Here is a 125,783-nt window from a genome sequence, read left to right as displayed (position 1 = left end):
ATTGCTAAATCGTTTGAATTGGCAGCCGACAGCAACCCGGTGCAAATTGCGGGAAAACTTTTCAACTTTTCCGGCCCTCGTGGCAGAAGATAATCTAATTAGACTTGATGTGCCTGAGGCTGCTAGCGATAAATGCGGTAAATGCTCCTGTGTGGAGAGGCCAAAAACATTCACATCACAAATGCCAAAGTATCCAGATCAACCCAGTTCTTGTTTGCAAAACAGCTGTAGACATGTCTGACAGTGAGGCAATCCGGACAAGAAGTTATATAAGAAAAAAAAATGTCACTTGATGAGTTGTTATATCATGAAACTGCAACACGGGTCTGTGCAATTTGACTTTGCGGGAATCAAATAAAGTAAAGTGACTTCCAAGGTTATCAGGTTGACATTTTCATCGTTTCCATTTCAAACACAATGACATGGCCTTTACTTCATGAGTCAGTTTCGTCCTAATAAAGCTTTCAGTTCTACGACAGCGCTCGCCGTGCCGCCATCCCTCCTCGCATAATATACTTGCACTCCGAAGAGGTTAACACACACGCGCGGGGGGCCGGCCCGGCCCGGCGACACAACACAATGGCAGTCTCCCTCTGAACTATTCCCTTCAATGCAAGTAACTCCCCATGGGACGCTAGCTTTTGACACGAGTCATTAGTCTATTGAATAGCGTGCGAGCTAGCATAATAGCCCATTACGCAGCGAGGAATCTCTACCGCTCGGCAGGAATTCTGCAGCTCAGTCAGCCAACAATAGAAAGGGAACGTCGGGGCGGGGCCGACGGGCCGAGATGTCTGACGCGTGGGGCCCGGGCTACCTCAACACACCCAAGTTTCCATTCGACACGCTTGCAAAAAGGGAGCGATATTGAGCTTTTGGGGTCAATTTCAGGTTGACCCTAAAAGGCACTCTGGTGGACTCAAGGTTGACCAATGACACACTTCTCCAAACCAATGATGGGAATGTGCGCATGGGTACCTCCCAGCACCCCCCGCCTGCTCGTAATTCTGCGTGCCAACCAAGTGTCTCCCTACCTATCGTGCGTGACAGCATTCTAAAGATGACAGGAATATCCCCACACTTGAAGCGCTGCCGCGCTGACGGCCGTGAACATGCGACGCTTCACGTCTTTGCGCAGCTTGGCTTTAATTTAAAAGAGCGAGGGGGGGGCTTTCACCTGTTGCTCATCTGAACGGCGAGGGAATGTAGGGAATGCTTGGAATTGTACACTTCATTTCACAAAGGGGGTCAGCGTTCACATTTTTTTTTTTCCCCTACAAATTGAGTTCAGATGCCAGAAATGATCAACAAACATTCTCCACAGAGCCTACATGTGAACATTGGAGGGGCATTACATAACATGTTTATACATTTGGAGAGGACTGAAGCTGTTCGATTCCCCCCCCCCCCCCCCCCCCCCGATAGAAAAATGTGAACTTTTTTAGTTTTATGGAACCAAAAACTCCTCAGCTTTGTAGCCGTGTCATTGTCCATCGGAACGATTCGCATTTAATCATCATCGTTAGGAATGGTTTGATTTTTAGTGACATTTGCAAGAGAGCTTCCACAACGGAATGCATCCTTGTTTAACACAGACCGCGTTTACAAGGACGGTTACACAGTGCCAATTGTTCCAAATGGAGTTAGACAGCAGAGTTCGCAGCTTTTTTTGTGCGATTTATGGATTCATTAGTATGTGACAATGCAATACACTCTGAAAGTGACCTACTGTTTGTCAAAGAGTAAGCGTTACTGTGTTATTTGTTCCGCTAAAAATCCTGATGTCAGGAAAAGCCCACTAGAACATCTGAACTTTGTTCAAACGAGTTCCAATGCGATGAATCGTGAATTTTGAACACAACGGGGGGTAAGATTTTTATTTTATTTTTTTTAAATAAATGAGTTGTAAACGTTACAGGTCAGAGTCGTGGTGGAATAAATTGAGAAATGATCTATCATGGCTTTTGAGCTGGGGTGTGTAGACTTTTCAAAACCACCGTCTGCTGCACAAAGTACTAAATTACATTTACGTTGGTCCATTCACTGATGCCGATAATAATATGCGTCTTATTAGGCTGATTGGTTGCGCCAAATATTTCTGAATTCAGTTGAAAAGGGGATCAGAAACGTACGTTACGCAGCGTCCTGGTATTCCAGCTATTGCCTTTGCCGTCGGATTATTTAAAAAATGTGAACATTGTTTGGGAATATGTCATTGCAAAAATAAAGTCGTGTGACGGGAAATAGCCGCTTGGGCTTTCGCACCTCATAAATCGAGCGTATTGTCACACTATCAGACTAAATATTAAGACAAGCGTCCAATCCAAAGCTTTTGGGTTCTCGGGACGAAATGAATGGCGGCGCTGTTTTCGAGTGGCACGCACGGTTATGTATCAGGGAGCCTTTTCAAATGCTTTTTGCTCGGCTCTCTTTTGTCAACGACGTTTGTTTACATTGCAAGAATGAGACGTTTTTTCCTGTCCTTCTCTTTTATGTACACGGCCTCGTTCGAGACGCGATGTAAATACCTCGTGAAGGACGCACAAGGTAAATGTTGACGGACACCACAGGTGTGTGTGTGTGTGTATGTGTGTGTAAAGCGCCATGGAAAATGATATTTCATACCGGCATGGCGTTAAAAGGGACGATGTTTCCGAAGCACCTGGATAAGTGACACTTGCTTGTCATTCTAATGCTCTCCACAAGAGGCAGTAGTGAGCCACGTACTGTATAACAAACATTACTAAATACAATACAATACAATACATACAATACAATACATGCTGATTTATATAGCGCTTTCACAACAGCGGCAGCTGTAACAAAGCGCTTTACAAAACAGTTAACAAAGTAAAATAATAAACATAACATAAAACACGGACAGTCGTGCAGTCCTAACCACTTTTCCGTCACACGCTTTGTTGTTTGAAGCGGTTTGAGATGAAAGAGGAGAGAATCAAAGTGTCCTTTAACCAGTGGATCAGAGACGTCATGCTCAAAATGTGCACACGTCGGCTACAAGCTAAGTTTCAAAGTCAACAAGAAGCTCTAGCATCCATTGACGAAAAAAGAGATTTAAATGGATTTAATAATCACAGAAAATGTCACCAAAAAAAGATGAAGAATACATTTGCCTTACATTTTTAGGAACCATTTGTTTTGAAACATTTATCCAGGTGCAGTTATTATTTGAATTTTATGAGCACTACATTTTTATTGAATCATTATTCAATTAGTACCCTGCCCCCCCACCCCAATCTAATTTCAGGTGAACCTTCATTTGATGCCTAAACGCTGCATAATGTTACAATGGCTTGCAATAAAAGTTAAATGTACATTTTAAGAGTAAAACCATGACCTAATTTTTTGATGAACACTTGGGCCTACTATGCTACTTTATTTTATTATTGGCCGTGACGTTTATACTTTTTTTTTTTTTAGGTTGAACTTGTTGAAAAACCACTGATATAAATCATATGGGCTCACACAGTAATGATTCACCGCAACGCATCTGATGCCAATTCATCCTCACACTGCAGCCAGGCATCGTGGGTGTGTGGGTGTGTGTGTGTGTGTGTGTGTGTGTGTAGTGTTGTTTTGATGGGAAGGCTGCCAAATGATAAACTTGAGTTGGACTCATTGTGTCGGATCTTTTCCTACGCAATTGTGGTCCACTGTGGCTCAAGTCTGTCATTGTTTACGAAATGCCACCACAATTGTTGATGATTTGGTCTGGAACTTGGCCCGCTTCGCTATTCTCACCATTTGGACTGATATAATTTCTTATAACAATGGGAAGAGAGCCCTTCGGCACCCATAAAGAAGAGAGAGGAAAATAAGTTAAGTGTGGACTGGTACCACATTGATGCAGGCAAAGATCTTTAATACCAAGGGAGCACTTGAGGCCCGCTGGTTGGAGGGCAGAAATATTTGATCCAGGCGTCAACAGCCGACACTACGCCACAGCATGCAGGGACAAGTTACGGAATATGGTTTCTTCACTAATAAAAGGCTCCAGACGCTAAAGTGTTTCTTTCACTTCCTGGATAATCCTAACGGATGTCAAAGGTCAACGTGGACCTTGACAAATGACACATCAAAAGAGACGTGGGTGACACGCGACGGAAGCGCTGCTTCCAGTTGCATCGCTTGATAAGATTGCGGCAATAGTCATTTGTCATTTGGTCAGTTGATGGTTAGCTCTTTTTTTTTTGGTGGTCTTTTTGCAACACATTCCACACTTATTTCCATTCAGTGCCATTTCCCATAGACCGGCGTCTGTCGCCACAGAGGCCCCTGCACGCCCCCACGCAAGGCTGATAGGCGTGTGGAAAATGTGAACAGTGACGACCGTCGTCTGTGGTCTCGTCGCGTCATTAGGTATTCACCTCAGAGTGTGATGAGAAGACAAAAAAAAAATTTCTGGAATTACAATTACAATGTAAGACGAATCGACAGAATATCTTTCACGGAATCAACGTGACACTCATTCGTTACAAATAAGTCATTTAAAATCATTTTCAGTTCAGTGGCTTTAATTTTCTCCAGCCACGCATTTTTTTTAAAAATTCAGATCAAGGGACCAGGCACATGTGTGTCTTACCGAAGGTGAACATTACCACTTGCCCAGACTTTAAAACCTTGTCCTTGTATTACCCGCCCCCCCAAGCCATAATACACATTTTTAAACCATGTTGCCAACTCACTTCAGTGCCTTCCTTTCTGTGACATGCCAACACTCGCGGCAAACAACAAGGCACTCTAAAGTGGCCACGCCTCTTCAGTTCAAAACTGAGATTTATCCATTCTGACTTTGAAACGCAAATTTGGAGCAGTCGGTGAACGCATACTTGTTTCAAAGTGTTTACTTGCATGTCTCAAGGGTGAAAGTGATCCCACAAGAAACCTTGCAAGGTGGCGTGTCACAACAAGCAATGGCTACCCTACTTCCAGATCATCAGAAACACAGACACACACCTCCACACACACACACGGAACACAGAAGTTTACACATTATGTTATCAGTCCATCTTATCCGATCAACTCAGCTATTTTGCTGTGCTGGAGACGGTGATTGTTGCATCTCTGCCACCGCGCTAACTAATGTCGCTTCGCCCTGTAGCCTCTCGCTCGCTGCTTGTCCGCTATCTCCAGCAAACAAAACAAGATTGTGAGCACCTGCAGCATACTCTGTTTTTTTTTTCTTCCCTAAACAAAAGTCCAATTCTGTCAACAGCCAGCGATTCAGCTGACAATAAGCACACTGTCACACACGTCTAACCCAAACAGGAGTCGCCCAAAGTGAACTTTGGACGACTAGTTTTACAGTAAGTGGCAAGACAATTTCTTACAGTATAACAGTTGGGCGGTTATGCAACATTGGTTTCGTGCTGTGTGCAATTAAAATAAATTGGTGTTATTTTTACATTCTTATAATTGCAACGATTTTCAGGGGAATTTTTTTGCTTCGTAATAACATCGTTTATCTCCCGCGGTGTCACAGACGGTTTTGATTTGTTGTTTTTAATGGTTTTATATATAAGGTCTCACAATCAGGAGAGATGCTACGTCACTCAATCGTTTGGACAACAAATATGTAATTTAAGTATGTAAATATTTTACAATTATCTGACTATGTCAAGCGAGTTTCAAAAACCGTCTTATTGATCTAAAAAAAATGCTCATATGGACAAACATGGCAACTTGGAGTTGCACAAATTAGTACATGCTATGCTATTTTTTTTTATGCGAGGTTTGCCCATTTAGGGAGTTTCAGATCTTACGTAAGCAAACTTTTGTAGGCCAGATTATGTGGTTTGGTTGCACATTTTGGTGTTTCAACCAATAAATAAGTTTCATTCCATTTTCTTTCACATGTCAGTTGTACAGAAAACAATCAGGCTATAGCATAAGCGCTACACAGGACGCTATTTAGCCACTGACGACTTTCAGTTCATCCAATACATTATCTGAACTGCTTATCCAAATTGAAACACCTCCATTTATCCAAAGTTTGCACACCGCTGAAAATGATGGCAGCAAACCAGTGGGAAAGTTCACACGAGGTCAGCAGATGTGTTTTTTAATTTTTTTTTTTAAATAAGTGAAAATGGCAAAAGTCGCAGGCCGGCCTTTGCGGGTGTTATCCGTCATAGTCTGTGACGTGGGCATCAATCCTCTACGCACGCTGAGCTCAGCATCTGACAGCTGCATCACGCAGAAGCTTCTACTGTACCACCTGCAAGCTCACAGATGTTACAGTAGCGCTTCGCAGGTGTGACCCCAACACTCCAGTACGCCGAACTCTTTGACATAAAGCTGGCTGCTGACATTGGAATTGGAAGAAGCTATCATTATGTTGTCGTCTCGAATTTACAAAAAAAAAAAAACATACGCATCATGCTTGTTTGGGTGTAATTTTGAAAATTAAATATTTAACGTGCACTAGCTCTTAACGACATCATTCCCTTTGGCGGAGATATGAAATGAGACTGTTGTTACTCGTCAGTTTGTAAACACTGAGCAGCATGTTCCATAATAGTAAAATGTTTCTATGGTTCTAGGAAACACAAATCATCACGTACTGCAATCTGCGGAGAAAAAAAAACTGCTTGCATTTTCATAGTAAACATTTCACCATTGATAAATCCTGCTGGCTGAAAAGAGGATATTATAAGACGTTAAGCAGTGTAACAGTGAGTTCTTGAGGTTGGGCACGAACGGTTGCAGTTGGGTTTTTTTTTCCTTGATGACCAACTGGACTTTGTCAGTGAGTTAACAAAGCATGTGGATTTATTCAACTGTATTTTCTACATGATCTCAATTTGCTCCTAAATTAACTGACTTCCTAAAGTGGCGCGTTAAGTCGAGCACTAAGCGCAGTCTCACTCTACGCATGGGTATTTGGGTATTTTATAGCAGACACGTGCGGTTAGAAACAGCCGTTTGCGCCGCTGTGGGCGTGAACACAACCAACTTGCCTCCCGGCTAATAAAAGCGATTTCTCCCATTTCCTTTAAACTCAACACAGTTTTTTTACATTTACTTGACTGACTTTTGCAGATTCCCTTTCATATATTTGAGATCTGATCATGTTGAATTTGTAGCGTTTCAAGCAAAGCCCATCAAAGTAATTGTGTGAAATATTCCAAGTGTATTACGATCCAACGTGGACTTTAGTTTGTTAGGTTTACTTTCGACGTTCTTTAAGCGTGGAAAAGGGTGGCAAGAAAATGAAGGGGGGGAGTGGGTGCCTGGCCCCGTGACACATTTATCAAAGTGTCGCTCCTATTTATTTAGCTCAGCGCATCCTGCCCATTGCTCCTGATTGCTGGTGTTATGTCCTTACATTTTTCCGCGGGATCACGTCAGGCTCTTTTATCTGCTTAGAAAAACACCAACGTGCACTTTGCTGTCTTGCAGACATCCCAGCAAATCAATGTAAATATCCGCCTTGTGCTCATTTGCCACAGACACTGATTTTGGGGGGTGGGGTTGGGGGCTACGTGTGTGTGTGTGTGTGCATGCGCGCGAGGGTCAAAGGACACATCACTTTCCGCGCGTTCCTCGTCTTGTTGACCCTTTTATCTTCCTGAGGAACTTGTGCCGTGAGGCGGACAGCGACCTGACTGAATGGCAGCCTTTAAAATTGGAGCGGGTTTAAAAAAAAAAAAAAGAAAATAGAAAGCGTTGCGATTTATCTTGGCAGCTTGTTTGTTATTCTTAACAAGACATGAGGTGACCGTACACTGTTCCTCTTTGAGGGAAACTTATTTTCAGAACTTAAAGAGTTGCTGGAATGCCGTTGTCCTCGTGTGACTGAGGTGATTGTGAACATCAGAAGACAATTTGATGGAATTTGTTTTCACCAGATTTTTGTTGGTCACTGAAACAAGGAAAAGTCTGTCCGCATTTTTCATTTTGTGATACAGCTCATCGAACTTTGGGCTGACAAAAACACAATGGCAAAGTGTTATTCTCATGTTTCTCCAGAACGGTGAGAGTGCCACCATGTTGCGTATCACACGCGGTCCCCCCCCCCCCCCCCCCCCCCCCCCCCCCCCCGGTGAGCACGTGCTGGAAGACTTGGAATTCACGATTTTGATCTGGGCATCTGCTATCTTGCGTTTTCTAACACTCTAATCCACATTCTTCATCTGGGCCCGATGTCTGCGTTATCGTCCCGGTGTCTCCCGCTCTCGTTTGACATCGTCTGTCGGTGTCAAACTTCAGTTGGCAGAAGGTGCCCGACCACTCTCAAGTGTCCATCGCAAATCCCGCCCCAGGGGCAACACGTTCTTACATCAAAGACTCACACAAAGGTCATAGGGTTCAGCCCCGCACCTCCCACCCACCCACCCACCAGTAGTCTGATTAATTCCATCAAAGACGCTTCCGAAGCAATACGTGAAGTACTCATACGCGTTTTAAGACGGACTATGAAATACTTCCTAATGTCAGGTAATTTCAAGGGGGAGGGGGGGGATGCTGTGCACTGCATCGTCTCTGACAATGAGGTCATCCATTCAGCTCAAATATGAGGAAACAACTCACTGGTTTCTCTGTCCCGCTAATCCCAAAGCCATGGGGACTGCGCACATGCAAACACACACACACACACACCTCAAAACACTCTTGAACTGCTCCATTAGTGCGATGCCGCAAGCGTCGACAGACAACTTTTTACTGCGGTAATCCTGAAGCTCAGCGCGGGTACAGTCAGATGACGCCAAATGAGCCGAAAGACGTGCGCGTGCGTTTTATTGCGCACAAAATGGAAAGGAACTGAAATTGTTTCAAACTATTTTGAAAAATATAAAATATGAATGTTGTGTCCATCAAAGCAAACAAACTGGCAATGCGCAAAGCTCTCTTTTTTTTTTGTTGTAGGAAAGTTAAAAGAAAAATAGTTAAGTCAAGTCAAGAGTATTTATAGAGCACTTTCGAACAGCCATCGCTGCATACAAAGTGCTGTACATGGAGCGATTTAACATGCACAATAAACAGTAAGACAAATCGGTAATAGAGGCGGTAGAAAGCACCAAACAGTAAAATCAAGAACAAATCTAAGTCATGCTGAGTGGAACGCCAAAGAATACAAGCCAGTTTTGAGGAGGGCTTTGAAGATGGGCAGCGAGGAGGCTTGCCGAATGTTCAGTGGGAGGTCATTCATTAAGGTAAAAGACAAATTAAGAACAGAAAATAAGGAATGGATTTGTTTACAGCAATTTTTGTTGTTGTTGTTGCTATTTTTTGCTTCTTTTTTTTGCTTCTTTTTTTTTTTTTAAATACTGTATTCATCTAGTCGGGGGTACCGTTGTTTTCCCGCAAGTAGAAAACCAAAGTCACAGCAGCGTCATAATTGGGTTTTTTTTTGTTCTTTTTTTTTTTTTTAAAACTACAATACAGTAGATGTGAACTATGTCGACTGGGATACGGGTATTTAAGGATCCTTGAGGATAAGGGAAGGAAAAAAAAGAAAACAATTTGCCACCGCTGCCTCGCAGTGAAGAGTGTGGATTTCGTCTGCGGGCCCTCCTGTGTGGGATTTGCATGTTCTCGCCGCGCTTACGTAAAAATGACAAATATCAACATGAAACACCAAGCAGAGGCGAAGCGAAATCATGTTGCAACTGGTGGTGTACACACGGAAGATCAGTATCGCTTTTTCAAGGAACCCGGAAAAAAAAAAAGTGTGTCAATGTCTGCTCAGTTTTTTGCTTTTCTCAAACACACACACCAAAAAAAAAAGCACAATAGAGCGCAGGAATGTTGCCCGGTAATGCCTTTTCTGTCACAGAAACAGGTTGAATGTGAGGAGAGAACTGAAGGAGTAAACAGGATGGAAGTGGACGCCCCGTGCAGCTTGTGTGGGGTATGTCCAGTGCAAGGAGGCACCTGGCATCATTCATTCAGCAGCAAACAAGTCAACAGAATTCTGCTCCTCATACTGTCGTATTCCACTTCACTCGTCTGTGCAGGGGACAGACCTCCCCAACATTCCGGGTCGGGGTGGAACCGTCTGCCCATCTCCATCGATTGGATTGTTCAGCTGGCACAAGTTACCGCGTTGCCGACTGCAAGTTTTCGCGGACGAGCCGAGAGGGGTGGAAGCACGGAAAGAAATGACATAACTAAGACTTGCGTGCTATCTGGGCCGCCATAGTCTCCTTTGGGAAGATTATTCGTGCAGTAAGTAGGTTTCTAGGGAAGAATTGTAAAACAGTAAACTCCTCGGATTAATGTTTACTGTGCTCACACGCCAACATTCCTAAGAACTGGACTATGGTCCAATGGTTTCGTGGATGCGACACGTTGGCATCTTTTTGACATCTTTTGGGGCAGCCACGTGGGGATTAAAAGAAGTCATATATATATATATATATATATCCATCCATTATTTGAACAGCTTTATCCTCACGAGGGTCGCGGGCATGTTGGAGCCTATCCCAGTGGTCTTCGGGCAGTAGGCGGGGCAACGCCCAGAACTGATTGCCCGCTTGGAAAATGACATTTTTAATGACTTGTATATAAAAAGTCAGGTCTCCTAAGTGCTTGCTCGCCCATCAAATGTGAACCTAAGCAACCAAGTAAATCTTTCATCTTGCCATTTCTCAAGGTGTTGAAGTCTGTGAGAGCTAATTTGCTTACTTTTTTTTTCCTTTTTTCTTTTGTTGGCAGCTATGCTGGACAAAATTCCAGAGACACCTAAGTGACAGCATATCCAAAAGGTAAACAGAGCGGCACTGCGATGGGTACGCCGATTAACTTCAAAAACTGACACTGCGGTCTGTCCATTGCAGGATTTCGTGTTATGACTAAAAAAAAATGAAAGAGGAGCATGAGAGATTGCTGCATATGGAAAAGTGCAAGCTTGATCAATCCCAGAGGAAATATACAACAACGAGGTGAAGTAATTTCGTGGAATTCTGCGGTTTAGCTGTGAAACCCGCCTCATATCAACAAGACACTCGCACCGAAAACGGCAAGATTGGAGGATAAAAATAAAACATACTTTTCAGCATGGCAACGCAAGATGTGAAGTACGCAATTATTTCAAACGTGCTTTCGTCAACCTGGCGTGAAAAAACACACACGGGCAGCGGGTTAGCCCCCCGAGGTGACTGAGCGGCCATGTCGAGGGAGCTCATGCGTGAGACATTTCTGAGCCGCCGGGTCATCATCGCTTGTTTAGGATCAATACCGCAGGACGTCCCGGCTTGGTCTCCGGGCGAGACCAGAGAGGCACCACCTGGAAGTACTTCTCCACAGGTTAAAGGTCAGCGCCTTTGGACCTGACTGACAACGGCTGTATGCCAACAAAGTGTAATCAGAGAAAAGTTTGGGTTCAAAAGGAACAAAAGGAAAACATAACACTGCCTTGACCTGTCATGTCATTATTCTTCATGTTTTGTCATCGACTTCCCTTTTACTTTTGTACCTCTGAGGCCACATAGAGAAAGGTATTGAAATATCCATTATGAATACAAGAGAAAATTGACACAAGAGTGCCAGGGTGAGGATGTATATAATCCCGATACAAACCAAAAGTTGTAAAAATATCACGGTTAAGGGTAAAGTATGAGCCTTAATGGAGACTTCTTCTTACTTTCTTTTCTGATTGATATAAAAATGATTTAGTAGATATAAACACATAACGGGGTAGGACTAGATAAGTTTTTTACTTCATCCTACTCCCTTGAACATAATAACTGTGTTGAATGAAGACTGATTTCTTTTACTTTTTTATCTACCTTATTTTCTGTCAAATTATTACTGTATATGTTTTATGTTCAATAAACAAACAAACAAACACTGAAAAACTGAGATATAGCAAGCTAGCTGGATGGCTAGCTAGCTATATCTCTACCTAGCTAGCTAGCTAGCTACACACACGCACACACTTTGTATTTGATGATCTTATATAATAAGTAAAAATCTGTTACAAGCTTCATAGAAAGATGATATTTCAATTGCAGGACAGCAGTAATGTATATTATACCACAAATGTATGGAAATTAATAAAATCCCATCTTGGCACAGGGAAGCTGTATTCCTCAAGAGAAACAAACGACATCAGTACACATTCCCAGGCTTTGTCCGTCTTTTAGAATATCTGTTTGTAGATATCCAGATATTTCCAAGAAGCGCCTCTTTGCGAATTCCCAAAAATCTGACTTAATTCCCCAAACATAAGCGATACACTCGCCGACGTGCCAAGTCTTTCAACTTGAAAGGAGGTCATGATGCTTTTTTCGACCCTCGAAGGCACACTCAAGAAGAGCCAGGAATCAACATGTTCTTTCAGAACGCGAGTCCAGATTGAAGCAAGGTCAGTGAAGCAAGCGCGGCCGGCTATTTAGTCTATTCCGCCTCGGCTCCTCATAACATCCACGGGGGGGCTCTCGGGCTTTGCGTCTCCGCTTATCAAGGCATGCCAGACATTCTCTCCGCGCGCGTTTGGGTGCGATTGAACGCGGCGCGCGAGGAAACGTTTATGCGGTGCATGCTCCGACCTGAGCGCAGACGTGAGCATCAACATGTGAATTCATCACCTCAAAATTCCAAACACTTGTAGCGCCCGCGAACCAAAACACCGGGATGCTTTCCTGTTTTGCCCCTTTTTGAAACAAGAGACTCCCCTCTTCCCCCCCTACACCAAACTCCTTCCCTCGTTCTTTCGCCAAGACGAACGGAAAGTCGAAAGGAGCAGAGAATTCCCGGCTAATCACGAAGTCGCTTTCCATTTTAGATTAGATGCTCACAGCTTTTGTGTCTTATCTTGTTTTCATGAGCAACTTCGCCAAATTCCAATAACATGCAAGCATCGCTTCCTGTTGTTCACTTCAAAACTTTCCAAACAGCGAGTGGTGCTGAAAAGGGAATGGAAGCGTTCACCCTTTAAAAAGCACAGCATTATAAAAAAATATTTTAAAAATTACTGGATGGTAGTCCAACTCTTTCATGTATTCGAAAACTGGTCTGCTCTCCTGTTTTCATCTTTGTTGTAAAACTCCAATTTGGTCTTTTGGTACAGCAAAACCAAAACTTGGACTCGAAAAATAAATCGCCGTGATATATACACCTGTGTATAGATATAGATTTTCCTTGATGATGCCTTTTGTTTGAGAATGACATTTTTGCCGCTCGATAACTTTAAATATAATTGCAAAAAAAAAAAAGGGTATACATTGATGATTTGCTTCAACCACCATGATGTCAATACAAGATTGGTGTTGCGTCCTCCGTGAATCGAAGAATGCCAACCAGAATGTGAACCTGCCATTTTTTCAGGAATCTTAGCGATAAATAAACTGGGGGATGAGGGGGGGGGGGGCAGTTGAGCTAAGCGGGAGGGAGGCAGACTGCATTATTGCAACAGCTGATTGTTCTCAGAGTCAAAACAACACACGCTCAAGCCACTGCGGAAAGGCATTGTAATAACAAACAAGCTTTTTCTTTTCTTTCTTGCCATCGGCGCTTATACAATCCGAACTGGAGCGAGGTGGCAGCCGGCGCTGGGCGCACATATGAGCCCCAGCGCAGCGGGACCGCAAAAACAGGAACCGCATAGCGGCCCCTGCAGCAAAGCAGATAAGAACTCGTCTCAATGTGGAAGCAAAAGGGTCGCGGGTCACCTCATAAAAAAAAAAAAAAAGGAGGGAGCGGGAATGAATAAAACTAATAATATCCAAACGAGCCTCTAACCTCAACAACATTCTGTTCCAGGACTGCCAATCAGGATCATATTTCATGTACTGTAATTGCCATGGAAGTAACATTTTGTGATGTCGCCACATCTTACGCATGCCACAAAACCGTCATGTCATGACACGATTAACAGCAAACTTATTTCGGAAGCGCGCGTGTCAAAATGTTGGCCATTCACATGAAATCACTCAAGTCAGGTGGGTGAGCCCGCTCGGCCGAAGACGCTCACCTCTTTAGCTCCGCAACACGCCCATCGCTCTCACTAACTGACGGGGATATTTCATCCAAAAGCTTCACACGGCTTTGATGTCACGGAAAAAAAAACTTATGACAACAACTCTTGGAATGCCGTCTCATGTTTAAATCCTTTTGGCCGTGAACGCCCTCTCGCACACACGCACACGTGAGAAAAGGCCCGATGAAGGTAAAGGAAAATTCAGTCTTCACCCCCCCGCCCCCAAAAAAAAAACTCTTGTCCTCTGCGCGATTGTGAAAAAGCAAAATGAATCTTTACACGGATTGTTTAGCTAATTTTTTAAGGTGCCATCGCGCGCGCTTAAAAGATTGCAAGTCAAAGCATACAGTAGCGGAAGTTACGTATTGTAACTGAGGTGGATGAATCAACGTCTTCCATATTCCTTCGTGCTTTATTTGCCTTTATTTCAGCGCAAGCCAAATCTTTCATGTTGAACGCATCTCATATTAAATGGCCAATTTCATTCCAAAAAAAAAAAGGAGATTCCAATTGCTTTATCCCAACAAAATGGCATTCGGCGACGGTGTTGTCGTTTTTAAAATCAAAATATGACTTCAGTTCAGGCGCGGTAATCCATATTATAAAGAACGCTCACATGACAACCCCGAGCCCGGCGGCGCAAACAGCTTTTAAAATGCTTAAGCCTCATCAAAATCACTCTGCCGTGTCATTTGAACTTTGTTGCCCCGAGGACTTGGAAGGAGTTCCCCTGCAATCACAACAACAAACCTGTTCCGTGGAAGTATAACTGTCTCCGGATCGAAAATAACACGGAATGTAAAGAGAAAAAAAAATGCAAACGTTTTATAAGCAGCACGCTGACTCAGAAAATCCTCCCAAAGCAAACAACCCCATCTTAAGTATTTTCCCGTTGGTAGGGTTGAATTTCAAGCACCCGCGCCATATCTCCTTCTATGGAGGAGTCTCCAATCAAAGCCTTTCGGAAGAGCAACAGATTCTTACAACCGGAGGAAAGATATTTGTCGGGTTTGACACTTGTGGTGAAGCGACTCGGCAGTTGCCGCGGACAACCAAAACACGCTCGCCAAGGTGTTGTTAAACAGCAGAAGTTCACTTCCTGTTCCTACTCTTCGGGTTCAATGGAAACCCTCACACCTGTACTTCTTTCGAGTGAACTCCGGGACCGTTTTGTTGAAGACCGAGAGCACAATGACGTGAAATTGGATCGTTTCGCGCGGCACTTTTGATATTATCGCCAACACAAGTACTCAGTTTACATATCGAGTTGAAAATAGTGCGATTGTTCTCGTAATAGTGTACAGGTGTAGCCGAGTTGTTTTGGATAAAGTTCCCTTCTCAAAAGAAGGGCGATTTCAGAAGTCATTTAGGGGAAAAAATATAATTATATATATATATATATATATATATATAATAAAAAATATATATTTTGTCGTTGTCAATCCGAAGAGTGCTAATGTGTTTGGTAAACAAGGCAGGAAACCGAGGCAAGGTGCCTTACCTGCTCCTTTGCAGCATATGCATCTTCCGACCAGCTCCGCTCTGTTTTTTTTCCCCTTCTTTGTCTTCTTTGGTCTGCGAAAACGCACCTCGAGGCCCTGCGGAGAAATAAATTCACAGTGTGAATTATATTCAAGTCGAAATTCAGATAAATCAATCTCGTAGGCTCTGGCGGCCCGTCTGCTTGTTGCAAAATGTTTTGCCTGACCGCAAGTCTCACCTCAAGACGTGCACCTGCAAGCATGCGAGGGTGACGTTATAAAACAACACGGATAAGAAGTCCGGTTTAATACATGTGCATTCCTCATTAAGCACCTCTGGGGGGGGAATCCGATTGGACGGCTGCGTTCCCCGCGTCGCGCGCACTCAGTAATACGGGATAATGACATCGAGCGGCAGATGTTTCGACGGGACAGCTCCCGCCGCCGTGACGTCTTATGCGTTCGCGCAGCTAACCGAGCGATTGAAGGCCCACCGACGGCCGGCTGATGTGAAGCGGCGTTCCCGTACGAGGCGCCCCGCGGCGGAATCGCAACTTGAGAGATCACAGCATATTTAAGTGACGTTTGAAGAGTCTCGAAGAGAGAAGCGAGACAACCTCAGGAGAATTCTGTTGATCGCGATAGCGCGGCGTACGATATTGGAGAGAGAAAAATAAATAAAATACTCAAACACGCGGCGGCATCGGTTCCAACATGCCGCGACACATCTGAGGGCTCAGTGGGAGGGCGGCCCGAACTTGCAAGGCCTTCACAGCTGGGCTAAACACGATCAAAGTACTGACCCACATTGATAACCTAAGTTCTAAATATTGATACAGTGAAACTCCTCTACAACGAAAAAGATTTTGTATAACGCAAGGGGGGGGGGGTTCGTTGTATGGGGGTCAGGAAAGTGGGAATGGTGTTAATGCATGAATATTTTTTCACACTAGGGGGTATTTTCGCCCATGTAGGAGTTTCACTGTACCATGAAATTTTATTCCCCAGCAGTTTATTCTCAGTCGCATCATTTTGCTTTCAAATGAAGCTTCAGCTCCCCCGCGACCCGGCTGAGGAAAAAAAAAAAAATCAGTCTGGGAAACGGATGGAAGGACATTTCTGTTGCAGCTCTGTCAAAAGCTGTTGTCATTTGTTTGGGGGTCGGTCGCATAGGGGCTACACGGATCGTAATCGGCATCCGGTGTGCCATCTGATATCTGACGGCTGTGAAATCTAACAGGAATGACACAAATAGGGGATTCGTCATATAGAAACCCAACGGTGACAAACACCCTCACATCTTGGAATGCTGAGTCACCTCCGAGGAATGTTTGGTCAGAGATGCGACGGCATTGAGTCAATTATTCATTCTTTTCAGGTCCCACCTAGGTGAACGGTGCCACATCCCCAAATAAGGGTCTGAACATTCCCGCCAGCCTTCATGTTGACGACTTTTGGCAAATGAGAGAACCACAACAGGGAGGGGGGGGGGGGGTGAGGCAGTATCACCTTTCTGATGCGCGATGTCACCGGGCACTCTCTTTTTTTGTCCATCTTGGTCAATTCTAAGGGGTTGCTGATCCGCGTCCCATTAGCTTTTGTAACATCCCTCCTCGGTGTGCATCCGTTCATCCATTTTCTGGAGCGCATGCCCTACATCGAAGTTGTGGGGGAACATGATTTCCTGCCAAATAATGTTTGTTCTTCTTTTGGCCTGCAGAGGATCGCCATGATGTGACTTCTGAGGGGGGGGGGGGGGGGGGGATGTATTGGGGTAGTGCGGGAATGAGTGAAACCCCAAATGTATATCTCATTATTTTATGACATTTTGTTTTTCTTTTTCGTCTGGCCCTTATACTTTGTGCTCAACAATCTCTCCTGGAAATCATATTCAATATCTTTGCATCATTCTGCTTACTAGCAACCAAACAAAAACATACAACTTGGCAATTGAATCACTTTGGACACATGCTTCAACCTGCTCAACACTTCATGAAACAGATTTTCCTTCAGTTCTGTATTTGTCCCGCTTTGTAGCCTCCAGTGCTCCGCTTCAGACTTGGCACAAAAGACGACCTGCTTTCACAATGCAGAGTGGAAGCCCGGATTATTCCACGGAAGATGGCGACAAACGACTACAACCCGAGTCAGGAAGCACACTTTGCACGTTTAAAAAAAAAATTACCAAAGTTCTCTCCTTTTCGAAGACAACAGGATGTGACTAAACGCACGACAAAACGTTAGACTGCAAAGCAGTACGTTCCAGCTACCGCGGGATGTTTTTTGCACTAATAACACAAACATGAGCTAATTCGTGTCCCCATAATCTCTCTTTGGGTTTCCGGCCAAGTCTCGGCACTCATGCCAGCATTACCGGTTTGGGCGCACGGCACGTTACGGTGCGTTCAGGTGACCATGGCGACCAGGAAGACTGAGCAAGTCGCATTCGCAGGAAGTGCTGCGTGGACAACAGGATGCGCCCTGGCTCCGCTGTCGAGGGTCGAAGAATTCTAGGAAGTTATTGTACTTTGTGGAATGGGCTCAGGAATGCTCGACATCTTTTTTTTTTAACCTCCCCCCGTCTATGGCCTGAGTCATATCATGCTGGAAGCGACTGGCTTTGAAGATAATGTGCCCCTGTTCGATGCTATGCTTGCGACGGCTGTTTGTGCTCACCCCATTTCCACATTCCCCCCCGATGGCATGAAAATGCCAAAAATGGGGAGGGGGGGGGGAGAGAACACTCATCAGCACATTTAGTCCACAGACACCAGCATGAGGTCATGTTCGCATTTACTTACATCGGCAAAAGTCCTCTAATATTTGTTGTAATAGTCTAAAAATTGGTTACGATTTATTGACTGATTTATTGTATAGTCATTGACACCCTAAAAAAAAGGATTATGCTGGACAGTAATTGCCTAGAGAGGCCACAAAGGGCTACTTTGGTTTAAATGAAACTCCTCAACTCACTTCAACAGTTCCTTAGTACCAAGATGATGCACAAAACAGCAAATAGGTGAGTTTTACAGTAAGGAGGCCAGTTAGGAGTTGGGGGGAGGGGGAGAAATGAATTGAATGAATTTCAGTCCAAAGCAGCAACAAAGTTTCGCTTCTCTGCAAACGGTTTCCATCCGTCATACGTATTTTTACAGCTAGCATTGATGTTTCTCAGCTTTATATTTTATTTGGAATCTTCTTGCTAGGGTGTTAGCATTGATTGCAAAATAATAAATAAAAATCCAGAGTGCCTGGTATCCAAATGCATAAAATATTGCATCTGGTATCATGTTGTGTCATTTTGATTCATTACTTCTCAGTTGCACACACACAGACATCTGCCCTTGTCTCTTTAGTCTGTGGCTCCATTCACACTTTTCCTCCAAACACTTGATGCATCCGGTGGGCTGACATTCTTGACTCAGCTCGTCTGTTTGATCATCAGGCCACTAATTGTCTGCCCCGTCACCCCGCCCGGTCCCAGAAGCCCTGCCAGTGTCTTGGACGTTTCCTCTGTGACAGGCCTTCTCCCTGACGCGTGGACGGAGCTGTCCTCCCGAAGGGTTAGGAAGCAGCGGGGTCATGGGTTAACACCATGGGCGGCGTTTTAACAACAAATAAGTTGCCCCCCAGTCGACAAGCAGGAGCTGAAAGGCCTCTCTCTCCAGGCCTATAAATCCTATCGCACCCTATAAACTTCGAATGTTGTGCTTTCGTACTAGCATCCGTTTTGTGGAAGCAGAAGTTGTTTGTATGTCATCTTTAATGGGTATAAATCACGTCTCCAAATTGCCACCGGGCGCCCTGTGTCTATTCCGAGTACCAGACAGGAAAATGCAAGCGAGGGGCTGAAACACATTGAGCTAATGGGGGTGAGGATCAGCGGGCTGATCCCCTTGCCGGATCAAATGTTTGCTGTGTGTTGACAGCTCCATTCTGCCTGTGGGATCAGGATGCGTGTTTGTGTGACTAAAGGTGTAGAGAACCCCCAAACCCGCCCACCCCCGATGATATGTTCTTCAATGGAGGGGTTAACAGGTTTGACCCTGACCTGCACCCACCTCCCTCCTCCATCCCCACCCTCAAGTCAAAGACAGAATGGTGGGGCTGACACTACATTAGGTACATCTGGGCAATGTAATGAGATTCAAGAGGGACAACGATTTTCAGCATCTGGGTTTCTAATAGTTTGCATTTTCCAGCTACCAAAAGACAACAATCAACATATTGTTAAATCGATACCGACGACCAAAACGCAAAATCATCGTCCATGTCAAGAGCGGCTGTTTTATAGGAAGTCACTAACTGATCTGTTGAGATTTTTGTGCATGTCGACAATCTGACTCACTGTAAAAATTGGAGTGTATTAGAACTCTGCATTGATCATCACATTATCAATAACATGATATGTACCTTTGTACTAAATGTAGAAATATTACTGGAGGAATAATCGAAATGTGTTTATATCTTAAAACATACCAACATTCAAATGCGACAATGATTTTATGTCTCATCAGTTTTGTGGTGTAAACGAAAGAGAGACTTACGATGTCGTTGAGCATGGATGCATTTTTAGAATGTCATCTCGGCACCTCATCTGGATATGAACTGTGACAGCAGTGCCTATGGAGGGGGGGGGGGGGGGGGGGAGAAGCCAATTAGGTCAACTGAAAATAGCATACAAGCCACACCAGTCATGTTTCAGGCATCTTAAAAATGCGAAATGTTTCTGATGCAGGTTATATAGAATCAAAGAAAGACCCCAAAAACAATTTACAGCACAGCAACCCCCCCGATGAGCTTTTTGACGTGCATTGACCGCCCTCTACTGGGGAGTACTTGAACTGTCCGCTCACAAATAAATCAATATTTCACTTTCCACAAGAGGGACGTATTGCTGCAGGAATGCAGAAACAAACCAGCCTTGCATGGGGGAACTTTTACTTGGTCAGAAACAAGTGATGTGCCATCATGTTGCACCTGTTGCGCCTTCAATGAGGATTAACCCGGATTAATCTCATTTTTAAAAACGTAACTGTGACGTCACGAATGTAGAAAACATAACAATACAAAAATACAATTTAAAATGTAATTGTGGAACGCGGAAGTACTTCATGGAGACAAGAGCGGTGGTCCCCAATTTTCTTTTGAGTCGCCGAGCGGGTGGGAGTGGGCAGCAATATTTTTTTTTCTTTCGTTGGTTTTAAATTGCCAGTTTAAAGCATTGGTACTGACAAAGATAAGAACAAGACGAAACAAAGATAATTATGAAGTAATTATTGAAGTCATTTTATTCAGTTTCTTCATTCATTTTCAACATTTTAGTCAACAGATTCAATAAATTAAGATGTGAAACAATATAAAAGTGAACTACTAAAAATGGACGACGCCCCCCCCCCCTTCTCAGGAATAATGAATATGCCTTAAAAACTCAAACATAATTTTTAAATTGAGAGCCAATTTCTACAGATGGCATGACTTGTAAATGTGCAGGATCAGAAGACGACACGATTGTTTGGGCAAAACACGTCCTAGTTATTCGCGGCTCAACTGTTCAAGTTTACGTGGGCAGGCTGTGCAAACTCAGATCACATTTTCTCGAGTGTTACTCTGAAATTATTCACCAGGTTTGTTGCATTGCGTTGTTTTGGGAAATTATTCACCAGGTTTGTTGCATTGCGTTGTTTTTGGGTGACATACCTGCCGCAACGGACTTCCCCCAATTCGCTCTCAAGATACAGCCACAAAAGGTGACGGGAAGTTTCAAAATACCTTCACCTTTAGAAGTTTACGACAAGTTATGGCAAGCCCATTCGGTCATTGTTCCTATTACTTTCTTTTTACCACGAACATCTTTCATTTGGGGGCATATTGTGTTTACTTCAACTTGCAAACCAAAGTTAGGAAGGAAGGTGGTTGGGAAAAAGAGGGACTGGACTCCCGATTAGGGGCAGCTGCGTGGGATCACGTGATCATGCCCGCACGCTGTCACGTGTATCGGGAATCGCCATTTTTTTACTAATTTCAGAAAACGTTTTCTTGCTCAGTTTGTTATATTAGTAAATTTTGCTTTTAAGTGTTGTACTTTTAATTTATGTCAAGCGCATTGGGTTATCTTGTGTATAAAATCTGCTCTATAAATCAAGCTACATTGCCTTGTCGAGTAAGAAAATTCAGCACATTTCTACACACCTGTGAAATAAATCATTCGACGGACTGATGAGTGTGACAGACATTCATGTCACTTTGCGAACCCATCTGACTTCCTCCACCCCAATTTATTCTCCTCACCTTTTTCCACCACCTCCTGTTTGCGAAGCCCCTTGGGCCTCCATCCCTTAGACTTGTTCTGATCACCTGACTTTGATGCGTCCTTGACGCCGAATAATTTTTTTTTTTTTTGCTCGTTCTTTGTTCCAGAAACTGCCGATGACATCATATTCGTCTTCACAAATGTGTTTACAATGTTCTAACGGATCGCCAAGTAGGTGGGTAGATAGCTGTATGGCAAAGAGAAATTGCACATCTTGCTTGCATGTCTCTGTGGCATACTTATAGACACGGCAAAAAAAAAATACACTCTAACTGATGAAAAGTGCATAGGTTCCATTGTCACCGATAACACGACGAGCTGTCCACTGTGTGGTAACCACTGTCCCTGAAATGGTTAATTGGGAATGAGATGACAAAAAAGCACCACGAGGCTTGACTCTGTCGGCTCGGGGGGGGGGGGTGCGTGCGTCTCATTCATCAGTGGCTAACAACAGTTCTTTTCAGAGCAGTCAGTGTATCCGGGTCAGCTGGGGAGGAGATGCAGAGTCCTGCAGCTGTGCCTGTGCCTATGTGTGTGTGTGTGTGTGCGTGTGTGTATGAGCAGCAAAAGAAAGTACAAATCAAGTAGATACATATTCAATGTGTTTTTCTACAATTTGTTCTTTTTAGCAGGTTACCAAAGGCTTGTTGACTCCTGCAGATTTTTTGTTTGTTTTTGAAAGCGCTTTGCTTTTTATTTTTTAAAAAAGTAAAATAAAGTGTATATATATATATAAACAGCTGAATAAGTGAATCATCATTTATATACAGTATATATGTATGTAAATATAAACTGATGATTCACTTATTCAGCTGTTTTGAATATGAGGAGTTTTCAACCGCCGCTTTGATTTCCTCTTGAGTTTCTGTCTGTTTTGCAGCAGCCCTGTCATCTTAACATCCAATAGTGACCTGCAAAAAATCTGTTTAACTTTGCTTTTTTGGCTGCCCACGTATTCTTCTTATCTGCGCTGCACCATCACGACTTGATTGCTGTTTTTTTTTTTCCTCGAGCTTCCTAGAGTTCTGCCCCTCTGGGAATACAAGATGCAAGGTTTTATTGCCCCCCTTTCCCATCTCATGCATGTTCTCATGTTACTGCCTTACTGCCAAGAGGAATGAGCTAATTACTCAAAAAAAATTTATTTTAGCTCCGGAATCTAATCTGCGGTTGTTTGCTTATGTTTAAAGACGGACGTTTTGATACGGCTCTGGATGACATTCGATTGTGCTCGTGTTGCGACTGGTTATAGTCTCAGGGCCATCCTGAAATGACGCAAACGTTAAATCCACGTCATCGATCCACTTAAGACAAAACTGTGAACGCTGTGGTGGGTTTGTTGATATTTTGTTTTCTTCGCGACGCATCTGATCCCCTTTCACCTGACAACTCGTGGCTGCAGCAGGACCGAGACTACACATGAACTTATCAGAGGACAGTCACATCATATTACATGACCCACAGAAGGATTATTTATCTGTATGTATTTGCAATGACGTATGTACTGGAATCTCATGTGTCATATGTGTAGAACTGAGATTCATCACTGTCTATTACCGGTAATTATATTAATTACAAAGAAACTGATTAAAAATAACATAATTAAAAATCAGAACTTTATTTTAATCACCTCGTCCACAAATGACCTGCCCCATCGCCTTCTCTAAAAGGAAAGAGTGCTTCGTCCACATCTACTGGCATGTCTTAAGTTACAAACTCGATTTCAGTTACAGTACGAGCAGATTTTCGCAATTCGCCGCAGGGCTCGATCCCTATCCCACTCAACATTCATCATGATGCATCAGAATAGCAATGTCATTTTTTTCTTTCACCAATCAGATTTCAAATTCATCCTCACAGGCCCTCGATGACCAAAGGCAGACTTTAATTGCGGCTCCCGAACGGTTGGTCCGAGCCAACCGTTTAGTCCTGCTATTATTAACCGATTCTGAAATAAATGGCGCACCTACAAGCTGTAGTACGGGGGTGGACAAACTTTTTGGCTCAGGGGCCGCATTGACTTTTAAAATTTGACAGAAGGGCCAGGTCAGCACGAGCTATGGTCCATAAAAAAAAAGTATTTGTTGAGAGTCCATATGAAACATCAACAGAACAAAAGCATGAAATTTCTGTATTAATATGCTTTTTTAAAATGACAACAGTGTTGTTGATGACCTATTTTAGCCTGTGCATTGCTGCAGATGGGTTGTGATCAGACCATTAGAAGTAGAGCGATACAGAGGTCCTAGGTGCTGGAAAAGACCCCGCCCCCATGTTCTGAAACTTCAAGTCAATGCGCCACCTGGCGGTGAAAGGCCTGTCATTACAAGTCCAAATGCAATCATTCACATCGAACCTTAATTGTGGACCAACCTTCGGCGGGCCGGGTTAAAAAGACCAACGGTCCGGATTCGGCCCGCGGGCCGTAGTTTACCCACCCCCGCTGTAGTATATTGCGTTTTTTGTATCCCATCGATGCTTTAAATTATGACAGTGATGGTTAGAGGTAGATTAAGTCCAATAAATGACTTCCTCACGCCAGCCGGCCATTGGGAAACGCTGAATTTCTGCTGTCCATTGTCGTCTGTGGGGAGAGTCTGTGGGAAGAGTCGGGGGGCGGGGCTACGAGCAGCCGCGTGATCCCACTGGCTGCGAGAAGCGGACGAATATTCCTGAGAGCTCCTTCACAAAGTCCGTCTGCCGGGGAGCGGGACTGGGGACCCCGAGCGCTCCTGTTTGGGAGATGATTCAGAGGATGACGATCTGGAGGGAAGGCTGAATTGATGGGACACACGTGAAAGCGGCCAACACTGCGGAGGTCCGCATCTTCCACCACGGAGATGCGTACGAAAGGACATTTGCTCGCAATGTTTACGCGCGCGCCTCTCGAGTGGCTCTGAGGCGCTCGAGGAAGAGGAGGAGGATGACAAAAGCGCATCCCGTTCGAGCGGCCGACACGCTGTTGCGTCTGTGAAGAAAGCTGAAAAGCCTCCACAAGAGGGACTTTTCGTGTTGTCGGTGCACTGGAAAAAGAACTCTTTTTTTTTTTTTTTAATTGCCACTTGGTGCGTTGGCATCCGTGCGGACTACGACACCGCTGACTTTTTTCTGTCGGCTATTCTCAGGTAAGATCTTGTTGTTCGGAATTGCAGATTTTTGATGATTTGATCACGTCAGAGATTTTAGGTTCAAATGTCCTTTTGACATCTTCCCGATATGATGCATGCACCCTGTAACCTGATAAAGGGTTAAATATCCGTGATCAACTATGAAAATCAATCAATTAGTTATCCTCAAAATATTAATCATTGGCTGTGTGAGCCTTTCTGGATTTTCTCAAGCGGTTTGGAGTGCAGTGGTTTGTTCAAGTGGATTAATGGAGCGTGAGGGGGCTGCAGCACGCTCCTTGCGGATGTACGTTGCTTCGCTTCCCGCAGATGATGTCACATTAGGAGTTAACTCAAAAGCGCACGCCAATTATTTGTGGACCGTGTCACTCAACAACAATTGGCCTATTTTTTTGTGTCGGTGGCTCTTAAACAACTTTGAGATGGATGACAAGAACTGAAATCCCTCCCCGCCCCTCCCGTGTTCCATTTTCTGTCAGCTTTGCTTGGAGATGGCCTTTAAAGCACCGCTCTTGTTCCGAACTGCACGTTTCGCCGAGCGTCACAGAAATTTGCGCTTGCGCATCTTGATTTGATTTTTTTGTCTTGATTTGCAGGTCATCACAAGACGCGCAACAGCGAACACGGGCGTCGGACCCGGCGTCACCGTCATGGGTACCGTACTGTCTCTGTCACCCGGCTCACGCAAGTCAAGCTACTACGACAAGCGTCCTGGCTCGCTAGGCCACTACCCGAGCCTGAGCAGCCGATCTCTCAACAGTCAAAAAGAGCGCGGCTTGAAGAGAGGCCAGTCCATCTTCCTTCCGGTACTCACGTGGAAACGACTGGTGGCCTCTACCAAGAAGAAGGGCAACTCCAAAAAAGGCCCCAACGGTCCAGTCGGCTTGGTCGACCCGCTCAACAACAACAACAGCATCAATATTTACCAAAAGGATCCCGTGCTGCACCTCAACTACGAGAATGTGAGGAAGTCTCTGTCCTGCGCCAACTTGAGCACCTATGAGGTCTCGGCGGGACTTGGCTACGGCCTGGGACTCGGTCAGGGCCGCGTGTACGGCTGCGCGAAACCCCGCCCGCTTTCTTCGGCCCCCCGGGGGACGGCGGCCGCGTCCCCTAAACGCGTCATCGTCCAGGCGTCCACCAGCGAGCTGTTGCGCTGCTTGGGGCAGTTCCTGTGCCGTCGCTGCTACCGGCTGAAGCGCCTGTCGCCGTCCGACCCCGTCCTGTGGCTGAGGGCCGTGGATCGCTCGCTGCTGCTGCAGGGCTGGCAGGACCAGGCCTTCGTCACGCCGGCCAACGTGGTCTTCGTCTACATGCTGTGTCGGGACGTGGTGGACGGCGACTCGGTGGCGTCGGAGCACGAGCTGCAGGCCATCCTGCTCACCTGCCTCTACCTGTCCTACTCCTACATGGGCAATGAAATTTCCTACCCGCTGAAGCCTTTCTTGGTCGAGGCGGGGAAAGAGGCCTTCTGGGACCGCTGTCTCGCCATCATCGACGCCACCAGCTCCAAAATGCTGCGCATCAACGCGGACCCTCACTTTTTCACGCAAGTCTTTGCAGAACTCAAAAGCGAAGGGGGCTGCGTTGCGCAAGATTACGCTCGGCTGCTGGATCGGTGAGAGGAGATTCAGAAGCGACCTTCCGGGTTTTGTTTGAATTCTCACGACCGCTTGCCGCTACCGTCCGACGCTATCTGCTGCCATGTGTATTGATTTCATGATCGCACCTTGCCATTTGGAAATTTGAGATTGCGATTGAAATATTGATGGATCGGTGTACAGGATTTACTGTCATGCATTCATCACTCCATTTTGAAGCAATGTAAAGTTTTACTCATTCAGTACCAGACAATTCTAGACCAAGTCTGAAAAGACGTTTAAAAACGTCTTTGGGAGTGAATGAGTTAAAAAAAAAATGTTAACCCAACAAATTCGCCCCAAAATTGAATCGATTCGCTCTCGCCTTCTTTTTGCTTCATCATTTTAACCAAGAACAACCATGAAAACAATCGGAGTCCCATTTGTGTTGTTTACCTTGAAAATCTGCCTGAGTTGACTTGAATTCAGGAGCCATTTGCTGCACCCGTCTCCCCCGTCCAAGCCTGCACAGCACATTTTGGTGGCTCCAGTTGTCTCAGCTGCCTCTCAGGATCCCTCGGCATCCTCGCGCGTCTCTTTAATCAACACGCGCGACTCAAACTGGAGTTCCCGCCGTTCTCTTCCGAGCACCATCACCTTATTTCCCGCGCCGGGAACCTAAACATCCACGCGGATTGGATTGACATTTTTCCATCAGAGACGGAATCATAAAATGTGGCACAGACACTTTAATCTGACACGATTGGATATTCCCGGAGACAATGCGGAGCGAGATCGCGACTGGCAGACTGACTGACGGGAACAGCTGCATGTCGGTACAATGCGAGTCCTGCTGTGCGCGTTTTGGCTTTTGTGGGTCACCTGGCCTGCGGGGGGACAGTTGCCTATTTTTACCCAAATCAAATATACCGGGGTTCTTGACGAGTGTTTGTCAGAGTCGTCGTAATATGCCCTACTTTAGCGTGGACGCACGCGAGCGGAAGAGTGACCGAGTTGCGAGTGGCCAGCCGCCAGGGTCGTCAGCTGTTCGGCCCGTTCCTGCGCTCCCTTGCCGACAGGCCGGCGCAGCAGGCCGGGTATTAATTAGATTAGTAGATTACGCCTGCCTGCCCCCCCGCCCCCCTCAAGACCTCTGCCCCTTCTTTCCCACTCAACAAGCCCCCGGCAATAGTACGGCGGCTAATCCAGGCCGCGCTGGACGGCCTTTTAAAGGCCCCCCTCCTGTGCTCTTTATTCGGAAGAAAAGCGTGAGACGCAAATACAAGTATGACATCGCTGCAAATTTACATGAAACATTATTTAGTATATGGCACACACAGTCATACCTCGGTTTTCAACCATAATCCATTCCAGAAGGCTGTTCGAAAACCGCTTTGTTTGAAAACTGAAACCACACTCTTTAAAAAAAAATTTTTTTTGAACGCGTCTGCTCACATTGGAACGCTACACGAAGAAGCATCGATTTTCGGTCATAATCCGAGGCATTAAAAAAAAAAAAAAACCTAAAAATTTTTGGTTGAGAACAGAGACGTTTGAAAACCGAGGTTTGACTGTATTCCGCTTAGACTGTGCCGCTCTACCCGCCCCCCCCCCCCACCCCCGAAATCATCTGCCGAGATATGAAATTTGACCTTAACACACATAAACAAACACCGTGGAGCACATCCCTTCAGTGGGTAATCCGGCGCTAATCCTCCCGCCCAATCAGATAGAGAGGGAGCGAGGGATGACGAGATGAGCGAGGGGAAATACAGTTCCGAATCCACAGAGATTTTGATGTCACACGAGCGGCGCAGTTTTTGATTCCCCCCCCACCCCCACCCACCTCTCCCCCCCCCTCACCCCGGCTCAGTCATTCAAATCCTCCTCTAACTAAGCGAAGGCCACATCGGTCCAAAGCTGCCTATTCCCACCCCCTTACTGGAATCGAGCCCGCCCGCCTCTGCGCCCGCCCGAGGGGGCTGGCGTGAGTCACACCAGTCAACCAGACACGAGTGACGCCGTGATTCAGAAGCAGAAAGCGAGTCGCCTTTCCTCGGCCTTCAAACGGCAGCCATTTTTGGTCTCATTGTTGCTCCTGCGCAGCTTTGACAAGGACACTTGTGTCTCGTCTGACCACCCACCCCCCCTCACCCCCCCGACGCCGCTCTGCTCCATCCCCATTTGCGCACACGCTCAGCTGTTCATTAGATTTGACACCCCAACCCTGCCAGCTATCGTCAGGACGAGGGAAGGGCACGACGACGCGGGGGGGGGGGGGGTTTCATCTTTTTTTATGATCTAATGAGTCTGTCGGACAAAAGTTAAAGATCGCGGTCGCCAATTCTCACTCAAATCGGAGGATGACGACAAGTGTGACCACTTGAATCGAAAAATTGTTTTGAAAAATGACTTTCCTGGCTTCTACCAGGAGCAGGATGCAATCCCCGATCCTTCAGTGAGCGACATGTCAAACGTGACACGCTGAACATAAATGGCAACTGCCCCCCCCCCCCCCATTGACATTACCTCTATCCAATCAGGACCCGGGCCGGATCCGGTAGCTGTTCCTCCAATCGTTCCTCGGAGCGCAGCGGCTTCCAAGCTCATTAACCGGCCCCCTCGGCCGGACCTGTAATTCCCGTCATCCAATCAAAGGCCTCCTTTGAGATCTACCTGCGGGAGAGCAAACACACCACGCCTTCGGTATCGCCATGCGTCACCGAGACTTGATAGTTACTCGGAAGCTGAAATTTATATTTGTGAAGCTGACGGGCAAATTGATGGGATTGTGAGTGTATATTTATCCGACTAGCCAAATGCAGAGACTGCCCTCCCCAAAAAATAACAACAAAAAAAATGCAATGAAAAGTCTTCACGTGCATACAATACAATTAAGGCCAAAAATGGGTCAAACCACGGCCAAGTGTTGTCGTGTTATAGTGGATGTTTAATTGTTAAATGGTTACATCGTCTTCGGGCAATTAAAACAGTAAGTGCTAGAAGACTGTTAAGTTGTGTTTGAGGTATTTATAAAGTATTTGCAATTTTTTTTTAAATCTTGGGAAAACTTTGGACTTGGATTTTTGTGGGGCAGGAAATGATAAATCGTGAAAAAAGGTTTGATTCAGAAATATTTTGCCACTTTCTTGTGTCATTTCCGATGGGGGGGGGGGGGTGAGGGGATCTATTCGCCAACAATTTTGAGTCAAAAAGGGTACTAATAGAGGTGACAAAAGTGGTTTTCTCACTGGAGAAACATTTTTAAATGACAGGAATGGAAACTGTTTCCAGTGAAGCTGAAAATGTTCTCATGTTGTCACGGCTCTGTGAGCTGTGTTAAATTATTGGAGGGTGCTGCTGCTGCAGGTTAGCATGATCGCCTTAACGTGGTGAGACTGATGTAAATATGGCGGCGCGTTCCCCAAAAATGTCATTACAATAAAAAATGTTTAAAAAAAAAAACCGTCATGTAAGGAGAAAAAAAAAAAAACAGGATAAGGTAATAGTGCTGTCGTGTCGTAGAATGCATGCCGGCTGGTAGTTTCGAAATGTACTGTGTGTGTGTGTTTTGTTTTTTACCTACTCATGTTATGCTTTTTATACATGATGAATTCTTATTTTAATATCATGTGTTGGTTCTTTTTTAATTTATTTTTTATTTTTTTGTAAGGAGCATGTTGTCAACATCCATTAGGAATTATCATCACTGCTCATGCTAAGAAACACTGGTTCCAAAAAAAAAAAAAAAAAAAAAAAGTTATTTGTTCCAGCTCTTGAAATTGAAAAGCATTTGATTTCTTCGGGCAAAATTCTGATTTAAACAATCTCACATGACTTTAAATTTAGATGGAGATCATTCTGGGGTGGGGTTTAGAATGATGTTTTATGTGGCAATCCCCTCTGGTGCCTTTTGAAGTCATACGTTATCAAATTGATCAAGTAAGTGGCTATCAATAGATTTTTTTTTTCTTCTCATCAGTGCAGCAGATGGTGACACAAAGATGGCCATTGTACTTGGCGGTGTTTGTCTCAGGCAGCTCCGGGCAGCCTGCATACACACAGATTGTCTCACAAGTTTTTGTTTACGGCAGCACATGGGGCAACAGTGGGCAGATGTTAAAACGGAGACAATAAACAAATATAACATAACTGTCGAGTTTCACAATCTCCCCCCCCAGCCCCGGCTGGGTCGCTCTGGGTTTATGGTTACCTTCCTCCGTAACTTCCCGCTAAAACAAAGAAGCACATTAACCCGAATAAACTTTCATAAAGTCACTAAGAGTGTGTCGAAGGCAAAACATTCCCCCCCCTTTTTTTCTTCATGATGACACTGTTGACTATATGGAGTATTTAATAAAGTACGGAGCGGAAATACAACTCGGATGTCTGAATATTATTGCATCTGCACAAGTGAAATCAAACCTCCGTCTGCAATCGTGCCAATTTGTTTGCACGTGGATTCATGAGAGGCAGAAAATAGCTTGAAGGCTCGCCTCACAGTGGCCCGGGGTGCAGATGGCCTTTTAGCGCCCTGTGAGGAGGGCTGTGCTCCATCTGGGCTTGTCTGTGCCGTCAACCCCCCCCCGCTGTCAACTCAGGTGTTGCCGACCTCCAAAGTGCCATGGAGGGGGCGTGCAGCTTTGAAAACGTGAAGGAACCCTGCAGAGCGCCAACGCCATTTTTCTGACATTAAAACGGGGACACCGGATAGAGCGCCGGGGTTTTATGTGCCCATTTAGCACTAGACTGAGCAGAGGGGTGCCCGCAACACCTGTCCACCTATTTCACATTGAAGCATATTCACAGTTGTGCACCTCATGTCTTTCCCGCCAGTCTTAAAATGCTTTGAGAAAGTGACTTATTTGCAAATATTGCTTTATCAGACCTCAGCTCAGTTTAATTAGGTGGTGTCCAAACTAAAGCTCGGGGGTCACCCTTCCATTTTTCTATATGCGGCCCTCAAACGAAAAAGTTTGGACACCTCTGGTTTAATTGAGAACTAAACGATTATGAGATAAGCCTCTAATGAATCCCAAGATCTCAAAACATTTTAAATGTGCACACTGCTGCTGTTAATTTAAATCTATGAATTATTTTTTTCAATTAAAAAAAATGTTCGACATCACCTCTACTCACAGAGAATGTGACACGTTAGCCATTTCCTGCCCGCTTTAGTTACGAATAAACTGTTATTAAATAATCAGCAATGACAAGCAAACAAATTGTCGCGACTTTGCTGTTAACACATTGTTGAAAGTTGGCATCCGACTTTATATTACGCCTGGCATATGGCACCAGTTCGCCGGCTGACTTAGCGGCTAACGGCTAGCAGCTAGCTCAGCTGTGAACACTGGTGAAGTTGGCATCCGACTTTATACTACGCCTTAGATATGGCACCAGTTCGGCGGCTGACATTAGCGGCTAATGGCTAGCAGCTAGCTCAGCTGTTAACACATTGTTGAAATTGGCATCCGACTTTACTTTACTGCGCCTTACATATGGCACCAGTTCGCCGGCCGACATTAGCGGCTAACGGCTGGCAGATAGAATAAGATTAATAAAAGCAACAAAAAAAAATAATAGTAACAACTCTACCAAAATAAATTTAAAATAACCCCCCCCCCCCCGAAGCTGATGTTAATAATTAACAATTTTATATGTGTAGTTTCAGATCGTTCTTGTTCAATTGGTTTCTCAAATATGTCCAGATTAGTGCGCATCCGGTCTGTCGCCACGTTAGTTTGGAGAGAATAAGCAATCCGCCCCTCATGTTACTGTAATCTCCAACATGTGACCTCCCCTGGGGTCTGATAATGGAGAGATGTAGGAAAAACCTGCTGGGCTCTCCAAAGCAGCGGCGGGTCTGCCCCCTGAGAGGATTTAGGGGCAAAAAAAAAAAAAAAAAAACATCTCTGGGACACATCCAACGCTAAATCCTCTCCAACTCATTACGAAATCCGAGTTGCGCGACGGGTAATCCCAAAAAAGAGGAGAGGCCAGGTGCCGGCCTCTCTGTAATGGAATTGCTACGGCGCTTTAAGTGATTGCATCAACAATCAGCCGGGCCTGATTAATTCGATTAGCGCTCGACGACTTCGATTTGTATAAAGCGACGAGACAATGAAGCATCCGGGCAAGGAGGCGGCAGCCAAACGTCACACAAAGAATGAAACGATTCCAAGGCTCTGAGTTACAGTTTCATCGTGACACTGGGAAAATGTGAGCAAATATTGGTGAATATTTTGCACGTGATGAATAACATTGTGGACGTTAAATTGAAGATTGGCAATGGTTGTGACCTAATCATACATGTATTTTTTTGTAATTGTTTGTTTTAAATAGTCGTTACGTTATTTGTTTCCTGCACCGAAACCTCCTGCGACGATTCTGATCTAATCCGGAGGACACCAAAGGGACAAGACAGGAAATAACTCTTGCGTCATTTCGGCCACTTTCGTGCAGTCGGTGAGCTCCATCGCACGCTTTCAGCGGATGCTTTGGATTTCAAGATAAATCCAACTGGGGTTTTTTTTTTCCCCTCTCCCCTAAACACCAGATATTGTAACTTGAGTGGACTGCATATAGGAAAACCCTAAACATGACATGGGTGCATTCTTGGGAAACAAATTTTGTAATTTACAGAACGAATTGCGGGTCGACATTCGAACACGCACGAACCGTTGAAAACAATTTATTCCGTTAAACTTGATACTTATTTCAGGAAAACGTTTCACAGTTCGAATATCTTCTAAATGCTCAAAACTATCACATTTGTTAGCATGTTCAACTAGAGGGTACCCAAGTTTGGAGGAGAATCTCGTTCTGGCAGCTGACTGGATAAAAAGTCTCATTTGGGCGGAACCAGTAGAATGAAACCTTCTTTGCTCTTCTTGAAATCGGCATGAGTTAGTCCCTCCTTGGCTTCCACGGTAACAGTCTTTGGTTTGCCACGCATGTGTAGCCGGATGCCCGACGGGCACACCTTCACGGCTAATGAGGTTTTTCTTTCGCTGAAAGGCAAAAAGGAGATGAACGTGAACGGAAATCAATCCAATTTTGCAACAAACATGAATCGTATAGTCGATCAATGAAATTCCTCAGAGGACTTTTGACAAAGGCGTTTAAAAAAAAAAAAAATGATATCAAGGCGAAGGAAGGAAGAGCACTTTCAAAACAACCGCCGCCGTCTGCCAAGTGCTCTCCGCCGAGCAAAATAACAATAATGACAGACGGTCGAAAGCATTCAAAACAGAAAGTAAAAAAAAAAAATCTAGTCTCATGGTGAGTCAAAAGCCAAAGAATAAAAAAATAGTTTGAAGCTTTAAATGATCTTATCTTAAAGGATATCTTAAAGAATGGGCAGCAACAAAGGGGCTTGCTGAACGTTCAGTGGAAAGTCATTCCAAAGAGAGGGATCTGAAACGGAAAAAGCTTGATTCACTCCGAGTCTCTGCTTTGTTCTCGGTCCCTCGAATAGCTCAGCCAGGTAATTAGGGGCGAGGCCATTTTTAAAAAAATTGAAAACAAATAGGAACTTTAAAAGAATTCTAAAATGGATAGGAAGGCGGTGAAGGAATGCCAGAGTAGAAGCTGTGTGCTCCCTCTTACGAGTACCAGTCAAGAGGAGAGCAGCAGCATTATGGACCAACTGGAGACGCTTCATGGAGGATTTTCTGACTCCAAAGTAAAGTGAGTCACATATTGCATAGAAATGGATGGAATGATGGAAGCTGCACTTTTTAAAAGGTCAACTATTATGAAAAGAGCAAACTAAATCATTTTGCATTCTATGCGCATCCGCTGGCCATATAAAACCTCATCCGTTCTTCCACCCTACCATGTTTATGCGGTGAAAACTCCCACCCACGCCCCGCCCCGCCCGTTGAGCGATCATCTCATGCGTAATTCCTCCCGAGAAGTGCGTAAACAGCAAATACCAAGTCCTGGCGGTTTGCTTGGTGCGAATGCAACAGTTGGTCGGGCTGACGAGCGCATGGACGCATTTTAACTGGAGGTGTTGGGAACGATGCCGAAAATATCAACGCCATCCTATTCGTGTCGTCGGCTTCATGAGATGAGCGGTTCATGCGCAAAACATTCCAAGTGGCAGCTCATCAAATGGAATTCATTCAGAACTGAGTGAATCACAGTTGATGAGTATTCACAAGACTTTCTTGGTAGGGGTTTTTTTTCACGCCCTGCTGATAATTTATATGAGTATTCTCTTATAGGGGGGAGGAGGGGGTGCAAATGATGATTCGCTCAAACCGGACCGAGCCTCTGAAGCGTCGTCGTCACGATTCCCTCTAAAAACATGACCCGCACTGAGCCGAACGACCCACACCGTGCAATTTGAATAATTTATCGTCCCGTATACGGCGCCGAAGACAGATTTGAAAGGTGCAGAGACGGTTCATCTTCTGCTTCCTCTCTCACCCTCCAAGCAGTCGGCCTCCATTTTTCTCCCCCCACCCCCTCCCACCTCGGAGAAGCAGGGTGCAGCGAATGCAATGTGAATATGTTGCCTCTGGTACCTCCATCGTGGGAGAATCAGCGGCTGTTTTATGAGCATCCGAGCCGCGAACGTGTGGCGAAGCATCGCCAGTCAGCGTGACGCCAAACGGTTGTTAATGCCGTTTTGTCCCATTATGTGACGATCGGATCAAGAGGCGCTCCGAGGGAATAATGTGACATCGGCAATAAAATCAAGTGATAAACATTTTTTTTTTTTAATACGCAGCCACTCAAATTGTGAATTAAATGCTTTGGGTAAGATTGCTTTTACGATTTGTGCCCTTGTGAGAAGGGCAAAATGGGAAAACTTTTTCGGGTCCAGTAAGTCGTGACATTGAGTCCGAATAATGCCACTGACGGACAACATCCCACAAAGAGAAGACAGGTCCGAAGGGAGGCCCTCTCATCGCCGCCTCGATATCATCAATCTCCTTTCGTGCTTCTGCGCTGTTGCTGCTGCCATTCAGGGTCACCCGTTCCTGTCCCAGGAGGTGTTCAACTTCAACGGCCGCATTTAACCATCGTTTCCCAACACGAAACCATCATCGCCATGGCAACGGCGGCATAAGACCGTGGCAGCTAGCCGACTACCCCCCCGCGGATTAAGTATCGGCGTCACCGCATACATCATCGACAATTTCATCCATTATAATCAGCTGCTGACAGAAACAATTGGGCTATTTCGGCCGCCGGAAACCGACCACTTGAGTGTTCTGGAGGGGGGCGGGGCATTCTGGGGGAAAAAAATAGTCATATGTGAACAACAGTGGCGCAAAGTGTGACCGCTGGCATGGTTGATTCATTTTGCACATGCCCCGAATCATTAACGGGACAGTAAGTGTCATCAAGTGCGAAATTCCAATCTAAGGGGACGTCTGTGAGTCAGCTTGAGAGGACACCGAAGGGGGGCAGCGCGCCGGTGAGCAAATTCTTATGTCGAAATTTCACGCAAACACAGAGGGACAGTGCAGGAAATGGGCCCATGGAAACGCCGTGGTCATGTGACTGCCAGGTCTCCATTTGATTGGTCAAACGGAGTCAAACGTCACTCGAGGTTACGCGAAGCTTTTCATGCATACTTGGTGATCACGTCGTCACAGCGTCAAAGCGTTTTGTTTGTCCCACTTTGGTCCGAGGTCAATTTAGAGTTGGCGCGTGACTGCTGTTGGAAATACATAAAGAGGTTCTTTGAAAAAGGAATTGTTTTGAGGTCGGTAGCCGGGAAGACTTCGAGATGCCGGGACAAAAGAGGAGTTATTGAAATCACAAATAGAATTTTCTCACGACTACACTTCCCGGAACCACATGACCCACCGGGTTGGTTGGGAGCCGAGTAAGAAAATAGGTCAGCGTCTACACTCTATTTACTTCCACCTGGGTTAAAAGCTGTTGCTATAGTAACTCGCCATATGATCAAAACCGCATTACTACCACTGATCCTAATCCATCAAATCAAAAGTTGGGACCAGCAGGGAGCGAGAAGTGGGATTTTTTTTTTGGGGGGGGGGTGGCATCTGACCGATGAGAGGGCAGAAGCTCGGCAGCCTTTTGAGTCGGGCCAGACAGGCGAACACATTGAGGACAGCCGCTGAGGGAGAAAAAGCAAAAGGGGGGTGGGGGGGCGGAAATGGAGAAGGCTATTTCGGAACTAGGATAACGGCACTCACGGACAGGGGGGAAAAGAAAGTTCATTTGAAATGGCCGCTTTTTTGTTCACGTCTGCACGTGAGCTGCGGCTCAGCCGACGAGGTCAGACGCCAACAAGGTCGCCGGTGACCAAGCCGGGCAGCGGGCGGCTGCTTAGTTGCGGCCCCCTTCAACCACATGACACGACTCGACAAGAGACTCGACTATAGCTAAGCTGCAAAAGTTGATGGAATGACCAAAAATCCACCAAATCACCTTTTAAAACAACGAACCCGAGCTTGTCCGCCAGGCTGGGGGCAGATCATACCTTAAATCCCGCCTTGAGCTCACTCATGCCCCCCCCTGCCACGTCCCTCCAGCTGTCCCAGCAGATGGTCCACAAGTTCAACCCACGACAGCCCCCCCCCCCCCCCACCACCACCACCACCACAATACACACGACTTCCTGGCAAGTATATATTCTACCACAGGTGTCAAAGTCAAGGCCCGGGGGGCCAGATCTGGCCCGCCACATCATTTTCTGTGGCCCGCAAAAGCAAATCAAGCACGTCAAGTTCCATGATGCTTGCTAAAGTCTGAACCAAAATTTCAAATTGTCATCTGTAATCCACAATAACAGTCATTACTCTTGAGTTCTGATTTTAAAACGAGTTATCCATCAATTTGTAGTGCGCCGTGTATGTAATTAAACATATTGCACTTAATTGAACGCCGTTTGTTTGTTTTTTCTTTCTACCCACATTCTTGCTGCTGGAGGCTGTAAATTTCCCCAGTGTGGGACAAATAAAGGATATCTTATCTTATCTTAAACATGTATGTGCTTTCCTAAAATTCATAACGGCCGTCCAAGGGAAACGGTAAGTACAATGTGGCCCGTGACAAAAAATGAGTTTGACACCCCTGCATTATCCAGACAAATGCTGTGAAATTTTGAGAATATGTGCCTTCTGGTTAAATTTAGTCTGGACTGTACCTTGTAACTATTTCGAATCGTGTGCTGACATTCTGGGCCGTGGTGATAAGAGAAGCGAGGCGATGGGAAGAGAAAGCCAGAGACAGGCAGAAAGGGGTGAGAGGTGGGAGGGGTGGGGGAGACATTCAGGAAAGATTGACACACGATGTGAGAAGGGGACGCGTTTCACCGAGGGAACATGACGCATTTTCCAAGTCGCATTTTAAACATCTGCTTCAAGCCATGCCTTTCGGTGACCCAGTTTGATGCGACGCCGCACCTCGGCTGCCACGCAAACACTTAACGGGAATGAATGTACGTCGATTTTATTCTTGTTCGTGTAACATTTACAGAATCCCCTTTAGCTCGTCCCTAAAATGCCAAATTATGACATGCGTGTGACTCGGGAGCTCATTTCCTGACAGAGGCGAGCGCGTGATTCTCGATGCCGCCAACTAGCCACCTTCTGTGGGCTCGGGGACCACAACTCCGCCCTGACTTTGTTTCCAAAGCTTCCTTTTGATGAGCAGCCTCATCAAGGGTCACAACCTTTCTCCATTCGCCACAGATGGTGCCACAAAGGGAGTCAGAGAGGGGGGGGGCTGACACCGACTCCCGACTGGTGCCTCCGCAGCACCGCAAAGCGCAATGCAGCTGTCGCAGTGATCCCAGGCGAACAAAAAAAACACACACACACACACACAATCTTTCTAAAACTAATAAAACTGCGGGGCCACACAAGTGCCCTCTAGCCCCCCCACCCCCCAAAAAAAGACATTAAAGTCAAATAACCTGGACACGAGCGAGTCAGATCGTTTATGTTGCGAGCGATAACGACGCGCGCGAGCGGCGCCGGAGGCCAAGCAATCAAATGTACAACCGCATCATTTCAGAGTGTGCGAACACACACCGGGCGCGCATCTTCCAGACGAATGCGGTCGGTTTGTAATCACATCGAGAAACAACGGTCACATTTCGCGCCGATGGATGTGATAAATGCCAGCGTGGGGTATAGTTTCAGGATTTCACAACAGGTGTGTACGCACGTGAACAACGATGACCCCCCCACCCCCCCGTGACAGTGATGAATGCCAAGAATATTCATTCATTCATCTTCCGAGCCGCTTGATCCTCACTAGGGTCGCGGGGAGTGCTGGAGCCCATCCCAGCTGTCTCCGGGCAGTAGGCGGGGGACACCCTGAATCGGTTGCCAGCCAATCGCAGGGCACACAGAGACGAACAACCATCCACGCTCACACTCACATCTCGGTACAATTTAGAGTGTTCAATCAGCCTGCCATGCATGTATTTGTAATGTGGGAGGAAACCGGAGCACCCGGAGAAAACCCACGCAGGCCGGTTGAGAACACGCAAACTCCACACAGGGAGGCCGGAGCTGGAATCGAACCCAGTACCTCTGCACTGTGAAGCCGACGTGCTAACCACTGGACGACCGGGCCGTCCTGCCAAGAATATGATTTGCATATTATGTGACCTTCATAGATTTTTTTTTTTTTTTGGTTGAGGCCTTTGAACAGGAAGAGAGGAAAGAATTCCATTTAGGAATGGATGACACGGCTGCAAAATCCCGATTTTTTTTCCCGCCAATCAGAGAAAAAAAATTTTCCCCGGCACCGAAAGTATCACTGACCGTGTAAAGTGGTCCACCAACGTTCCCACCAGCTCGCCGACACGGTCCCGGTTGGGACAGAGTTCCCCACATTGGAGACACAGCAGAACGTCGTCCTGTGAGGAGGTGTGCAGCGCCACCATCTGGTCGACCCCGCTGGTCACGCTCAGTCCCGTTAGCTGTGAATATCAACACGGGAGTCGCGCTTAGAAAGCCTTGTGAACTTTTCGTGAACCGCTTCGACGAGCGACTTTTTTTTTTTCTTCTTCCTATCGTGAGGTCAAGCTGATGTTTCTGCCCTGTCAAACGTTTCAATGATTTTTACTTCTTGTTAACTACTGCTTGGTTGCTGCTTTTACCCAGCATTTTAATTGCTCACGTGCACCCATACGCACACAAGCATGACTGGTCTCCTTTCAGACTAGAGACCCAAATGGCCGCTATCGACGGCATCCCCGTTTTTTTTTTTCTGCATGTCTAGCATGTCGTGGTTTTAAAGCGCAAGATCGAGAGCTGAAAACACGCCAGAGGTTAGACAGTATCATCGAGGAGTGACTAAAGATAGCAGCCATTAGGCACCGTTGCTCATACTGAGGGCTGGGAGTCGTATCCGGGTCAGACGCTAAGAGAATAAAACGACTTGAAGAAAAGTAGACCGCTGCTCTGTCATGCCGTACATCGCGTGCGTTGAATTACGGGATCGTCGAGTTTTAATAGAGCAGCAACCAAATGAGACCATCGCCGCCGATCACTTCCCGTTGCCACATCCAACATGGAAGGCATGTTGACATACGATTCAGCAAATGTTGATAACTTACGCTGTCCAAAGGAATTCTCTTAAGGACCTTGAATTGTTTCTTTGGCTCTAATTTGTAGAAGCACCCGTCTGTGACGAGCACGCCGCGGTCGGTGCTCTTGTTGAACCGATTCACCTACGAAAGAGCACAAAGAGGAAAAAAAAGGGGTTATGGCTCACAATTTGAGTGTTTTTTTTTTATTTTTTAATCACTTACAGGATCTTCCCAGCTATGAAAAATAGTTGAGAATGTTCGGCTCAATGGCCAGAAATGAAAACAAGTGAGCAGAAACACGTTTTCATTTGCGGGCATTTCCCATGTGATTCACCTTCCGGCAGAAGCCCGAGAAAAGGACTTGATTGTACTCGTCTTTGTTCCTCAGCTCCCGGGAGATGCGTGCAAAGCTGGAACTGGATCGAGGGCAGTCTCGCACCTGCGGGGATCAAAGCTTTGTATTATTGCAACTGCAAGGATTGGACGGGTGCGCGTCTCACTAGCCAGTGGCGGCCATTGTATGTGACAGGCGGGGGAAGCAAATAGTGCTGTGTTAAGGTCTTCGGTTGATTGGCGAACATCAGCAGCTGCCTACGATGACGCCTTTGTGGCCGAGTTGATCATTTTCAGACAGTAATGCGGGATTTTATTGCCACTCTCAGTCTAGTCTGGTTATTATCAGCCAATTTTATTACTTTTTTTAATGAGAAAATTGTCATGCGGTTGGTATGGAGAGTTGATGCAACACAATATGAACGTTGCTGTGCAAGCCAAAATTTTGCCTACCATTACCACTTATCAAAAATGTCTCTGACACCAGAAAAAAATCACATCGACAAAAACCTCTCAGTCAAACCAAAAAAAAAAACTCCCTTGCCAACCAAAACTACTCTGAAACATGAAAACATCTGGAAAAAAAACCCCTGATGCATATGCAAAATAAACCTAATACACACACACAAAAAAAATCTTGTAGACAACAAAAAATTGCACCATGACAAAAAAAATTGTAAAAAAACACCCAAAAAACATCGCATCAAAAAACCTAAATACAACGAACTCAGATTTCACCAAAAAAATTAAAAAAAATAAACTCAAAATCACACCCACAAATAACATCCATTTATCCTACTCACCAAAAACCCATCAACTAAAGAAAAAAAAAACAGATGCATACAGAAACGTGTGCTCCTATTTTGCATACGTGAAATTATGCCTGCTTGACATCAGCAAAAGACTATCTGACGTGAACAACAACCTACACAAAATAAACAATCAGGCTTCAAATAATTAATTATAATTATACAAATAATCCAGCTATCTGGAGAATCGTTTGTTCTATTGAATGCAATCCGTTGCTTCAGAACTTTTGCCCTACTTGTTTTTCTCTGTGTACTCATTCTTTCACGGAGCATGCTGAATGACACGCATTTATAGGTCTCGGTAGAATTAACACCAATCACGTGAAGCCGGCGGCCCCCGATTGAGACTTTTGAGTCACAAGCCGTCACAAACGCATGTGAGGAGCGACTCAGGACTGTGCCAAAGTCATGCTGGCGCTCCCTGAAGGCATCTCCGAAAGCCTGTGGCCCCGCAAACAAGCTCAGATTAGCTACTCAAAGATCAGAGGGTGGGATTCGTTGGGGGTTGGGGGCTCACAAGTGCCCCTTGGTCACATTATTTGCTTGCTGGAGTTGTCACATGCGCTCCGTGGAATTTCATAAAAGATTATCGCCGCGTGTAAAAACACAGCGAGTCATTTAGGTTGCATTTAGCACGCATAGCTCACGTGGGAAAAAGATTAAAAATATAGGATCTAAAAGGCAATCGATTTTTATCGTCTCCGTCTTTAAAGTCACAAGGACGCAGTAAAAGCGTTTGCGGCAAGGGGAAATTTCAAGACAACCCTCCATCCGAGAGCAGTGGTTCTCCAAAGTGTGCTTACACGTCATGCAAGTGGTATGCCGGCTCCCCCTAGTGGTATCTGAAAGAATCACTGGCTAGGTAAGTCCAGTTCGCTTTTAATTAACCTTTGAAGTTCAATATGTTTGCATTGAATCTTTACAGGTCGTTTTGTACACATTTATTTGCGTACATGTTTTTATTTAACTTTTATAAAATGTATGCAGAAAAGTGGTGAAGATTGCACGACTGTCTGTGTCCTACGTGTTGTGTTGTGTAATGTTGACTTCAAAATGGCGCCGCGAGAGTGGCTGCCTTTCCAGCAGCTCCTATATTTTGTTGTTCTACTTCTTCATTTCATAACTTTGCTGCTGTGAATTGGGAATTTCTCCATTGCGAGATTAATAAAGGTTTCCTTTCCTTATATCCAGTACAGTCTAACTGAATCATTTCAAGACTGTTTTTTATTTTTAAATCATCCAATATTTTGTTTCAGTGTTAATGTTCAAGTTGGGCCTAATTTTACCACGACGAGCAATAATATGAAACCTTTTAGGAATAAAACCTCCGTCTCATTTTTGAACACTGAGGCCTACTATTAGACTGTACTTCGATATGGCGCAACATAGAGTTATGGTATTTTTTTTTAAGGTGGTACTTGATTAATGAAATGAAGCTTGAAGTAACACTGACAACCCGCTTTTTAAGTACAGAGTGTGAGCGTGCACTCTTTTGTTTTGTTTGCTTTTCCTCGAGAGAGCAGCTGACTCGACGGGGTTTGCGTGCGGGATCCTTACATTGGCTAGGTAGTCTCTTTCCCAGGCTCTGCTGCAGCCCCAGTCTTTTCTCTCCCCGCCAAGAGCAGTCAGAGCGGCGACTTTGGCTCGAATCTCGAGCACGTCTGACGGCGGGATTTTCTTCACCATCTGTCTCGCCCACCACCTGAAAAAAAAAAAAAGAAAAGAGACTTTAGTGATGATTTTCGAAATAGCCCAATTCCGTAAGCGAAATAGAAAGCCCCTTCCCTGACCTGCGATGCAACGCAACCGTGATGGCGTGAAACCGGTTCAGGGCGGCAGGCGGAGTCGGCCATTCGACGCTCTTTCCGTAGTCGGCCATGTTTCTGACGTTGGCGAAGCGCTGCTTCACTTCGCAGAAGTGGGCCTTGACCTTGTAGCGCTTGAAGCAGCCCATGATGGCATAAATGGCCCTCATCCGCCGGCACCTCATACGAGCCAGAGCCCCCCGCCATACCTGTGTGAATTTTTTTTTTTCTAAACGAGACTCGCCGAGCGAGATTTCTCTGTTCACTCATTCAACTAGGTCGTTAGCAGGAGATGCTAATTTCTTCGATGTAACCGCATCCCGCATCTCATTAAATAGACGCAAAGGCTGGCAATGCCAAGGCGGCTAACCTTTTGTAAGAAAAGCACCAAGATGGGGATGAGGGCGGCTCGCTCCTGTTCCAAAGTGAAGAGGGATCGAGGCGTTCGCACAAAAAGCTTGGTGTGGCCGTACGCCACGTCGCCTTGGAAACCTTGCTGTTTGACGATGGCCTCCACGGCCTCCCGGTCGGAAGCCATCATGTGATTGGGCCAAGTGTACTCGCACGTCATTTTATACCTCGGGTAAAGTGGTAATTTTCAGGAACGTTTTAAAGTCCGGTAACGAGCGGGGGGGGGGGCTATTGTGCATCACGCGTCGAGGACGTCTCTTACCTCTGCAAGAAGCGAGCGTAGGGCTGCCTGTAGGCGAAACCCGCTCTGCGCACCATGACGTTCTCCAGCAGACCCAGATAGGCCACCTGATGTTGGCAGCGAGCGTCATCAAACAGCAACGGGGACTTCAGCTCGTTTGGCTTGATGCATCTCACGTAATACGGCTCCTGAAGAAAAAAAAAGGCGGATGCCGATTTGCTTGTTCAGCATATTTAACATACGGTATAGACAAACGTTTTTTTTTTCCTTTATTTGATTTCTTCCTTATTAGTTATTTCGAGTCGTTTCGTTTGATTGTAGTTCACTATGGACTTGCTAAGCACTTTCAGAAATGCGCCTTCCAAATAAAGGATGATTGACGGACAGCGATTGCCAACTGCGAGCGACGGCGGAGCTGTGAAAACTGACCTCTGGGAGTGCCACACAGCTGAGGCTCGTATAACATCTCGCTTTATTAAAAGCATGTCGAAGTAGCAGGCGAAGTAGCAGGTGAATGCTTTCGCATCAACGGGGGCTCTCTCCAAGGGACACGCTATCTTGTTACAGCGCAGCTACTACAGCGGGCTCCCCTCCATGAGAAACAAAATGGCCACTCGAAAGTGCTTTCCAATGCCACAATGCAGTGAGGATTTTAAGCCGTGTTTCAGTTCCATTTTTGACAAAGGTTTTTTTGGCCTCACCGTGAGGTTGATTTTTTTTTTTTTTAAACTGATAAGAATCACGGAATGTTTTTTTTTTTTTTGGGTGTAGCTGTGCGGCCTTGGCGAATTACTTGCAATTTGTGTACAAACAGAAAAGTGGCGTCCAACCTTGCAGGCCAGTTTATCCACCAAGGCGACAATGGAGTTTTTGAAGAGGGTGGCTGCCGTTTGCGGTCGCTTGGTGACCTCCGTGATGCTGAGTTGACCATCGGGCCACATCTCCTTCATCACTGGGTTGGAGCTTCGAAAGAGCACAAAAGAGGGTGGGGGGGGGGGGGGTTAAATGTATACGAACAAGGTCAAAAGGTAACTTGGCCTCATTACTAAAGAGCCGCAACTGTGATGGCGTGTTTGGCACCTGTGGTACATGAGGCGCTTGAAATCTTGGAAAAGCAGGTCTCGGTTTTTGTCCAAAAAGCCCTCGACGGAATATCTGTCATAGGCGGCGAGAGGGAGAGAAGAAGCGTTAGAAAGACTAAAAGTAGTTCAGATTGAAAGAGAGGGGGGCGGGGGGGCGAGCTGAAAATCAGCTAAGACAAGAATCAAGATGATCAAATTCAAATAAGTGAGACAGAGTAACACAGATTACACAGAGAGTCATGTCATGACCTCGTGAGTGATTTGGCGCTCGGTTCCAACTGACTCTTGAGGATTAAAGCAACGCTGCGTAGCAGATTTCCATAACAGGAATACAACTCACGCTTGGGTTAGCAAAAAAAAAAAAGTGAACCGTCAAGCAATTTAATCTGTCTGCTCCCTGCAAAATGTTTGGGTGGCTTTCTGAGCATCAGAGGTTAAGATGTCACAACATGGCACAAATTACATAAGATGTTCATCCACAGGGGGGCGGGGGGGGGGGGGTATGCCAGCTGGAGTGAATGCAAAATAAGTTGTTTTGGGGGGGAGGGGGCTCATTAACAGCACTACAGTGAGAAAGCTCTGTAATGTTAATGAAGAAAATGAAAAAATAATGACAAACATAGGCGGCGGCGTGGACATCCTTCTCCCACACATAAAAGGCTTGTTTCAACCAAGCTGAAAACAACATAAAAGCAAGTCACGGGATTCACTTGAAAGGACGGGAAAGTTTGTGGAGGACATGCAAACATCAGGTCAGATGCTCTCCGGAGGAGAGGAGGACGAGCTGACATGATGATAAGACCCAGCTGACAAGTGAGATTTGATTCATGCCTTGAGACATGAGCTTCATTTGTTCCGCGACCAGGCTCATAACTCAAAACGCGCGCCTCTCAAATCATTTTGTCCCATTGAGATGAATGACAATGCCGTTAATCTGTTCCGGTCGCTGCCCTTTCAGAATTAAATAATTGTTGTTGCATTCTTTGAATGGCCATTGTGCTGCGCCTTCTGGTTTTGGCCACCTAGGGGGCAGTACAGAGCCAGAGCACGATATGGCTCTTTTTAAAGTGCTCTATACAGTTGAGTTCAGACGACTCAAGACGTGTTCTACATAGGGGATAAAAACCATATGACTCCGAGTACCATAACACTGCTTGTCAATGTGTGTTTCTGCACCATTTGGTCATACGTTCAAGCACCAAAACATAAATACTATTCAGTGCTCCCATTAAGCCAGTCGCCTAAAGAGCCAAACTATGGCGTCGTTTTCAGTGCACGAGATATAATTCGCTTTTTCAGGACAAAGAAAGGGTTCATCGGGGAAATTTTGATGTAATGCAGAGGAAGGGGAAAAAAATGAGGGAAACGAAAGGATGGGTAAAGTAGGTCAAACCTTGTGTGTGTTTTTGGAGGAAGCTGGGGTGGATGGGTATTTTTTTTTCGAGGGTATGGGAGGTATATTTAGACGACAGAGTAAAGCTTGACTCAGATGAAATGAGATGGAGCGTGGGCTGCGGCATCTTGGAGGAGTGACATCTCACGGGGAGTGACCTGGACATGGCCCTGACACTGCCAAATTGTGGCTGACGGAGACAAAGATCCACCACACGCACATCCAAGGGCATCCACACACAGACACATTCAATCATTTCTCAGACTGGCTGCACTAAAATAGAAATAAAAGTTGCATTGTTAATTCTGCTCCTCCTTCCAAAAACGATTCTATGGTCAAGTGGGGAGAGCCTGTCAATTTTCAATTGAGAGTTTGTGGCTTGAGTCACAGGAAATCAGTTCACGGGTGAACTCATTTGCATTTGGTACCATTGTCATATTGACACACACAAAAAAAGGAGAAAAAAAAACTTGGATTCAGGAAGACAAATAAAAGCAACGAATGTGGTGGAAATAAAGAACTTGAATTTATAATACATACATGCTTACCTTAACCAAAAATGAGCCTGCTTAAAAATCTGTTCCACTTGTTCGTGAGTCATTTTTCACGAATGATATAAATGATCAAATCGTCAAAAAAAAAATTCTACTTGAGTGGAACCTTGGTTACTGCTGCTGTTACATATTATCAGTCAAACACACCACAGGTAATTCTCCTTCACTCCCCATCCGCATCCTGATGTGGTCACTCGATATATTAATGTCCTTCCCCCTCTCAAGATTGAAGGCGTGATTTGTTCTGAAACCAAATCCACGGTCGCGCTGATGGCCAAAGACCCCACCCCCATCTGGCCTCGGTTACCTTTAGCATCATCAAACGCATGAAAGGTGAGCAGTTGAGGATGGCAAGGCAGAGCTGCGGTCATGGTAAAATCAACATCCACGAGATTGTGGAATTGAAATCACAAAGATCTTGCCCCACGTCAATGCGCCATTTAGTACGCCAGCACAGCTGAAAGACAAGTCTGATAAGTGTTCCCTTTATTGCATGCGACAATAGCTTTTTTGAGCGCCCAACACAGACGTAACTGCATTTCATTCGAACTGTGCACAAACGGTAACAACCCCACTGAAATGTTTCTGCTGCAAACGTCCTAAACTGACCTCTTAATAGGATCAGTTGGATTATGCTAACGAATCCCGCTTCTTTCTCCAGCCAAGATCAAGCCCGGCTCAAAACACAAAACAAAAACATACACACAAAATGGGAAACTCACGTGACATCTCCGGCATAGTGGCGGATCCGGAAATGCTTCTGGAAGTCCATGGTTTTGTCGGTCGGGGTGAGCTACAAATGCAGAGGTGAAAAGTTGCACTTCTGAGCTCATGCTAGTGAAATACAATTCCCCCAACAAACGTCAAGGCAAAACATTTCAAGGTTGAGAAGATTATAAAGTGTCCTTGGGTGTCTTGAAAGGCGCTTATAAATAAAATGTATTATTTTTTTTTTTTTATTCTAAGTCTAACCAGAAGGCAGAACATTAGAGAAATTCTGCCCTCTGCTGGTCGAAACGCCAAATTGCATTTTTGATGAGTTGGTTTGAAAAGTGTCGTCCGTCTGACTAAGAAGCTTCATTTGGTTTATCTTACAGAATATCGGGCAATTCATTTTTTTTTTAATTTAAGGTTAACTTTATGAGGGGATTCAATGAGGAAAAGTATAATTTGTGACATCTGGGTGCAGAACTAATTTTAAGTTTTCTTTGAGTGCGTTTCATTTGTGTTTTGTCAGAAAGGCAGTTCACATGATGTCTTGTTTTTTATTTTTTTAAAGCATTTTCTCGCGTGATTGTCCTCATTAGAACTGCAGGACAATTTCGACAGCTTCAATCACCCTAACATGCAAGTTTTGGGGATGGGAGACATGGAATGACTCCGTTTTAAGCATATATTTGTAGAAAATTGTGGGTTTGATGCACGGATATTATAGTGAATGGATATTAATGAAATTAAAAGTAAAACTGGAAAAAAATACTTTGATTCATGAACTAAAATGATAACAACAGATCTTAAAAAGCACAAAATTAAAAACTAACACTAAAACGAATGGGGAAGGACATTAATATGCTCTTAAAAACAAACGAAAGCTAAGCGAACCGAAAGAACAAATGTCAAAAGCGAAATAAATACTAAATATAATAAAATCCAAAACCATGAACAATATCTATTACATGTATTTTGAAGCTCTTCCGTCCAATGAACCCCACTTCAGTTGAGGTTACGCTCTCACCTTTCGGGAGGTGTAGTGGGGGTGGTGCGCCAATTTGACGTCCATGCTGTCCAGGCACACGGTGTCTGTGACCTTCCCGACAGTGAGACAAGCTTCATCCAGAATGGAGATGAGCCCTTTGTGCTGCTGCTCCACCAGGTCGACGATGATCTGGTTGTTGAAGTAGTCAATCTGTGCATGACCAAGATTCATTAATAGATGTCAGAGAGCTCACGCTGCAGCAAGTTGAATTGATTTTCCTTACGTCTTGCCACTGGATACCCTCTCGCTTATATTCGGCTTGTTCCTGTTGGAGGATCAGCTCGATGAACAGTTGCTGCAGCTTTTCGTTGCAGTAGTTGATGCAAAACTGCTCGAAACTGGCCCCCGCACCCCCCAAAAAAAAAGATGGAACAAACACCCCGAGGCCGCATGAACGTGAATTTGTCACCAGCCTCGAATTGCAAGAGGACGAAAAAGACTCCAACCTGTTGTTGTCAAATATCTCAAATCCATAAATATCCAGCACACCGATGACGGTATTTTTCCCATGAATCAATGGGTTGTAGTCTTTGACCTCAATGACGTCATTGATGCGGCCGACGATCCACCCGAAAAGTCTCTCGTAGAGAGCCTGTACGTCGAAAAAGGGGAAGGTTGATTTAATCCAATCAAATCAATCCATCAATATGACACACCTTGCTAAAAGCATCCCGCCCAAAGCAGGCCTCCTCTTCCGTGTGTCCCTTTTCGATGACGTCGCCGCCACCGGTGGCCACGGTGCGGTACAGCAAGCTCTTGATGACATCGTCGGCGTCTGTGCCCGTCAACTCTGAGATGTGCTTCACGGCTTCAAGGTCCAAAACTTCAACATTCTCATCCTTGCACCCAAACTGGACATTACCCTGGAAAAAAAAACAAACAAAAAAAACACGACACAACCGTTTCAAATAGTCTTCCGCTTTAATTCACGGCAATCCTGTTCTTGAGAAACTTACAAGATGCAGGATGGAAGCTAGAATTTGATAAATGGACTGAATTTCCTTTTTGGAGAAGCCAATCACTTCCAGAGCATGAACGACCGCTTTGTGACTTGAGTAATCGTTGTTGCAGGTCTACGGAAAGACAATGACAAAATGTTAACACACCCAAGAGACGGGACGTTTTCGTTTCTTCACTTTGGTTCCCATTTGTGTGAATTTCTCGACGGATAAAATGTCAACCCCGTCAGACTGAAATGAAATTCAACTCACAGTGGCTGCAGCTCCCTCTTTGGTGTACACGTAAGCGCTCGGATCGCTTTGCAGGTGACACGAGGCCATTGTTTCCTTTGATCCGCCTCGTAAAAACTGTGACGGCACAACAAATCAAGCGCGCTCTGAATCGGTTTCATACGCCGCACGCGGGGTTCGGGTCGATTTTCAATTGGAAAAGCCGCTTCTCAGTTTGTACGAGACATGATGAGACTCCACCTGGTAAAAGGAATGGAAGTTTCTCTCGCCTTGCTGCTGGTGAACAACCCGAGACTTGAGTAGGTCATGCCCAACCAAAAAAAAGGAAAAGAAAAATAGACAAATGTTCATGACGACAACAGATGTGGGGAAAATACTCTCACAAAGACACGAGGCTGCTCCTGCTCTCACCTTCTCCAGCAGGTAGTTGTTAATGTGGCCCCCCATGGGATCGCCATTGAAATTGAAATTGATGTCCATGTACTTGCCAAAGCGGCTGGAGTTGTCGTTACGATTCGTCTTGGCATTCCCAAAGGCCTCCAGAACACAGTTGGACTTGAGCAGCACGTTCTTTACACTGCATAAGCAACGGGATGCAAATGGGACATAACGATTGGGCAAGTGACACATTATTAGCATTTTATTTGACACGAAAAGAGGACCATCGCCTATTTTTTTGCTTCTGTTCCTGAGCTTCCGGAGCTTCCACGCCACCACGTCACCGATTTAAGATCGCAATCCAATGTGGCAGCAAGTAATTTAGCGGCACGGGAAGGAAGTCGAGATGGTTGCACAGAGTTTGAACTTTGTTATCTTGATTTGTGCGTACAGGTGGAATTTCTTTTTTTTTTTTTTAACTGCCCCATCTTGTCTTACCTTTCAACGTCTGCCCTCTGACTTGGGTTTGTGATAGCCGCAATGTACTGCATGATGTATTTACTGGCTTCTGTTTTCCCTGCACCACTTTCACCTTAAAAAAAAAAAAGCACAAATAGTCCCAACTTTTAATTGTTATATATATATATATATATATATATATATATATATATATATATACATAAAGCATTGCAGTACTAGATTTCGACTTTTATTCATCTTGAAGGCATATAATGTTACTTTTCTAATATACTCACTGCACTTATTCGACTCCAATTTCAAGTTAAATTGGATCCCATTTGTGGAATAAATTTGCAAACCACACCAGGAGCCAAAATCGCCGAGTGTTTTGTTTCTTGGAAAAATAAAACTCTTCAGTCAAAAGGTGAGACAGCCTATTCATTTCGAAACTGACCTGATATGACGATGCAAGTGTCTTTGGCTCGTCTTTTCATCACCTTGTAGGCAGCGTCGGACACGGCGTAGAGGTGAGGTGGGTTTTCGTAGAGCTCGCGGCCACGGTACTTGTCGATGGCGTCTTTCCCGTAGATGTCCATCTGCTTATACGGGTTGACGGAGACCACCACGTCGCCGATGTAGGTGTAAATCCGACCTTTCTCAAACCTGTCTCCACACAAAAGACCGCATGATGTTTCTTTTTCTGTGTAGATACAGGCATAGGTAAGAGGGTGATATTGCACATTTCACCTGCAAAAAAAACAAAACCACAGAATATAAAATTTGTTCAACCCCTGCCAAAAAACGGTATGTCTCTAGACTTTGGTTCAAATAATCCACCTTTGTGCATGAAGCTGAAGAATACAAATAGCTGGCAGGAAATGGCACAACAGTGAGTGGCGGTAGTCACTGAAAGCAGGAAATGAAAATTGGGTTGTTCAAGCTACTGGCGGGCTCGTTGATTTGATTTTGGGTGAAGCGGGAACTTCACAAATTGCTTGATTAATCAATTATTGCATTTGTGTCATTGTGGCACGTACAATACTTTCAGACAATTAACTTTTTTAATTCGCAATTGTGGCTGTCTGGGATGAGACAGTATTTCCCGTCCATTAAAAAGGGAAAAAAGTACCACGCGAAAGCTTGAGCTACGGTTTGAACATTTAAAGATAATCTCAAAACGCAACAGACAGGTGAAAAAAATGACAAGTGGTCTTTGGGCCATGAGTGACACAATGCAAACTTTTTTTTTTTACATCAATAGCTTCGTCTTCCTCGATGCTACCAACACATACCTCAATTTAAGATTCTCCATAAATTGATCCATGGTCACCTCATCCAGCAGCACAAAGTCTGACTTCCCAAATTCGAGGCCCTCCATCTCTGCCATCCTTTTGCCCCGGATTCAGCAAATAAGAGCAGAACAAAAAGAGAGACGTACAGGGAACAGAAAGTGACGGGAAGGGGTTGGCTGCGTGAAAAAAAAGAGAAGTACGACTGACTTTTGAGTAGACAAGTGAGTGATGAAGGCGTGGTTGCGCTTGAGTCATGCAGAGCAGCCCGCGAGTGCGGGGGGCGTGGCTAGTGATCGAAACAGCGGAAGAGGGCGTGGCCAAAACGGTGTAAGGGCCACTTACAAAAGTGGCACTAAAAACGGTGTCAGGGCTACTTACAAAAGTGGCACTAAAAATGCTGAAGATGAAGTGTATTCAATTTACACACTATTTGAAACTTGAACAGAAAAAAAATCAAGATTGTTCACTATTCTTTCAAGTGAAAATGTGTGCAATTTTGCTTATGCATTCCTGGTGAGCGCCAACATGTCACTTTAAATGTACTGCTCAAAATCCAAACTAAAAAAAGGAAACACATTCCCTGCCATGTTTAAGATTTCTTCATTACTTGTATTCATAAAGTGTTGTGCAAATGTGATAAAAAGCTGTTGATTCTTACCTCACACAGTGATAGTGAAGTCCCACACTGTTGACTACATATGGGTTATGAATGTATTTTAGTGGATGTCTATTTACAATTATATACAACAATATAGTTTCATGAGGTAGAATATTTTATTTTCTCTTCATTTTAAGCTTTTTAGCAAGCGCTAAAAGCTTATTGGTCCTCTCTGTCTTTTTCCACTCTTTTCAGCCAACTCTTCATTTTTAAATATGCTCCAGGCTGTCGAAAAGCGCTTAAGATCGAGTAGTTACTTTTCAGTAGAAATGTCGGTGTTTCTCCGAGGTTGAGTGACTCTAACGCTTTCCATCCTCTCGATCCGTATAGAATGACATCGTCACACACTGTACACGGATTTTTACCGGCGACATCGAGCTTTTTCACGAAATCTGTTTTTTTTACGGATTCAGAACAATATAAAATAGGTCCATTTTGACTGGGGGAAAAAAGAGGAATTCCGCGAAAAAGGGGAAAAGTCTCATCCCTGCGAGCAGCAGCGCGTCATCCTGTCAGTTGGCCTGTTGCCTAAAAACACATCTGCGGGAATACATAAACAGCGGGCGGTTATCTTTGAAGAGCAACCCAACTTCTGCATCCTCCTCTGTGCCTTCTCTTCCTGAAAAGCATCAGAACTGTCTATCAGACGAGTTTTATGAAAGGCACTTTTTTTGTGGTGAGGGGGCAGACTGCTTGACCTTTTCTTGAAAGTAATTTCAATAGGTTAGGCTTTTTTTTATTATTTCGGGGAAAGTAGGGCACTTTGTGATCACATGTGCTTTTTTTTTTTTTTTTAATGATGGAAACATATCAAGTGAGCACTTAAGTCTACATGATGTACCGGTACTCAGTGAGGCGTTGCTCAGAACGGTGACCAAGCAAATCTTGGCAGGAGACCTGTACAAAATTGTCAAGTTAATTTGTCACAGCAATATGATATTGCAATTGAAAAATAGTACAGCACACCACCGGGGAAAAAATGTCACAAAAGGTTAAGGTCTTAAAGGTGGAGTAAAACAAACAAGCAAAAACAAAAATACAAATGATGGATAAGTTTGCACCACAAAACCAGACCACACTTTCATTGAAAATAAAACCTTTTTTAATTTAAATAGTCTCGTTCACAGCTGAAATTAAATATTTACAGACCTTTTCTATGCATCTCACTTCACTGTATTGCACTTCACATCCAAGCAAAAGAGCTTTTGTTGCACCGCTGGGAGTTTTGCACCATTGTCTGAAAATGAAAAAGACAGTGGGGAGGGGGGAAAAAGGTTGTTATTGCATTTGTTATTATTTCAAATCAGTTGAGAAATGCATTTCCAAAGCAGGCTTTGCTTCAACCTATCTATGTGCCTATACTAAGCATTTATTTCGTAAACCAACTTCTTGAAAGCAAGCTATGGAAATGAATGTTGCGGATTCAATGTTTTTCGCTTGCCGCTAGAGGGCACCAGACTACAGTTTGTCTTTTCAGGATGAGTCATTACAAAAAAGCATTACTACATCAAGCATTTGTTATTGCGGCTTCACAACGGTGACCGTTTTGGTCATTGAGTTGCTCTTTTAACGTGTCTATTGTCACCAGACAATAAATCGAACGCATCAAGGTTAGACGGCTTCACATTTGTCGGAGGTTTACCTATAACCCCACTGTGAAGAGCCATAGCGGAGCCTCAAACAGCCTCACATCATTCTAGCAGACACTTTAGGAAAGAAAAGAGCACGTGCAGGCTCAGTCCTCCATGGAAGGTCTGCAGCAATCATTTCATTAGGATAAAAACAAACGCACAATACCGCATGTGTTGACAAATACCAACCTAACTCTTGTGCTTTTCGTCCAAATTCGTCACACATGTCGTACAGGTCACTTGCAAACATGGCAGGCGGTTACAGCACCTCGTCAACCCTGTAACATATAGCGCAATGTTAAATTTGATGTGCTACGCCCTGGCAAGGACTGGTCTTGTGACGACTTGCCATGTCTTGGTTCATACAAACCTTCAATTTTTTTCCCCAACAAGTTCGACACCAGTCCCCAAATGTCAGTCAGGAGGGGTGAGCTTGGTCGGCCATCGTTTCGCCTTTTCAGTCATGGAAAACAGTCCTAAAACAGAAGAACATGGACATGAAAAACAGATTAGCAACATTCAGGCAAAACAATGAACGGGTTAGAGCTTGTAGGAGGTTTACCTATAACCCCGATGTGTTGTTCCACAACAGGGCCTCAAACGGCCTCAAACATCTCTCTAGCAGACCCTTATAAAAAGAGCAGAGCCAACGCAGGCTGAGTCTCGATGCAAGGTCTGCAGCCATACATTGTTTTGTAAAATGCCAAACTGCCATTTCAATAACTTAAAAAAAATAACTGCACGATTCCCTGCCACATCCAAACAAGGACAACTATCTTACCAGTCAGCGTCGGTATTAGTCGTCTGCTGAAAAAATGTCAGTGTGAAACAACACACCAAAATACAAATCGAAAAACTGCAGCCATGTTTCATTTTGATTATGTCGGCAAGCATAGTACACGCCGGATGGGCACATATCAACTACATAAAACAATACAACTACGCTTCACATACCTTTAAAGTTAGTTTCTACTCCTGAAAGGAAACAACGTAAAAAATGTCATAATTTAAGAAGGATGACAGTGGATTCGTGAAGTATAGTTCACTACTCGCCATCGTACAACAAGGAAAGAACATAAAGATTAGCCGGATGTGACGTATATCTAAGTAACATTACCGTTCTGCCAGCAGGGGGCAGTCAAGCAATGCGGAGGGCTTACTCATGAGACACGGGAGGCCGTAAATGACCGGAGTGTTCTCGGTTTACGACGGACCTGCTATGCTGACGCAGTAAAAAGCCATTGGTACAACAAATATTTGTCCAGGAAAAACACTTCTACGTCATGAATGCAAAACAAACGAAAAACAATAAGGGGTCGGTAACTGAGCGTGCCTTCCAGCGCAACGTGACGGCTGCACTTATTTTTACTCAAACTGGAAAAGTCGTCCTGTACAGTGAGAAAAACAGGTGAACATGTTTGGTAAGCCTCGTTAACATGGGATCTGTGTGACCAAAGCTTGAACACAATGCGTTTTTTAAAAAACACATAATATTATTTAGGCTGTGGTAACCAATTCCTATGTAGGAGGGCTTTCATAACGCCATGGACAGCCGTTGCTGGTGGGAGTTGGCAGCTCTGGAGCGTCCTCCTCCCCGGTACTCGTGGTCCGTGACTCACACCGTTTTGGTGCACCACAATGAAGGCCATAGAGGAACAGCTTCAAGATCAATTACCGCATTGTTTTCCCGACAGTGACGATAACCACTTGCTCAGCTGACATTCGATGTATTTGGAAAAACACGGACAGCCCGCCCCTGTTTGCACAAAACCAGCCCCCAAACAAATATTTGATCGGAAGGTCATCAGACGCGCGCATGCTGTCGGTATTCTCGTCATGCGTATGTTCTATGAACACAATGCTATTCTTCATTCAACGGGTTATGCCACATATTTACTACAGGGTTCCAAAATGCAATAACTTCACCGCAGTGCGTCTAGCCAATATTTGACCAGTAACGTTTTAAGATAAGCGGCCCCCTGATTCTGATTTCAGGGATAATGAGCGCATAATCCTTTTCACCTGATCCCTGGCCACAAGAGCGAGATGGAAAATTCCTTCAACTTCATGTTGTGTGCGCTGGCGGCCCCAAAGTATCCCGCCAGCTTCACACAGTTTATCTATTCGGTATCAGCCTTGAGATTTGCTGGCTGTACTCAATGTCCACAACATTAGGTACACCCTGATTATATCCTGCTCTCCACTACAAGCAGCATCAGAATATGCATGACTGCCGTTGTAGTTTGCAGTGTACGTATAGAACAGCACTAAATCATACCGAAAGGTGCATTTGACTGACTGCCTCAGACTTGCTCTTTGCTAGCATTTGATTCCAAAGAGGAAAATTACTTTTTGTGTTTGCGGTCAATATCAATCAGGCCGTTACAAATTCAATCAACGCCCTGTCACCCGGGTAAAAGAAAATCTATCTCTGCACAAGCCAGAAATCGGATGTGGCTAATAAATGGAGTAACTTTACGGATGTCACGAGCAAATGCATCTTTCAGGCGTTCCCAATTTCCTGTGTCATCATCTTCTTTAAAATAACCTCAGACTAAGACATGGTCAGGAGTATGACTAAGCAAAATGTTTTACTTTGACTTTTACAATGCTTTGTTTGGATTTCCCAATCTAAAGTCCTGGAATTTTTTTTCTTACCAGTAAGGTTTTTTTTTGCGGGGGGGAGTACAAGTAGTTCAGGAAATGTTTTGTTCCTGAGCAAATAAAAATGGAACATGCCGTTATTAAGCAATAAAAGTGCTTTTATGATGAGCTATCAGACGTATATTGTACCCTGCTCAAACATCTTTCGCAAAAGTTCGCCACTTTAACGCGGATTGCTTTATGGTCACGTTTTACGGCTTTTTCCACTTTGCCCTGCATTTGCTAATTCGGGGGGGGGGGGGGGGTAAACCCCGGTATTGATTGCAGTTGTATTTTTCCCACCTTTGTGTGCAAGCAGAATTGAATACCGAATGTGGCTCTAGAACATTTGTGACTTTTGTCTCATTGAGGGTCACATGCAGGGCAGATGGAACATTACAAAGCGCGATATGTCGAAAGATCCCGAGGTCAGAGCGAGCGCTTATCTGCATATGACACAATAAAAACCAAATCAATTAGTCAGTTACATCATGTGCTCCCATACTGATTAGGCTGGGACATTTAATCCAGAAACGATACTCTCAATTTTCTATTTTAAGTGTCCCAGGAGTGAGACTGAACCAAGTTAGACATTAGACATTAAATATTCTACATCTACTCCAGACAGGTTTAAAACTGTATTATTATGGGCATGATGTATTTCAATTTCGGATCCTGTAACATATTAAAAATAAATAAATAAAAAAAGCTTTCGTCTTTCGATGACTGTGACCGCATAAGACAGGCAGTAATTGTGAGGTAGATATGAGGAGGCAGAGGTCCCACAATGCACAGCTTCACAGTGGGTCACGTCACATGGAGGAGGTCCGGGACAGAACATTCTGATGTGCAACCGGGGGGGGGTTACAATTGGTCGTCTGTTTCTCGGCCTACCTGTGGGTGTTGTTGGAACTTTTTGGCCGCGGTATAACCGCTCGATCTCCTGCTAGGAGCGAAGCCATTTGGGGCTTTCATACTGCCCATATCTACACAGGGGCCGGACTGGGAAAAATCAATTAATTGTTGCTAATGGTCACAGAGAGAATTTTCCGCTGATGGATTTTAATCCTTTTACAGTATACTCATTGTCGACTGTGGGGTGGGAGAGTTCATTCTTTTCACCGGGACCGCACGGTCATGCTCCCAAAGACGTTTTTAAACGTCTTTTCAGACTTGGTCTGGAATTGCCTGGTACTGAAGGAGTTTTAAAAATAAAATATTCAAAGAGGTTTACAAACAAAAGAATTTGGGAAATTTTCAATTGAAGGGGGCGGGTTGAAGAGTTGAAGACATTTAAAATCAAAGGAAGGAAGTCAAGAGTAGTTTACTACAGTGCACTCCGCTTAATAGAACACCATTGGGCCGAAGCGCTTCTGTTCTACTAAGCGGAGTTTCTATTAACCGGAGACACTTTATTAGGTACACCTTCAGACACGTCGACGACCAAGTTATGCACGCAGAAAAACCCCTGCTGACGAGTTAGAAGAGATATTTCGACTGTGGACGTCCATATCTTTAATCAAACAACAAAACAACAACTTTAATCAACTTCAGTCAAACATCTCAAATCACGAGAAAAAATTCGTTACTTTTGTCTGGAAACAGGAGTCCGTAATTTTGCGGTTGACTTCCCTCTCAATGCGCTGGATAAGAGGGAAGTCCTGGAAACCGCGGGCGTACCTGAGAATCCGGCAATGCATCGTATCGTCTGAGTATGTCCTTCTTATAGCCCTCGTCTCTTGAATGAAGTTGAAGCCATTGTGACGTGCGTGTGTCTATGTGTGGAGTGACGCGTGCTACCTGTTACTGTATACGGCTAGAACTACCGCGTTTTCTCGCGATAGTGGTACAGTATCGCGATAGCTACACTTCGAAAACCACTAGTTTACAATGTTCATTGCTTACGGCCTGTTCTACTAAGCGGAGATCTGTTCTACTAAGCGGAGTATCTTTATAGGAAATTGCATTAGGCAAATCCGTTCCAGAGCCTTTTGCTCTATTAAGCGGATTACTCTATTAACCGGTGTTCTATTAAGCGGAGTGCACTGTACAATTTGAATTAATTTCACCGCAATAACAGTTATTAAACTAGTTCCCTTATGTTGTGGGTCCAAGCGATTGCTCAGAGTTCTGCAACCAAACAAAACGCATTCTTACACATCACGACTGATTCATCTAATGATTGTCGTCACTCCAAAACTCTTTTTCAATCGTGAACTGCTTCAAATATTCAGCAGCATAATCGAATAAAATCCGAGCTGAGAGAAGAATACTGTACGTGAGCACAATACCAATGACTAAGCAGAAAACGTGGATTGGTGGAACATTGGTGGACTTGGTGATTTACAAGGCTAATTTTGAAGAGACGGCTAAAGCCGCACTAAGACGCCTTTAAGTCCGTTATCTGAAGCCAAAGTCACACAGAATTAGCTTCTCAGGTGAAGTGAGCTGAGAGACTGCTGAACACGCTTTCCAGTTTCGTTTTGCCAGGGGACAATAAGAAACAAGAGAAGTATTTATTTAACAACGCGCTTAGAGTTTTGGGTTGCGCCGGCGTGAAACCCGCGCCGCAAGGACACTCGCTATCTTACTATCGCGTGGGCAGTGACGCAAGAGGTCAAACGCAAGGTGTCATCTCGAAGTGAGGTTGTCTCCCTTGGGGGTCTTTTCCCAGCAGCGGACGAGTAAGAAAAGCAAATAACAGCAGATGTCTGAAGTTAGCGCCCGCTGAGATCTGCTATAATTAGACTTCAAACATGTTTGCAGGCGGCCATGTTTGTGGCGCAAGAGCTGCTCGGAGTAATTTGTGACCTCGGAATTCTGCCAGAGGCACATCGATTAGGCTCTATAGAAACATGACACACACTTGTTTTGTCCAAATTGCTCAAATGTTTGCCTCCAGTTGTGTGTCGCCCGATTTTAGAAGTCCAAAATGCATTCAAATTGAATTCAAATTTCAACAAACCCCCCAAATGCACGACGAAATAGCAAGAGTTCAAACACACATCACTAAAATCCACGACAAAAAAAAAAAAAACGGATTCTAGGCTTTGATTGGGAACAAGAACAGGTGCGCCTGCTGGAGGGGAACGCCCTTCACGCCAGCTCGAGTCGGAACCAAACAAACTGGACCTGGTGCTGTTCGGAGGCATACATTTCAGCTGCGTGGTTTTCGTTGTAGATTAATGTTTGATTAGTGCCTTCAGCCATGTCCTATTTCTTTCATTCTCTTTTTGAAAATCTTGAAACGACTCAAATATCCTCATTGGTTGTGTCATTCCCCACGGCGCTTTGAGCTATCCTTGACTCTGAAATGGTTTTTCACCAGAAACTTGTTTCAGATTTGTAAAAAAAAATTTTTTTTTTAATGCCGGGGGCTTTTTTTTCTCTCTCTCTCTACTGCTCCATATTTATCACTTCTGAGTATTCAGTGACATTTGAATCCTGCTGCAGAAGTGAAACCTTATAAATGACTTTCAACAGGATTTGGGTCAAATAAAACACGAGACCTGTTTTGTGCTCCTTCCTTTCGTTCCAACTCCTTTGCTCATTCATCCATTCATGATTAAGCAGCCGGTTAAATCCCTCCTGCACTCGTATCATCCCTCCCCTGCAACGCTTTATCTGCTGTTTAAGATCCAGGATGAAAGGGGACTGATTTGGGTTTTTTTTTTTTTTGGGGGGGGGAGAATTAATACAAAGAAATAATGCCAGTGACAATGCACAAATCCTTTCTGAAACCTGACAGCTGAAGCATCACTCCTGTTCCAACCACTGCTCCATCATGCTGCTAATAAGCGTTGTTCCAGCTTAACGGGCCCAAAAGGTCACTTTTGACTGAAGTTTCCAAAGAAGGTTACACAAGGACGGGGAGTAGCAGGCTTGGGGGGGGGGGGGCTCATCTCATTATATAACTGTCTTGCAGGATGTTAGCATAAGTCGTCTCATGTGACCTGCTCTGGAATGCATGTGGCTAAAGTTTTGCCACGAGTGTAAAATTCAAGTGTGCGGTGGACTCACGCAGAGCGCTGACACACGACGGCGCGTCGGCAGCTTGTTCAAATCCCGCGTCTCTGTCTCTGATTCTCCTCAGAATATCCACTCGGGTGATGACATCGGGCGAACGTGATGATGAAGGCACGTGCGGCTCCATGGTTTTGATATCAGGAAAGCTGTTGTTCTTTCGAATGGCCCGTGGAGTCACACGAGCTGTGGGCTGGATGTCCACTTCCTTCTCCTCTTGAATGTTGCTATTGTGAGGGTCATCGAGAAGAGCAAACAATGTGATTCAAAGACATACATACCGTAGCTGAGATAGTCGGCAAACGGGCTTTTAAGTGTCTGCGAGCAGCATAGCGAGAAGGCCACAGCCAGTGAAAAAGCCCTTTGAAAATTGGTTCATCGAACAAACGTGGCTTTTGAAAATTTTGAAAAGAACATGCGTTGGCAAACATTGAAGCGCATTTCAGATCAATACCGTTTGAACATAAATACGTCTGGGTTTTTTTTTTCAATCTCTCGGTGTTGAAGTGTTTTGGTTTTTTTTTTCAGATCTCACACTGTGCCCCTCCTGATTTACATTCTAAATTCGATTTCCATCGACAGCTTAAACCATGCCTGTTATAAATCTTTTTAGTTTAGAAAAGGGATGATTCATTCCGCTGCGACGCGCGAGTTTAAGTCAGGATTCCAACTTGCCGAGCATATATTAAAGAGGATTAGGGCTCTGTTGTTGAGCGGGCATACTTTAGTGCAAATTATAAGTCAGCTATAGATATATGGGAGCATTTTTAAGGTATCAACATATATATAAAAAAAAGTCTCAAACTTTATTAACTTATTTAGTACCAGCCAATTCTGGACCAAGTCTGAAAAGACGTTTAAAAACGTCTTTGGGAGTGAATGGGTTAAAAAAATGTAATAAAAAAAATTACATTCCCGAGCTACAACAATAGTAAGGCGTCAACGCGGTGCCACCCTGACAGGTTCGTTAATTGAGCCGGTGAAAGAGCAAATATTTACGATATGGACGTGCATGTATCTGCAAATTGCGGTTCCAAGAAGCAAACAAACTCGCTCATGCAGGCGCATTTGCGTTTGAAAACATGTACACATGCACCGCAGTGAGCCAATCGCCATCAGCGTCGATGAAGCAAGGGGAAGAGAAAATCTGGTCTCCGCGGTAAAGACGCAGTGGAAAATTCCTCCCTCACTGGTCAAACAAATCACATGGGTGTTCACGAGACGCACCCGGACAAACTTGGCATTGTTTGGAAATAGTGGTACCTTTTTTTTCTCAGGAATCCCTGAGCTGCCAGGAAACACAAGGGCTTATGAAAACCCTTGTCAGCACAACAATAGCTGCGCTATTCATCAAAGTCGGAATTTTGCCACGCTTTTACCGACCTACTAAACTGTGTGTCAGCTCTTGACGCACCAGCAGGGTTTAACTGGAGGTGATATTACAAGAGGAAACGTGCATACGCCAAGTCTCAAAACATCGAGTATGACCTCGCGCTGCCAGGCCGCAACAACCAAAGAGTTCAGTATTTTTTGTTAGCCGGCTCGTACGTAACCTGAACTTTGCACGAGCTCATTTATGAGTGATATGTCATAAAGACTCCTTTCGACCGTGAGTTTTCACTATTGACCTACAAAAGGACAAAAGTATGACGCTCTGCATTTACGATTCAACTTATATGAACAAAAGCCCAACAAGAGAAATGGATGACACGTGGAATTTGAAAGGTCATCACAGCCTTTAAAAAAAAACGGGACTTGTATTTTATAACTCGATTTACTTGACTCAAGACATCAGCTGTAGTGCACTGACACCCACACAAGCCGTCGGCTTTTAAATGACCCTCTCTTGACCTCACAATGGAATCTCCACGACTTTCCGGCATTTATTTCTATCGATATATGACTGCGATCCGTGAAACAGGGCACAAGCACTTAGCTAAAATGTCCTAATGGAAATCATGCCGGAGCACTTGACCCGTTATATTGCATCAAAGTAATTCAATTGCTGTACTTTTCTGAAATTGTTACATAAGAAGCAGTACAGCCGACAGGGCAAAGTGGGGAGAATTTTGTGAGTGGACAGGGACAGCGTCATCTACAGTGGACAGTTTATCATGTGATCAGCTTCCAGAGTGCATGAAAGGGTTCATGCCAAAGGCGCGTTAATTCCATCTTGCATTTCAGCATTACGGAACCAGCAAAAAAAAACGAGTATCAGGAATTCCAGAAATGATTGCGGACGAGTAAGCAGGCTTCGACTCTGCTAAAACTGTTCGAATCCATTGTCTGTCCTCAGCGTTCCACTTTGCGGCTCCTCCCTTTGTTCTTTTTTTTTTGCTTGCCTTTCCCTGAATTCAGTGTGGGCTGGGCGGCTCCCCAATGACTTCACCTGTCTCAGCTCCACACCCGTCAGTCTTCACTTCAGCCACACTCTCCCCTGCAGCATAAACGCCAGTTGAAGATCCGCTGAAGTCACGCCCAGCCCTCCACTACACTTTGCTTTGGTTCCACCGGACCACCCTCCAGATTTAGTCTCATGTTAAATTCAACAATGCAATCCCATCTTGACGTCCATTTAAATATTTCTAAATTCAGTTCACAAGATAGTCTCGGTCCAAAAGCAGAACCAACTCGAATTCCCCCCAAAACAAAATGACGCTACTCTATCTGTTCGATCTTGATGTTCCACTCGTCATCAAGGGAGGATTTCGGAAGGGGCGGCAAAATGTTATTCTATCGACGGGTGAATCATATTTGGTGCTTGTCAGCCAGACTGAGACTCAGTGGTGCCAAATCACTTCCCAAGAGCTCCTTGCTGCGTGTTTCTGCTCAAACCGAAGCAAAGGAATGGAACACATTCCGAGAGAATTGACGTCTAATTACATTTAATGACGTGGCTCTTGTCTAAATTGTGCAAGTGTTCTTCATGAATTTAAGGTCGGTGAGTGCGCACACACACACAAGGTATGCGAAAACATTCCATAGATTGCATAGGCTTGCAAGCATGTACGGTATGCAAGCCCTCGCAGCACGTGCTGTAGAAATCATGACACTCAAGTCAGGTCTGGGGACGAATGATATCATTTTCCAAGTGGAATTGATCAAAAGCAACAGCCTCAGTTGAACGTTGTTGCGGGCAACCCATTCACGTCCCGATGACAACCCTGCGCTGTACTTTCAGTCATGCTCCAGTAACATCAACCCCAATAATGACCAGCGATTTCTGCGAGAGAATAGTTCACTTCTTATGCAACCCCACTTTCTTCCTGCGGCGTATACATTCAAAAAAAAAAAAAAACAAAAAAAAAAGAATGAGCTGAGTGTAAGCCAAAGAGCCTCGAACATAAAACAAGAATCTCGCTCGCGGTTGTGAGGAGTTCAAACAATTCAGGGAGGGCAGCACCTCAGGCGAGCTGTCGAGAGTACATTGAGTCAAGAATGGACGCGGCCATGCATCGACACAATTCAAAGAAAATGCTAGGCTTTCGTTTGTCACAAGGTCTTTGGATTCTGCGTACAGACATTCACAAGAGATCGAACAATCAGACCGTATGACGTCAAAAAGTGGGGTGGTGGGGGGGATGCACCAAGTTTTGATGTTTCGCAAACGCACTCGGGCGGTTTGCACTGTTGTGGGTGTGAACACCAGCTGACTTCCCTCTCATCCCCTTCAAAATTGCTGCGCGAGAGGCGTCCTTGACATGGCCGCAGCAGAAACGGATTTGAAATGTGAAATAAATGCGGGGGATGAGCTGTTGTATAGATGAGCTGTTGTATAACTTTTCAGGTACAAACTGTTATTGACGACGCCGTGATCACTGGTGATGCAATGTATCTGAGTTATCAATGTTTTTTTTTTATAACCAGTGCAACACACATTGGCTCAGGGGCGGGAGTGGTGGTGGTGGGGGGTGGGGGGGTTCTGTGAATTGTATGGGTATGAGCGGGCTATTTTAGTGCAATACATTTTCCATCCTGCTCTGTCCTTGGGGGTAGATTGGCCGGATGCCCTACAAGAGTCCACCCGAAGTGTGCGTCCTCATTAGAATCAGAAAGGAAGTGACCTCATTTGTACAACTGATCTCAACTTTCTTTTCTCCGCTCCCTCAGTACATGCAACGTTACCCATCAGCATCTACGCAACTAATGTGATAACTCCAAAGGGAAACAACACAACACGCATTTGTCGGATTTACACTCTTCGAGTCCAATTCAATTCAATGAGGTGCGAATGAGCAGCTTTCTCTTTATGTGCCTTTTGAAAGACTGGCAGCCACTTCAGGGTGTTAAAATCAGCTGTGAAAGGCCTTGAAAAGGATTTGACTTCTGGATCGGATACACAACTAAAGCATTGCAACATTTGGAACAAAAACACCGATGGCCGACAGCAGATCGTCCTAAAATAGATGAAAGTGAACTTTGTGTCGTCTCAAATCCTTTGCGCCCGGCGATATTTTCCCAGCTCTCGTCATAGCCTCGTTGTCACTCCCTTCATTCTCATTCAACATGTTCAGATTTGACTTTCTTCATGACCAAGCTCTATTCTATGAGTTTTCGTATGACACCATGACGCAAAGACAGCGGTGAAAATTTCCACGGGAACAAGGCCCTCTCTCGCTTTGCCAAACGCGCACCTGACGGATCCGCCTATATGCAGCATGACTGGCTGCTAATCAGGTTAAAGATAGCTGCTGGCAAGATCGGGATGTTCACTTGGTGACCTACTGTACAGACGGCATGAACTCAATCCCTCACCTCCGACCGACTCACCTGCTCGCTCTCGTGCGCGCAGACGCAGTCTTTGTTCTCCTTAACACCCAGTGGCCTTGGATAGATTACTCGGTTGGGGAGCAGAGGAGATGCTTGAACATATGCGAGGTGGAAACTCTGTTGAATTGGGGAAAATAGGCATGGTTAGAAGAAGAGAGCCTGTTGTTGTTTTTTTTGTGAACATTCATTCATTCATTCATTCATCTTCCGTACCGCTTGATCCTCACTAGGGTCGCAGGGGGTGCTGGAGCCCATCCCAGCCGTCTCCGGGCAGTAGGTGGGGGACACCCTGAATCGGTTGCCAGCCAATCGCAGGGCACACAGAAACAAACAACCATTCGCACTCACACTCACACCTAGGGACAATTTAGAGTGTTCAATCAGCCTGCCACGCATGTTTTTGGAATGTGGGAGGAAACCGGAGCACCCGGAGAAAACCCACGCAGGCCCGGGGAGAACATGCAAACTCCACACAGGGAGGCCGGAGCTGGAATCGAACCCGGTACCTCTGCACTGTGAAGCCGACGTGCTAACCACTTGGCTACCGGGCCGCCCTTTTTGTGAACATCACAAGTTTATTTTTTTGTTTTTTTGGAGGGGAAAGGGAGCTTTTTTCCACTGTGAATAATGCATTCAGTTTCAGGCCATGGAAGGAAGGAAAGCATTTATTTTGGATGATTTGATGACAACTGCTGAGAGATGAATTTGTATCATTGACTGTGGTCGCAATGAAAAAAGTCCCAGAAATTAAAAAAATAAATAAATAAACGACCTGGCCTACTGTTCACACTGTCCACCGCAAACCAAACTGTTGCCTGCTAACAGACAGATTTTTTTTTTTTGTCCATTACTTTGTGTTTTTCTACTTTCTTCCTATCAAAATGTAGCTGCTGTGAATTGCAAATTTCTCCATTGTGAGACAAATAAACATTTTATGATCTTATCTTCTTTTTTTTTTTGATGGAAGTCTTTATATTATTGCTGAAATAACAATAAAAAGTTGATATCTAAATGCCAAGAAATGAATGCTTATATGTACCGCTGACCTTTCAAATATTTTGTTTCGGGTCGTCATACATAACCGGCGCACAAGCACATGAACGAGTATTTTATCTCTTTTCACCTCTGAGCGTCGTCAGCATAGCCCATTGTCACAACCTGCCCCCAAAATGTATGATGTCCAAAGTAACAGCTTTGCTTTTACTTAATTTCTCAAGAACACACTCTTTGGCCACTTACGGTACATTCGTCAATGGCGCATGGAAGCGAGTCACTCCTATGTGGGAGTTTATCAGCAGGGCCGGGACATTGTGCATCACGGACTTCATTCATTTCCTGCGCAGGCCAAACGAGAGTATAAATGTGCAATCTCAAGTGATTTCAAGTGTGACAAAAACCTATGAATCGATTAATTAACCCTTTCAGGGACAGCGGTTACTACAGTGGACAGCTTATCAGGTTACAGGTTATCATTATTGGTGCATGAAAAGGGTTAATCAAAGGGATGCCCCCCACCCCTTCGACCTCTGAATCCCTGAAGCTTGAGTCCCCTTCTTCCGATGACAATGGAAGGCCCTTTTTCTGTTCCAGCATGACTGTGCCTCCCTTTGTATTCGAGAAAAATCTGTAGTGGGTGCTGGTCTGGTCCAGTCCGCTCGGCAACGCTAGGACCAAAAAAAAAAACAGGTCTTCAAAATAAAGTGCGCCGGCATTTTTTTTTCTTAACAACAGAGATGGAACTTGTTTGCCTGGCCTATACCTCAACCGCCTGAACATAAGTCACAGTCGTACATTTATCTGGGCACGAATGCGACATAACTGCCGTGTTACGACATTGGTTTCAGATCTGGTTCAATCATTTCAACTCCCTTTGCTTAGGCGTCATTCAATTTAAAGTCTGCATTGCTGCGTTCGTGCCATTTGTTTCCAGGCACAAATCTTCCATCTTTTTTTCTCCTCCCCCCCTGTTGCTTTAACGTCGACACCCAGCATTCAGGCTTGTCCTCACTTGTTGTGTCCTGCCACCGGAGGGCATTCAGCTTGTCACACTGCCAAACCGGATAAATTGGTGGAAAAAACTCCGCAGAGGGATTGAATATGTTGGCGTTGCTGATGAGCTGTGAGCAATTGAAATGCAACTGTGGCTAATTAAAAGCTCACAAACCACTCACTGTCTTCCTCTCTGGCTTACCTTGTCATGGAGACGAGGGGAGGTTGGGTGGGGGTCCCCCAAGGGACTCCCACACTCGCGGGAGCCGTAACCAGACACCCGTTTCTTTTGTTGTTCTTCTTGTTTTGATCCAGTATAGTGGCTTTTGGATGAGGTGAGAGGTGTCACGTCACAAATCTTTAGTTTCAGCGACATGGTCTAAGCGGAGGGTGTAAAGGAGAAGAATAAATAAGGAGGGGTGGTGCTCGGAGGAAAGTTGTTTGCCTTTAAATCGAGGACTTTTCCGCTGCAGTGAGAGCCATCGAAAGGAAGAGGGAGATACAGAAGGGGAGGTGTACGTGGATACGCAGGCTGCGGTCACAGATATCTGGATCTGGATGTTCTGCAGCAGGCAGATTCTCCACCGTTGCTGATTCACTGGAAAGAGCTCACATAGTGCTGGGAAAGAAATGAAGACCGGCAAGAAATCCATCATAGGTAGGTGCACCTTTATGTCACCGTCTGGGGAATTAGATTGGCAGCCTTGAAGCAACGCACGTACAGGACCTTGGGTGAATGTTTTTTTTTTAAAGCCGAGTCATGTTTACCTTGTCTGTGAATCAGCCATTTACCTCTGCTGAAGGCAATTCGGGAGACCTGCGTAGCTGCAAGGAAGGAATGAAAGCATTGTCCGGTCTTCCTGCGTCAGCTCGCAAACGGTCCCGTTTATTTTGCCTCGTCATCTCATTTCATCCGCGAGGCCCCTGAAAATGAAACATTTTGGTGTTTGTTTACAGCGGGCTGGCACCGGTTTCTGTGATGATGTCATCATTTGTCCGATGGGGGCAAGTCTACCTGGCAACAAGTGGCCAGGACAAAAAAAAAAAAAAAAAAAGGGCGAGCTGAAATTCGATCTGAATCGTAAACGTGACGACAAACGGCAGATGACTTTGGTTGGCGTTTGCACGTCTCTACCTGTGTTTTCTGCACAGACGATATCTCATAAAGTGAATTGAGACTGGACTGAGCTGGACAGCCACCTCGGTCTCTCCAAAATGAGAGACTGCAAATGCAAAGAGAAAAGAGACAGAAATTTAGTGAGGGGGGGTCAGTACATCGCTGTCGTGACTGCGTGGGCGTGAAACGGAGGCGCGCCGCGATGGTTCCTGCACCAAACAAAACAAATGATTAAATTACTAAGATAGTCATTAGCCGGCAGCCTTTCTGCTCAGCATCCAATTGGGTTTGCCTGGGTGACTCATCCCTCTACCTTCTGCAGTCTCATAACAACAACACGGGGGGACGAACACACACCACGCGCAACGCGGATCATAAAAATCCCGCTCTCGAGACGTGTTTCCCCTATTTGCAAACAAATTGCATCATTCTTCAGCGCGATATGCGCACAATCCAAGCACGCTGGGTTTGGCAACGCAAGGGTGCTAATATTAATTTGGTGTGACAATGTCAATCAAGGAAAGGACCGCAGCTCACGCCAAAAAAAAAAAAAAAAAAGGGCAACCGTCGCCTTCACTCAGACGAGAGTGAGATAAGAAAGGCCCGGTGTGAGAGTTCATAAGGTTTTACTGGAGCTGTTAGCTGAGGAGGGGGGTTTCTTATTATCCTTCACCGCAGTTCGGGAAGTGATAGCGGAGCCTGACTATCAGGCAATAGTCACGAGACGGAAAAGACTGGCAAGAAAACTGAACCAATTTTTGTGAAAGTGACATGTGACAATTGACAGCACGAGCGCAGGAGACAACATGATGCACTTTCCTCTGAAAGTATTCCAACGGCGAGGTCAATCCTGATTTTGTCTCTTTAATCCTTTCTCGCACCCTGTAACCTGATAGCACGATAAGCTGTCCACTGTAGTAACGGGTTCATTTCAAGATAATTACATCTCCAATGGATACTCAACTTCGATTGCCTTATTTGGAACGGGAACAGAAAGACTTTGACAGTGATCAATGGCGCTTAACTATTCTAACGCGGGAGCCGCATTAACGTTTTGGACCAGGAGGGACAGAAAATTCCAGACGAAGCATAAAGTGTGACAAATGAGGCTTTAACCTTCTTATTCCTGCACATCAGTATGAACAATACAAAACAGGAAACAACAGAGTCGTGAATGGCTTCGCACATACTGTACTATCATGAAAACAATTCCGTGAGTGAATAATGAAAAGGAATGAGGTGAGAAGCCTCAAATAGGATTGGTATCATGATATTCCCAGCTGACGTGTTTCTTTGTGTAACGAGAGCCGAGGGCTTGCGCTGACGGATTGCCTTTCAGCACCGCTGCACCTGCAAGTGTCTTTTTTTTTTTTTGATGCCACAAACTGCTCTTCACTTCCTCTTTCCATGACACAAGTACTACAGGCCTCATTCAGTCTCGCTTCCGTTTATGAATGCATGACTGTCACATGCAAAACAAACCATAAAGGGGTTGTCCGCTGGTAGATGAATGAAATTCACATTTCAAGCAGGTGTCATGTTTTAAGGCTCTCAAGGCAAAGAAAAGGATAAAAAAAAAAAAGCATGACTCACTGGCTAGCTCGCTACGTCCGTCATTGCCCCTCAAGCTCGGGATAGCGATTTGCATAATGGCACACTTATGTAACTTCCAAGGTTAGTGGACCACATCCACAACAGATGGACCGATCGTTTCGGCAGCTTAGCATAGCAACGGCGTCATGTCTCATTTCTCTGAATTTATATAATTCGACTTGCCCGGCAGGGTCACCTTGACCTCGCGGTTCGGCGAAGGGCGATGTAAAGAGTTATGAAAGTGAGACATGTATAGACGCATCGATAGATTACATTCATCCAGGATTATTAGACCGCACGTTGTTTGGTCGCTATTGACGTAAAAATGAAGCTTATGCGCGACAATGCGGGAAGGTCAGATGGCATCGGTTCCCGCTGTCAAAATGTTCCATGGCACCGAGGCGCCATCTGACTGAAAAACAAATCATAATTGAGTGAAATCTGTGACAACCGTGATACATTCAAGAGTTGCGAGCACTTTTCACGGTCCAAATGGCACAAAAGGTTTCTAGCCTTCAAACATTTAGGGAAATATCTGCTCCAATCACCCGTAGAGAGATAAATAAGACAGCTTTCTCTCCACGGCAGTCAGTGGCAGCCTGCCGTGGAGGGAAACGAGGTGGGAAGAAATCCTCACACTCCTACATCTTCTTCCACCTCATCGTCCTCCTCTGCAGTGTGTTCGTCACGAGCCACCTTCTGCAGGCGAAGTATGGGTGCAGCGGAATCCCGTGACGTCACGCCCGCCTCGGTTGTCACGGCGACGGTTGTGACGTGAATGGGCGTAACCGTCACACACCACGTGGTTGATATAAATGCGGTGGCTGGCCGGTGTCGGCATTCGGCAAGTTCGAGTGGAGCGTGTTCGGTTGGGTTCTACGTACGTAATTGGAGCAAAGCGAGCCGGCGACATCTGACTTTGAAAATATTACTGTGGAAATATTGTTTTGGGTTTTTTTGTAATTTTTGGTGTGGTTTAACTCGGCTTGTCACCATGGCTGTAACGGAAGCGGGATGCGATCTCACGTACTGCAAAATGAGGGGAATTGTTGCTGTTCTCACCGGTGAGCGAACAAAATATTCTAACCGCCCCGTGTCATATATTCTTTGCTTGACCTATTTTGATTCATTCGGGTTTCTAATTCCGCCCAGATATCCTGGTTGCTAAAATACTACTGCATTCGTTCTTCTCTTACCTATCAGGAGGATAAGGCGTTCGGTATTGTGTCAGTGTTGTATTTTATGCGCAAATACATTTTAAGATCATACAGAAATGCACTCTTTCAAGTTCACAAGTTTTTTGTTTTTTGTTTTTTTTTTAATGGAAAATCCTTCGCTGGCTGCCTGCCACCAATACATCCAAGAGCTTGCGTAACGAATAAGCCCGCAGCATTAAGAGTTCCATGCAATGAGAACGGCGCAAATCTGTCCTATAAAAGGATTTTTGGACCTCGCACACAACGGATTATTGCACCAAGACCTTTTTTTTCCTTTTCACTGGAATGAAACCTCTTTTGTTTACGACATGCTGAAGTATGTCCTTTGTCTATTGTCCACTCGCTCACCTGCTACATTAGGTACACCTTCAAAAAACAAAGCCTACAAAAGTCTACTTTTATGAAGACCATGCTGTTTTTTTATATTTAAAAAAAATCTATGGATGTATTTTTTTCTTATTTTAAGTGCTGATGCGTCTTGTTTGTTGACGTGTTTCTTTTGGATTATTGAACTCGCTTGCAGAAATAAATCCAGATATCATACCTCAGTTGGTTAAGGCAGCATTTTCAATATGAAACTCAAACTTGTGTACCTCATCGTGGGACCAATGAGTCCGTTTGAACACTCCTTTGCTTCAATTTTCAGCTTTCATCAAGGAGAGAAAAATGGGGCTGAATGACTTCATCCAGAAGCTGGTGTCAACCCCTCATATCTGCCAACAGTGAGTATACAGCATTTGACAACAAAACAAACTCTCTTGTGGTTTGAACAGCCATGAGAATGAGACGCAAGAGGCGTTTTGGGCTTCCGTCAGAGCTTTTGTAGTTATTTCTGACCACGCGTCCATTGAGATCACTGGCAAATCTAATCTGCCACCTAGAACATTCTGTGAAAGGCTTAATCTGGGTCCAGGAAACCCGGGGTAAGAATAGGCCTTTTATGGTGAGCCTGTAGCAACCTGCACACTTCATAATCACCTGTACCGAAAATCCCTGGTGCCCACTAGATAAACCATAATCAAATTAAAACATACTATGGGTTGTACCATTGCAGTTGGCTAAATTGGTGAGTAGGCATTTCGGTTTTTTTAATCTGTTATAGGACAAAAATATCAAATCTGTGTCCTTAAATGCTCCAAAAGGGCACCTGGTTGAGTCCTTACTTGGCTGCCTTGTCATGGGTCAGCCGCTTAAGATTTCGCTCAGTCGGGTTAATGCCGAGGCTCCGGTTGTAAACTTGACCTGTCTCCAGTTCATTCGCGGGGGGAGTGCAGTTAGCATGTCAAATAATGTATCTTTGTGCTCTTGGAAAAACATCAACCGAGGTTTACTTTGCTACAAGGGGAAGGAGAAAGGTAGTTGAATGCTTCCAATCATTTTTTTCCCCAGTGTTGAAGTCAACAACTTCCTGAAGATTGATGAGAATGAGGAGGCCGAACATGATCTAGCTGAAAGAAGGGTAAGCAGAGATTGATGACTCACTGTACCTTTCATTTTGTGTGTGTGTGTGTGGAAATATCAGCGTATACTTATGTTTCCTCATTCTTTTCTTTCAGAGGTTCCTAAATGCGCAAAGTTCACTTGCTGAGGACACTCAGTAAGTACCCACATTGATTATGATGATGATAATGATGAATATTATGCAAAAATCCTGATTTGTGTGGATGTGCCTGTGCAGGATCAAACCTTATGATTTTGACTACCTCAAGATCATCGGCAGAGGCAGCTTTGGAAAGGTCATTTTCTTTTGGATGCTTTTTAAAAAAAATTGTTTTCCCTCGGTAGCAATACTAATGTGCATTTGCGCCTCTGCAGGTTCTGCTCGCACGACACAAAGAGTCTACCAAATACTACGCTGTCAAAGTGCTCCAGAAAAAAATTATCCTGAAGAAGAAAGAGGTACAGTACATTTCCGAAGGTCTTATGAACCAATATACGTTTTTGATGTCGAAATAACAAATGCCACCATAAGGAAAATAAACTATGCCGTTCTCTCCCATCCAGCAAAAGCATATCATGGCTGAACGCAGCGTTCTTATGAAGAACATCAAGCATCCCTTCCTAGTGGGACTGCATTACTCCTTCCAGACGACTGACAAGCTTTACTTTGTACTCGACTACGTGAACGGTGGAGAGGTACGCCTCACGTGATCCTGAAATAACTCACAAAAAAAAAAGTGTTAGTCATAGAAGTTGACAGCTGTTGTCCTTTCAGCTCTTCTACCATCTTCAGAGAGAGAGAATCTTCTTGGAACCCCGGGCCAGATTTTACACTGCTGAAATTGCAAGTGCACTGGGCTACCTGCACTCACTGCACATTGTGTACAGGTAAGCATATTAAGAAGAAAAAGATACCCTACAGCGCTCTCTAGTGGACAGTTGCAAGAAAGCATTTTCAGTTTGCCGCCTTGAAACTGACAACGATATTTGTGTCATCGTTGTCCCGTTTTCCTCACAGGGACCTTAAGCCCGAGAACATCCTGTTAGACTCCCAAGGCCACATTGTTCTCACGGACTTTGGTCTTTGCAAAGAAGGACTTGAAGCCGACAGCACGACAACAACTTTCTGCGGGACGCCTGAGGTACAAGCCACATCTGCGCAGTTACACTCCATCGATCGGTGAACAGAAAATTTGCAAATTTAAATGCCTCTTGCCTTTTAATCTTCATAGTATTTGGCTCCAGAGGTTCTCCAGAAGCAGGCCTATGACCGCACAGTTGACTGGTGGTGTTTGGGATCGGTGCTCTATGAAATGCTCTATGGACTTGTAAGTAGAAAGAGTGACATTATGTATTGGATTGTGCCCACTTTCCCCATGCGTGGGTTGGATTAAACTAAATGCTTCATCCTTCCTTTTGCGTTACACAGCCTCCCTTCTACAGTCGCAACACAGCTGAGATGTACAACAACATCCTGCACAAGGTTCCTGTCCTCAAACCCAACGTGTCCAACTCGGGGAGGGAGTTGCTCGAGGGGCTCCTGCAGAAGGATCGTACCAAGAGACTGGGCGTGAAGGATGACTTTGTAAGCACACAATGCTGCATTTGATAACACTTGATGTGGAATTCGCGAAAGACGCATGGGATCAAAATATCTGTTTCTCTCTAGCTTGAACTCAAGTACCACTCCTTCTTTTCGCCGATTAACTGGGACGACCTGATGGCCAAGAAGATCACGCCGCCCTTCATTCCCTCTGTGGTAAGTTCAATTGATTTCAAGTTGGGATGTGGGATAGAAGTCCTTCATGAAATTATAGTGAAGAGTTTTGCCAATTAGGATACGTAGCAATACATTGAGTGCAATACTTGACAGCTGCCAGCAGAGGTGCTGTCGATCCAATCTGAACTGCAGTTTGTGATGGTTCATTTTTACACAACTGACCAAGAAAATTTGGCCAAATACCAATATTTAGTTTTTTTGGTTCAATACACCAATCAACAGCAAATATGAATGGCATTACGCCCCGCTTGACTTTTGCAGAGTGGCCCTACAGACCTCCGCCATTTTGACCCAGAGTTCACCCACCTGCCTGTGTCCTCCTCCCTGAGCAACGACCCCTTCAGCATGACCAGCAGTATCAAAGAAGCGGCGGGGGCATTCCCAGGCTTTTCCTACGGGCCTCCGTCAGATCATTCCTTCTTGTGAATACCAGCGTCACTTGTCAACAGTCTCTCTGCCAGAGACGACGAGCTCTGGATTGACTTTTGTTTTGACGGCGGGGACCACACGGAGCCGCATGTCTAGAAGGGACCAACTGAGGGTCAAACCTTGAAAGAGCTTTTTACAATGACTCGTGCACTGAGATGGACTCATGTTACAACAACACTGGCCCTACGATTTTTTTTGCCTCTAGCACCTAAAACAAACTAAGTGTGCCAAGTACTGCTGCACTTCAGAATCATACGATATCACCACAATGGTAACGGGACCTCACGGCTTCTGATGTGACAATGAGAAGTGCCTGACGTTGAAAAAGCAATTGGGGCTCCGCCTGCAAGATTCTTCCTTTTTTTTTTTTTTCTTCACTCGGCTTGACGGGGGCGCATCAGGGTGATGCCTTCATTCCATGTTTGCATACACTGTATGCTTGAACTGAAACCGTCACAGATTTGATTTCATTTGAATGCGCTATTGCACGTCTGGAAACTTTGATCATATCTGTATTCTTATCCTATTTTCATACGGTATCTTTACCTGGGACCATATTTAACATGTCCTGAGAATTAGTGTTTCTAGAAACACAAGAGATCCACTGTTTTTAACCTGTGTAATATGCATATACAGTAAGCTAACATTTCCCAGCGTGTACTATGTATATATAAATCGAGAGAGAGATGTATATGTATCCATTGATTTAATATAACCTATATTTATTGAATGCCCTCCACCCCAAATACTTCATTCACAAGCAGAGACTCTTGCAGTCAGATTTATATTATTTGATAGATCATCAACATGTGATTCAACCAGCAATAACAGGTCTAAAGAATATATCCAATCATTTTCTTCACTAGAATGTTTTGCCATAAACACTTCCAACCCTGTTCAAAATGTCTTTGCATTTACGCATCGTGTAGAGAGAAACTGTGAATGTTTTGTGCCTGTCCAGGGCGGCCTGACCCGTGTGTACCGTGCGTACAGCACATATCTTTTGTTTTTCCGTGACCCGTTGTTCCCGCCTGTACAGATCTTGATTTATTTAAGTGCTTCATTAACTTGACTAAGAACAATAGGATGGAGCAATCTTTGGTTTAGCCACAAGCCCTTTGCTTAATAGGGTTCTTAAAAGTGCAATAAAATCCCATTGGCTTTGATGGAGGATTTATCGATGGCTCTTGCAACAGAATGGGAATAGTAATGTATGAAGTTGTCTTACGGTATTGAAAATGGATGATTTATTTGCTCGCACATATTAAAAACTGATGCATGTGAGCGTTTTATTTTTATTTAAAGCCTGCTGTAAAAAAGTACTGCACAGGTTTAGCACATTTTCTTCCACATTTGGAAGCTGCAATTTCCTCTTTTGTATACCAGTGTGTATTTATTTTCTTCCTGCCATTGTTACTGTATGATTGTACATGATTTACTTAAATACTGAAATTTAATGTCAGAAATTCCAAATAAATTCTCTTACCTGGAAATCAATGTCATTGCCCTTCTGGTCTGGCTCCTGCATCCATTTTGAGTACGATGAAATGGAGCCTGTTCCAGCTGACTTTGGGTGAGAAGCAGGACAAACCCCGGACAGTCACACAGTATACAAACAACCATTCACACTTACATTTACAGCTACAGATAATTTAGAGCCCACATGTCTAACGCAAAGCCTTGGGGTCAAATCTGGCCTGCAACATCCATTTATGTGGCCCGCTAGAGAAATAGTTTTTTTCCTTGATAAATGCAGTGGTTCTTTTCATTCTGACAGGTAAGTCTGTACCCAAATTGCAATTTTTCTTAACAAAAAAAATCCCTCAAAATAAATTGAATAATAATTGTACAGTACACTTAAATACATAGTACAACTTTCTGGATTTCTGATTTCATATTAAATTTGTTCTAATCTAAACAATCAAAACTTTTAAGGCTCTGTACCTTGAAGGAAACGTGGTCACAACATTTTGTTTCTTTCGAAAATAAATTCAAATACGATATAGACTACAAATGCGCTTTGCATTTCATAGAACCTACGACGACAATAATTCTTCTGGAAGTATCATTTTAAATCATTATATGCTCACAATCAGTGTTCTTCAATTGGATAGCAATTCATCTGTGTTCACACTTTTTGTTAGATTTCTGTCATGTAAAATTTGTGCTTTGGGTCTGGAAAAGTTGGGAAACAGTGCAACTAACGTTTCCACACCAGACGACAAGGAACCGGGTACGCTAACATGTCAGGAGGGATTGTGCGCATGCGCAGCTAGCGCAGCAACGCCAACTTCCTGCAAAATAGTGCTCCTATCAACAGACAAAGCTTTACACTTTGGATTCAATTGGAGATGCTTAAATGTTTGCGTTGTGACTTCCCACCTTCAATGGTAAGACGGGTTTACCGATTGTGGTGCCAGTGTAATGCGTTGTTCTTTTTCAATCAGCTTGGCGATTTTTGCTGCGGCAGCAGGACTGCGATGCTTTGCACGCTGCCATTTCGGTGCCCGCTCCTATGGCGTCCGAACCCGACTAATGTCTGGAGCAAAAAACTTTTACGCCCGTACCAAACTCATGATCGCACAGCCAGTCTGACGATCGGATCGCTTGTTAACAAATATGGGTCATTCATGTGAAATTTAAAGAGATGGGCATCCGGTTTTGCTCTTTGGTTAACTAAATACTCAGCGCGCGAGTAGATAGAGCTAACATCGTCCATAGCGCAAGGCGCTTTACATATTATCAGTGATCGCAGTTCGTCACGCTCGCTCGTTGATAAACAAACTGATCACGATAAAGTGCTGTCGTTGTTACTTACCTTTAAATCGACGCTAGCGATTTTCAGGAATCGGGCTGGTGCCGTTTCACCTTCAGACTCCTCTCTCCCCGGCTGGGTTATTTACTGGTTCTGCTAATGTAACGGTGGTCGGCTATTTCCAGATGGAATGGGGATGAACTGCTCCTTTAGAAGGGTCTCTTGACCTGCAAAATGGCAACGCGATATTGGAGAGTCGGGGTGGTGCAGATTACAACAGCAGCAAAACACTACGACAAAACTGGGTCAACACGAACGCTGCATAAATATGTCAGCAGATAATAAAAGTTTGTTGTTGTTGTCGTTCTGTTTGTTTTCTTATGACGAAAGCCTGTAATGTGATGGTGTGTATTTGCTGGGTTACATTGTTATTTGCAGGTAATAAGACTTTTTATGTCATAAGAATAAGACAATCATAAATGAATAGCGGGGAAATAATAACTAGCATAAAATGTGTTTGCTTGTTGATACTGCCATTAAGATTTTTTTGAAGGAGAGAATTGAGGAATTCGATAGAATTCTTAAATAGACCAGATAAACGTATTCCCCACAGGGCACCAGTATTCAATTGGAAGCTGAGTGCTCTGATCTTTTGGCTCAACTATGACATCATTGCTTTTCTCCCCAGTGTCTTTCCTTTCTCGTAGAGAGAACTGATGTTTGTGATCAGAAACACCCTTTATAAAAGAAGCCATTTTATAGAGGGGGGTCCTCTTGTTTACGAAAAGAGTTCTGATCAGACAGCAGCGCTATTGCCCAAAAGTCAGAAAATGTTGTTAACTACCACTCATGTAGTCAAGTCATAATTAGAATCAATATTTGTCCGAAAAAAATATCTCTAATTCTTGAATACAAAACAATCCAATAAGTACAGAGCCGCCTTTTGCCACGCTACAGCGTTTTCTAACACTGCGTGCAAATTTGTAAACTCAACATTACATACACTGTAAACCAAAAGCTCGGATGTATTTGAGTTTTATACATGACATACAATTGAGTAAAGCAATCATCTCTTTGGTCATTCATTGGCAATAAAGTTGTTGTTAGAGTTTTGGAATCCGATATTTCAGTACAGGTCAGCATATGATGCTAATCGTTGAGTGCCACTCAAAATATACGACCGTAGTCTTGAGCATCTTCAAAGTGTGTCAATAATTTCAGTGGCCTTCTTTTCCAGCAGGTGTTACGAGTTCATATCTAAATTTTGTATAAACTGACATCTGCTTCCCATTAAAGCCAAACCCTGGAGGTGGCACACTTTTGATGCAGAACGTGCCGTGCTTTTTGCCTCACGCGTTGGCGTGGTGTTGAATTTGCCGTCTGACCTGCCGGTATTTTCAGCCTCTCTGTCCATATTATGTCAGCTAACACGTTCCATGTCGCCTACTTTAACGGGAAAGGCCCGTTGAGTGAGCCGAGCGATGAAACGAGGTTAGATCTTATCCCCCAGGGTATCATTTGAACCGGCAGCGTCCACATGAGCGAGAATGTTTTGGTTTTACTGGAGTTAGGTCACATGTAAATCAGCACGCTTCTCTCGTCCCACGCTTAAGCACGAGAGCGGCGGTCAGTCAAGCGACGTCAGTCACACCTGCCTCACCTGTAGGTCTCGTGCAGGATGTGTGACCCCGATGCCCCACTTCCTGGACTTGCACTTGGGGGTGGTGCATCGATGTGTGTGTTTACATATCAAGGGGAGGGGAGAGTTTTGTATTGTGTGTGGGGGGCGGGGGGCGACTACATAAGGCGTCACTTCAGTCCACTCTTCAAATGTCTCCTCTGTCACTTGTGACCGCTGAGGCAGGGTCCGCACAGAATCCCCAGGTCCAGAGAGTAGGCTGTGACGGCGTGCTGTCTTGTCGGGTCGCTCTGCCGCAAAGATGGATGACACGCAGGAGCTGCCGGTAAGTGCGCCTGCATTAATGAATAACGATTTCAAATTGGGCGGTCCTGTCCTCTCTTTACTGTTTTTTACCCCGTATCATTTCTCCAGAAACTGTTCTTTCAATCCACGTTTGTTGTCTTCTTGTGGCTGAAAGCATCCCGTGTGCTTTTAATGCTGGAATGAGTCCTGAAAAAAAAAAAAAAACACGGATGCATGTTTTGTCACCACACATTTTGCCTTGAGGTTGAGCTCTAGTCACCACCCTCCCCCTTCTTAAAATGTTATAATAAGTGTTTGGTTTGTGGGCACAGGCGAAGAAAGCCAAGCTTGACAGAGACAGTGGACTGGAGAAAGAGCAAAGGTATGAAAGCAAAAAAAGAAAATTAAACGCAAGGAGAAAACATCCCGTTGGCTAAAGCCAAGCATCTCAATGCACTTGCAGTAATTTGGGAGAGGATGGAAGCCCAAATGCTGTGCTCGCTCCATCAGAGCAGGAAAGCTCTTACTCTGCCCTGTCCATCTCCCAACTTGGCACACGTGAGTAGAAAATATGGTGAAAGCTGTGACTCACCACAACTGCGCAGTAAGGAATCCTTGCATCCTTGTTCCAGGGGATCGGGAATCTGAAGGAGAGATCGGAGCGGCACCCCAATTGAACGCAACGTATGCACATTCGGGTATGAAGCCCCAAACGCAACATGGAAAAAAGTGCCTTTTGTCTTCTCCCGAGAATCACCCAGTCGAATGTGATCTAACTGCAATTAGTTTTTCCTCAAAATTGCGATTTAACATGAGATTTTATTTTTTAAAGATCCTCTTTCCGTGTACTTATTAAGTCATTCACTCCCAAAGACGTTTTTAAACGTCTTTTCAGACTTGGTCCAGAATTGGCTGGTACTGAATGAGTTAAGAAACAAAAGCATTAGATTAATCTCTGTCACAATAAACAATATCAGGTTTATTACACGTCCATGTTTTGGTACTCTAGGCATATGCTATAATAATAGCAAACAAACCATGAATTAAAACGGGACCAGCATTTTGACTGTGCATACTGACTTTGATACGGCCGCCAAACTGATGATTGTGTTGTCGTAACAGCCACAGACACGGCAGCCGGGTCGGAATACACTCAGCAGGTCTATGAAGGAAGCAAGTGAGTATACGTTATTCAATCGATGGCCATTTCTCGTCATGTACGCACTTCAGCAGCGATTGTCGTTTCTTTTTAGCCCTGTGGCGACGTCATACCCCAGCCCGGTGGCCTTCCCCACGCTGGCTCACTCTGCTGTGTATTCAGCTTTTCCGCAGACAGGCCAAACGTATGGCCTCCCACCCTTTGGTTAGTCTCTTTTTTTTTTTTTTTGTGCGTGTTTCCCCTTTCCCACTTTCCTAACACGGTCTTCTCACTAAAAACACAGCATTGTACCTTTGTCACTTTGCTTTTAAGAGCCTCACTCTGCTTCTGCACCCGTGGATCGATTTGCTTTCGGGTTTTTCTGCTCCAAAACACAAAAAGCCCACAGCTTTGACGGGAGGATTTTTGAAACTCCTCGCCGTCTCCAATAACCCCCTTGCTGCCTCTCTTTCCTTCTTTGCCTTTATTGCTGTCTGTCCTCTTTAGGTGCTATGTGGCCAGGCATAAAAACTGAGACAGGTCTGCCAGAGGCGGCCTCTGGTGGCCAGCCTGGGTTTCTCAGCTTCAGCACCACATATACCTCAAGCCAGCCAAGCCAGCTGCACTACTCATACCCCAGCCAAGGCAAGCTGCAGCACCACTTGCTCAGGACAATGCTGTCACACTCTGCACATTTTCTGTAGGAGAGTGTGAATTTTCAGCATTCTCCCACGGTGAGATCGCCACGTGGCGCTTTCTTTTCCCGTCGCCTTGACTCGAGTCTGCTTTTGCGTGTGCGTTCCTCCAAAGGCTCGAGTTTCACAACATCCAGCGTGTACTCCAACATCCCGTCGGCGACGGCCGCTACCACGGCATCCACCACGGTAGCTCTCCAAGTAAGCGCTGGTTTATTTCCAATGACACTAATCTTCGGGACGTGGTTCGCACGGGTAGCGACTGTGGCCGGTTTGTCCCAGAGGGGCATAAGGAAGGTGGGGGCTGGGGGGGTGATGATAACCTAGTTGTGCAAAACCAAATGAAAATTTGGGCATCTGCATTGCTGAAATTTCACATTTCAGTGAGAAATGAATATTTCATACTCTTTTCAGTCTTGGCTAAACGTGCAGCTAAAGTATATTTGTCAAACTCAAGGCTCGGGGGCCAGATCTGGCCCGTCACATCATTTTATGTGGCCCGCAAAATCAAATTAAACATGTCAACTGATGATTGCTAAGATCTCAACCAAAATTCTAAACTTTAATAAATAAGAGAGACATTGTACGCATTTTCTTGTTAGCAAACACGCATCACAGTAATTTAAACAATAGTTGAATAGACCGTTATTATTTACTTTTTGATAATCTTTTCAGTCATAAAAGGCCCTTCAAGGGAAACAGTAACTAAAATGTGGTCCATAACAAAAATAAGTTTGACACCCCTGAGCTACAGCAAAGTGTTGATAGATAGAGTGACAGATGATCTTTCTGTTGGGACTCCATCAGGACTTCAGCAGCTACAACTCACTGGGCCAGAGCCAGTTTTCACAGTATTACAACCTGCCTGCCAGTTACGTGCCCGCGGGCCTGCCTAACAGCGACGACCACGGAGCCGCCGTGGGAGGGGCCGTGTATTCGGCCGTTAAGTCGGAAGAGGCCGCCTCGGCGGCACTACCTCCCAGAGGTGACTTTTTCGACCTCGAATTTCATCCTCTCATTGAGGTTACTAGTGTACTTTTCAAAATTGACCCCCCCTCCCACGCCCCCTCCACTGTCCGTCTCTAAGATGCGTCCCCATCAGAGAATGTGCCGGCAGGGGCGGCTCTGCCCATCAGCGTTCCTCACCCTGCTGGGGCCAGAGACCAAGACGAGGTCGGACGCAGAAACTCGATGGGAAAAGCGAAAGGAAAAGCCAAAAAGTGCGACAGCTCCCCACCTACTGAAAACGACCTGGAGGTAATCATGCTGGTGACCCTTCAAAGTCACCATTTTGTCATGTAGCGATGGGAGCAGAATTTTTCAGAATCCATCGAGGTCATTAATTACTGCGTTTTTTTTTTTCCTCCTCAGCGCATCTTTCTGTGGGATCTGGATGAGACCATTATTATATTCCACTCGCTACTCACAGGCTCTTTCGCGCAAAAGTTTGGCAAGGTATGTCGACATGAACGATGAAGAAAATTAGCGAAGACAATCTCCTCTGTATTTCGAGCTCTTTTCTTATACGGCGTTAGGACCCTGCGACCATGTTGAACTTGGGCTTGCAGATGGAGGAGTTTATCTTTGAGTTGGCTGACAACCACCTGTTCTTCAACGATTTAGAGGTACAGTGAATTTTTTTTTTTGACAACCGAGAGAAAATGGTTGGATGTTTGGGGTCTGACTGAACCAGATGTCAGATGTGGATTACTGCATAGAATTTATGACAACGAGGTCTACTTTCTACTTGAAGGAATGTGACCAAGTCCATGTGGAGGATGTCGCCTCAGATGACAACGGGCAGGACCTAAGGTGCTTTTTTGGGGGGGCAGGGAACACTGAGCTGTGCTAAAATAACATTTTTTAAAATGATTTGTGATTATTTGAATGGATTTTGTACAATTACAGCAATGTGTCTCCTGTTTGTTTTTTTTAAGTAATTACAATTTCTTGGCGGATGGATTTAACGGCCCCAGCGGCGGAGGTGCAGCCGGAGCCACGACAGGCGTGCAGGGTGGTGTGGAGTGGATGCGCAAACTGGCCTTTCGCTATCGCCGCCTAAAAGAGATTTACAACAGCTACAAGGGAAATGTCGGAGGTGAGTTTATGTAGCATGTCACCATTTTCCGTTGTTTCTGCTTAGGAAACCCCTGTGAGTGACGTAGGTCTTACATTTCATTCATAACTGTCTTTTTTTAAAAGTTTGATTTAGTGAATATGTCTGAAACTCTGTTTGAGCTCCAAAGATGGCGCCTGTGCACCGAATGTGACCAGCGAGCGGATTTAAGCTAGTTCCAAGTCTTGTTGCATTTCCAAATAGGCCATTAAGTCAGACTTTGTACATCAAACAGGTTTCAGCCTAGATAAATAGAAAAGGGTTTGTTTTTGACTATTTGTTTGCTTGTGACTCTCCTGCCTGACAACTGTCAACTAACAGATATTTGGAAACCGTTACATTGACGCAGTGTTGGTTATTTTAAAAAAAATGTAATGTGGGTTTTAAATAATGCTGCTGCTCACCTGCAGGCCTGTTGAGTCCGGTGAAGAGGGAGCTGCTTTTACGGCTTCAGTCCGATATCGAGAATGTGACTGACTCCTGGCTCAGCACAGCGCTCAAGTCTCTACTGCTCATCCAGTCCAGGTTTGCCTTGAATGACACTTTAGGTTTTCCACACCCCAAAAAAAAAAAATCAGCAGTCGGCAGCGATCACTTGTCAATAACGAAGTTGCTTAACTCATTCAGTACCAGCCAATTCTGGGCCAAGTCTGAAAAGACGTTTAAAAACGTCTTTGGGAGTGAATGAGTTAAAGTTTGTTTTACCGACAGGGGGAAGTGTGTCAATGTCTTGGTCACAACCACGCAACTGGTGCCAGCGCTGGCTAAGGTGCTGCTCTACGGCCTGGGAGACGTCTTCCCCATCGAGAATATCTACAGCGCCACAAAAATAGGTACAGCCATCTACAGGCCTCATCGTCCATGACTGTACTGCCCAAAAAAAGAACGCATTAGTCCTAGAACCCACGGAAAGCACATCTTGATTGGAGGTTGTCTTTTGCTTGCAGGTAAAGAAAGTTGCTTCGAGAGGATCGTCTCTCGCTTTGGGAAGAAAGTGACATACGTTGTCATCGGCGACGGGCGCGATGAAGAGTTTGCAGCGAAACAGGTGCGTGCCATGTTGAAACTCAAACTTTACACCTGGCATACCGAGGAAAATGTGTTTGAAAAAGGACAAAAATTAGAATGGCCCGCTGAGTATTTGAATGAGACCGAAGTCTGACTCGATGTTTTTGTCACCCTACACAGCACAACATGCCTTTCTGGCGGATCTCCGCTCACAGCGACCTGGTGTCCCTGCACCAAGCGCTGGAACTGGACTTCTTGTAAATAAGGAGACGGCGGCGGTGGGATGTTAAAAGCGAAAAAAAAGTGAGCAGCCAGTTATTGTTTCTGGACGGACATTGATCAAGAATTCTCTGCGCCTTCAATGCTGCTCACGTGCTTATATACGGACAGCTGTGAGCTGGCTGACAGATGCTCAAAAGGAACTGAGGTAGAGCTGACTGTGAGAAAACAGACCGGGTGTGCAGTTCGCTGCTTTTATGTTTGTGCCCAGCACTCCCTATTCTTTGGCAGCTAATCTCGCCACAGCTTAAAAAAAATATTTGATTCATACGGACGCAGAAGAGGCAGTGTCATTGTTTGATTCTTTTTAATTTAATTTTAGGTTGGAGGCAGGGACATATCCCTCCTGACTTCAAATTACCAAAGGGCCTTGACTTTACGTGCATATATTTGAGTTTGCATTCAAAATGTTTAAGCCATTTCTGGGCTCATTTGCACTCGTTCTGTTTGCACTCATTTCGACGACATCTATCAAATACAGTGAACCTTTGCTGTTCCTGGGGCATCAGAAACGAGCCCTATCGCAACTAACGAAAAGAAATGTGTGTAATTAACTCCCCCCAGAAAGGATTACAGTTGCCTTTCATTGCCATGATGGCAGCAAGGCGCTCCTCAACTCACTTCAGTTTAGTTCCTTGACATAGTTGGCGGCTAACTCATATTTTTTTTTAATGGTTTATTTTTTTTGCCGGTATAAATCAAACTCAACAACTCACTTCCGGGATACCAAGATGATAACAAAGCACTACAGTCAAACCTCGGTTTTCGAACGTCTCTGTTCGACCAAAAATGTTGAGTTTTTTTTGCCTCGGATGAAGACCGAATTTCGGTTTTTGAACAAACTGAGCGCACTTGCATGCGTCACTTGACTTCTCTCGCCTTCCTTACACGAGGAAGTAACACTTCCTCCAAACACTTCCTCCAGTAGACGAGGAAGTGACGCTTCTTCGTATAGCGTTCCATTGTGAGCAGACGTGTTCAATACTTTTTTTTTTAAGCATGCTTTCGGTTTTCGAACAAAGCAGTTTTCGAACAGCCTTCTGGAACGCATTATGGTCGAAAACCGAGGTATGACTGTATTTTTGTTGAAATGAAACTCTTCTTCTACGTCAACATAGTTCGGGAGTGCCGAAGCGCGACGATGCAGGGGTTCACTGTTCTTGATCATTTGTTTCCTTATTTGTTTGCCTGCCGTCTCGTCACTGCAATATTTGAAGTGAGGAACTGTCATCAGGAAGTGTCCCTGTCTCGCTACATGCGTAGCCTCACGTAACTCTGCAGCATGTTGTAATAAGAGGCGAGAACCAATTCAAAGTAGTATTAGTTACAACGACAAGGTTTTGACCCTGTGGAAATTATGCATCTGGAGTTTTCAGATGAGCTGAAATGTGTTCACTTTATGCTTTGAGAGATGGGGGGGGGGGGCTTTAATTTTCCTGCAATTATAACCATCATCAAATACTCAACTGTTGGCCCTTTGGCTTTCTCATAGCACAAGCCCAAGTGTCCTTCAAGAGTGTTCACATATGGAACATGGTATTAAATTAAAGGATTTATTGGCCTTTTTTGTTTAAACAAGTAGATAAGAATGTGACCCTTGTAAATAATTATCTAAGTCACATTTTGGGGGTTTTTTTGTACTAAACCTGACTCCGCTCTCACAAACACCGAGTAGGTGGTCCCCTCTTTCATCTTTTTAGAAATGACAGGCCATTTTATCCTCATGTCCACATGTAGCAGAGAAATATTTGGTGCAATTTGGCAAATCAACTCCTGAGTAGCTCGTGAGTCAAATTGAGCCTCTGAAAGTGCTTAATTCATGCAATTGAATGTCGAAACCAAATATCAACCAAAAACTAAATTCATTAGTTGAGCAATCCTGGGTGGGAGTTGTTTATGTCAGTTAAGTGGACGGATTTGGACTTGTGGTAAAATGGAGGATGAAAGCAAGCTTGATAAGCTTGACATCGTCATGCAAACTGAAACGGTACAAATGAGATAGCGACTGTGCAATACATCTTTCCATTGCTCATTAACGATAGTTTCGAAAGTAAGGGGGCAGGGTCAACTTTGTGTCCACACACCACGATGACTGAACAATTCTGAGCCTGAAGGTTTTGGTCTTTACTCACTCGCGTTAAGAATGTGTATTTGTGTGCATTTGTTTGGTTGTTTTGCATATTTATATTGTGCCTTTATCTATCTGTATGCATAATCTCAAAGGGAAATACGTATGTTTTGGTTTAGTCCTCGTAAAAATATATTGTTATCCTAAGTGTTATTTCTCCTCTTTTAATGCGGTTTTGTTTCACCCGAATTCATTACGTTTTGTGGAAATTCTTTCGAATTGGCATTTTTCTCTCGGTTTAGATGTCAGCAACCTCGTGTGGCATTGACGAGCCCTTTTTTTTTAAATGTATTCATTTTTTCCCCCCTGAATCCCGTGTGCTCTGTATTACTGTTGAATAGAATCGTTTGCATTTATTAGTTGCTATCACATCATACTGACTTGGAGACAATCAATAACTAAATGCTATTACTGGCTCAGATTACTGTGGTATAAGTGGTAAAAAGTAAGTTGAACAAAGCAATTGAATAGTTTTGGTTCACTTTCACGCTCAACTGACGGAATGGCGCTACCATTTTTGGTACATGAAACAATTCTGTTCTGTAGTGACCCTGCATGCATATCATGTCTGTTTTAAAGTAAACAATGGGGATGCAATGTTATAAGTACAATGTTAGTCAGTTATTTTTTGTAATGTTTGCTTTTTTTAAATCATCTCATGGCCAGGAATTTAGACCACAGTAGCTGTTTAGGACCTCAACACATCGCTGTAAGAATTTCCTGTTTATCTGATAAAGTCAGTATATTGTAAATACCCTGAGCAGTGTCTTTCCATATTTTCCATATTTAGAGTTACACGAGTAAAATACAAAAAACAAATTTTATTTTTTTTGCATTCATAAATAATGCAATCGCGTTTAACATACTTCACGTATTCGAACAGTCATTTTAATATAATAGTGCATGTTATAGGCACACACGTGGCTTTTATTATATTGATGTATTGTTCATAAAGTGACATTATCTGTGATTGAAGTTATTCTCATGGTAAAGCCCTGATGGTTTGATACAATGAGTGAATGGGAAACTAATTGCAGCCTTTTATTGCTGTGCTTTTTGTTTGAGACACCATTAAACATGCTTACACAATTTAATTACATCCAATTCAAGAGCTGAATCAAAAAAATGATTTTAGAAATATAATTCTCGGTTTGGATTGACATTGTGAGAAGGAAACCGTTTATTATTGTAGCTTTCTGTGTAAAACTGAACTGTTTCCTTGCATCTTTGCGGACACATTTATTTTACCTTGCATTGCTTTCACAAGTCTTGGGACTGAGTGGGGCTAACCTGGGAGCTGGGAGATTATATTTCATACCATGTCATGAAGAAATTAGAAATATGTGTTGGTACAACGACAACAACAGTAACTGTAAACTTTGTATGCTTGAATTTTGAGGAGAGGATAATCCCTTGAATCTTTGAAAGCTCAACTTTCGATGAAACTACAAGTATAAATAGCTATAAATACAATTAATGAATAAGGTAGTAAGGTAAATACATACAAAATACTGTGATAGCAACTGAACAATTCCCGGCTGTTCATGCTCGTTTTGGCCTCTTGGGGGCAGTGCGGTACCGTGCATGGATGGACTACACACGTAGAATGAGAACAAAAGAAAGTTGCGATTAAACTCAGGTTGTCACCCGTTCCGTAAAATACGAATCATGTTGCGCGTTTTGTTCCGTATTTTTCTAATTGTCCCATGCGTCTGTCACACACTCACGTGAACACTGAATTTCATAATAATGAACAAAATAAAGAACAGGTTTTGCTTCGTTTGTAACACTTTTTAATAGCCTACAGGCTATACTCGGGTTCAGGCTACTTCAGTCTATAAGGGGAAAAATACAATGTTCATTGCTAATTAAACACTTTCATCTCAATGCTTTCTTGACGACCAAGTGAACTCTGGGCCCAGAGGCTAACGTAACATGTTAAATAATGTCAGTTAAATAAAAACATTTCTTTCCATATAAAAATATATACGATTTTTTGCATTTCAGGGTTTTGGGGAGACAAACCTTTAAATTTCTTTTGCCCGCGTGGTTTTGGCGAGCCACCATGAGGATTGTCCCTTATTTCCAGATCTGAAAGGTGGCAACCCAAGATTAAACTCAGTTACTATAACTCATTTTGTCACAAATTAGGAAGAATTTGTGATCAGAGTAGTGAATTTGTGATCTTACCTGTGTGGCTGTGTTTCCACAGCGTTTGGGGGTGAATATTCGTTTTTGAAGGACTGTCACTCCCAAAGGCGATGCTAATTTCCTGTTAGCATTTGAATGGAATCCTGTATTGACTTTAGCATTTGAGCTTGCGATGTTTCAAATACGAAAAATATTTTGAATTTAAATGTACAATGGTCTAATTCCTCTTGTGTGTTAAATTGTAATCTAAACTCCAACTACTGTATCAATAAACTGCCTTAAGGACGCTTATAGACAGCAGAGTCACACGCTTAAACGCTTGCCAATCAAGCAACATGGTGTATTCAGGGCACTTACATAACGTCGGGAACTTGTAAACGCACTCCGCCGTTTTGTCCAATAATCGTTTGTCTTCGATGAGAAGGCTTTACAGATTGACAGAAGTCGAGATCATAATTAAATGTCGATTGATCGTCCGCCCCAAGTTCACACTGTAAACTACAACGATAATCACATTATTAAAGTATTTTTATCTCGGCTGTGCCAACCCAAAGTGAGCATTATCTTTGTGTTGGCAGATTTATTGGATGACATTCAATTGTGCACGTGACCAAGTAATGCATTCAACAACTGTAGTTTCCCTTCATTTTCAAACAGTCAGGTTTTACCCTTTGAATACTGTGCCTTTTAGATAAAAGTGTGGTCGACAACAGTCTTTTAAATATGGAGGATAACAATGACATTCTTAACAGTCCGTTGAAGGGCCAATTGCTCCTCGTAGAGATTTGGAGAACTGCTCCCTCGTGACATGCAGTCCATCTGTGTGTCTGTCATCCATGTGCATGTCAAATGCTTGTGTCATGTGTAGAAATTCTCAGCCAGCTTCCTCATTCTTTTATTGGAAAATCTGGTGTCAGCGTGTGACACGGCGCCGTCCACTCCATCTTCAATTGTATACCTTCGATCGCTAATGTGGTGAACGCTGTCCTCCACCACTACACTACTGGCTGAGAACATGACCGCCTTCTCTGAAGCGCTTGTGGAATCTCCCCTCAGCTCCTTTTTTGTGAGGTTCGGATGAAAACACTTGTAATAGATTATTTTAAGTATCAGGCCAAATATGTAAAATGCAACCACACTGAAGGCAATGATGCAGGCATACAGGAGGGGGACTTTAAAAGAAGCGGATTGTGTTTGCATCCTCCAGCACCACAAGCCACATATAAGGGAAATATCAAGAAGAATGAAGCCGTGATACAACGTCGTCTTGTATCTAGTCCTGTCATCCACCACGTTAAACCAGTCAAAATACCAAATGAGGGCCACAGTGGCCTGGTAGAGCCACTCACCACCTGGGCTGTCCATGAACGACGTCTTGGAGCGCCAGGCGCAGAAGAAGAGAAGCATCCAGGAGCAAATGAAGTGGGTGAAGACAAAGCAGGGCAGGATGGAGGCAAAGAGGGCGATGGCCGCCAGCCGGGAGAAGATGAGAAGGAGGTTCCAGATGAAGTAAATGAGCGACGAGCCGATGCCTTGTTCTTCTTTGTCGGGCAGGAAGGAGCGAAGGGAGCGTTGGTACGTCGTCACGCTGAAGGCAATGGCTGAAGTCGAGCCCAAGGCTTTCAAGACTGAGGACGAAATTAGACAGGCTACATTGTTACGTGCCGAGATTCACGAATTTCTGTCACAAAGTGTGACAAAAATTTGGGCGCCAACCTATTTACATCTTTGTGCCAAGGAACTATGTTGACGTGAGATTAGGAGCTTGGCTATAGCCTTGTCTAATGGCATACCACGGCATTGATTATGTCATACCTGTCAGAGGATCCAGTTGGCCCCGCTGCAGCATGATGGTGAGCATGAGGACCAGTTGCGGCGCACTCTCTGAAAAAGCCTCAATGAGCCGCAGCATGCTGAGATCGTGAGTCAGGAACACCGCGGCGTCAACTGGGTCTTGGGTTTTTGCAATGCATCCGCACGATGTGATCTCCACAACACCGGCATGCCTGGGAAAGAACAGCGTCGAGACTCAAAATCCACATCAAATTTTTGTAAACTTGTGGAAGTGTTTCGTAAGTTAACAACTCTACTTGAACTCTTTCAGAGACAGTGGTTACTACAGTGGACAGCTTATCATGTTATCATGTTACAGAGTGCATGAAAGGGTGAAGTAATTTTTGTTTTTAAACCGTCTTTTAAGCCGATGAGGCAGAAGTGCAAAACGATTTGTTCACTCTGCTGCTAGACACTCAAGAGGCAAGCAAAAAAATCCAGCACACCACATCACTGTAACATGCTGGAACCTGTAAATTAACGTCACGTTTTATTTTGTTGTAAGTAGTCGGATTTTCATGGACCGGAAAGGGCAAGTTGGAGAAGACGCGTGTAAAAGCCAAACAATCTGTCCAAATAAAACACACCACCTCACGTGTTGAAAGCAGACCATCTGCCAACGAACCTGAAGTAGACCCCCAGCTGCAAAAAATGCATGGCCTTCAGCTGCCTCAGACTGAGACACCTCTCAACCTTTGTCACCCGCACAAAGTCGTCATAAGTATACCACAGCCAGCTGTAGGCTTGAGAAAGCATCGACGAGCCCAAGAGGGCGAATATCAGGATGCCGAGATAGACATAATCCTCTTCCTGGTAGAGCGACACCGCAGTCCATATGTCCAGCCCAATGTCCGACAAGAGAAATGTCAGGCCCACGTAAGTGAGGAAACAATCCAACTTGGAGAACTTGAACGCACTCATGGTTCGCGCGGAGTGCTACATGCTGGTGCAGCTCTTCCCGTGACACCTTCACGATGACTAAACTCGAACAGAAAAAGAAAGCTTTTGAGTTTGTCACTCCTCCTCCATAAAAAAAAAGAAAAAAAACTCTGCCCTCAAGGCCTACTCTTAAAGGCATACCGTTAAAAAAACTCATGGGATAACTGTCATTCATTTTACTACATTCAGAAAAATTCCAGTCTTTTAACCCCTAATCGTACTAGAATAGTTTATATAATTTAAGAAATAATTCACTTTTCAATTCAATTTTTTTTTTGTGTTAGTTGTGCCATGCGATTTTTTCAAACTCTACTCTAACGGGTACTGTGGCTCACTAAGGGTTGGGAACCACTCCAACATGGAATGGAATGTCTTTCAAAAGCCGTGTAAACTAAACAATGGCTTACCAAGAGTACTTCCAGGAGATGTTGCTGAGAAGTAAACTGCCCCCCGCCTCTCACTTCCTGCACACAGCGGTTGCAAATGATAAAATACAGAGGGAAACACTTGTGTCTGCAATGCATTCTTGACATGAATTCACCAAGTAAAATAATCATAATTTAAAAAAAAAAATAAACATTTAAAAAAACAGCTTGCAGGTTGACTACAAAAGATTTTATTTTTGTCAAACTGCTTGACATTTTATTTTACGACATGTTGCCACAGCTTAATTATTGTCCAAGTTCTTGTATGTACACCTGTAAATACGGACACGTTATTAGCAGCAATTCTCCACCCTTGTGAGAGTGTATTATCAATCCCAAACAAAGTGAGGGCGGGGGGGTCATTTAGACAAATTAGCTTATAAAATGTCCCTCCTGTCATTCCCTATATTTAACCGTTTCGGGGACAGTGGTTACTACAGTGGACAGCTTATCTGGTTATCATTATTGGTGCATGAAAGGGTTAACACACGAAAGAATGATATGACTTGGTAAACAGTTTTACTGCAACATGTATGGGGATTGTTGCGCCACGGGAATTAAATTTTATTTCTAAATGTGCCAATGTTGATAATTTCATATCACAAAGATTTGGGTGTCATAGGATTGTGCGGGTGTAACTAATGTTGGCCCATCGTCTCCGACTGTCTCAAGAGGACACACAAAAACAGGCTAAAACGATAACGAACGTTACCCGTAGACAAGTCAACTCTCTTTTTTTTTTCTTCCTCCAGCGTTTTCACTGACTGGAGTAAAAGAGTGCCGCATTGTGCGCCATCCTTTTATTGAGCAGCTGAGAAGATAGGGCACCATCCTGGATGGGAAATTCTCTGAAGGACACTTCTGCATCAGGCAAGTCGTCGGGCAGTCCTGGTTCCCTGAGCGGGGGCCTCCACAGTTTGGGGTGGAAGCAACAGTAGTAGATGCATTTAAAGAGCAGTCCCAGCAGGTAGGTAAGAGGTAGAGTGATGAGCAGCGCCATTGCGTAAGGTTGGGAGGTCACAGGGTCTCGGTAGCACCACCAAGTGGCCAGTAGGATTCCTCCGTCGGTAGTGATGAAGGTATGATAAATGATACTTCTGCTTCGAGTCCGACCTTCTGCGACATTAAACCAGCTGAAGTACCAAATGAGCCCCACGGTGGCCCGGTAGAGCCATTCCCCCCCGACGCTGTCCATAAAGTCGGTCCTCTGGCGCCAAGCCCATACGACAAAGCTAGACCAAACGATCAGGAAGTGGGCGGCAATGTAGGTGGGCAGGACTGAAGCGAAGAGGGCCAGGCCAGCGACCCGAGGGGAGATGAGTAACAGGTTCCACAGGAAATAAACGAACGAGGAGCCCCAACCCTGCTTGGCCTTGTCTGGTAGGAAGGAGCGCAGGCAACGGTGATAGTCCACCACCATCCAGGCTATGGAAGTGGTTGATGCCACAATGCTGACGACTGCAAACACGGAGGTGACACCATCAGTATGGCAACCGTGGGGAAGGAAACGCATTGATTGCATGATTGTGAAAAAGGATCTAATTGCAATATTTTTTTTCCTCAATATAGCAAATGTTCAAGACCTATTTTTTTCAGATGGATACCAGTACGACTATTCACTCTTGAGTACTCACTAATACCAAGTACCGACACTACAAGTATTCATGATACATAAAATTTAAATCAACACAAATGATTCCAAACACAGACCTCTCTTTTCTTTCTGACACACATGATGATTTCACAATCTGTTAAACGGCCACAGTGTATCGGCAACTACTGGCACGGAAACCTTAATTGACGGCAGACTTTTTTAGCTTCAAGTATCGGTGGCGGGTAGTATCGGCATCCGAGATGGTTACCCAATACCTTGAAATAAGGCCCGTATCGACCCAATGCCAATAACTAAATGATATGACTGAAGCGTTACAACAAAAGCAGTGCCTCACACCAATCTTGCGGAATCAAAACTATGTTGAAGTGCATTGAAGAGTTTCAGATGGACAAAAATACGTGTATTTCCATTCTTTTGGAAGAGTTACGCAGATGAGTTTAGACTTGAGAACCCCGACCTCAATTTCATCATCAGCTCATGCTTATTTTGTGTACATCAGTCCGAATGTGAAAGAAGAAAACTCACACTGGACGGTCCTGGCTTTGTTGGTGCGCAACACCACATAGATCATGAGCGCCAGCTGCGGGGCGCTCTCGCAGAACGTCTCGATGAGTCGCAGCATGCTGAGGTCGTGGGTCAGGTAGACGGCATACTCAGAGCCTTCCTCTTTCCGCCACCATACCCGGAAGCCTTGTCTAATGGCCGAAATGTGCCTAGAGTACGTGAGGGGAATTGCGTGACAACAAGACTTGTTGAATGACGCACAGTGAATCATGCAGCGGATCTCAACACCTCAGCCAAGGAGAACAGCAATGGAATGTGACAGGATGCTGCACCGACAAATTATTTGTCGCCGCCACACCTGAACTTGACGTTTATGGTCATGGCACTTGTCAAATGTAATTATATGCTGGCATGCTGAGACCATAATGATGGTCTCCTCGAGACAGTTTTTGTGTACATGTCAGAAACCACCCCAAAAAATGTCTGACTGAAAATGTTATTGTGGAGTGTCTAAGCATTTTGGTATCACAACAATGTGATGCTGCACGTAACCTGTCGCAGACCAAAAGCGTGACTGCTTAAAATGAATGTACTTCGACAATGTTAAGCCAAGCAATGAGATAAAACAGAGATAGCGATATATGTGTTGTGTCTTGTGCCAGCCTAAAATGCTCCTAGCATTCAAAAATGCAAAATGCTAATCATAATGCATCAGATTTATAAAACGTTTTTCTGAACACTCACAGACGCTTTGTGATAAAATATTTTACTTTTTACTCTTGTACTTAAATAGCAGTCCTTTGCTTTTTCAGCGACTATATTTTTTCTACATTTTCGACCTCCGTTGTACAAACAAGCAATGCAATTTTAACACTATTTCCACACACGTGTTTACCTGCATAAGAAACCCAGCTGCAGCACATGCAACAGGCACGTGAGTTTAACTCTGTCCACAAAGAGCACCGCTTCGGCTCCGATCTCATTTCGGAAGCCGGGCAATTGGCGGTCATACTTCAACCAGAACCAGCTGAACATTTGGACCACGGAAGACGAAAGGATCATGAGGGCGACCAGTGCCCCGAACCACAAAAAGTCACCGCGGCAGTAAAACTCGACGGCGACCCATAAATCGGAGCCCCAGTCCACCAAAAAAGTACATACGCCGATGACAGAGAAGACGAAATCAATCCAGGAATATTTTGAAAAAGCCCCGCGTTCCATCACAATTTAGCCCGAATTAGCCTGCTGGCTCCGCTCTGAGCTAACATTCGGCTGGCGTCGTGTACCGTTATTTGTCTCAAAATGAGACTTCACTTTGCTTTCAACCCATGGAGCACATTTCATTGAGTCTTACAAGTGGACACCTTGAACGAGCTCATTCCACCGCCGTGCCCAAAAAAGCATTGTTTATGAAAAGTATATTACGATAAAGTTCGAAACTAGCCAAGGGATTATTGGCAAAAACACTCCCCCGTCGTTGGTGTTAGCTCCGCCCATAGCGTGGATTACGTTCGCAACATCCTGAAACTAAAGGGTGTCGTTTAACTTTTAGCAATTGTAAATGAATCATTCAACTTTTGATGACTTTTCAGTGTGCTTACCTTTAAAGGGCGATTTTTTGTGATTTCAAACTTAGATTGCCAGTACCGCCCAAAATACGTAGCCAATTAATATGTAGCAGAAGTTTTATTCCTAAAAACAAAAGCAACATATTTTTAATTGTATTCGAAGCCACTGAAATGTAACGCACGTGACACTGTACATTGTGTTTGCATATAGGAAATTAAATAAAAGTTAGAACCAAGTCAATGTTTGTAAACAGACAGTTGAAATGTATCACAGTGGACCGCCGCATGCTTGCAGGTCGGCATCCGAAAACAGTTCCCTGCCTTTCCAATGGCGAGCGGTGATGCAATCCCAAGTTTTTTTCACTACTTCTAAAAAGCGCCGAAGAAGAGATTAGGCCACACCTCCATCGTAGCGGCCCATTGAGCAGATACAGATAGAGCCGCGTTTATTTTCTCGCATTCTTCTTTTCCTTTCGACAAAAATGTCGAGGGTGTATATCGGAAGGCTGAGCTATCGGGCCAGAGAAAAGGACGTCGAAAGGTTCTTTAAGAGCTACGGGAAGATACTGGAAGTCGATCTAAAAAATGGGTAACGTTTCGTACCTCTTCGCCATGATACCGCCAGAAAGCTAATGTCGGTTAGCTTGAGCTAACCTGCTGGTATGGGCCTGTTCGTCGTTGCAGGGCCTACTGATCGAATTCTCTTTGTTCGAAGACCTTCACAAAACCATCGATTCAGTGTCAAATGTACCTTATTGTGCGTGTTAATATATCTATATTATATATTTTTTTACACAAGACCTCATCTGCGATCTTAATTAGTGTACTATGGGAGCTTGTTAACGCTAAACGCGGCAATGTCACGATGTGAGCGTACGCGAGTGTGCATTTGCAACCGTCTTAATTTCCCAACTGCTCCCCTTTTTAGTCCGTTAATTGCAGCCCTGCAGTCTTTTTGGATCGTAATTAAAATGCATTATTGCACAGTGTTGTGTCGTATTGTCGTAATGAATGCGAGCGTTCTTTGCAGGTATGGGTTCGTTGAATTTGATGACCCGCGCGACGCTGACGATGCGGTGTACGACTTGAACGGGAAGGAGCTGTGCGGGGAGCGTGTGATTGTGGAGCACACCAAAGGGCCCCGTCGGGATGGAGGCTACAGTGGTGGAGGGGGAGGAAGGAGTAAGTTCATCCAAAAAACGTTCTCTTTTTATTAGAATAAATCTGTAGTGAAAAGTAACCAACACGTAACTTAATTTGCTGTGTTTTAACTGTTGATTTTGGTGGCTTGTGTGCATTCAATTTAAAATTCATCCAGCATTTACACGATTATATGAACTCATGTTGCACAGACAAATTTGTATGGGCAATTTAAGTTCATATTCCAGTCATGTGACTTTTTTCTCATGGAAATGTTGTGCTTTGGCTTCATAAATGTTGGGAAATGCTTTACAGCATTTGGATAGCCAAGATAACATTTCGGTTTCAGCGGATCTTTATAAATGCAAACGGACGTCCTCCACAACTTGTTCTACCTAGTTTTTGCGGTTGGTTTTCAAAGGCCCTCTTTTCAAACAGGCGTGTCCCAGTTTTTGCAGTCGGAAATTTCTGAGTGGGTGATGGCTGTTGTCTTGCGAACCAGACCAATTGCATGAAATTCAAAATCCTTTGGATAAATGAATTGCAGACGAAAGCGATTTTGTGTTACATTTGGGTGCACCCAAGCCACCAATAAGGAGTGAAATGAAACCATGTAGCATTTTTTTTAAGTAGTTGCAAAAGGAAAACTATTTTCATGAATTTAACTCATTTTGATAAATGTATTGTGAATGCTGTTTTGATTCTATTTTTCACATTTTGTTAAAGTTGATTGTCAATTTTAAAGGTAAAGATTTAACAAAGAACCTCAATGTTTCAATTGAAAGAGTCCTTTGCCGACTGCCTGCCCTATTGCTGGCCATGGTGTTCCCCCCTTTCCAAGAGTGTGGTTTGACCATTCTGGGCCCCTGGGCAGACCAAAAAAGGGAGCCATTGTGAATGAAGACCGCTATTGCCATTAGGCCCAGCCCAGGCCGGGTGGTGAGGATACCATGGGGGTTAGGAACAGATGTGGGTTCAGCCTCAAAAAAAGAACATTTACTCTAACAGTCAGTTGTTTTTAGGCTAGTTTAGAATATTTTGTTTGCCGGAATGGTTTCCTTCTCGAGTTTTATGTAATTTTAAATGATTTAGAATACATCCTCTTCTTTCTTATGTTTATTTAATGAATTGCTTTTGTTTTTTAACAGTACAGACAGAAGTAGCTTAACTTGTCATTTTTGATAAATGCACATAGATTTTTAATTTTCTTGTTTGACCCATTTATGAACTTGAAATTTAAACGTCGTTTTGATAACTCTTTAATTATTTGTAGAGTAGTGTGGAGTTCAGAATAATAAGCACATCTCCGTTGCCGCGTGGTCCTCATTTTGTTGCTCTATCCTTGTTACCTTGAAAGGTGGTTACGGGGGACGTTGGGGCAGAGACCGCTATGGTCCACCTATTAGGACAGACTATCGGCTCATTGTTGAGAATCTGTCCAGCCGATGCAGCTGGCAGGACTTAAAGGTACGATTTTGCCATTAGTGAGAAATACAATAAGCATATATTGGCGCCGCCGTCACAAATATGCCTTTTCCTTTTGAAGGATTACATGAGACAAGCGGGCGAGGTGACTTACGCCGACACACACAAGGGGCGAAAGAATGAAGGGGTGATCGAGTTCAGGCTGTACGCCGACATGAAGCGGGCTTTGGAGAAGCTGGATGGCACCGAGGTCAACGGCAGAAAGATTCGTCTCATCGAAGACCGCCCCGGAGCCAAACGCCGCCGCTCCTATTCCCGCAGCAGAAGCCGTTCCAGGTACCAAGAAGTGGTTCCTTCGTGCAATGAACTCCGGGCTAGATTAAACGTCATGTGGGGCTTCGCTAGTGTTGGTGTGTGTGTGTGTGCTGTACTCATACCTGTTCCCAATTCAGGTCCCGCTCCAGGAGTCGCAGGTCCCGCAAGAGCCGGAGCCGCAGTGAAAGCAGCAGCCGGAGCCGCTCCCGCTCCAGGTGAGACATCAACCGGGACTGCACTGAAGCGTCACACAACTGTTGTTGCTCAGCATATTGGGGGAGATTTCCCTAAAGTGGTACAGAAGAGGAGTTATTTGGCGCCCTTTGCAAGTGTACTACAATTTGACACATTTTTCCATTTCTAAATGTGCCTCAGCTGATCCATGCACGTTTTGTATCACGTGGTCTCGTCCTGGTGTAGTATATAATCGCGTACCCTTTGGCCTGCAGGCCCGCTTCGCGCTCCCGCAGTCACTCCAACAGCAAGAAGAGTAAAGAAAAGAGCAAGAAGGAAGATGAGCGCAGCAACGGAGACCAGAAGGACAAAGACCTGAGCAGGAGCCGCAGCCCCAAAAGCAAGAGGAGCAAGAAAGAGGGGAAGGGCAAGAAGGACGAGTCCAGGTCCCGGTCCAGGTCTCGCTCCCGTTCCGTCTCCAGGAAGTCTGCATCAAAGGGTCGCGACCCTCCTAAGAGCGAGGATGAAACCGGCGAACAGGAGCGGGGTTCTCGCTCCTGCTCCCCCGCCGACTCAAAATCCAGAGCCAGGTCCAAGTCTAAATCCAAGTCCCGCTCCCCTAGCCCCGCCAAAGAGCGCTCCCGCTCCGCTTCCCGTTCGGTTTCTCGCTCCAAATCCCGTTCGCAGTCCCGCTCTCGTTCCCGCTCGTAGTTTAGTTTTTGGGACTGCCACCTCCTTGTGTGTCCTCTCACCCCTTTTACAATTTGGAGCCCCCACACAGGTACTTTTTTTTTTTTTTTAATAAGTAGCTGTACAGCCGAGATGCTTGCGCTTGATGTTTTATGCCCATCTCAGTTTCATTTAACACTTTTTGTACTTTCCTGAAGAAGACCCCAAAATGGAGCCTTTTTGTTAAAGTTGCAGTCTGTGCTACTCAAGTTTTACACATTGAATTGGTGGTCTTGTATTTTTGCCCTTTTTGTCCTCAAATATAGATGCGAAATGCATACTGTTGTGCTTAATTGGAATATGTGTTGCACCTTTTGTGGGAGCCCTTACCATTTAAAAAAAAGCCTCCTCATTGTGTTTTGATTTACGGTCTTTTTAGATCTTTAGCCATTAAAAAAATAGTTTCCTTTTCTGTTTATCATGGAAAATGACTACTCCGATCAAATCAAATCATCGGTAGCCACACTTAATGAGGTCAGGTGACTTTATCAACAACAAGTCAGTCATCACTCCAGAAGTTACATTCAAAAGCTTATGAACTGAAAATGTAACTAGTTCATCCACTTTCATGTTTTTAGATGCGGCTGCCTTTCTAACTTTACAGTATCTCATGACAGAAAATATAAACTCGACATCATCAGCTCATACTAAAATTGCAAAGTGATTCATGGAGAGTCACATGATCCTAGAAAAGATGAGTGTTGCCATTTACTTTCCCAAGAGCATCTGCTAATTGGCATGTTAGTGAACAATTTTAATCTCTGCTTTCGTGTCACTGTACCTCAAGGAGGGAGTGTAAGCATGATGTAATTTAAAAGCAAGTCTGTCCAACCCAACATCAGTCGTCGTCGTCCTCTGAAGATGAGCGTGTCATTCCGCCGCTATCGTCCCGGTACGTCCGAGCCAAAGTGCGCAACTGCTCCAGGGCTTCGGTGTAGTCTGCCATTTCGGGTCCCTGCGAAAGAAAGCTGGGGGCCACTCGGCGAATGTCAAAGGAGGTGACGCTGCGATGCAACTCCGACAGCCACTGCTCCAGCGCAGGCCCCGACTGGAGGGATGTGATGACTGGTACAGACGAGACGCCCGGTGGGGCGGCCAAAGCTATCCAGGAGCGCATAATTTAGCTTTGAAAACGACTGAACATTTCAGAGCAGAGGATAAACTGGAGTTGAAGAAACTCACTATTGGTTGGAAGCAGGTGGCTGTCCTGTAGACCTCGATCGTTGAGAGACTGACTGAATATTTGGGGGAAAGGTGGGATCACTTTACTGGGCCTGGATACCAGCTGCAGAGCCCTAAAAGGAGGAAAGTTAGGTTTTCTCATCATAAAGATGCTGTGACACCAAAAATACTCCATTCAGTTTTTTTGTTTTTTTTTTAACAGATGCATGAATACATTTTGGGCCTTACAGAGGAGCCGTAGGATAGAAAGATGTGATATAAGATGCTAGGACGTCTTCCCCGCTGTGGAGGTTGTGAAGGCGAGACGGTGGTTCCTTCCCGGGAGCGGCAGAACTGATCAGAAAGAAGAATTAATATTTCAAGAATGTGTCCACAAACTGTAAGATCAGCCTGTACCAAAAGCGACAACATCTACCTGGTGAGTCTTTGGCCTTCCAAGCCTTTGAGTGTCACCCATTGGCCGTAGCATCGCCCGTCGGCTGCTTCGGCGCATGCGGACAGTGGTTGCCATGGCAATGAGTCACAGGCGCTCAAGGCATCAGGGAGCGAACTGCCGTGCGTTATTGGAAACGGGATGGCACCGTAAGCTGCCACCACCTAATAAATATGCTCAAGTTACATTAAGTTTTAAATGTGCATCGTGATGACTTTATTAATTTTTTTTAGGTCTTGGAGAAGCTATAATTCATCTATGCAGCCACCTGTTGCTATTCAAACAAATGTGTGTGCCGGCAGATTTACCAACGTGTGACTTGGCTCAATAAAATTTGGGAAACACGCCCCAAAATAAGTCAAAGTACGATCGGCTTGAACTAATACAATCAAACTGACCTTTCTCCCCGATGTCGACAGCGAGTCTGCCAGTTGCCACATGGGGATGCAGTTGCTCCTCAGCCTGTACGGCACAGTGAGCGCATCCAGAGCGAGAGAAAGGATCGAGCTGGAGTGGTACCAAAGTGACGGCTGCAACACGTAAAATGTCAATGTCGTCACAAGGATGTTCCAAGAAATGTAATTCACTTTTCAATGGCAAGGCTGCTCGGTTGAAATGAGGAAATCTGAAAAGCAAGAGTCAAAATATTAAACGGTAATAAAACGTACGTCATAGTTCAGGTAAGGGAAGCTTATGGGAGACGACGGTCGTAGGCCCAGTCCTCCTCGCAGCGTCAGCGGACAGAAGAAAGAGCTGTGACTGGCCATGTGGACCATCCCTAACGCACAGTTCAACAGATGGTAGAGGTCCTTCGTTGGAGTCTACTTGAGCAGAAAGGACCCGTCAGCGTCTGCATTTAAACACTTGGCGTGGAGAACGTTGAGTCAAACGCACTGAATTTGGGTGGCTGACGGGAGCCGTCCCGAAGGTTAGGATTCCTCGACCACCGTACCCGTCCTGTAGCATCTCTGTGACCTTTGAGCCAAGACCCGCAAAGCCATCCGTCAGGTCACACAGCACCTGGAAACCCTGAAATGGAAATGCCGTCATAGGAATGATCGCGTCGCTTGGAGTTGTCACCATTACATTCAGCGTGCTTGTCTATAATTTTCTTTCTCCTAAGATAACTCTAGTCCTTCCTTCACTTTCTGTCGTTCATGTTTAGTGTGGTACACACCTTGACACAACACAGTGACTACCCGTCACCTTTTAAATGGGCAGGTTTACCAATTAAAAGTTTGAAGACACCTTTGATGCTTATTAAAAGGCACATTTTGGTGAAACACGCCTATGTGGTCCAAGGTTATTATACTTAATGGGGGAAAAAAAACTAAATTACTATCACTACATTTGAAAAAACAAAACAATTTGCAACTAAAACAGCAAAACTAATAAAAAATGGAAAACTAAAATTAAGCATCATTTTCACACAAAAAAACCTAACTGAATTTCAAAAGCAAATTGTCCAAACTAAATACAAACTATCATGAAAAATCTAATTCTAACCATGCTTTTTTTTGGAGGGGGGTGTCAGGATGTGCAAACAGTGTGTGCGCGCGTCGCTTTAAGAACAACTTACCTGGAAGTAATCACACTCCTCAACAAAAAAATGAAGTTTGTCATCCAGATCCTCCAGCACTGCCCCCTGCAACAGTGCTTCCCCCTGGCCAAAAGCCTCCAGACGATCAGCCTCACTGGCCATTAAAAAATGGGAAGAAATGCTTCTACTTTTGTACACATTAACCAAAGTGCACATAATGTCTTCCTGTTATTCAATCTGCCGCCCAGTTGGATTTCTAAAGTCCTTACAAGTACCATTTTTTTCATATCTACTGACAAAACACAAAATAAAAAAACCTGAATCTCTTACTCACCCATCATGGTTGTACTGGTGGATAACGGAAATGGTGCGAGGGTGAAAATGGATCCGCAGAAAGTCAGACCAGACCTTGACGCTGCCCTCCAGCTTGTAATTCTTCTGGACTCGAGCAAGCCGACTGTTGACAGTATCCACGTTTCGAGAACCTGTGAGGCGAGTGAACGGCTCAGGGAAGGAAGTGCGCAATGAGTAAACTTTCATTAGGTTTTACTTACGTTCACATTGAGATTGAGCGCCGGATGAAAAATGTGGCCGTGTCATTATGTCTCCACACTAGGTACGAATGAGGATGGATCAGAGTGAATGGTGATGAAAGAACTGTCTACTTTGACTGACATTATAACCAAAGCAATGTTGTCATGTCTAAATATTAACTTGTCGGTTTCACTTCAAATACTCACATCCAACATGTCTAGGTCTTCAAGAAAGGAGTTTTTCGCAGGCAGGCTCTCTTTATGTACCCTCAGGCTTCCATCCCTGTTATTTGGAGAATACTTAGCATGAAAATTTAGTGGCTTGGTGCATGAAAAAAAATGCTACCATACGGTCAATCTTCATTACCAGGAAAAAGCAGAGGTTTCTTTGCCAGTGTCATAGAGACTTCCCTCCTGCCGGAGAGTCTGCAGACTTCCTGTATGACAAATCCATTTGGTTCATCTCTCATAGATTCACTGCAGACAATATAAACAATACGTTTCCGCTGCATTAAGTCACCTTTGAGATCCATAGCAACGAGGCGGGGAGTGTAGGTGATGCTCCCATCAAGAGTTTGGCCTTCACGAAACAAGACATCACTCTGGATCTCTCCAGGTGGCATTTCTGGGTCATATGACAGTGATGCATCCTACAAAGACAAAAGGGTTTATTTTTAAAATTCCAAATCAAAACTCATTTTGAATAGTCACGGGACTACGTAACTATCACCAATAATTTAAAATGTGAATTCACAAGTGTGTTTTGGGAACAAACCTGATACTTCTAAGCAAATATTGACTCGTCCAAGTCTTTACAATACACTAACCAAACGCATGTCCACTTGTTTATATTCTGTGAATCAAAATACTTTCCTCTCCATATGTCTGCTTTTCCTTAGAAATTCGGCTTCGATTATTTGATAAAATGAAATAATTACGCTTACCCTCACAAACTTTACGCGTTGGTTAGGATTGTTTGTTTGGGTTACGAACACAAGCTAAGCTAAGCTAACATTAGAGCTGCCTAAGGTAGCCGCCACTGTGTTCCTCACCTGTAAATTCCACCAATGAGTACCGACAAAGTTGGAGTAATGTCCCAGCTGAAGAGTGATGACCTCCCCACAAATGTTACTCATTATGACGGAGGGCGAAAATTATTTTAACATAAAAAACGTTTTCATTTTAGAATTCAGCGACATGGTTGGAAATGACATCACAAATCAGCGACATCCTTAGATAGCTATAACGATTTCTGATTGGCCGAACAATAATTATGAGTAATATCATTGGATACTGAAGTGACGTAAAATAGGGTTCGGTTGCACGGTGCCATTGAATCACATGTGGATGACGCTCGATAATATTTTCTCAAAATACTTTATTGCCACTCAAGAACATAAAATGCGTTTGAATTACTGTGGAAAGTCCTTGTTCCAGACAGTATTTATACACTTAATGATTTTATTACTAAATAATACACACGCTCACGCACACACACTTTCATTTCATGAGTAGAGTTAGCATGTGTTTTAATTATCCCCCAATTGTGCATTGCTGTTAATATCAGAAACGTTTTGGGACATGTAAGTGCAGTTGCTGTTCATTTCTCTGTTGTTTTGACAGTACATTTTGTGCTAATAACAACCAACCAACCAACCAACCAACTCACCATTTGCTATAAGTTTGATTTCACTATGTAACGGAATAAAATTCAAAATCCTTTTGTATGCGTGAGTTTCTTTATTCGTAAACCACATCATTGTCATTTTACATCTGTAGCGTGGTAGACAGACAGCTCGTTTAGACTAGTGGTTCACATATTGTCGCTAAACATGGAAACAACCGGCTGAAACCAGCTGCTAAGACCCTCCATCTTCTCCTGCAGGGTGTCGTACAGGTCCTGCGAGGTCTTTTGGTAGTGTGTGGTGATATCCTCCACTGTGGTCTGCATCGTGTCCTTCAAGCTCTCCACCTGGGACTTCAGCAGATCATTCAGGGTGGTGATCTTCGCCTGGGTGTTGTCTCGCACCTGACCAAAATAAGTATCCAGACTCCGCATCAAGTCCTCGATGTTGTTTGAAGTGCGGAACCGGAGTTTCTCCAAATAGGAGGCAACTTGCCTGTGAGAAGGACAACAAATAGCTTAGGCCTCAGGAACATATTGTGTGTCATCCGCCGAGTTGCCTTTATACCTACTGGATGAAACTCATGTGTAGATTATCATGCAAATCTTGGTTTCTTATCTTCAAATTTTACAACACAAACATGATAAACTTGGTCGTATTGACGGTAATAAAAGTAGTATAAATAAAAGTGTCCCTATTTTGTTTTTCATTTTACCAAAGGATACTTATTATAAGTGGTGATTCAAACGGGGCCAGTGGGGCCGGCTTGAGGCAATTACAAAGCTAACGTTGCTTACTTTTAGCTAACACCGCAAAAAAAAATATTTCCTCCTTTAGTAGATGAGAAACCTGGCATTTGAACTGGGGTGTGTAGACTTTTTCTATCCACAGGATATACAGTTTTTGAAGAGTGTACTCGTACTGTATATTTACATCAACTCTCTGGGTGAACAAAATGATATGATATTAATGCTAACCTTTTGAACTCCGTCGCGTCCTTGTTGAGGCGCTTGTTCATCTTGCGGGTGTAGGTGGCGACCGAACGTCTGACGTCATCAGAGTTCTGCACCACCACCGTCTGCAGCTCCTGGCGGTACTGCTCCATCTGCTCCCGGGCCTCGCTCGCACGCTCACGGAAACGCTTGAGCATCTCTCGCAGGTCTTTATCCAGACGTTCGGCGGCTTCCCGAACGGACGGAGCCAGCTTGTCCTCCAGGTCCGCTCTGTATGCGCTCAGCTCGGCCATGCTGTCTTGGATCAGGGTTCTGAGTGGGGTCAGGGGGGTCGTGAGACACAGATAGGGCTGAGCTATTTTGTAAAATAATTGAATTGTGATTTTTTTTTTTAGCTTGTTAGCATTTTAGTGCGTCACTTTTACTTTTATAGTACTAATGGAAATAAACTCACTCACTCCAGTTCTCTACTGATCTGGGAGCTCCTGATGTCCTTCACTATCTCGTCAGACTTTGTATTTAGCGCTGTGAAATAGTTTTGAAAGTATTCCTCCCAGGTCATCGCCGGATCACCGTGGAAGAAACTCTTTCCCTGGCAGCCTGGTGACAAGCCAACAAAAGGATGTGAGCCCGAAACGTTACTGTCGAATTTAACGGACAGATGAAACTTACCTGAGATGACTGCGAGGGTGACAACTAGCACAAAGACCCTCATGGTGTGACTCGAGCAGATAGCTGAAAAGATACATGACTGTAGTTCTCTCGTTCGAGTCAGAGACGTAAAGTACAGATGGCGGTAAAAAAAACTTACCAGAGCACTTGCAGGTGACTGACGAGGTCGACTGAGCCTAGTCACTCTGTATTTATACAGATTAGCCCAGCGGCGATGTGATCCAGGAAAACGTCACAGGGGTGACGGCCCCGAGCGTTCGAAGTTCCCATCGTGAAGCGCGTTGTCAACTTTTATTGCTGTGCGGGTTATTTTGGCGCCACGTTGCACTCTGACGTGCGCGCGGAGTCACGGGGTCAACATTTGGAACCTGAAACAATCTGATCTTGAACTCTTGATTGTTTTGTTGTCAGGATTCGTGCAGAAAAAAAGTATGACGCAAATGATGAGCACATGGGAATGTTTGCATCATTTTATTACTATTTAAGAATCATGTTTGAACTGTTCTGGGGTCTTGCTGTATTGTTTATCTAAGATTTAATTTCACTGCATTTTTTTTGGGACTGGGAATACAATACAATACATGCTGATTTATATAGCGCTTTCACAACAGCGAATGACTTAAAGTATTCTGCTTGAGTTACTTGATATTTGCAATTTTTTTTGTACTCAATATTTAACAATCCATCTAAACTTGGTTAGTTTTATATATTCACCTGCGACAGAGAAAAAGTAAACTGACCTAAAGAAAAAAAAATTCTCTCTCTCTCTCTCTCTCTCTCTCTCTCTCTCTGTAACAGTATAAAATATAATATTGCGGTACCAAATGGAATTGGAAAGAAAATATGTCTACCGTATTTTCCGGACTATAAATCGCTCCTGTGTATAAATCGCACCAGCCATAAAATGCATAATAAAGGACCAAAAAAAACCGTACATAAGTCGCACTGGAGTATAAGTCGCATTTTGGGGGGAAATTAGTGATAAAATCCAATACAAAGAACAGACATGTCATCTTTGAAGGCAAATAAAAATAAAACAACAGGCTGAATAAGACTATGATATACTAACGTTACATGACGCATCAACAATGAACTGAGAATGTGTCCGGTATGTTCACATAACATATTAAGAGTTCTTCATATAACTGTAGCATAATGATCATGCTAACAAGTTTACCAAACCATCAGCGTCACTCCAAATCTCTAAGTCCAATGAAATCTTCATCCTCGGTGTCACTTTTAAGCAACTCTGCCAACTTCGGAGATAGAAGAGGCAGTGCTTCCGTTTCTACTTCGCTGACGTCAGAGTCATCCGAGGTTGTTTTTTTTTGTCAATGTGGAAAGCATCAATATAAGCCTAGAGCCCCCTCTTGCGGTTTAAAATGAAAATAACATGTCAAATGATAGAATGTTAATTATTTCACACATAAATCGCTCCAGAGTCTATATCGCACCCCAGGCTAAACTATGAAAAAAACCCCTGCGATTTATAGTCCGGAAAATACGGTGTGTGCTCATTTCATATGGCCCATGAATACGTTTTTCATTTATCGCTGGAAGTTCTTGAACAGAATTTGGAACTTTCATCAGAGTCTGCTGGATATGTGATGTTTCTTTAACAAAGTAAGCACAACAAAATACATTATTATTATTTGTTTTAATTGTCTTTTGCAGAGGGTAACAGTCAAACGTGAACAGAAAACAGACTTAAATGCAGATCGAAATGAGGTAGAATATTGCACGCTTCATGAGACCAGCTCTTGTCAATTTTTACTGCGTCAGCTTGGTGAAGGACTCCCAGAGAGCAGCCAGCTGCTCCTTCAGATTTTGGGTGTCGATGTCCAGCTTGGCTCTCAGCTCGTCCCCGTACGGAACCAACTTCTCCTGGATCTCCTGGGTCTTCTGGGTCAGCTGGCTGTGAAAACTCTGGGCCAAGGGCATCATGTTCTTCTGGAAGTCCTCCAGGGTATTCTCCATCTTCTGCCTCAGTTCCTCAGCGTAAGGAATCACCTGGGAATGTAACTTGTCGGCACTCTTGTCCAGTTGGCTCTTCAGTTCCTGGCTTTTCTTCAACAGGACGGACTTGAGAACCTCCGAGTCCACGTTGTCCACATAAGATGAAACCTCTTTCTTCAACTCTTCCACCTGCTCGTGGAAGTGCGTCACCGCCTCCTCGGCGTACGGCTGCAGGTGGGCCCTCGTGGCCGACAGATCCTTCTCCAGGCGGGTCTTCAGCTGCTCGGCCTGTTCGAAGAAGCGCGACGCGAAGTCCTGGGTCACATGAGTGCGAAGAACATCTGTGAATTTGTTGATGGCGGCGGTGCTTCCGGAAATCAGGGTGCTGCAAGGAGAAACGTCAAACCATCATCTTCTTCCAAACACACTTTCGACTAGAGTTGTATCTATCGAGATATGTTCAACTCTACTCCCTAGAGTAGACTCTAAAGAACTCTAAAGGAAAAAATAATTATACAAAAATCTGACTGTTCACTGCGCTTAGGCTCCGCCTAGTGGTTATGTTGGGGTTTGCCTTGAGCCGACTGCGGTCAACGATTTGGGGATTTCTTACTTGATTTCTTTTCCGAGATCCGACTGTCGCATCAGCGCCAAAGAGTCTCCAGCCGTGGATGTCGCTTTGGTGACATAGTCCCAAAAGACATCTTTGACCATGTCAATCTGCGGCTTGGGCTCGCTTTGTTTCATGACTTTGGCATCGTAACCTGGAGACAGATTCAATGACGTTTTTTTTCTCCTTCAACTTCTATGTGCAATAACCGCATTACGCTCCAGAGGCTTGAAATATATTTATTTTTTTTAGGGACTAAAAATTCTGTCCTATTTTTGACTTGAGTCAACGTTGATGATACTTGCCGGTCCTGATTATTTTTGTAGTCGTGCCAAATTAAAAACGTAACCTTACCAGAAAAAACAGCCAAAACGAAGACGAGGAGGAGCTTCATGTCTGATGCTGCAGATGACAAAAGCAAGACGGATATCAGAATTTGGAGTTAGTTTTAAAACCTGACTCACCCCGAAACTTTTCCAACCCGTTTGAGCTTTTCTTACCTCTGTGATTAAGCTGCACAGTCGGAAAAAGCTGCTGAATACTGCACGTCCCGCTCCAGCATCCAGACGTGAGTTTATATGGAGGCGGGAAAGGAGTAAAGTCCAGCTCAGAATGCGAGGTTGTCACTTTCGTCGTGCCACATCACAACGCAAGAGACCCTGATACAATCACTCAAGTCTGAAGATCAGTGTGGCTGATGCGTTTTTTTTTTTTTTTTTTACCTTTCATTTGTGAGGCACTGTGCTCACAAATGATCAGATCAGCAAGCTCTGCGGAAGCCTGACATTGAACCAGGTGTGTTGCAACAGGGAGACTTGGAAAACATGCAGGACAGCGGCCCTCCAGGACCCGAGTTTGACACCCTTGCTTTAAGGTATTCAAAGCCAGTTGATCTTTCAAGCAAAAGAACATATTGAAATTCAAATTTGCCTCTGATACATAAAAACACAAAGTAAACAACGGCTTGTAAATTTCAGTTGTTTATTGAATTTCACAACTCCCGCATGTAGTTCCACATTACAACAGTAGAAGTGAGAAACACTCGTCTCTGAATTAGCCAACGTTCTGCCAACAGATTTTGTCAAGGAAAAAAAAAAAAGAATATGTTGGGTGAGCTTTTCAGAAATTCCAATAGTAAGGCTGTCTCAAATACAAACATTTTCAATCGACAAATTCAAATTTTAGCCTTTGTAAACTTGCATGGTTGAAACGGTGTAAAACTCACTTTAAATTTTTGAGTGACACCGAAGGAAATTTGTCCATGGTCTAAAAAACACAAAAACTAATTTGACTCCAACAACGATATGATATACCCAACCACCAAATCAAGGCCAACTATCTAGGCCACAGTAGACGGTACTACTGAAGTTTCTGTAATGTTCCACAGAATTTAGACAAAATTGCTTGGAGCTTTTGCAGAGGTTTTTGTTAGTGCTTCAATCAAGGAAATCAAATCAAATTTACCACTGATTATCTATGTGAACATAAAGCGGTCATCACAGATTGCAATTTAGTGCCCGTTTTTAGTGCCTGGTGAAAATCATCACACCTGACCCAAGGAATCAAGATGCGTGCACGCATGCACAAAAGAAAAGTCTCATCGGACGACCGAAGCAAATAAAACAGTCAACATTCATCACGGCATTCAATATGATGTCCATTGCGACCCGGCACAAGCTGCGTTCACTTAATGAGGAAACATTTTCTTAAAAATGAACAGTGTGAAAGGAGCCATCGATTCAATTATAAAACGGTAACAAAAGTCAAACAACCTTCCACGAGAATGACTCATGGAAAAGGATTGAATGAATACTGGAATAAATTCTGATTTGGGTTCACAATGGAGATGATGGAATGAAAACGGTGCGGGAACGTTGACATTTTCCGTTAAGAGTAAGAAGGTCGGAGAGTGGGAGGTCACACGCCGTGCAAACATACAGTAAACACCACTCATTCGTATTTAAGACCGTATCACCAACAAAAATGTCAACAACCGTCAACCCAGACTGAGTGATTCTTTTTTTCAAGAGCTAAAGTTGTGACCACGCAAGTGCTAAGACAAGGTTCCATCAAGTTGGGTTGAGGCTGCACGTACATTTCCACAGTAGATCGATCACTCACTCACTCACTCACTCACTCACTCACTCACTCACTCACTCACTCACTCACTCACTCACTCACTCACTCACTCACTCACTCACTCACTCACTCACTCACTCACTCACTCACTCACTCACTCTTTTGGTTTTGAATCAGTGTAAATCCTGATAATCGGATTCAGTAAAAAAGAAAGGAAAAAAAAAACATTAACCCTCACTCTGTGTCAAACTCGGTCCTGTCCTGCCTGTTTTTCAGCTCTCCCAAGAGCAACATGCCTGATTCAAATATTCATGAAGCAGCATGAACACATTCATGTTCAGAGCTGGTTGATGAGCTGATTATTTGAATCAGGGGTGTTACTGTTTGGAGAGCTGGAAAACAGGCAGGACCTTCAGGACCGAGTTTGGACACCCCTGCCCTAAGTACTGTATTCTATTTTGGAGGGGGGTGGGATTGTAAACAATTTAGGTATCCATATCCATAATCAATCACCTCAATAGTAAATAAAAAAATGTAAAAGGATCTTTAACCAGTACTTTCTGTTGAAAAATAAATAAAACGGGGATCTGATCTATTGCGTCCTGGAAACCCACCCCAACCCAGTGCCAACATCTTATCGTGACTCACACCCAGAAAAGAATTGAGGAAAAAAAAATAGAAATTGCAAAACTATATTTTTCATCTCAGTTAGGGGAGGACAAAAAATTCGCAGCTGCCTCTTCAATGCTACAATTCTGCTTTCAAATCCAGAACCCCAACCGACCCACAAAAAAAAAAAAAATAGTCCTCTCCTCCGCAAAATGGGATTTGCCGCATACAAAACGAGAAATGTGTATTGCTGCAGCTGCACAAAGCAAACTGAAGGCTGCTTTTACTACCGTACTCCACCAACAAAACAAAATGGTGTCCGGTAATATGCTCAAGCGCTTGGCGTTCATCCACTCTGCGGCAGAGTTGGCATATCCACTCACCAATTTTCATTTTGTCCTCAGATCGACGGAACTGCAAATAACTCAATTCCATCTTGAGCATCCAAGATATTGCAAAAAGAAAGCTTAGACATTGGAAATTCCAAGTCAATGACATGGCAGGAAGTAAGGCACTTAAGTGGTAACAGCGTACGCAACAATGGCTGGTGCTTTGACGTTAAAGAGATCGACCTTTCGGCTGGCAATTTCCAAGTATGACTGGTTCAAAATAGAATTGTTCATATTTTGCAGGAAAAAAAAATTGAGTGGTAAGCTCACAAGGACCAAAATGAGGTTTGATGCAAATAAGGATTTTTTTGTTTTGTGGCGGCTGTGAAAATAAGTGAGATGTTGAAGGGGTGCCCGACCGAAGCCTGTGTGCAAAAGCCTGCTGTATCCTGCAGGGAAGATAAAGCTTTGGTTGCAAAGATGCTTCTTATGTACGTAGTTTAAAAAAAAAAAAAAAAGAGAGAGACTCAAAGTAAATTCAGACTCAGCTACTGCGTGTTAACATGCTCTCACCAGCTTTAGGTGTGGTACCGCTGGCGTCCTGATCTTTCTGAGAATTCCTCCGCTTGGCAGCCACAGGTGGTGCAGTGGAACTCGGTCACGTAGAGACCCTTATCGATGATGCCAGGTATGGGTTTGATGTCAGTCACCAGTTGGTCCTCGACGCTCTTTAGGTTGAAGCGGTCTTCCAATGTGATCAGGTTAATGGCCAAACCGTAATGACCGTACCTCCCTGAGAACACAACATTTCTTTCATCGGGTGCACTATAGCATACGATCCAAAATGGCCTTCCAGGTGCATATGAAGGTCAGTGGAAAATGCGGATGCAATGGGGAAGTCTCAAAAGGTACCAAAAGGTAGGCAGTGTATTTCAAACCCTGCCAATGTGCCGCGGGAAAATATCCAATTTGTATGCCTGTGCAGTCTATCACCCAGAAAGTAATAGTGTAGTACCCTCCCATACCGCTAGAGAGCAGCAACAGCTAGCCAATTGCCTTGTGTTTCGACCACTAAAGACAAACGAATCAGGGGGGTTTCACATTTTCAGCACATTTTTTTTCAACGAAAGTGTGCCTTGGCTTCAAAAAACTTTGAAAAACACTGCCTTAAAGTGATATTTACAGAGGTTTTTTTCCCAGTACAATTTTTGTTGGGGATTAAAAAAAAAAACTTTTGTGAGAGGAAAGGAACTTAAGTCCACCCGACATAATATTATAGTGGAGGATTATACTTCATGGGGTAGTAATAACAATACCTGATCTTCCAATACGATGGAGGTACGTTTCTGCATTCTTTGGAAAGTCAAAGTTGATGACCACGTTCACAGCCTGAATGTCGATACCCCGAGTGAAGAGATCTATTGCAAGGCGGTAACAGTTATTTCAATTGAAATGTCCTCAACTGAGAAATTGTTGAGGGTGAACTTTAAAAGCTTACCGGTACAGACCAGGTTCCTGCAGAGTCCATTCCTGAAGTCATGGAACACACGGTTTCTATATTCCTGCAAAGATAACGCACACCAAATTAATTTGGCTCCTTTGAGCTTCTTGTGTAATGTGTATTTGTGGGGCGGGGGGGATGCCAATGGCATCCAGAAATCAACGTGAAGACTAAATTGTGCCAACCTGCATCATCTTAGCGTGGATGTAGAAGCAGGAGTAGCCCAGCTCTGTGATCTTCTTTGCTAAGAGCTCCACCCTCTGCGTGGAGTTGCAGAAGATGATCGACTGGTTGATCTGGAGCTGCATCGGACAGAATCAAAAAGATGTTGTCAATACAGTGATCCCTCGCTATTTCGCGGTTCGATTATCACATTTTTTCTCCCCAAAGTACTAAATTCAGAAAAAAATGCCTAATGACTCAGAGGTTTTATACATGGCTGTAGCTTGATCGGTTCCCAGCGCGACGTCGACCAATGACAGTGACGAGTGGATCGATCCACGAGTGCTGTTCCACTCTTATCTTTTTTTCCCCCCTCTGAAACATTTATTTTGTGCATACTATAATACTTTGTTTTTCTTTTCTAGCGCCCCCCCCCCCTCCCTTCAATTCTACTACTGTAGATTGCAAATTTCCCCAGTGTGGGACAAATAAAGGTTTTCTTATCTTACACCTGCACTGCAAGAGGGAGAGGTACCGTCGCTCATTCCTACCGACTGCTGTCAGGCTGCTGAACAAACACACGTGAAAACCTGGACTCACCCCATTCACCCATTGTAAAAAGCGCAGTCACTTTATGTAGCATATATACTTGTATCTATATTTATATTTTATATTGCATTCTGTACTGTGCACAGCTCATTTTTCTTAAACTTTATTTTGTGCATGCAATCCTTCTTTTTTTCTTTTCAACTCCCCCTGACCCCCGTTCAATTTTACTGCTGCAGATTGCAAATTTCTCCATTGTGTGACCAATAAAGGTTTTTCTGATCTTTCTTATCTGACCTCATGATGCACAGCCATGTTAATTATCCCTTTCAGGGGCATCGCTTACTACAGTGGACAGCTTATCGTGTCATATCAGGTTCATGGGGGCATGAAAGGGTTAATTTGCTGTACACCTTAGCACTCTTTGATCAGTGTTTACTTAGCCGCTAATTTAGCATGTGTGTGTGTGGCTGGGAGAGGAGAGAAAGAGAGGTGATTGTTCTTGTGCGGGGGAGCAGCAGTCTCTTCACCTTCTCACCTCATAAAGAGGTCCATAAAGGCAATGCAGATGAATGTTAATTGGAGTATAAGGTTTTAGAATTAAAGATTTAATTAAAAATGTGCACTATAGTCTTTGTCTCAAATATGTAAAGTATAAATTCTGTTTCCATATTTTAAACTGGTACCCACAAACCCTAACACAGTCTAACGCAAACCCTACTTTTGTCCCGGTTCCCATTAACAGCGATAAGTGAGGGATCACTGTATACACCCGAGGCCAAAAGTACCTACTTTTGTTTAACCCTGTCAATATGACAAAGTTATTCAATTGAGCACCGACACAAAAGGTGCCCATGAGGAACACACACACACGAGGTTCAAAACTTTGCATTTGAGTGTTACTCACCCTGGAGAAGAGTGTGTTGAGACAATGGACTTTCTGTCTCTCTGTGACAAAGGCGTAATACTGAGTAATCCCCTTCAGAGTCAGCTCATCCATCAGGTTGATCTCATATGGTTTCTGCAGGTAATTGCTCTACAGCAAGCACACAAAAGGGGGAATTGAACAATGGCGACCAGTGGGTAAAAATGCACAGTACTTGGATTTATTTGCCGAATGTATTTGTTTTGTGTATTTAAAGCCGATAAGACAACCAGAAAAATGGTGGCGGGGAGGGGGGGGGGGGATACACTTTGGTAAATGACACTGCAGTAGATGAAGCGTCCAAACTATTAAGCCTGTAAGTGAATGCAGCACCGCTTTAAGAGAGCATACAGCGCCAAACAAGACTGAGCACAGAGAATGAACAGCGAATGGTTTGCACAGTGCAGCAGCGAGTGCCAACTGGCCGCGAGCCATCGGGCTGGCTGAGTCGTGGCGCAACCGATGACGACTCACCATGAATTTTTGCACACTGATGGGGAAGGTTGCAGAGTACAGCAGGATCTGCCTGTTCCTGGCCAGGAAGCTAATGATATCTTCAATGAGCACCACAAAATCCTGAGACAGCAGCTTGTCAGCCTGAGAGAAGGGAAAACCATTGAAAGCACAAACAGATTTTGAGGGGCGCATGGAAATGGGGAGGCGGCTGGAGGAGGCGAACTTGTGTTTTGTTCAACACGGTGCGCTTACTTCATCCATCACCAACATCTGCACTCTATCCACTCTTGCCACTCCTTTCTGGATCAAATCCAGAAGCCTGCCAGGCGTGGCAACGATGACATGCACTAATATGGAAAAGGAAAGACAAATGGGTTGAGTTCGTACACAACAAAAAAAGAAACGTGGTGCATCCAAACAGTGGGGATTCAAAAATAAAAAAAGACTGCTCACCGATGTCATCCAGGCGCATGATGTCATCTCGTAGGTTGGTTCCCCCGGTGGTGGCCATGACTTTGACTCCTCTGAGGTGTTTGCTGATTTGAATGCAGATCTGGCTCACCTGCAGCGCCAACTCTCGAGTTGGCACCACCACCATTGCTACGGAGTAAAAATCCATTTTGTAAAAACAAAAACAAGGCAGGCACGAGAACTGTTTTGATCTCACCTTGTATATAGTCCTTTTTCAGGTCTATCCTTTCCAGCAATGGGATGAGATAGGCTCCACTTTTTCCTGTTCCATTCTTGGCCCGAGCCAAAATATCCCTTCCAGACAGCGCAATGGGAATACTCTCTTCCTGCAAAATGTGATATTATGAACTCACAATTTCACAGTGCCCAATTTATGAACTGTGATATAATTCGAGACAATTGCAGTATGACAAAACCAGTTCTATCCATCTTGTTATATTGCAACCAGAGTGCTGCCGTAGGTTCATGGAGTTGAAATTAACAAACTGTCATCTACAGCTGGGACCAATTTTTTTAAAAAAAGACCGAGGTCAACCCATTACAGACAAGCCTATCCTGGATCATAAAAGCGTTTAATGAAACATACCTGCACAGGAGATGGCTTCTCCCAGCCCATCTCGAAAATGCCCATCAGAAGTTCTCTTTTGAGACAATAATCTTCAAATTCATTCCCCTTAGTAGCTGTGACGTCCTATGGAAATAGAAAACAGAATATTGAGGACAACAAGCTTTTTTAAGGTTGAAAGTTTAAGATGCACGGTATTTTTTACTCACTGAAGTTTTGGCCCTGGTGTCTTTCAGAGGGATCTGGAGACTCTTTTTCCAGTCGTCTCCAAACATAATGGTACCTCTTTCTTGGGAGGTAGTACCTGCTTTCTGGATGGCACCCAACACAGTTGCTTGAGTTGACGATCCTGGCTGCACTGAAGCTGGTTTGGTCTGTCCTCTGAGTTGCCCGTTCTGCTTGTTCAATCCCAAGGCAGGTGGGTCAACACTTTTTGTTGTTGCGGTAGCCATTTTTGTTTATTTTTATTTTCTTTGCTTTATTTAGTCAGATGTTCCTTCGAGGCTATGTTTTTGCCTCTTAGGTTTTTCTGACTAAAGTTATCTTCAAAATGTAAAAACAAAAGATGAATAAAGTGTTAACAATGTTTTCTTAAGTTGACAGCTTAATAAGCAATCAACCAATGATATTTACATGTGCACACGTACGTACGTGCAATTTGGTCCCCTCTAACAAGAGTGACCGAAGTGTAAGAAACACACCCACAAAAAAAAAAAACTTTGTACAAAAGAAACTCTTCAAAATGAAGACATATTTCCATTAATATACTTGCTCACAATATAGAAAAATTATATGTGAACAAATATTAAACCAAAAAAAAAATCGCCCCCTTCTTTGCGTCCTGCACCAGCTGGTTTCTGCGTGGACACCACACGTCTGGAGGTCAAAGTGTCACTCGTGGGAGTGTGACCATGATCAAGGGGCTTCCCAATCAAAGCCAGCCAACAACTCAAAATGCGTCACCTGAAAGATGTCCAAACAGAAGGTTTTGGAATATGCAAAACACACTAATTCGCCCAGAAAAAAATGCGTTTCCAATTTAGTTTAAGCGCGGACTTTTTTAAAAGTGCCATTAAAGTTATGCTTGTGTTCGCTAAACTATTTGTCGGTATATGCGGCCAAGAACTAAAAATGCGTCACCTGAAAGATGTCCAAACAGAAGGTTTTGGAATATGCATAAACCACTAATTCACCCAGGAAAAAAATGCGTTTCCAATTTAGTTCAAGCGTGGACTTTTTTTTAAAAGTGCAATTAAAGTTATGTTTGTGTTCGCTAAACTATTTGTCGGTCGATGCTGCCAACAACTCAAAATGCGTCACCTGAAAGATGTCCAAACAGAAGGTTTTGGAATATGCAAAAAACACTAATTCACCCAGGAAAAAAATGCGTTGCCAATTTAGTTTAAGCGCAGACTTTTTTAAAGGTGCCATTAAATTTATGTTTGTGTTCGCTAAACTATTTGTCGGTATATGCTGCGTTGATGTTAACCAATTTAATGTGGAGTGCGTATATTAGCTTGAAACAAATACAGTACTGTACTGCAATTAATTTTTGATTTGGGAAGCAGACTTTATGGAGAGCGTGAACAAATAAATACTAAAATTATTCGTTGTCGTTTTCGTGGCAGGTATCACGCTGCTAAATTGTTTTTAGCCAACGCAATGACATTTCTCGGCAGTCACCTAATTTCGCACACGGCGCTAAAGTTAGCTCCGAGCTAGCCAGCTATAAACAACTGATAAAGGAAGCGGCTCATAAACAGGACAACACTTACCCGGGTTCGCTGTTATGTTTAAAACAAACACAGCATTTCCCGTTGCTCCAAATAAATGATTTATAGCAGCTCTTTCCGTGACTGAAGTGTACCTCAAACAAATCCCGCCTACTTTTTTTTTAATCAACATGGTCTCCTTCTTCTTCTCTTCCTCGACGTCTCTGCTCTTGCTTCTGTTTATCGTTTGAGACATTACGACGCTACTGACACCTGCTGTCAAAGCAGAATACTGTAAGCATCACGGGAAAATAAAATATTCGTAACTTTCTTTCACAAGATTGCCAAATGAGCACAGAGAGCAGAGAATTTCGCATTTATTTATTTAATAAGGCTTTAAATATTACACTGTAATAAATATGAAGAAATACTTACAGTACATCACATTCATTGTGATTGCCACAATATTGTTCACATATTACATATTGAAATAATGACCCTGTAAACTATTTTGTGTTTAAGTAAACCATTAATCCATGAATGTTTGAAAACATCAAAGTACTGTACATGCAGTACATATCTTAAAAAGGCACTAAAAATCAGTCAACTGAAACATTTACACGACACCAAACAGAACTTGCAATTCTGTCAAACACAAACATTGGGGAAACACAACAAATTGTATTGCCATTGTTGATGATAAAACTAAAGAGAAAAAAACTGCTATGAAACTGCTCGGTGACTGACAGAAGAAACTTTTGGACATGAATTTAAAATTCACTCTTAAAAAAAGAATTTATAAATGGATTATTTTCATTTCTTCCTTCTGAAAAGACTCCTAAAAATAAGTGAATCCCAGTAATGTATCGAGTAATTAATATCTTCTAGTTCCCTTGCTGAAAAACCTTGCTTATTATCTCCAGGCAGATTTCTGCGGCCAGTTCTGTCTCTTTCGAGAGCTGCGACAGGCTGAGGAAGCCGTGTGGAAGGTCCTCTACCACTGTCAAGCTTACAGGCTGGCCCATGTCCCGCAGCTTCTTGGCAAACATCACAGAGTCATCCAGTAAAGCATCCAGAGCACAGGCCTGTGTGGGAACACGCACAGGTCAGGAAACAAAATCAAGTCAACTTGCTGAGGTAAGCGAAGTAAATAAGGGGAAGCAAAACATTTTTTAAACGACTTCTGGACCCTCCTCGCAATGCTGCCAACTGAAAATACTATTTGAAAGGGGTTTCTCTATGCCTCCTTTCCCTACCCCCTGCAAACGTAATATTTTGATTTGAAATCAATTCAAGTCGCTAACGATGATATCAAGATCAAAATGACAAACATGAAACTGTTGATAAATGATATATGGCGACGTCACATCCCTTCAAAGTTGAATGAATGGAATGGCGATGCCGAGCGAGCTGGCCGGTTTCAAACTTGGCCTAAAATCTGCTACGTGCCTTCCGCTGAGAATTGAATTGTCAGACGACAGGCACAATGCTCTCGAAAATAAATGATGTGCTATTGTTCACGAAAAGGGAATGCGCAAGTTGTGTCTCTCACCACTAAGTGAACAGGCGGCAGACCTCGTAGAAGGCTGTCGGGCGCAAGTAGCGGCGACACAAAAGGATTCCTGATGATCGGGCAGGATGTCGGCTGAACGACTGCATGGCATTCGGAGCGCAGGGGTTCAAAGCCCTCTGGGTAATCCAGGTAACATTGGGAGTGAAGAGGCGGTGTACGGTTTAAATTCCTGTGTGTGTCTCTGCTTGTGGATTCTCTGTGTCTTGATGCTCGTGAGTAGGCTGCGCTTGTGGGCCACATAGGCTGGAGAAAGGACTGGATCCAGTTGGAGGCTCCATAGGTGAGATCACTGAGCAGTGCGGTGGTGTCTCTCCCCAGAGCCCTGAGACTGTTGCCTCCCACGGCAGGAAGTGCGGTCTGAGAGTCCACACCTACGGGGTTAGAGGAGTGGTAAGATGCGATTAAAAAAAAAAAAAAAAGCAACAAATCATGGTACATATTTTACAAAACTGAAAGCAAAGATTATATAATTCCCCTCATCCTACCATGGTACACCTCATGTCCATTTACCCAGTTTGCACACAAATATATTGTCCATTTTGTTTTCAGGCATCATCATTAAGTCCTCTCAGGTTAAATGACGTGTGAAAGAACACGCGTCTAATGCCGCTCAGACCTACCGGCATAGGCGTTGAGGCACTTTGCCAGAGCACCCAAGGGCAACAGCGGGTCAATGAGCGTGAGCAAGCGGGAAGGCGAGGCGTCCGTGGTGAGCAAGGTGGCGGGGTAGGCCGCCATGATGCCGTCGGGGACTCGGATGCCACACGTCATGGCCTTCATAGACACGGTTATGCAGAGGTTGCCGCCGGCGCTGTCTCCTGCCAGACAGACGAGCTCGGCCGTCGAACCTGCAACACAAACATCGGGAGTTTATTTTGATAAATAAGCATATACGAGAACGAAAGAGAGAGAGAGGCACCAAGGTGGAGCCCCCTGGCACTGTACTAAGTACAGTGTGAGTTTTAATTATAGTTTCATCATGAGTTGGGCAAGAATCCCAAATAATAATAATGAATGAAAGAGTACTTCTCAAGATTATCCTTTCCAGGGATGACGGGCGTCATTTACTAACCAAGCAGATGGCAGTTTTTCAAGGCCCAGCAGTAAGCGTAGAAACATTCCTCAAGAGCCCGAGGAAAGGGTGCTTCGGGTGACAGAGAGTAGTCAACAGAAAGAACAGGGACATTCAATCGCTTCGACCAGCTTCGCAGATAATTCTGACATAAAAGAAGACACAAGAAGGTTTGAGACGGACAATTGAAGTGGTAGGCCATACGTCGCGGGGGAGAGGGGGGGGGGGTCAAAATGAAATGGCGATGCGCTGTACCTCATGGGATCTGGATGTCTGTGCCACAAAGCCTCCTCCGTGGAAGTGAATCAGCAACCACGGGGAGAGGGGTTGCTTCTGCACCCAGGGGAGATTGGAAGCAGAGACAGAGGGCGGATTGCCGCGAGAAAAAGACAAGAGCTCCTCGCTGTCCTGCAAAATAATAAAAGACGCAAAAGCTGCGCTCGCTTTCAGCGTGTTGAATCCATCAGCAAACGAGAAAAGTCCCACAGTGAGTGTTTTTTTTTTTTTTTTAAATCCATGCCATTTTTCACCTGCCCTTCTCGAATCTCGTGGGAGATGAGGCGCATGTGGACTGGGCCAGGGCCCCAGTGGGCCAGCGGAGGTGACACGGTAGTCGACAGATTTGGGTCGGATGCCAGTGGGAGGCGTAACGGAACCGGAGGTATAGTTAGTGTGAGGTTCAACTGGACGGGGTAGGAGGCGATTCTACACAAGCCCTGAGCAGAGAACCGGAGCAAAAAAAGGAAATACATTGAAACTCTCACTTGGATTTCAGGTTAAAAAATAAATCAATCAATCAATACTCGGAACAATAAGGATGAAAACATGTGACCCTGCCTACGGTTAAAAGCTCGGACTCTGTGATGTTCCAGAAGGACTTCCAAAACTGCATATCCAGGTTCTGAGTAATGCGTTCGAATTCGGCGCCGCGCAACTCTGGATCAATGACGTACTTCCCTGATGTGAGCAGAGACAGGGCGGCTAAACCTGCCAAAAGAAAACAAATCAGGAATGACATGAGCGCATCAAGGACGGACTGTTGTACAGAAACGTATCGCACGTCAGGACCAAGACTCACCCAGGCCGGAGTGCTGTTTACGATACCTTTCACCATATGAGATCATGCTAATGACAATCGTCTGGAGGAACGGACGAAGACTCGGCGAGAACTGGCAAAGGAAAACAATGCAAGAGCGAAACATTTCTTCAAATCAATTCAAATAAACATCCTTGCGGAACTGTGAATTTGTCGCCGGCAGACCTGAAAGCCCAGACAGCGGCCATAGAAACAGGCTTTGTGCATGGAGCTGTACTCCTGCACGTATCTGTGGCTCAGGTCCAGGTCCTGCAGGGAGTACAGCTGCCCCAAATCGTTGTCGTTGATCAGCCGCTTGGCGAGGTAGAGCAGCGCTCGCAGTTGGCAAAGGGCACTGCAGTAGGCCTCCATCTCGGAGGCGTTGTGGTCCGCTCTGAAGAAGGCGCTCTTGTGATTCGAGGCAATGTAGCGAGCCTTGTGTAGGATGTGCAAAAGACACGACTGCAACACCTGAAAGTCGCACATGGAAAAGAGCCGATAGGATTGATTTTCCCCGTTTGGCGTCAAATGAGACTTATTTCCATACCTTGATCAAGGTGCGATACCCATTTCCAGGCGTTTGCGCGTCAAAGTCATAATGGTGGTAGACGGCGACGAAGCTGCCGATCAAAGGCTCGATGGCTCTGGCGTGTTCTTGGATCTTTTTCATGCACATCACCAAGCGCTGGGTCACGGGGCCGTGGGCCAGGTCGGCAGCGGCGTTAGAAAAAGCGGAAATATTTTCTTTACACGCCGCCTCCAAGGCTGAAAACGCAACCTTGAAATCCATGCCGGAGACTGCGGAACAAAGAGAGACAAGAGAAGCTATTAAAACTTTAGCCTCGTTTATATGCGTCTTTCGAGCATGAGGTGACGTCACGTGATCACTGTGTGTCTTGGGGGAAAAAAAGACGGGCTGTTAACCTTTGGGTGAAAACACACGACTTTAATGATCTTTTTGACAGCAACAAGTCACTTCTTGGCTTTTGACAACAGAGTTGTTATCTTGTGAAGCTTGTGTGAAGGGAGGCACTTTGGAACGAGGCCATTATTTGCTGACACAAGGGGAACTAGCATCACACTTTGTTTTAGATTTTTGAAACAAATTTCATGTCCGAATGATGCTAACAAAACAAACACTTCATATGTTTTGGATTTTGGAGCATTAGTCAGAAAAATAATGTGAACCTTGAACTGTAGGTATTTGATTCATATATTTCATTTATAATAGTAAGTGTGTCATGTAAAAACAAAAAAAAACAACAAACAAAAAACCCTTACTGTAGTCCGTCAAGGAACTGGATGAAAAATAAAATATAGTTTTTGTATGTACCGTACTCACAAGTCTGGAGAAGACCATTAAACGTTTGAGCACTTGATGACATAACACTTGGTTTGATGGGTTCATCGATAACACCGGTCAACAATTTTTACTGCATTTTTTCCCCCCAGCGATGTAACGAAATGATTTTTACGCTGAATCCGAATCTGCCCCCGTTTTTTTCTCTTGAACATCGGGTTATACAAGATGTCACATCTTTAGTAATTGCATTGCACGAGCTTTTATCGGTCAAATTAAAAACGAACATATCTTGAAAGGCTAATATGCAAGAACAAAGGGCAGCCTTGAAATCGATATCAAAAGTACAGTTACATTAAGTCATCTCTGATTAAAATTTGCTGTTGGCCAGTGTAATTTTCTTGACTCATCAATTTATTGATGAAAGTATGCACACTGAAAGGAGAAACAAACAGAACTTGAGGATAACACGTTTCCTGTGAACCTATGACCAAATGTTCCAAATACACTTTGCTCAAAAATTATTGTGATCCAGTTAAACCAATCCACTGTGTGAAAAGAGAAGCAACTTGGGGGGGGGGGGGGGGGGGGGGGGAGAACATCACCTCAGTTTAATTTCGCTTGTCTAATTCTTGTTGTATCTCTCGGATCTTTCCAGCGAAACGTCCTTTGACCTCAAACTCATTGTCAGAGTTCGGTATCACTTTCCGTTCTCACCTGTTTTTCCTCACGTGTCAACCACATGATTTCCCTCGTCGACTTTTTTTCTCGATTATTTTGTCTCGAAAACACACTCACAGTACACCAAAGCTTGTTAACCAACACTTTCACCACCAGACGAGGAAGCTTGCGTGGAGCGAAAACTTTGCCGGCTGCCAGGATCAACAAGTTGTTTTATAACGAAGACATGTACAACACAGTAAGGAAACAACCGCATCACGTCTGTATCAAGACGTTCCATTTCAAAACCGGCTTTGGTTGGAGAAATTATGTTTGGTTTGACTTACCGACGGCGACAGGCATCCCTGTTTGTTCCTCCTCAACGGGGAGTCGTTGTGCGACAGCTCGCCCAGGGAATTCTGGGTAACGTCATGTGAGCGCCAACCCAGCTAGCATAACAAACCGCTAACCCTGATGTCGTCATGGCATGATTTAATGGATTATGATCGCCATCAAAACTCACGACAATCAGACACACTTGACGATATACTTGACGACCACTCCGACTACTGCTAATAACCCCCGAACGTTTCTTTTTTTTTTCAAAATATTTTAATCAGTGATACAAGTAAACTTTTCTAGAAATGTTGTCTAGACTGATTCAGTGCACATCAGGTTTACATAATGGTAAGAATAATAACAATGACTAAATTAATAGTATGAGTAAAGTAATCGTAATAATATGTAAGAAAATAATAATCATTATTATTATGATTATTATTTTTATTATAATAATTATTATTATAGTAAAGTAATAGTAAGAAGATGTCCTATAGTATATTATTATTATTATTATAGTAAAGTAAAAATCTGTCATATAATAATAATAATTCCATCCATCCATCAATTTTCCGATCTGGGAGGTGCTGGAGCCTATCCTAGCCGTCTTCGGGCAGTAGGATCTGACTATTCTATCCTGCGTGAACAGTATGCACTTGTATGCCAGCTCATTCAAATGACATCCAATACAAAAGCTGTACTGTATTTTAAATTCTGCCTTCAGAAATATGACTATGCTCATTTTTAAATAGCACTATTAACGGTTATGAACGACTTTCTCAAATCCAAATCTGAAATGACATAGCTGCATGATTTATAGTAGCCGAGGCATTCAAATGACATATTTTAAAAATTCTGCTCTGGTGTCACTGACTTAATCCAAATGACCAAAGATTCAATCCGAGCGAAAGGATTACATTTGAAGATTATACTTAATGGTGTGCATTTCAAAGGTCACCTTAATGAGCTTGGTGTTGCTTCAACATGACAATGACTGAAACTGTCAACTTGTAAACACAGGCCTCCATTTCCACTGGTCTCCATGCAGGTGGCAGCCCGTCCAACAA

General features: G+C 44.2%; 13 protein-coding genes across 29 annotated transcripts; 4 read left to right on the top strand and 9 right to left on the bottom strand.

The window, feature by feature from the left end:
- The first annotated feature begins 24,362 nt into the window (after positions 1-24,362).
- Positions 24,363-27,779, top strand: si:dkeyp-92c9.2 (uncharacterized protein LOC571482 homolog). The gene is made up of 2 exons (XM_052071462.1): positions 24,363-24,864; positions 25,464-27,779. The coding sequence occupies exon 2, from the start codon at positions 25,518-25,520 to the stop codon at positions 26,487-26,489; it is 972 nt and encodes a 323-aa protein (XP_051927422.1). The 5' UTR covers positions 24,363-24,864; positions 25,464-25,517; the 3' UTR covers positions 26,490-27,779.
- A 2,303-nt stretch (positions 27,780-30,082) lies between these two features.
- On the bottom strand, positions 30,083-51,963 carry myo1g (myosin IG). Of its 3 annotated transcripts, none has more exons than XM_052071448.1 (22): positions 51,688-51,939; positions 50,850-51,058; positions 50,435-50,528; positions 49,970-50,135; positions 49,799-49,852; positions 49,580-49,675; positions 49,325-49,441; positions 49,025-49,231; positions 48,815-48,960; positions 48,592-48,706; positions 48,348-48,518; positions 47,335-47,405; positions 44,664-44,738; positions 44,414-44,546; positions 43,605-43,771; positions 43,302-43,509; positions 42,917-43,140; positions 42,684-42,828; positions 40,319-40,423; positions 40,012-40,125; positions 39,215-39,372; positions 30,083-33,460 (listed from the first exon to the last, which is right to left on the bottom strand). In XM_052071448.1, exons 1-22 carry the CDS (start codon positions 51,780-51,782, stop codon positions 33,298-33,300), a joined length of 3,033 nt encoding a protein of 1,010 aa, XP_051927408.1. In that variant the 5' UTR covers positions 51,783-51,939; the 3' UTR covers positions 30,083-33,297. The 3 variants fall into 3 exon arrangements, with proteins under 3 accessions (XP_051927408.1, XP_051927409.1, XP_051927410.1); XM_052071449.1 differs by having other exon boundaries at positions 50,850-51,095; positions 51,688-51,938; XM_052071450.1 differs by lacking the exons at positions 30,083-33,460; positions 39,215-39,372; positions 40,012-40,125; ... (5 more) ...; positions 44,414-44,546; positions 44,664-44,738 and adding an exon at positions 45,211-46,248 and having other exon boundaries at positions 51,688-51,963.
- A 1,461-nt stretch (positions 51,964-53,424) lies between these two features.
- Positions 53,425-78,110, bottom strand: LOC127604434 (uncharacterized). 13 transcript variants are annotated; one of them, XM_052071463.1, is made up of 12 exons: positions 77,796-77,858; positions 76,464-76,544; positions 68,537-68,624; positions 68,194-68,325; positions 67,604-67,780; positions 66,928-67,017; positions 66,652-66,747; positions 65,405-65,529; positions 60,640-60,869; positions 54,347-54,452; positions 54,166-54,254; positions 53,425-53,582 (listed from the first exon to the last, which is right to left on the bottom strand). In XM_052071463.1, the coding sequence occupies exons 4-10, from the start codon at positions 68,302-68,304 to the stop codon at positions 54,391-54,393; spliced, it is 891 nt and encodes a 296-aa protein (XP_051927423.1). In that variant the 5' UTR covers positions 68,305-68,325; positions 68,537-68,624; positions 76,464-76,544; positions 77,796-77,858; the 3' UTR covers positions 53,425-53,582; positions 54,166-54,254; positions 54,347-54,390. The 13 variants fall into 13 exon arrangements, 1 of the variants encoding a protein (XP_051927423.1); XR_007963313.1 differs by having other exon boundaries at positions 65,413-65,529; positions 66,648-66,747; positions 66,928-67,076; positions 67,604-68,325; positions 77,796-78,110; XR_007963314.1 differs by having other exon boundaries at positions 65,413-65,529; positions 66,648-66,747; positions 66,937-67,076; positions 67,604-68,325; positions 77,796-78,110.
- On the top strand, positions 67,910-76,474 carry si:ch211-195b13.1 (STKc_SGK domain-containing protein). 2 transcript variants are annotated; one of them, XM_052071456.1, is made up of 13 exons: positions 67,910-68,059; positions 71,975-72,050; positions 72,718-72,787; positions 72,885-72,925; positions 73,007-73,064; positions 73,144-73,227; positions 73,333-73,464; positions 73,544-73,656; positions 73,787-73,910; positions 74,001-74,096; positions 74,198-74,353; positions 74,438-74,527; positions 74,810-76,474. In XM_052071456.1, exons 1-13 carry the CDS (start codon positions 68,032-68,034, stop codon positions 74,972-74,974), a joined length of 1,233 nt encoding a protein of 410 aa, XP_051927416.1. In that variant the 5' UTR covers positions 67,910-68,031; the 3' UTR covers positions 74,975-76,474. The 2 variants fall into 2 exon arrangements, with proteins under 2 accessions (XP_051927416.1, XP_051927415.1); XM_052071455.1 differs by lacking the exon at positions 67,910-68,059 and adding an exon at positions 70,950-71,175.
- On the top strand, positions 77,224-87,772 carry eya3 (EYA transcriptional coactivator and phosphatase 3). 2 transcript variants are annotated; one of them, XM_052071451.1, is made up of 19 exons: positions 77,224-77,367; positions 79,597-79,696; positions 79,989-80,038; positions 80,120-80,214; positions 80,289-80,354; positions 80,779-80,833; positions 80,910-81,019; positions 81,302-81,439; positions 81,605-81,690; positions 82,297-82,474; positions 82,577-82,746; positions 82,861-82,944; positions 83,025-83,114; positions 83,243-83,301; positions 83,427-83,587; positions 84,016-84,130; positions 84,317-84,438; positions 84,553-84,653; positions 84,794-87,772. In XM_052071451.1, exons 2-19 carry the CDS (start codon positions 79,673-79,675, stop codon positions 84,872-84,874), a joined length of 1,785 nt encoding a protein of 594 aa, XP_051927411.1. In that variant the 5' UTR covers positions 77,224-77,367; positions 79,597-79,672; the 3' UTR covers positions 84,875-87,772. The 2 variants fall into 2 exon arrangements, with proteins under 2 accessions (XP_051927411.1, XP_051927412.1); XM_052071452.1 differs by lacking the exon at positions 81,302-81,439.
- On the bottom strand, positions 85,917-92,015 carry LOC127604430 (XK-related protein 8-like). Its single transcript, XM_052071458.1, has 3 exons — positions 91,630-92,015; positions 90,987-91,177; positions 85,917-90,799 (listed from the first exon to the last, which is right to left on the bottom strand). The coding sequence occupies exons 1-3, from the start codon at positions 91,923-91,925 to the stop codon at positions 90,030-90,032; spliced, it is 1,257 nt and encodes a 418-aa protein (XP_051927418.1). The 5' UTR covers positions 91,926-92,015; the 3' UTR covers positions 85,917-90,029.
- A 542-nt stretch (positions 92,016-92,557) lies between these two features.
- On the bottom strand, positions 92,558-96,298 carry xkr8.3 (XK related 8, tandem duplicate 3). Its single transcript, XM_052071459.1, has 3 exons — positions 95,383-96,298; positions 94,509-94,696; positions 92,558-93,826 (listed from the first exon to the last, which is right to left on the bottom strand). Exons 1-3 carry the CDS (start codon positions 95,706-95,708, stop codon positions 93,126-93,128), a joined length of 1,215 nt encoding a protein of 404 aa, XP_051927419.1. The 5' UTR covers positions 95,709-96,298; the 3' UTR covers positions 92,558-93,125.
- Positions 96,299-96,438: 140 nt separating this feature from the next.
- Positions 96,439-100,137, top strand: srsf4 (serine and arginine rich splicing factor 4). The gene is made up of 6 exons (XM_052071460.1): positions 96,439-96,644; positions 97,086-97,237; positions 98,553-98,662; positions 98,742-98,956; positions 99,073-99,150; positions 99,385-100,137. Exons 1-6 carry the CDS (start codon positions 96,538-96,540, stop codon positions 99,818-99,820), a joined length of 1,098 nt encoding a protein of 365 aa, XP_051927420.1. The 5' UTR covers positions 96,439-96,537; the 3' UTR covers positions 99,821-100,137.
- On the bottom strand, positions 97,469-104,776 carry msto1 (misato mitochondrial distribution and morphology regulator 1). Its single transcript, XM_052071454.1, has 14 exons — positions 104,579-104,776; positions 104,047-104,176; positions 103,894-103,963; positions 103,734-103,809; positions 103,554-103,605; positions 103,328-103,478; positions 103,033-103,147; positions 102,348-102,482; positions 102,122-102,274; positions 101,852-101,983; positions 101,436-101,617; positions 101,249-101,353; positions 101,021-101,133; positions 97,469-100,939 (listed from the first exon to the last, which is right to left on the bottom strand). Exons 1-14 carry the CDS (start codon positions 104,660-104,662, stop codon positions 100,677-100,679), a joined length of 1,761 nt encoding a protein of 586 aa, XP_051927414.1. The 5' UTR covers positions 104,663-104,776; the 3' UTR covers positions 97,469-100,676.
- Positions 104,777-105,246: 470 nt separating this feature from the next.
- apoea (apolipoprotein Ea) lies at positions 105,247-108,088 on the bottom strand. The gene is made up of 6 exons (XM_052071464.1): positions 107,954-108,088; positions 106,916-107,167; positions 106,777-106,839; positions 106,563-106,704; positions 106,129-106,416; positions 105,247-105,646 (listed from the first exon to the last, which is right to left on the bottom strand). The coding sequence occupies exons 3-6, from the start codon at positions 106,817-106,819 to the stop codon at positions 105,340-105,342; spliced, it is 780 nt and encodes a 259-aa protein (XP_051927424.1). The 5' UTR covers positions 106,820-106,839; positions 106,916-107,167; positions 107,954-108,088; the 3' UTR covers positions 105,247-105,339.
- Positions 108,089-108,418: 330 nt separating this feature from the next.
- Positions 108,419-110,007, bottom strand: apoa4a (apolipoprotein A-IV a). The gene is made up of 4 exons (XM_052071465.1): positions 109,843-110,007; positions 109,697-109,744; positions 109,346-109,496; positions 108,419-109,117 (listed from the first exon to the last, which is right to left on the bottom strand). The coding sequence occupies exons 2-4, from the start codon at positions 109,734-109,736 to the stop codon at positions 108,547-108,549; spliced, it is 762 nt and encodes a 253-aa protein (XP_051927425.1). The 5' UTR covers positions 109,737-109,744; positions 109,843-110,007; the 3' UTR covers positions 108,419-108,546.
- A 1,870-nt stretch (positions 110,008-111,877) lies between these two features.
- On the bottom strand, positions 111,878-118,926 carry LOC127604429 (probable ATP-dependent RNA helicase ddx6). The gene is made up of 13 exons (XM_052071457.1): positions 118,761-118,926; positions 117,195-117,948; positions 117,007-117,111; positions 116,617-116,746; positions 116,403-116,549; positions 116,202-116,296; positions 115,968-116,090; positions 115,476-115,604; positions 114,046-114,162; positions 113,858-113,921; positions 113,676-113,777; positions 112,933-113,152; positions 111,878-112,808 (listed from the first exon to the last, which is right to left on the bottom strand). The coding sequence occupies exons 2-12, from the start codon at positions 117,435-117,437 to the stop codon at positions 112,938-112,940; spliced, it is 1,470 nt and encodes a 489-aa protein (XP_051927417.1). The 5' UTR covers positions 117,438-117,948; positions 118,761-118,926; the 3' UTR covers positions 111,878-112,808; positions 112,933-112,937.
- Positions 118,927-119,066: 140 nt separating this feature from the next.
- Positions 119,067-124,860, bottom strand: lipea (lipase, hormone-sensitive a). Its single transcript, XM_052069952.1, has 11 exons — positions 124,725-124,860; positions 122,965-123,215; positions 122,604-122,888; positions 122,421-122,511; positions 122,184-122,329; positions 121,873-122,058; positions 121,598-121,750; positions 121,343-121,487; positions 120,891-121,118; positions 120,250-120,641; positions 119,067-119,782 (listed from the first exon to the last, which is right to left on the bottom strand). The coding sequence occupies exons 1-11, from the start codon at positions 124,738-124,740 to the stop codon at positions 119,582-119,584; spliced, it is 2,094 nt and encodes a 697-aa protein (XP_051925912.1). The 5' UTR covers positions 124,741-124,860; the 3' UTR covers positions 119,067-119,581.
- Positions 124,861-125,783: the final 923 nt, after the last annotated feature.

The sequence above is a fragment of the Hippocampus zosterae genome, chromosome 7 (assembly GCF_025434085.1).
Source record: "Hippocampus zosterae strain Florida chromosome 7, ASM2543408v3, whole genome shotgun sequence".
Lineage (NCBI taxonomy): Eukaryota > Metazoa > Chordata > Actinopteri > Syngnathiformes > Syngnathidae > Hippocampus > Hippocampus zosterae.
Note: the sequence above shows the minus strand (reverse complement) of the source record. Positions and strands in the feature narration are given on the sequence as shown.

What these genes read in the sequence shown, in the direction of transcription:
- si:dkeyp-92c9.2 (XM_052071462.1), top strand. Translation starts at nt 25,518, where the DNA reads ATGGGTACCGTACTGTCTCTGTCACCCGGCTCACGCAAGTCAAGCTAC.
- myo1g (XM_052071448.1), bottom strand. Translation starts at nt 51,782, where the DNA reads ATGGCAGAGATGGAGGGCCTCGAATTTGGGAAGTCAGACTTTGTGCTG. An exon ending in GAGATATTTGACAACAACAG is followed by an intron (nt 48,707 to 48,814) that starts GTTGGAGTCTTT and finishes TGCGGGGGCCAG; the next exon opens with TTTCGAGCAGTTTTGCATCA. An exon ending in CACTATGCCGGAGATGTCAC is followed by an intron (nt 44,739 to 47,334) that starts GTGAGTTTCCCA and finishes CGCCTATGACAG; the next exon opens with ATATTCCGTCGAGGGCTTTT.
- LOC127604434 (XM_052071463.1), bottom strand. Translation starts at nt 68,304, where the DNA reads ATGACGAGGCAAAATAAACGGGACCGTTTGCGAGCTGACGCAGGAAGA. An exon ending in GCGCCATTGACGAATGTACC is followed by an intron (nt 65,530 to 66,651) that starts GTAAGTGGCCAA and finishes CCAATTCAACAG; the next exon opens with AGTTTCCACCTCGCATATGT. An exon ending in GAGAGCGAGCAGGTGAGTCG is followed by an intron (nt 60,870 to 65,404) that starts GTCGGAGGTGAG and finishes CCCTCACAATAG; the next exon opens with CAACATTCAAGAGGAGAAGG.
- si:ch211-195b13.1 (XM_052071455.1), top strand. Translation starts at nt 71,106, where the DNA reads ATGGCTGTAACGGAAGCGGGATGCGATCTCACGTACTGCAAAATGAGG. An exon ending in ACTACGTGAACGGTGGAGAG is followed by an intron (nt 73,465 to 73,543) that starts GTACGCCTCACG and finishes TTGTCCTTTCAG; the next exon opens with CTCTTCTACCATCTTCAGAG. An exon ending in TGGGCGTGAAGGATGACTTT is followed by an intron (nt 74,354 to 74,437) that starts GTAAGCACACAA and finishes GTTTCTCTCTAG; the next exon opens with CTTGAACTCAAGTACCACTC.
- eya3 (XM_052071451.1), top strand. Translation starts at nt 79,673, where the DNA reads ATGGATGACACGCAGGAGCTGCCG. An exon ending in GTATGGCCTCCCACCCTTTG is followed by an intron (nt 81,020 to 81,301) that starts GTTAGTCTCTTT and finishes TGTCCTCTTTAG; the next exon opens with GTGCTATGTGGCCAGGCATA. An exon ending in CTACAAGGGAAATGTCGGAG is followed by an intron (nt 83,588 to 84,015) that starts GTGAGTTTATGT and finishes GCTCACCTGCAG; the next exon opens with GCCTGTTGAGTCCGGTGAAG.
- LOC127604430 (XM_052071458.1), bottom strand. Translation starts at nt 91,925, where the DNA reads ATGAGTGCGTTCAAGTTCTCCAAGTTGGATTGTTTCCTCACTTACGTG. An exon ending in CAGCTGGGGGTCTACTTCAG is followed by an intron (nt 91,178 to 91,629) that starts GTTCGTTGGCAG and finishes GTTCTTTCCCAG; the next exon opens with GCATGCCGGTGTTGTGGAGA. An exon ending in CCAACTGGATCCTCTGACAG is followed by an intron (nt 90,800 to 90,986) that starts GTATGACATAAT and finishes TTTCGTCCTCAG; the next exon opens with TCTTGAAAGCCTTGGGCTCG.
- xkr8.3 (XM_052071459.1), bottom strand. Translation starts at nt 95,708, where the DNA reads ATGGAACGCGGGGCTTTTTCAAAATATTCCTGGATTGATTTCGTCTTC. An exon ending in CAGCTGGGTTTCTTATGCAG is followed by an intron (nt 94,697 to 95,382) that starts GTAAACACGTGT and finishes CACGTACTCTAG; the next exon opens with GCACATTTCGGCCATTAGAC. An exon ending in CAAAGCCAGGACCGTCCAGT is followed by an intron (nt 93,827 to 94,508) that starts GTGAGTTTTCTT and finishes CCGTGTTTGCAG; the next exon opens with TCGTCAGCATTGTGGCATCA.
- srsf4 (XM_052071460.1), top strand. Translation starts at nt 96,538, where the DNA reads ATGTCGAGGGTGTATATCGGAAGGCTGAGCTATCGGGCCAGAGAAAAG. An exon ending in GAAGTCGATCTAAAAAATGG is followed by an intron (nt 96,645 to 97,085) that starts GTAACGTTTCGT and finishes CGTTCTTTGCAG; the next exon opens with GTATGGGTTCGTTGAATTTG. An exon ending in CGGAGCCGCTCCCGCTCCAG is followed by an intron (nt 99,151 to 99,384) that starts GTGAGACATCAA and finishes TTTGGCCTGCAG; the next exon opens with GCCCGCTTCGCGCTCCCGCA.
- msto1 (XM_052071454.1), bottom strand. Translation starts at nt 104,662, where the DNA reads ATGAGTAACATTTGTGGGGAGGTCATCACTCTTCAGCTGGGACATTAC. An exon ending in CCGTCAGCCACCCAAATTCA is followed by an intron (nt 102,275 to 102,347) that starts GTGCGTTTGACT and finishes CTGCTCAAGTAG; the next exon opens with ACTCCAACGAAGGACCTCTA. An exon ending in TGTCGACATCGGGGAGAAAG is followed by an intron (nt 101,618 to 101,851) that starts GTCAGTTTGATT and finishes CATATTTATTAG; the next exon opens with GTGGTGGCAGCTTACGGTGC.
- apoea (XM_052071464.1), bottom strand. Translation starts at nt 106,819, where the DNA reads ATGAGGGTCTTTGTGCTAGTTGTCACCCTCGCAGTCATCTCAG. An exon ending in CAGATCAGTAGAGAACTGGA is followed by an intron (nt 106,417 to 106,562) that starts GTGAGTGAGTTT and finishes GACCCCACTCAG; the next exon opens with AACCCTGATCCAAGACAGCA. An exon ending in GACGCGACGGAGTTCAAAAG is followed by an intron (nt 105,647 to 106,128) that starts GTTAGCATTAAT and finishes TCCTTCTCACAG; the next exon opens with GCAAGTTGCCTCCTATTTGG.
- apoa4a (XM_052071465.1), bottom strand. Translation starts at nt 109,736, where the DNA reads ATGAAGCTCCTCCTCGTCTTCGTTTTGGCTGTTTTTTCTG. An exon ending in CGTTTTGGCTGTTTTTTCTG is followed by an intron (nt 109,497 to 109,696) that starts GTAAGGTTACGT and finishes ATCTGTCTCCAG; the next exon opens with GTTACGATGCCAAAGTCATG. An exon ending in GATCTCGGAAAAGAAATCAA is followed by an intron (nt 109,118 to 109,345) that starts GTAAGAAATCCC and finishes TTCTCCTTGCAG; the next exon opens with CACCCTGATTTCCGGAAGCA.
- LOC127604429 (XM_052071457.1), bottom strand. Translation starts at nt 117,437, where the DNA reads ATGGCTACCGCAACAACAAAAAGTGTTGACCCACCTGCCTTGGGATTG. An exon ending in CATGCGCCTGGATGACATCG is followed by an intron (nt 116,297 to 116,402) that starts GTGAGCAGTCTT and finishes TTTCCATATTAG; the next exon opens with TGCATGTCATCGTTGCCACG. An exon ending in CAGGAACCTGGTCTGTACCG is followed by an intron (nt 113,778 to 113,857) that starts GTAAGCTTTTAA and finishes GCCTTGCAATAG; the next exon opens with ATCTCTTCACTCGGGGTATC.
- lipea (XM_052069952.1), bottom strand. An exon ending in GAAAAACTGCCATCTGCTTG is followed by an intron (nt 121,119 to 121,342) that starts GTTAGTAAATGA and finishes TTTGTGTTGCAG; the next exon opens with GTTCGACGGCCGAGCTCGTC. An exon ending in GTGCCTCAACGCCTATGCCG is followed by an intron (nt 120,642 to 120,890) that starts GTAGGTCTGAGC and finishes CTAACCCCGTAG; the next exon opens with GTGTGGACTCTCAGACCGCA.